Source organism: Thermobia domestica, chromosome 1, assembly GCF_964235325.1.
Source record: "Thermobia domestica chromosome 1, izTheDome1.hap1.1, whole genome shotgun sequence".
Classification (NCBI taxonomy): domain Eukaryota; kingdom Metazoa; phylum Arthropoda; class Insecta; order Zygentoma; family Lepismatidae; genus Thermobia; species Thermobia domestica.
Window position 1 is genome coordinate 241,588,545 of NC_137454.1, and position 144,179 is coordinate 241,732,723.

Genomic DNA, 144,179 nt, shown 5'->3' on the forward strand with positions numbered 1-144,179 from the left:
TTTATGGTGTAGTCAGGCATTTACAATATTTCTGACAGACTTTTTATTCATGCAGATTATCAAAGAGAAGCCCTAAAAATTTAATAAAATTGTAGGAGCTTAGTTCATCTGCTAGTCCTTGGAACTGACTTCACTCTTTACAGCTGCGGCAGCTGTTCTTAGGTTCTGTGTATATACTGCGGTGTATGGACTCCATACATATTCTACGCAGCGTAAAGAAGACGTCACCCTAATGCGACCTATCTTTTTAAGCTGACTTCCAATATCATGTGCACAGTTTTCAAGTTCGTTCGAGTTTTTTGGAGACTATACAGGTTGTACAGAGCGCTAACCAAAATATTAAAATATTCAAAAAAAAAAAAAAAAACAAATAGTCTCCGGTACATCATTTAGAGCAAGTTCTAATCTATGACTAAGGTGATGTCACAACACGATTTTTGGAAATGGTTGTTGTAATCTTGATCCGACTCCAGATTTTTTCCCACACATAACGCCAGCACCATCACTTGTAAAACCAACCATGTAGTCCCCAAGATAATTATCACCAAAACCTTTCCTTTAGAGACACTCCATATGAACGTTGTATATTGTATCTGATTTTTGATCCGGAAGTTCCAATAGTTCTAAAAAGAATATATAAATATCATCACTACAGTTATTGTCTTTACTGTCGCGCTTTTGTTACTTAAGGTGGTTAATTCGTCAACAATAATGTCTATCATGGACTAAGCACATTTAATTTTCTTATTTAAGTCTACTTTTCGTTTCAGTACTAATGTGGCTTAGAGTGTTCTGGCATACAACATTACTGTGTAAATTCGTCCCATATCAAGGCCATTGGTAACTTGAAGATCTATTAAATGGGAATGATCCAGAAACGGCCTGTCTTGTTTTGCAACATAGTATGCTCTTCGAAAAACTCGACACGTTGTTTCAAAGCCACATTTGCTTTCATTGTCGAAAAGTTTTCCTAAGCTCTGGTTTTCCGCCTCCAAGAGCATTTTTTTTCCTCGGTGCCGTGGGCAATACTTTTCTTATGTTCGAAAATTCCCTTCCGTATTCTTGTTGCATTTCCGTTGTAGACCCGAAAGGTTTAACACTACCCGCAATGAATTGTTGTGACAGCGATACGCGAACACTTGAATACAATTTCAAGTCAACTTTACGACAACTTACACAACCAAGAAAATTCGAGACAATTAATCACAGGAACTTTTTCTTAAACATGTTAACAGAAAGGTGCATTATTGGATTTCAACAACTGGCCACTAGTATCACTTGAACTTGCGCCAGCAGATTCCTTCTATAGACTTCCGGAGTCTTCCGGAGTCTACCAACACTGGAGTTGCTTTTCTTGGTATTACCACTGGAAGCCATCGAAATGACATTCTATTCACCGCTGGGTACGCTTCATTTTCCTTAATTAGCAGACAATCACAACAATAAAGGAGCAAAGCAACGCACTTAGAAACGGACTGAATCTTGCTCGTATCTACAAAAAACTGAATTAGACATGCGTATTTCGCATCGGCCAGGTGTCGAAAACAACTTGTGCGCAGGCGCTGTAGTACGCGAAATAGTTCCTGTTCGCACTGAACGAACTGTTCATTTGAACTGATTTTTATTCCGAACTAGTTCCTTGGGAACTAGTCCCGGCAACGAACTGAATTTCCCTTCTCTAAACTGAATGAACTTAAAAGGATTTTTTTTTAAATATCCAAATATATTCAGTTAGTCAGCCGCTTACTATAAAACGTAAGCGGCTTACGACGCTTATTCTTACTATTGTTGAACCAGCCTTCAGAATTGCTAGACTCATAGCAACATAAACTTATTGTTGAACAATAGTGATTAGGAAGTGTGTGTTTGGGGAAGGGGGGAGGGGGAAGCAGAGGCGATATGCTTTCCTAAGATTTTGCTTGAGCATATCGGCGATCTAAATGTAGAAGAACACAGATGGTACGTTTACAATAACATAGTGATCAAACCGCGGCCTTTAACTCGATTAAAACAAGAAAAAACATATCTGCCCATATGCTTCCACGTCTCGTTTCCAAGGCTTTGTAGGCACTCTCGTCTCGTCTCTAGTATTTAGTATTTAATGATTCTTTCCAATCTCATTTCCCTTTTCAAAAGCTTCTTCTGGTCTCGTCTCGAATCGTGGTCAACACTAACTTTCTTATGATTGTAAACACGGAAGTCCAGATAATGTGAAAAGAATAATTTTGAATTTTAAAAAAGAGTCCTGTCAATGCCAGGGGCGGATCCAGGCTGAACCATTTTCTCTCGTCATCCTTACAACCCACCCAAGACAAATTGAATAAATCCAAAATGTATTAGAAAGCATGTTGTAAGGCCAAAGAGACAAAACAGCCACACAGCTGGATGAGTAGAAAGCCTTCCCGAATAGTTGAATTTGGTTTCTGGTACTAAACGAAATACATATACATATTCTACAAATGCTACTGGGGGTTATGCTGCTGGCTTTAGAAATGTCAAAAGTCGAAAATTAACAATTGTAAATATATTTTTTATTAACAAAATTAACTAACAAGAAAATAAACGTAGCTACGACATTATTTCAATTTAGTCCAACACTTGTCAACTCTTACTTGTATATGCAATATTTTTGAGTCCAATATTACCTTGACATACCACGAGGACACAATAGTCCTTTTAGCAAAAATGGCGTGAGCCTCAAGTTAAAAAAAAAAACTGACAAATAATTATAATTATTGTATCTGAAAATGTATGAAATACAACACTCGTAAGATTCTCTTTTATATATAGTAACTTATCTGCAATATATTGCTATCAGGACTCAATTATAATTTCACAAAAATAGAAAAACTTTAGCATACTAAAAACATGGAAGTTCACTCATCAGGCAATTACGTCAACTGAAGTATCTGGCAATTTTACATGGTGGGCCAGCAAATTCCCAGCATGCTTCACTTGATGACAAATAAGAAATTAAATTCGTAAACCAAAAATACACTGCCGTAAAATAAAAATAATAACCAGAGTAACGAAATCTAATATAATAATAATAATAATAATAATAATAATAATAATAATAATAATAATAATAATAATAATAATAATAATAATAATAATAATAATATTTTATAAATAGCTAGTTTCTGAATACATTACAAGGTAAAACATTTTATGCGGGCAGTACGGTAGTTAGAATTTTTTTTTGAAGGAGTGGAATTGCTCGCACAAATGTTGGAAAAAATCAAGAGCACAAATTCTGCCATAGAATAGGAAGATAGGGAACTGTTATTTACTTTCTAAGCAGTAGCAACGAAATCTTTAATAGTACAAACATATTTGTTGACTCAATGCTAACGCAGGCCCGTGCTGGCCCATCGGGACACCGGGACATGTCCCGGTGCGCCCTCCGAAACATCACATTATATTTAAAGGTACATTTTTTAATAATAAATAGTTACGATTATTATTGGTAAAGAACGCATGATAAGTACAGTGCGATCTTTACATAAGACGCCCTTGCGAAAACACATCAAAGATAAACGGTTTCATTTATTCTTCTGTATGGTACAGTTCTGTACCATGAATACATACTGTTACTGTTGGTAAAGAACTCATGATGGGTACAGTGCGCCCTTCGCAAAGGCGCCCTAGCGAAACCATATCAAAGATAAACGGTTTTATTTTTCTGTGTGGCACAGTTCTGTACAATGAATCATACTGTTGGTGAAGAACCCGTGAAGGGTACAGTGCGCCCTTTACGTCAGGCGCCATTGTCATGTGAGTATTCCTGTGTGTTTTAGAGCAGTATTGGAGTAATCAATGCTTATTGTATTTCTAAAATATAGCTATATTGATTTATTTGTATATATTTAGCTTCATTTTGTTTGACAAAAAAAATCTTACAAGAACTAAAAATGTTTCTCTAGTAAAGTAGTTTTCAAAGTTTAGCTATTTACGTTATTAAACAAACTTTAGGTTTTAATACATAAAATGGCGCCGTATATACAGGGTGTAACTTAATTAACATAAACTTCAGGAGGTTTCTCCTGACACGGATATAAAACGAAAAGTATGCACCAAGCTGGGTGTAAAAATGCCTCCTTTGGCGCAGTGATCACACGAAAATTTGTCGGAAAATGTAAGAACAGTCATAACTCAAGAATAAAACATCGAATCGAAGTCGGGTAAACGAGAATGTCCATTATTTTTAGTCGTAGATTCCATTAGTGTACAGTGGCGACGCAAGGGTGCCTTCCAAAGAAACTGGAGTATTCCGTCGACTATTTTATCAAATGTTGAATGAGGGCAATGAACAACAATCAAGTACAAGATTTCAACAATCAAAAGTAGATCTAATACCCTCTGTAAAGAAAACATAGCGACACTCCAATTCTCAAGCTAACTTACACAGAAAACCATAGTTGCAGCCCGTTAGAAGAGGAATAGAAGGAAATGAAGAGTGGGATAGTTCATTTGCGTTATCTGTGACACCTGTAGTGTATGACATCTCTTGCCAATTGTTTGTGTATCAGTAATATTTTCGATAGATGGCACTGAGTGAGTCAAGTAAATGATTGTAGAGAGAATTTTGCATTGCATTTGTGATGTGTAGGCTGAGGTGAATAGCATTTTATGATTGTTCTTTGCTTTCTCATTGTTTGGAGTGTCAAGTGGCAAAATTGTTGTTGTGCAACGTAGTTTGTGTGTGATATTGTTGCTACATGTGGACTGTAAACAAATAAGATGGGTAAGAAATGTGAGTTGTTGCCATGTGAACAAGACATAATTCTTGCTTTGCGCAGCTAAGGCAAATATCTAACGGAATAGATAGAATTCTGAAAATCCATCATTCTACGGCAGGAAGAGTAATTCACAAGAGGAAACAGCATAACAAATCGTCCCTTCGTCAACAGCGTGAGAGAAAAAAGAAAGCATCACCCAGAGCAGATTGCTAAATGAAATCAATACCCCCGCCTTGATTTCCCCAAAAATCGCTTCTGTAGTTCGACATGATCTTGGAACTGCAGTTACTCGTACAACTGTATTGTTTTGGCTGTATGAACAGGATATTACAAAGAAGAAACCGCGTAGAAAGTCGAAACTGACAAAACACAGAGGACTTCAACATGTAGTTTTGTGAGTCGATATGCAACTTGAACTTATGACAAGTGAAAGCACGTCATTTTCTTCGTTGAAAAGAGTTTAGAATAGTGGGAAACGATGGTGGTGTGAAGTTGTGGATACGAACAAGCAAGGAACTTGACGAGGATTTTGTTTAAGAGATACAAATATTCAGTCACTGAGTGATGGTATGGGCATGGTTCACCGTTAAAGACGTCAGAACGATGGATATATGTGAAGGGTCGTTTGATGCACGAAAATATCTTCAAATTCTGGTACGTAAAGTTCTTACAACAGCTAAATATGACTTTTCTGAAGAAAATTTGGACTACTTCGTTTTCCAGGACGATAAAGCTTCATGTCACAGGGCGAAAATCGTTAATACGCGGTTCAAGAATATGACTATTTAGAGACTCATGTGGCCTACAAACTCACCCGACATGAATCCAGTTGAAAATTTGTGGATCAATATGAGTAGAAAATTCAATAGACAACTATCTCATCATCATCATCATCACCATGAAATAGAATGGAATTCAAGGAACAGATAATCCGGGTGTTATTCCGTGATATCGAGATTGCATTTTGCAATAGATTTGTTACCAAAGGGCTCCGATGATTCGCTGCACTGCGCAAAGCCCATGGTGCACATACAAAATACTAGTTTGGTGTATCGTACTTCCCGATGTTTGCACATAATATGTCTTACCCTTAAGAAATTCCATTTCTTGTTTTCTGCTATTTTTGTTGATCTTTTTCAGTTTTATGTATAACTCTTCCTGTAAACGATTTTGCTCAAAACACACATATGTATATAAATTCATTAAATTCATGTCAAAAGCCTGAAACTCTGGCGCAAGTATTAAGAATGAACATCTCATTAGAAATATGCATTGTAATATTATCAGGAATACATGTAAAAAATCATATTGATTAAAGTATATTGCGAAAACCATATCCGAGCAAGTGTCGCAATTTTTTCTTTACAGAGTGTAGTACATCTTTCAAATTAGAACACTTAGAATTTGAAAGAAAGATATATACGCATGTGTGATTGATCTATTTCGTCTCAGCACAGAATAAACTCTCGGGAGAATAATATAGACGAAAAGAATTCTTTAACGTATCACAGTTATATCTTCTAGGCTATTGATAACATGATAAATGAACGGCTTTCTGTCCAAGTTACGAGTGTGAGAAAATGTAAAAAAGAACTTTGATCCAGATTAGGTTTTAAAAGATCGTGCATAGAACAGTCAGGCGGTATGTAAAGAAATATAACATGAAGTATTCAAAAATGCAAAGATCATATGTGATCAACGAGTCTACAAGGGATTTTCAAGATACATATTGGGCGAAAGTAAGCTGCATTAAAGGATTGCCTCCTCGTAATATGTAATTCCGTATAATATGATACTTCTGTACACAGAAGCAACAAAAATTGATGAAACACGAGATGTTGTACACGTTGCATAACGATACAAAGAAATGCGCTTTGACAATATACTTAATTTAACCGTTAGGTAAATCTTCTTCCAGGGATACTTTCGAGGGGCTTTTCCCCTCTCTTGGAGTTGGAAAAACGCCCCTTAATCCTGACCTACGAAAAACTACATTTCTATTGTGAATATACCAAAATAGTGTCGTAGTGTAGCCCACTTATATTTTGATTTTGTCACTGGTGGAACAATTTTTTAAAAGAAAACACATGCAACAAATGGTGGAAAATATTCTTTCGACGTTCTCTATATACTTTCGAGATGGATGAAATACCACGGAGGAAAGAGAATGTGGCACTTTTGCTTAGACGTAGGAAGACTTTTGCTTACAGGATAGGAAGTGTTGCGTATGACGGTAGAGTGTAGTGTCTAGGTATTCATGTCGTGTAAAACTGTAGACGTTGGTATTTAAGTAAAATTAATTTTGTTAATCTGTATGTGCCTCCGCAATGGCAGATTACTCTGTCCACGAGCTGTCAGATATATGCACCTCATTTATGGAAAGATAAGGGGAAATATCCCAGAGGCAAGGCGTTTATATCGTAACTGTCGCCCTAATAGGAGAGTAACTTTCCTTGTATTTTTTCCACGCCTACATATTCGCCTTCGGGAGATAGGGTTTCTTCAATTTCCCCTAAATGAAATCGGAGGAAATAGCACCATGTGGACAGTTGAATTTGAACACAGCGTACTGGGAATGATCAAAGATCGTAATGAAACTAGCAGTAGTCATATGTATGGCGTAAACTCCACATGCAACTCCAGTGAACGATCAGCAGAGAAATTTAGAGTGAGCGCGCGGTGCAGTATGGTGGATAATTTTGTGGTAGGATCTTATTTATTACCGGCCTGCCTGTGTGGGAGTACGTTTAATTTATTTCTACGTAATGTTCTCCCAAAATTGTTAGAACATGTGCCCTTGAACATAAGACAGTAGATGTGATTCCAGCATGACAGTGCACCTGCACATTTTGACATGTATATGCAGACCTACTTAAATGAAACATTCCCAGATAGTTGGATTTTGAAAGATTGACCTGTGTTATGACCACCTCTTTCACCCTACCTCACGCCCCTTGATTTCTTATTTGGGGCGTTATGAAACGCCTTTTGTATTCAACACTAGCCACGACAGCCGAAGAACTTGTTGCTCGAGTTAACATAGCTGCGGCATTCACCTCCGAAATTTCAGGTGTGTTTGATCGCGCGCGGAAAGATTTGCTTCGGCAATGTCATCTTAGAATGCGGTCAACGGTTGACAATATCAGACTGTGAACTGTTATTCTTCACAACTGTTTCGTGTACACATACGTTTGATAAAATACTTCAGTTTCTTTGGGAGTCACCCTTGCACCGCCACTGCACTACATCCGATTTTACACTAATGGAATCTACGACTAAAAATAATGGACATTCCCTTTTGCACGATTTCGATCCGACATTTTGTACTCGAGTATGGCTGCTGTTGCATTTTCTCGAAAATTTTCGGGTGGTCATAGCTCAGAGGCATTTCTACACCCAGGTTGGTCTATACTTTTCGTTTTATCTCCGGTCTAAGGAATCACCTAGCGACGTTTAGTATATTAAGTTACATAAAATATATATATATATTCACGTTTGTATGGGCGCCCTTTTGGCAGACTTGTCCAGCGCCCTCGTTAGTGACCCATCTACAATTGAAACGTCAATTAAACAAATGGCATCATTATGGGTCACTACGAAAATCAAAAGGTTGTTAGAAATCGAACAATGTGAAAGTTATGTTAATTTTCGTGTACGACTGAGATAGTGTAGTCATAACTTATACAGTTCCCCCAAATCAGACCATCAATGCGCAATGTATTTGTACTTCTCTAAACACAACTTGCGACCAGACTTGAGAAAGAAGTGATGACATTTTTTGCAGAATCCACCCATCATTTTGCTGGACAACGCTCGGGCTTATACAGTGTAATGTATGACTGATTCGTTCGATCGTTAGGGGTGGAAAGTGCGGTATCATCCATCCTAATCCAAGGACTTAAAACCTTGTAACTTGGGCTGATTCCTAAAATGAAGGAATCTCTTCGAGACATTCGTTTCAGAACTATTCAATAGATTCTTCAGGCAGTAGACCAGTTCATTAGAACTGTCAACACAACAGGTGCTGGTACAGGTCTCCAACGACTTCCACATCGCTGGCAATGATTCATACACCAAGCTGATGACTACATTGAAGGACTATAAACCTTTGTAACATATATGTACTTTGTATCAGTTCTAAATAAAGAGTTGCCACTATTAAAGTTCCACCTTCGCACATGAATTTAATAACGATGCAATTCGTGTGCATTAAAATCTGAAAATGCCAAACTGAGTGGTAAAGCTGCCTAAATCAATCCAATGTAGTGTGTGTTTGCTGCACAAAATTTCTCGTATCCTTCAATCTTACATTTGAAAGTAGGATTAGGGATTAGGAATTACGTAGATTTCTGGGTTTTCGGCATCTATGCCCATAGACCACCACATATATGAGAGACGACGTTCCTCGGTGATCACACTGCCCGGGTAATTGTAGAGGAATAAAGGAATGGGAAGGCAGGGAGTTGAAAGTAAATTTAAACAAAAGTAGTGGACACACGATTGAATGTAATAGCAAGAATGAACTAAAATATTGGGACAGTTACCTTCTGCTTTTTAACATAAGTTTTCCATTGAAACGAAAGAAAAAGAAAACATTTGTAGTAACCCTGTAGTAGAAGATCGAAACTTAGGTGAACTTCACATTGTGGTCTGCGCATTATTATTATTATTATTATTATTATTATTATTATTATTATTATTATTATTATTATTATTATTATTTACATTTTCTTACTCATAGGACCATCCTAAATGAGAATCTAACGGGTGCCACCTTGTCATCTCTGGGCAATCGACTAGAGGCTAAGCGTAATTTTGGCTTTAAATGCTTGTATCTCCTAAACTACTAGCCAAATCTGTATCTTTCAAACACTAAATTGTGTAGAAGATGAAAGGATAAAATATATCACTTATCGTTACTCATACTTAATATTAGTAACAAGAAAAATAAATGAATTTAAAATATTTAGTTTTTCGAACAGTTTTTCAATCATATATTCCCAAATCCAAAGCAAATAACCAGAATGATCTAAAACGTATGCGATAACAGTTTCAAGATCGTTAAATTGGACTTAGTTTGACGTATATTTTATTTAGGTACAGTAAAAGATAAGTAAGTTATTGCCAGTAAAAATGATAACTTGAAAATATTTGTTTTCTACTGAAAAACACTTAATTGAGATTTTGCTATTTATTTTACGTTATTTATTTTAAGTTGAACATTTTCACCCATCTATCTGATCTACAAAACTGCTGAGTGTATGAGCTCTAAATTTTGTACAAACTTTTTCTTGAACTCTAGCCTGTAAATAAAACGGGAGTTTGTGAAAAAACCCATCCGAAGAAAGAAAACGAAGGCTCGAAGCTTTCCTCGTTGTTCATCAGATCCTTTGAAAGGCTGCAGTTTGTGAAATTCAATATCTAAGGTAAGCTCCGTCAAATGAATGTGTGTCTCGAAGTCAAGTTCCAGTCTTTTGGCTTAGCAAGGCAAGACATACGTTCAGTAAGATAGCGCTTGTTCATTGTCCAGTGAAACGTAAGATTAATGTTCAACTTTCATAAAAAGATATTTAAAAACATAAATTATATTGATTGATTGAATTTTTATTAATAGCTTAGATCGACACTTGTTTGTAAACGAGTGAATTACTAACTACTCTCTATAGGCTGTCATAGCTACTACTCTGATTTTTGCTACTAGTACTACGTGTTTACTGTATTGCGCAACTCGATGATAATAAGGATGATGATGTCACCTTTCCACATTACCATGGACAAGCAGTTACCTAAAGGGGTTAGTCCTCTGTACTAGATTAGGCCTACACCCGTTCAGAGAACAAGCTTTTCGTGTACATGCTACTTCAGTGCAATATGGAATGGAAGACTCAAATACAAGCCTGGATTCGAACTCGGGACAAAGCCTTGACTCAACCTTGGCCGTTGACTCTCACGGTTCGTATGCATACCTCCGATCTTTGGCTGTGATTTGAGAACCCAATGAATTGCCAGGCATGAATACGAAACGCGAGCACTTCAACTCTCCAGATTAAGCAAACGCTCACAAAAATAAATAAATAAATAAATAAAATGTAAAATCGAAAATAAAAATAATCATTCATTAAAATTTTAATCTTTGAAGCCAGAGGTCGTCGTCTAACATGAGGAAGATTCCACAAACTGTTTTTCCAAGCACGATTTCATTCTCACACAACGTAAATATGATGTTTGTTTACATTTGAAATAACCCTTGTACTAGCTTCCGCTTCCTAACGAAAATATATTAAAAACCAGCAAATCTCTACCTAGTAATACGAATACAGTTCTGCTTATAAAATGAAAAGTTTCTTCCACTGAATTATCTTTTATAAAATCCAAATAATAATAATAATAATAATAATAATAATAATAATAATAATAATAATAATAATAATAATAATAATAATAATAATAATAATAATAATAATAATATGCAGTAAAGATACACTATTAAGCTTCCAAAACAGTTTTATCCAGATAGTTTCATGTACTTCAAATAAAAGAGGACTTAATTTTGAATGACCCCTTTTCAAAATAATTCTGAACTTGTTTACATAGTTTCTTGCCTATAATATAGAGGGAATTAGAAGTTTGTAAACTGCATATTAAGAATTTAAAACATTAAGTACCTCTGCTCTGCATTGTACAACCTGTGGATCGCATACTGTACTCGAAACAGTACAGGTTCCTTGGCTTATAGAGAATCAGGTTAAATGTCAGTGCTACTTTCGGTCCCTTTCCGCATTCTTAGGTTTCATTCAACATTATCAAGGGACGCAATATTTATTTTATTCAATACCTAATGTACCCTACTACAACAAGACGTATTCTAAGTACACATATAAAATACACATATATAAATACTCACACACGAAAAGTATTATAGGCACTGACCTTCAACGTAAATATTATTCACAAAGTTTAATCTAGATTCCCTGTTCTCAAGAGCTTTTCCAAAAATACACCCTATGACGATATATATATGAACCTCGAGTACAAACAACACGATCAGAAAGCACATAAAGATTACACAGGATTACACAGCACACAGCTATTACGTTACCAATATCTGGCAGAAATAGAAAATATTTATTCAATTTACTAATTTATTTAGTCTTCTTTCAATAGGAACTAATACGAAATATCGAATTCCTCCAACAAACCTTTAGATCAACATTCCCAATAATCTATCAGTGTAAAGAAAACTCAGTTTTTAATTCAGAAAAAATGTCAACATAAACAAATGAATACGACACGGCGAAACTTCATAATAAGTACTGATTACTGAAGAGAATACGGAAGTAGACAAATGACGATCGAACATCGTTAATTTCTAGTACCCAATTGCATTGTCGTATAAGGTTCTGATTTCTTTCTTTATATAGAAATATCATAATATCATACCACAAATTAATGTCAATGGTTAATATAAAAGCAAATTATTTGTTGCAATATTAATTTAGAAGGTTGTAAACTCGGAAAACAACGATTACATTTTTACAGACTATCTATATCAACGTAGCCAAACTATGATCACATTTTAAAGTTGTGATACAAATTCCCCTAACCCCCAAAAGATATATTTTCGAACTTCATGTGGAATATATTATCAAAAGTATCCGAGGGAACTTTAGTTTATTAGACCATCATTGTCATTATGATATTTACACCTACGAAACTTTTAACCGACCAATTTAGTCAAGATTATTACTTTTGAGAACGCCTTCAAAAAAAAAAAAAAATCCACATCAACCATCCACTAATGCTCGTTGTTTCCAAGTTTCCCTGGCTCACGGGACACGCATTAATCTAAATGAGACTTACTTGCTGTCCTAGTAGGAATAACTAGGATACTGACACACCATCACCCCAAGAAAACAGTAATCCAGCCTCCTGGTTACTTCGTTGCTACAAGGCAAATAACAAGTCCAAATGAACTGTCCCAAAGCCATGTTTTTATCTCAATGTCGTCTACTACTTTTTGCCCCGCCGTAAGTATCTTCAAGCATGCTATGAACAATAATGATAGCTATCACTTTCCAGTAACTTGGATCCGCTGAAAAACACCTTCACACATGGCGTCTTACACGTCAAATATAACTTTGAAGCAGATGACAAATATAAAACTGTTTATATAACCATCACTGACACTTCAGTTTGCTTTCAAACGAAGGCATCTCCCTTATGTCTCGCAAACGTATTTTATTTATTTTGAGGATTAACCCCCTTATGTTGACACGTTTTAATGAAGATTTTCTCCGGAACCATTCAATACAGGTCCCTCCTATGATACAGAATAACGTCATGCCAGCGTCAAGAAGCGTCTTACAACAGTACCATGGGTAATTGAAAGCGAATCATAGATTTTCATGATGACGTAACTGAAAACCAATTAAATATGAACACCTTTCTTTTATCCCTCTAGAGTCTAATTGGTTATTGGATACCTAGATTGGACAAGAAATATGTTTTCGAAGAATGTAAAATATTAAATATGGGGGAACAAAAAATTTTGAAGATTAAAATAATTTCGATTATTACCTAGTTCAATCCATTTCCTACTTCCCTCTTAGTAATTTCAAAAATCCTAAGCAAACGAATAAAAAAAAATATCCTTGAAACGAATTTCTTTACTTCAAACTGTATGAAATAATAAACTATTACAACAGATCCTGCACTACCTTTTCTCTGCATACAAAATATTGAGATTACAAATAATAAGAAAATATATGACGAATAACAAAGTTTAGGCCTAATTATGTAATCAATAACTTTTAAACTCTTCACTTTACAGTGTTTTCTTACTGATTTTTTCTCAGTATGGATCATTAAATGGGCATATTCTCATGCGCCGTCTTGTGAAATATTCCAAATGCTCCATGTATAATCCAGATTGGAACATCCGACAGGGATGTTAGAAATGAGGAATATTTGCGACATATGACAAGATGAATTATGACCCAGGTAACCAAAATTCAAATTCACTTGAATTCTAGACCACCAATGATCAAACTGAATTTTTCAAAGTATTAAACGTAGTTAAATCGTTCATTCATATCCGCAAACAATAGATTCACCTCATTTCAGTAAAGTTAACAAACTCTTTCCTGGAAAATGTGACCACAATGACTTTTCCCAAAGTTATTACCTACAAGTAAACTAAATCTTTCTCTTTCCTAGCTGTGTAAGGTAGACTACCTTCATTTTCATAAATCAAAAAGAGTGAAACAACAAAAGAGTACGAGGATATTTCCACAAGTTCCCAGATTGACGCTGGAATATCACCCTATTGGTAATAAGCCGTGCGTGAAACCTAGAGCCATCTATGAAAGAAATAATGCATCAGTTTCAACTGCTTAATTGCATCAGTTCGTTAGAGGCAATAATTTGAATCAGTCATTCAGCATAGTGCTGACATACTGCATGACAATGCTCCAGTTCACACGGGTGTTGTTGTCAAGGTTGCAGTGAAAGACTGTGGTTTCGAAGAGATTTTGCATTCATTTTACAGCTCAGATATAGCATGCAGCCTTGGTAACAACAGTTGTGTGGAATGCAGCATTGTTATGCAGTATGCGAGCATTTAGGTTCACATTTCTTCATAATTCTAATCCAAAAATCCTGTTACATCCCTATGCATTTATATATGTATATATTGCAATTAGGTAAGGTTATGCATCAGAAAACATACAATATGATAAGAGAGGAAATAGTAACTTCATCCAGAGTGCCTGTGTAGATACTGTCATTTTCATAACATATATTCATGTGTCTCCAGGTACGTTCTGAAATTCTACGCAACGTTGCGCAAGTGATCGTAGAAAATATATGCCGAACAGCTTCTTCCAGTTCGTTAGTTGTAAGGTAATGCACATTTACAATCTGCTGTTTGATGTAATGCCACAATGTATTTTCACGCAACAAAAGATCAGGACTTTGGGCTGGCCAGTCAAGAGACGCTGGCAACAGTGGAATCCACGTCCCGTATATTTATTAGAAAACACTTCGTTCAGATATTCTAGCACGGAACCGAATAATAGGCTGGTGCTCCATCCAACTGAAATCAAACTCGATGTATGTTTTTCGGGTAGCAGTTGAGGGGCAAACCAGTCCTGCAACGTAGTACTATCGTGTACGTGGGTGTAATGGTACTCCTAGATCACTCACCCTGTTCTTTGGAGATTCCCACATTCTTTAATCAAATCAAAACAAAAATACTATATTTTTTATATATCGTCAAAATATACCATAAATTATAATCCCCTTCAGTAACAACAGTTCCTCAGCTATTAACGTGCTTGTACGATGCACACACACATGCACACACAAAAAACATTCCTACTTTCCTGTTAAAATTTTTGTACATTTGGTTTTTGTTTTTTAAAAAAAAGTTACAAAGATAGTGTTTATCGTAAGCGATCTTGACCAAAATTGCCATGGTGGTACGGCTTCACAAGTTTAGTATTCATATGAAATATATGGTGTGCAGGTTACCAAGATCTTGGCCATACAATTGTGAGTTGCACTTGGTGAAATCAAGAAATTTCACCAAAACATGATCGATGAAACTGATTCCACCTTAAGCAAACTTAGCTATGTTGTAGACCTAGAAGAGCTTAGTACGCATGCAATCTTAGCATGAAGCATTATAGCGTGCAGATCTTTAGTTTTCGAGTTATTGGCAATCAAAACTGGCTTCTTGGACTTAGTAAAATATTATTATATATCTTCTGTTATCTATGAAACTCATCAGAACTTGACTACACTTGACATGATAGTAGCCTTCCTCAAACATAGTGCGTGTATGAAATGTTATGGCGTGTTTTTCACTTATTGAGAACAAGAAATTTCCGTATGAATGAGTTAGGATATAAATCATACCCAGTGTGTAGAGATAATTCAAATAATGGGAAGACATGCTCTATTGAAGTCAACTTCGAATCCCTTGTGAAGATTATGCATCAAAATGAACCAAGGAGTGAAAGTTGATTGTTATCGATTATCTGAAAATTATCTGTGTTGATTAATTTCTTGTTGCATTGCATTATCAAAAAAAAAAAAAAAAATGCTGTGTTATACCTGATTATATGAAAGTATTTCCAAAAGTTGCCAGCAGGACACTCAAATATCGCGTCACTCATAGTAAAGTGTTCATTGCATAAACACCATCTATGGAAGAAATAAAGTATCAATTTCAACTGTCTACCTGCGTCAGTTCGTTGGAGGCAGTCATGTGAATAAGTCACTATGCGTTGAGCAGGCATACTACATCACAATCCTCCAATACGCACAGCTGTTGTTCCCAAGGCTACAGCGAAATATTGTGCCTTCAAAGAGATTCAGCACTCACCCTACTACCCAGACTTAGCACTGCAGCTTTTCAACGACAGCCGTGAGGACTAGAGTATTGTCATGTAGTGTGCAAGCTCATTGCACAGTGACTGATTCAAATAACGAACAGATGCAACTATACAGTTGAATACATGATTTCTTCCACTATATGGCATGAACGACTTATTACCAATAGGGCGATATTTCAGCGTCAATTCGGGAACTTTTGGAAATGCCCTCGTATTTTAAAGCTATCGTTTCGTAAAATAAGTATATATTTTTTATACTTATATGGAATCCATTATGTCAACTAAATTGGTAATTTATTTTCATAATTAAATATTTAAGATATGATATAAAACAACTTTATTAATTTTCATTTGTTCCGAAATACAATAAGGCATTTGCTTGTAATATAAAACAAATCTTAACTATATCTACATGAGAATAACATAAATAACTTTTAAGATTTTCTTACTACCGTTAGCATTCTACTAATAAAACAAAGATTGCAAAAGCTAAAAAATAGCCTGCTGTAAGAGTCATATCAATCAAAATGTTTAAAATTATTATTGCTTATTTCAAATTAGTAGTGCTTCTTGTTGCTGACAATTTCAGAATAGACGAAACTAATTAATAGAGGAGAAAAAATAGAAAAAAATATGCCTCCCTTCATTAAGAACAAGATCGAATTGGAGCTGCTGACAAAGAGGGATATTGATTAGCACTGTGTGTATTTTTAGCTATATGTATTATAGCTACGATCTCCCACCAAAGAGTCAGTGTTTCGATGGTTGCACGCAGCAGATTCTTGTGGTGAGGCTATCAACAACAGCTGTTTATCTTCCTTTACGTGTTTGCATTGTTTCAAGTCCAAGTTTCTATGTAGATCTTATCTAAGTGCAGTATGCTCACAACTTATTTCGAAAAACACACAATAATTACCAATTCAGAAAGCTAACAGTTTATGTGTATCATTTTGTAAGAAAAGATGCAGAATTAGATACCTTTCTTGTAGGAAGTAGTCAACATCCTCACGAGGCAGATCATTACTCAATGTTAAATTTAAAACTGACATCTGATACGACGAGGAAAGAGCCTTCGACATCTTTTCCTAATCCATTTTCTGCAACGAGGAAACCAACTTCGGTGAAAAGAAAATCGTCTCCGATGATCAATCACAGTGGAGTCAGAGATGTTTCTCGAAGCTTCAGAGCTATCTTCTTCTGGTGTCTCAAGCATGTTCACAGACAAAACCCTCTTCCAGTTTCTGAACAACTTCTCTTTCCTTGCCATACCATATTTCACCAGTTTTCTTGTCCTCAAGTCCAGAACAACAATCAAGGCTGCATAATGGCAGATATTGTTATCTTCTCTCGTTATTGGGTGTATTTTTATTGCCAACAAATTATTCAATAAAGACCATGCAACAAAGGTAAACAATTTCAGTGGCCCGTAGTTAATAATGGCACAACTAATAGTCATTCCGTTGTCTAAAGCAATAGGAAAAGCTAGTGTTCCACGCCAGTCGCTTCCACCAATAGTGACGTCATTGCAGGATGAGTCTAGCAAAACACAAATTCGATCTGCGAATATATAAGGCAGTCCCTGGTCTTCAAACTGACTGGAGGAAAAAGATGTTAAAACAGATAGATCTCCCATTGCCTTTAACAACGTATTTCCTTCAATAACCATAATGTGACATACAGAAAATATGCTCCTATATGAGAAGAACCATCTCGTACACTCTAAAATTCTCCGAAGTAATTGTCTCCTTTTTCTAATGGACACATCCAGTGTATAATCATCCACTGATTGGCTGTGTCTTCCATTATGTCTCGTTCGGGAAGTACAAAGTCTTCGACACCTCTTCCTAATCCATCTGCCACAACGAGCAAGATGATGCACGAAGAATCGACTTGAGTGTTTAGATTTAGTTGTGGAAGAAGTGCAAGTAGAATGTTCAGGCTCATTTTCTTCTAACATTTGTAACGGTTTAATATGAAGCATACGTCTCCAGTTTCTGAACATTTTCTCCTTCTTTGCCAAACGACATCTAAGCAGCCGTCTTGTTTCCAAGTCAACAATAATGATTAGAGCTGCAAAGTGGCAAATATAGTCACCGTCTCTTGTAATCGGATGGAGCTTTATTCCTATAAGATGATTAGATACCGTCCATTCAATAAATGTGAACAATTCAACTGGTCCATAGTTGAGGATAATGCATCCAATCATCAACTCATAATCCAGAGCAGTCGGGAAGGGTGCTGTGCCACGCCAGTCTTTTCCATACACTGTAATATTGTTTGAGGCAAAATCATGATAAATGTCCAATTGACTACAAAAGACGTAAGGCAGTCCTTGGTCGTCAAATTGGTCTGGAGAAAAAGTTGGCAAGACAGAAAGGTTTCCCAATGCCTTCAGCAGTGTCTCTCCATCGATGCTCATGAGGTGACAGGTACAGGACAAATTTTTGTATACAAATGACCATTTCAAAAATTCAATTATTTTCTTCCACAGTCTCTTTCGTTTTTTGGAAAACAGCTTCTTGTTCGGCAAAGAATGACGCTCTGGTGAATCTGACAACACTGTACTTATTTGCAAATCCATGAAATTATCACGATTTGCTACGCTCATTGACCTCTCAGAAAAGATTCTCGTTCTTCCAGCAGATCGTGAAAAGATCCTTTGAAATCGCATTCGGATCCAACTGGAACATGTCATAATCCAACGACGACGCTCGGCTCTGTTGATATTTCCCATGTGAGTTGTAGTCGTACAATCATTCAACTTAAACAGTGGTTGGGGCTTAAATCGGCGCAAACACGTAGGAGCTGATGTTGGATGGACCAACAAGGTGTCACGAGGTCGCATCGCTAATTGATGTAAATTAAAAGATGTGCATGAAGTCATTCTCAGTTTCCGCTTTGTAAAAACACGTCCACTTTCGAATACTTCGTTCGCTCATCTGTTGCTTGGAGATCTTTATTCCAAAGACGATAGCCATTCTTTATTGTTTCAATTATTGTTGGAATGTATGGTAAAGAAAAATCATGCACACTTTAATCACGTTCTTAAGGAAAATTCCATTGTTATATTAATGTTGTTATATAAAAGCTATATTACAGTAATTTATATGAAGTAGTCACGGAATTTCTCGAAATTGGCACCCACTTCAATTGGTTCATGACGTCGCAGTACACATAGCATCGGTGCGCTGCAAATGCGGAAAACAGGAGACGATCTAAACCTATCGTACATTGAATTACTAAAAAATCTAAAAGATGACCAATCAAACAATTGGTTCGGAGTTTTGGCAGTATATCATTGTCTTCATCAGATAAATTATCTGAGTGGAATAGCGAACGTGATTTAAAAAGAGAAGCTAAACTCCAATCAATCACAAATGTAACACAAGTTGTTACAAATCTAGGGTAGTACGAAATTGCTTGGTTTGGTCAGGTTTTGGTTGGAGTCTTATTAGGGTGCAATATTAGGGTAGGGACGCAATATTAGGATAAGGACATACCGAAGATACCTCGCGATCAAGGTCGAGGTTTAAGTCGCAGTCGCTACTTCAATATCTAGGTCTAGATGGATGAAGGGCACACATAGCGAAGAGGTCGCATCCTCGCTGTAAGTTCCCTGTTTGAGGAACATCACTGCGACGTGTGAAATTATTCCATCAGTGCACAAAAATCACGAGAAAACTACATTTTGAAATTGAAAGGATCAAACAGTTTATAAATAGGGATGGACGCGAGACGAGACATGTGAAATGCCAAAGTCTCGTATCTTGTTTCGCAAAAATATTTCAGTCTCATCTCTTGTCCATCTCTATCAATGAATCAAAGACTCTTACCTTTTTCAATGTGTGAGGGCCCTTCTTTCAGCACTCAGGCGAGAAATCATTTTCCAATAAAATAAAAGACAGGTATGTCTTCAGGTTTTGAGATGGATGGGGTATTAACTTCAGCAAATGAAGTTTCGTCACTGTAATTCCATTATTCGGCGTTGCCTCGCTATGGATACGTGCCTGTCTTTATAGGTATTTCTTTACCTTATATCAGTAACGAATTTAGAAGAAATTCTTTTTATTTATTTCGGAATTGGGAGAGAGTGAAGTTTTTAAGCATAGATGTGATTAACACTAGCTTATTTTCTCTTTAGAAATCCCGGAATTACGGACTTCAGTCCGAAAGCTCTCTCCCTGTAACCGTCACTGCCTTATACAATAATAAGATACAGTCGTACTCAAATAAATATGAATAACTTATCTGACATTCCCACTTGAGTTGCCATTTTCTTCCATTCTCTATTTAAAAGTGCCTATTATGATCCCATATTGCTGGAACATTCCTCGTTAGTTCTATTAATATGTCTTTCATAATCAAATTTAAAGTGCAGCAAAACCTCTTGAGCATAGATACGCACAATCCTCTGCAGACGAAACTCTGAACAAATGATGAAGATTTTATTTCGTGCAGCGCTTCAGGGAGAACCAGTGAGAACCCGAGCCACAGCGATGCTTCCACTGAACATCGATGTAAACAAACTCGGTTGTTTGTCATTACGACTACTAATTCACCATTGCGGTCGATCTCTAGGTCGCGATATAGCGTATATCTCCGGCATGCGCTTATCCATTTGAATCCACGTGTTTGTGCTGTTATCGAGGTAGCGACTGCGATGTAAATCACGACCTCGATCGCGAAGTATCTTCAGTATGTTTTTACCCTTAGATATGAACTTACGGTTTAAAGTGGAATCTGTATCACTGTAATGAGCTCAAATTTCAGGTCCTTTCCAGAGGAATTGGAATCAAGGACCCCATACACCAAAGGAGCTAGTACTAGTCACTATATACCAGTGGGGAGGGCTAGTGAGATTTTAGATGTTTATTTACAGTTACAGATTAGGTCAAAAGCTAGAATGAGTGGTATATCTATTACTATATTTAAATTCAACAATATCTGTTGAGTCGCAGCACAGTAAAACTATTCGAGATTATTTCTGATGTGAGAACTGGTTATCGCTTCCGAGCTAACGTCGTACTTATTTCTATGTGTAAATCTGTTGTTTTCTACACGCAAATTATCATTTAAATTAGTTATCTTTACGATATACCATACCGACCGATTTTTTGACTTCCGGATGCATAACCGGCGCATACCGTCTAACTTTAAGTACTGCTCCTCTCCGAATTGTTCTTCCACCTTTTCCAAGCTCGGTCCACCTTCTCGACCGTTTCCGTATAAGCGGAAATAATGCTCTACTATGAATACTTTCTTCCCCCTTAATAGACCCATTTCCAACAACAACTGAACAACACAACTTCCTTTTCACTACTGCAAACGCGAACACATGCAGCTGGAGCTATGCCTCGTCGACAAACGCAACCACATGTTCGAGATGCGCGAGTTTCAGTAGTGTATATTTTGGCGCATACCGTACTTTTTAATATTCTTACCGTTCCTATTTTTCTTTCACTATTTCTTCTATCAATTCTCAAATTAGTTTCTTTAGAAGTAGCCTAAACATGAAGGTAATTTTTGAACAGTTTGGTTCTAAATTTTGTTTCAATACCGAATTTGCAGGTTTCGTTCTGCAGTACCGCACAGGGACGCCTGCAGGGTTTATTTAAAACTGGGCAAAAGACCGATTCCAATGGAGAAGAGCAATTCCAAGGTAGGCAGAAGACCGTTTGCAATGTGAAAATCGACACATAAGCATAGTTGCAATTACACACACATTTTGATGCATACTTTCACATAGCCCTGTTCTAATACATAATACAGAACAACAATTATTTACGCATTCAATTTTGGAGTTACACTACTTGTCATGCAAGCGGTCCAGTTATACTTATAATTTTAAATGTACTTATAAGTAGTATTTTGTCATAAGCGTTACTGGTGGAAGTAAGTGTGGGTGTTTATTGTCTGAAAAAACCAAAGAGCATCAGTAGCTGGACTTTATCGACTTGTTATGTTTTATGATATTCGTTGATACTGAATAAAAATTTATTACACACGAAACTAGTTTAGAGTTACAGCATCAACCCTCTCTTTATAGCGCTATTCAAATTTAAATTGAAGACATTTTAGAAAATAAGAGAGATATAAATTAGTAATACGAAATATATTTCGAAAATGAAGTCCCTAAGAAATATATATATATAACTCAAATCATACTTCATTCTAATCTCTGTTCTCCCTGTTTTTCGAAAAAAATCGTTTACATTTTTTCGAAAATATTTTCACTTTTCATTTTTCTAAAAGTTATTTTTCGAAAGAATGTGGTCTCCCTAGCACAGATCTTTGGTTATCGAGTTATAGATTATCAACTTATGGTTTGGATTTATTTTTTTACTAATTAGCAATAAGTCCCGAACTACAAACCCTCAGAACATAATAATTCATATATCCACTACGCTAATCAAAGTCTATCTCCATTTCAAATACACACACACACACACACACACACACATATATATATATATATATATATATATATATATATATATATATATATATATATATATTTATTTATTTATTTATATATACATCACTCATCCTACCATTTCCCAAAATATTGCCCCTTCCTACCGGGACACCCTATATATATATATATATATATATATATATATATATATATATATATATATATATATATATATATATATATATATATGTGTGTGTGTGTGTGTGTGTCTGTATATAAGTATATATATATATATATAAGGTGTCCCAGGAGGAAGGGGCAATATTTAGGGAAATGGTAGGATGAGTAATTCTAAGCAAAAAATGTTCATATGAGCATAGGTCCTAATATCAACGGTTTGAGAGCTACAAATTGTGAACATTTTTTAAAATTTATATTGCGTATTGCGGAATGATCTTTCAACTATATGCAGTCAGTGTTTCTTTCAGAAAATATGTTCCGGGGGGAGCATACTTCGTATTCCTGGGGGCACTGCTAGTACTATTATATTTATTATTATATTATAGACGTATTATTTTGGTCTCCTCCGGGGGGCACACTAAGAGTTCCGGGAAGGCAGCACCCCCCTTAAAACACGTCTGGAAGAAACAATGTATGCAGTATGTAGCAGTGGTATTTTTTGAAGAGGAGTTATTGAGGGATATTTGGAACCATTGTTGTCATCCACTTGTTTAAATAACCTTAACTTTCTGAAATTTTCCTAAATAACTTCTCTTTCAAAAATACCATTGCTACATCTGCATATTGGAAAGGTCATTTCATCACCTTTCAAATCCGCTATGTGGCATCTCTGTAGAATAAATACAGGCTGAAAAATACGCAATATAAATTTTAAAAAATGGTTCACAACTGTATTATTATTACTTGACATATTCCTTAATTTCACGTTCAAACTCAGAGATGGACATAGATAGTCTCTCCCACTCCCTCTCTGCGTAAGACGCAACTAACATTTTAGTTTACCTCTTCATAACGTTCAGGAACTATTTCCAATTCACACGTACCACAGAAAACTTCGCTTTACTGTATTTTAGAAATAAATCCGAGTACAGTGTAGTAAATATAAAATTGATTTCAAATGATTCAGCGGTTTTCAAATATTGATGGCATTTACATAATCGATTAAAATGTGAAGGAAAAAATGTACAAAATTAGGACTTTCCCCTTAAAATAGATTTTTTCAAAAATGCTGGGACATGTTTCCAATTATTAATGAACAGTTTTGCTGAAGAATTTAAGACCGTCGTTTGTTAGGACGACTTGAAGTACACACACACACACATAATCATTAACCTTGAGACTACATTGAAAATAACTGCAACATTAAAATTCTTGTTTTCATTTGAACACACACACAGCAAACCAAAATAGGGTTAGGCTGGTTTAAGTTGCTATTCACTACAGAGTGTGAGTGGAGATCACTTCCTCTCACTGGTATTGGAAGTAAATTAAGTTTTCTCGTCCCTAAAATCATACCAATGAGGGACGAAAGCAAAACCTCGGTTAAATATGTATAAAGGTAACCAAGAAAGTTCTGTCATTTTTTGGGGAGGTCTGTGTTCCATTGGCCCTCACACCGTAAGTTGAAAGCGAATGGAGGTAAGGTTAAGGTCAGTTATTGGTGTGGGTATATCCAACATACTGTCTAGTTGTGGCAGTTCAGTTACACCCTTAACTTGCGTCAGGACAGAATGGATATGGGACCTCCACAGAACGTCATAAGGGTGTGTATGCTGTACGAATTCAAACTGGGGTCAAACGCCGCTGCAGCCGGGCGGAAGATATTCCAGGTCTTTGGCGAGGGCATCGTGACTACGCGGACAGTGCAACGGTTGTTTAACAAGTTTAAGGACGGTGACGAAACACTCGAAGACGCTCTACGTGTAGGAAACCCACATATGTATAAAATTAAGATCTTTAGTCAGCAGTTGAGGCGAACAAAGGCCTGGCATGTGAGAACTGGGAATACAATTCAGTGTGAGTGGAGAAACCATTCGGCAGCACCTTCATCAACTTGGCAAGCACTACAAGTTGAGTCGATGGGTCCCACATGATTTGACTCCGGGCCAGAAGGCAATGCGAGGAGTCACCTGTGTTTCTTTGCTGTCTCGTCTGAGGAAGGAGCCATGTCTGGACAGGGTGTTGACATGTATGAGAAATAGGTTCTGTACGAATCTCCAGGGCGCCGTCATCATTGGTTAGCATCCCATGAACCGGTTCCAAAACAGTCGAAACCAGTATCGCACCAGAAGAAGGTCCTCCTGTGTGTTTGGTGGAGTGCTCGCGACAAACGTAGAAATCTTAATTAGAAATAAGAAAGTCAAAACAACAAATGTTCAGTGGTGGATCTAGAAGGTAAAAATAGTGGGCAGCCAGAACCCAGTCTACAATGCGTAATCATGAGTTTACTATAAACTTTCAAAAAATATAAATAATAGCTTAAATCATTTTTGTTACTCAAAAACCTGCGGGATACTTGGCCCCCGTCCCGGGCTAGATCCGCCACTGCAAATATGTAGCGTCTGTGATGTTTGATAAATTGTAAATGCTTATTATAAGTGTGATGTTTTATTTATAATTTCAAAGTTTGTTTCCATCAGTATCTTGCGCCATTTATTCTTGTTGTTCACGTTTCCCAGGTTGGAAACCATTGATTTAGAAATACTATAAATAAATACGTGTACTACTTTCCTTTTAATTGTTTATGAGTCTCCTAGATGGCAGCAAACAAACGAGACAGCAACAGAAATCGAAAGCCGCGGACATCTAACGGAGGAAACTGGAACTTCGTGTAGCTTACACATTCACTTTCTCCTCCCCGAGCCATTTATTCTTCTTTCCCATTATTATTATTATTATTATTATTATTATTATTATTATTATTATTATTATTATTATTATTATTATTATTATTACATGGCTTCTAAACTGAAGAAATTCTATTTTGCTGCATTATTAGACTTCCAAACTATTTATGGTATTGAGATGTCTTACAGGACGGTTATATCCAGGGGTGGAAATGAGAAGAATGCGAAGGGATGGCGTCTTCTTAAAGTTCAAGGAAGGGAACGTAATTAGAATCAGATGAAGATGAGGACATAGCAAGAACTTTTCGTTTTATTCCCTATTTCGTTTCTTCTTAGAACATACAGATGCCGATTCTCAAGAAAGTGGTTAAAATCACTAAACAGTCTGCATGCAGGTGAACACGATTTTTGAATACTCTAAAAATGATAATAATAATAATAATAATAATAATAATAATAATAATAATAATAATAATAATAATAATAATAATAATAATAATAATAATAATAAGTGTACGAAATTTTGAAAATAACTCGTGGTAATATTTTAGTGATATATATTTTTAAAAAGTCTCAACAGTCTGATAGTTTGAAATGTATGGTGGAAAGCTTTCATCGGTCGCCCACGAAAGTTTGCTTGCGACGTCGTCACCCATGGCCTTACGTTCTCGTAAGGCGTCCGATCAAATTGTATCTGTTAATGACCATCCCTTTAGGTTTGGAATTCCATTTCCACCCCTGGCTATATTGCTTGGTCCATCCGTCCCTCTGGCTGTCAAAAAGTATCTTAAGGAAAAAGGCAAAACATAGCGAAAAACGGTTTCCTCCAACCGGTCAAGCGTCCCAAGAATATTTAAGCTTCATCTCTTCCCTATAGGGAAACAGCAAGTGCTATAAATCGACCACGCCAGGTTTTAACTCTGGCATAATAGCGAGAAGTTATTATTATTTTTTAATAATTCCATCCTCACTCTTATCTTTCAACTAATACCAAAATGGTATAAATTCACTACCACTTCCGGTTTCAATATTGATCACCACGGAGGAAAATCGAATAAAAAAAGTGAGAAATGGCCTCTTGACATGGATTCAACGCCCCAAGAATAAGTTTCGTCTCCACCTTTATCCCTTGCGTGAAATCTACTATCTCCTATAGATTCACTATTAATTCCCATAGAGCGAAAACAATAGGAGGTAGAAAAGGGCTTTTTTGCTATAAATTTAGGATTCCAAGAATATATTTCACGCGCTCTTATTCTTCTACTGAAACCTTCTTCTTCTTTTTCTTTATCTCCTCAACCGCAGGTTGGTGGGCAACATCGAAATTTTAAAACTTTTCTCTCCCTGGGGAGAGCTGTTTTATACTCTGATAAGGTCTCTTCTTCATAACTGCATGTAGATATTCCATCCTTGGTCTTCCTCTTCCTGGTTTACCTTTTGTCTTTCCCTCTATCAACAAGGTGATCCAATCGCAGTGCCGAATTAGATGGACAAGCATGCTGTTTCTTTTTTTTTTTTTTTCCTATTATCTTCATGATTTGTCGTCCTTCATTAGCTTCCTTTAGTACATCTCCATTCCTTTTCCTTTCGGTCCATAATATGCGCAGCATTCTGTGCCAACAACACAATACATTTGAAATGCTTCCAGCTTGGATATTACAGATTTTCTCAATGTCCACGTCTCTGATCCGTAAAGCGCCACGCTCCGTGCCAGGGGTCTTAATAAATCGTTTTCGAACGCCCAACGATACATTTCTTGATGTTAGCAGTCCTCTTTTCCTATTGAAAGAAACCGTAATAAATGGCACGTTCAGTGCACAATGGAATGAAACCTAGTTTTGTTCTCTTTGGGCATATTTCATCTTTTAAAATTTCTATCGGAAATTCCTGTCGGAGCTTAAAAGATTCATGTTCATCTATTGTAAATATCTCTTATAATACTAATAATAACAAAATAACTTTTCCATGTACTTAAGAATACCATACAAACTTTGTCTTTTTCTCACAACTTATGTAAACGGATTTGATTCCCTTATGCTCTGAACGGCCCATTTGTCATTATGAAACAAAGAATATATATATATATATATATATATATATATATATATATATATATATATATATAAAACACTTAGATTAGATAACTCTAGAAATAAACAAGTGTAATAATTGATAACTATGATTTCTATCTCAAGTTATATTAACAATTTCTAGATAATTTTAGGGACTTCATCTATGATATAATACCAAAAACCGCTTAATAAAGTTAAAATTATACAACACAATAACCCATTATATAATAAAAGCTTAATGCTGTAACTGATTTTACATTCGTAATCTCTTATAGTGTCAGAACTATAGAAAGCGTTCGCAGAAGGAAAAAAAATAAATAAATAAAAATTTAGGAAATATATTCGTCTTTTCTCTTTCTAACGCATTCCGAAACCGGACGACATTCCATTTATAACAAGTCAGTTGAAGTCCACTCTCCTGTCTAAAAACCCATCCAAAGACTGAAGAACATTGCGTTGCGATAATAATAATAATAATAATAATAATAATAATAATAATAATAATAATAATAATAATAATAATAATAATAATAGAATAATAATAATAATAATAATACATTCCCACATCTTTAATGTGGACAACACCGAGGGAAAGAGCATACGGTCCAGTGTTGGGTAAAATCAATTGAAATCAATTGCAATTGATCAATCAATTGAAAGTAATTGCTCTGAAAATCAATTGCAATTTATTTCAATTGCAATTGATTTCAATTTGTAATTGACAATTAATTTCAATTGCAATTGAATTCAATCATAAAATTTGCAATTAAATTTTCGTCAATTGTTAATTGTTAATTGGTCATCAGGCAATTGAAACTTTTAATTGTTAATTGTCAATTGCAAAGGGTGCAATTGAAACGTTCAATTGTTAATTGCAATTGACAATTGAAACTTGTAATTGTTAATTGTAATTGTTAATTGCAATTGAAATCAGCAATTAAAACTGAAGATAAGAAGATGTGTGTATATTGTATTGTCCACTTGTTACTGTTTTACATATTTCAAATAAGGTACTTATAAGAAATGCTGGATACCTACCATCCCTTTCCCCCCTCGGAAGAAAGCCATGAAACTAAGTATTTTTTAAATATATTATGTTTATGGTTCTATCCCCCTCGAAAGAACTCTATATGCCCGTCATGCATACAATAGGAATGAGCACGAGCGAGTTCGAGCGAGTTTTCTTTAAAACTCAACTCGACTCGACTCAAAGCAGACATCTTTGAGTTCGACTCGAGATCTCGCCCCGAAAAATTTCCCCCAACTCGACTCGAATTCGGATCGAGTTTCCAGTCGAGTCGAGCCAATTCGAGCTGAATCCCTTGTGTAGTTACAAGTACTACTATCTTCAAGTATCCTACATAGACAATATAATTATCAATGATACTACTACTACTACTATAACTGATTATTATTATAACACCGTGTACCTGTATAAACATGGAATATAGGCGGTTTGTATCGGAATACTAAAAATTAGTTAACTGTCGATCTCGGTAGTCAAGAAATCTTCAGGAGGCAAGGACATCGGTCACGAGGTTCTTGGTTTGAGTTCAGGAGGAGCAAGTATTCGGGCTCGAGCCAAAAATTGTTAGAAGTTATGGGACTCAAGCCAAACATGTTTAAAACTGCTCGACCCGGGTTTAGGGTTGTCAACGACTCAAGCGGCTCGCTTACAGCTCATTCACTTATCGAGCCGAACCGAGAAGTGAGCTGAGCCAACAGCTCATACAACCGAGCCAGCTCGAGCCGAAGGCTCACACGAGCCGAACCGAACCGAGCTCATTGCTTACCCTAACCGAGCCGGTTCGAGCCATTGGCTCAGTTAAGCTAACTCGAACCCAGCCTATGGACTCGTTTCAACGGAGCTGGTTTGAGCCATTGGCTCCAATCGAGCCGAGTCGATAACTCGTCTTTACCGAGCCGGTTCAAGCCATTGGCTTAATTGAGCCCAGTCGATGGGTAATCCCAACCAAGCCAGCTCAAGCTGTACGCTCAGTTGAACCGAGCCGGGCCGGTTGACATCACTATTCCGGTTGGGCTTCTACTTTGGCTAAAAAATTGGACCCTGCAGTTCTCAGCCTTGATGGTAAGAACTACAAAAATGATATGAAATCTTCAGTTTTACGTCCCACACTTATGCTGGTTAGGCTAAAGGAGACGGTGATGATGGGAAATGAATGAAATGAAGAAAGTGGAAGGAAACGGGAGAACCCCGAGAAAATCCACGAGCACGGTGTTTGCCCACCACAAAGTCCAAACTGCGCGAGCTAGGATCGAACCAGGGACCTCAAGCACCGGAGGTGAACGTTCTACCACTGACCCACCGCGCCCCCTGATAAGAACTACAGTATATACTTATATTGGTGCTCACGGCGTCATTAACTTGTTCCACCACCAACGAATTTCGAGGTACTTTGTTTTGCATCTTTTGTGTGTGTTTTGTGTCGCTTTGTGCGCCTATTCCCACATTTTGTGCATCACCAAAAGTGGGTCAAAGTGGGCCTACAAATATGGCGGAACAAATTATTGCTCTTCCGCCACCAATGAATTTCGAGGTCGTTTCCTTCACATCGTTTTGTGCCGTTTTGTGCGTCTCCTTCCGTTTTGTGCGTCATGGGAAGTGGGTTAAAATGAGTCCCCAAGGTGGGACGAAAATGACCAAGAGTTCCGCCACTATTAAATCTCGAGGTCGTTAATTTCACATCGCGTACCCTTTTGTGCGTCTATTTCGACGTTTTGTGCGTCACTGGAAGACGGTCAAAATGGGCCTCAAAGGTGGGACGAAATTGACCCACTGCTCCGCCACTACCGAATTTTGAGGTTCTTCCTTTGGCATCGACTAGTGAATGTTTCGTGCCGTTTCGTGCCCTTATTTCCACGTTTTTTTCGTCACCGGAAGTGGGTCAAAATGGGCTTCCAAGATGGGACGAAAATGACCAAGAGTTCCGCTTTTATGGAATTTCGAGGTCGTTAATTTCACACCGCGTACCATTTTGTGCGCCTATTTCGACGTTTTGTGCGTCACTGGAAGACGGTCAAAATGGGCCTCGAAGGTGGGACGAAAATGACCCACTTCTCCGCCACTACCAAATTTCGAGGTCCTTCCTTTTGCATCGACTACTGAATTTTCGTGCTGTTTCGTGCCCCCATTTCCACGTTTTGTGCGTCACCAGAAGTGGGTCAAAATGGGCTTCCAAGATGGGACGAAAATGACCCACTGTTCCGCCACTATCGAATTTCGAGGTCGTTAATTTCACATCGCGTACCCTTTTGTGCGCGTATTTCGACGTTTTGTGCGTCACTGGAAGACGGTCAAAATGGGCCTCGAATGTGGGACGAAAATGACCCACTGCTCCGCCACTACCAAATTTCGTGATCCTTCCTTTCGCATCGACTAGTGAATGTTTCGTGCCGTTTCGTGGCCTTATTTCCACGTTTTGCGCGTCACCAGAAGTGTGTCAAAATGGGCCTCCAAAGTGTGACGAAAATAACTCACTCCGCCACTACCGAATTTCGAGGTCCTTCCTTTCGCATTGACTAGTGCCTGTTTTGTTACGTTTTGTGCCCCTATTTCCACGTTTTGTTCGTCACCAGAAGTCTGACAAGATGAGCCTCCAAGGTGTGACGAAAATGGCCCACTGTTCCGACACTATCGAATATCTAGATCGTTACTTTCGCATAGTTTAGTGCACGTTTTTTTTTAAAACGTTTTCTGCGCCTATTTCTCGTCTTGTGCATCACCCGAGGTGAGTTAAACGAGCTTTAAAGTGGGAGTTAAATGACTCACTGTTCCGCCAGTATCAAATTTCGGAGTTGGTTCTTTCGTGTCGTTTAGTGTGTATTTTGTACCGTTCTGTTCGCCTACTTCCGCGTTTTGAGCATCACCAGAAATGCGTCAAAATGGTCAATCAATGTGTGAGGAAATAGAGCCATTGTTCCGCCACTATCGAATTTGGAGGTCGTTTCTTTCGCATCGTATAGTGCCTGCTTTGTACTGTTACGTGCTCCTATTTCCACTTTAGTGCGACAACGAAAATGGGTCAAAATGGCCTACAAGTATAGCGGAATAACTTAATGCTGTTCCGTCACCATCGAATGTCGAGGTCGTTTTCTTCACATTTTTTATGCATGATTTGTGTCGCTTTGTGCATCAGTGGGAGAGGGTCAAAATGGACCTTGAAAGTGGATTGGATATGTCTTTTTCTGCCATATTTGTAGGTCATCTTTGACCCACTTTCGTTGGCCTACAAAACGTGAAAATATTCGCAGAAACGGTAAAAGCATGCACTAAACAATTCGAAAAAGCGACCTTGAAATTCGATACTGGTGGGAGAGTGGATCATTTTTCTTCCCACATTGAATGCCCATTTTGACCCACTACCATTGACTCACAAAACGTGGAAATAGGTTTACAAAACGGTAGAAAACAGGCACAAGAGGATGTGAAGGAAACGACCTCGAAATCGTTCCTGATGGAACAGCATTAACTTGTTCCACCATATTTGTAGGATAACATTGACCCATTTCCGGTGACGCAGAAAACGAGGAAATAGGCGCACAAAACGACAAAAAATTTCAATGTTATCAAGCTAAATTTCCATTTAAGTTTGTAAGCTTAATTATATGGAAAATTTTATACATTTTTCCTTTACGTTGATCTACTTTACGTTGATTTGGGACTTTTAAATTTTATTCAGTTTTCCACTGAAAAGTATCTATAATTCAACAAGGAAATAATTATTATCTATATAATTGAATTCATTGTAATTTTTTCCATAACAAACACTTTACCATTTCGTACTAGCTGTTATGCCCGTTCTTCGCATGGATCAGATAAAATATCAATGTAAAGGAACTGAACAACGGGAGAACAATTAAGAAACATTTCTAAAATTGGATATATTTTGTGTGAATATATATCCAACAACGTACATGTGTTTTCATTGGGAAGGCCGATGGGGGCTGAATTTGAACGTATACACTATCGGAGGTGTCACTATACGTCTGAGCAACCCCAATAAATATGGATTCGACACAAATTCTACTACTTTTACATGTCCCGGTGAACCACCCCTCAGACCCCCTTGGTTCGTATTGTGAAAAAATCTCCTCTGGCCCCCACCAACCCCCAACCAATACCGCGAAAACTATGAATGTGACACTAACATCTGCCATTTTCTACTACTTTTTACATATGCCGGTAAAAGTCCCTATAATCCTCTGGTTCCAATTTTGAAAAAAACAATGCCTCTGGCCCACAGCCGATGGGGGCTGTATTTGGAAGTCAACGCCTGTGGAAGTATCACCATTTATCTCAGCGACAGCGAAAACTATGGATTTGACACTAATATCAGTCATTTTCCATTATTTTTACGTCTCGCAATTCCCCACCCCCGGTGACTCCCGGCCCGCATACAATGGTGGCTAAATTTGTAAATCATCGCTAATGAAAGTATCACCATTGATCTCAGCCACCGCGAAAACTACGGATTTGACATCGGTCATTGTGGATTATTTTTACATGTCTCGTGATCCCCTTTATAATGTTCCTCTTTCTTAGCTGATGGGGGCTAAATATGAAAGTAAACGCGGTCTTGAGTTTCACCATTGAGCTTAGCTATCCCGAAAACTATGGATTTGACATTAATATCGGTCATTTTCGATTATTTTTACATGTCTCGGAATTCCCCCCTCTGGTGACCCAAGGCCCGCATACAACGGTGGATGAATTTGAAAGTCATCGCTAATGGTAGTGTCGCCATTGATATCAGCAACCGAGAAAACTATGGATTTGACACTAATATCGGTCATTTTGGATTACTTTTACGTTTCGGTATCCCCCCCCCCACCGTTGACCCACGGCCCGCAGCCGAACACGGTGAATTTGGAAATTAATGATGCGATCGGAGTTTCACCATGGATCTCAGCGACCGCGAAAACTATGAAATCGACACTGATACCGTTCTACTTTTACATGTCCCGGTAAACGCCCCCCTGAGACCCCCTGGTTGGAATTTTGTTGAAAACGCTTTGCCTTGGTGTGGGACCTGGACCAAGGTATCTTTGAATAAAATTTGGTAACTCTCGGTCGACTTTTCTGGTCCCCAGGCCGGTCCCGGTAAACGTCCCCTGGAGACTACAACAAAATACTTTGGTTTGTGTAATATTTACCTGTACCTTGGGCAGAAAGTACTCATACATATGCACTATACTTAGTAGAATGTTCATTTCATATTAACAAAAGAAGAATGTTTTTAATATATGTAAGTGATTATTATGGGATAGTTGATGATATGGACATGTTTTATGGTTACCTAGTCAGTGAGTTTGTGTACTTAACAGTTTTAAGAAAAGGATATTATAAGTTATGTCAAATAATAAACCAGTTTAACATCGTTTATAGACGTTGTCAGTTTTATTAAAAAGGTGAGATTAATGATATTTAAATATCGAAGCTAATATTTTTATGCCAAAGAATTACTACCACTTCGGATTTTTATCTCAGCAAACGAACCAGGTTTACGACTATCTTTTTGATAAGTCGTTGTAAAAATTTGGTTTACCTCACCCGGGACTTTGTAAATTCAATTCCCGAAGAAGAGTAAGGCTGAATTTACTTTCATATTACAGTTAATGAATACGAACTTAACTAAATTGCGAAGTGGTAAAGTAATCATAAGAAAAATGGACAACGAAACAATGCAGCAGGAATCAAATACTAGTGACAGCGATGAGACTAGTGTAACACCAGGATTGGCATCGGAAGATATCTTGTTAGCTTTACAGCGACAAATAATGCAGATGTCTACCGAGATAAAGCAGACCATGGAACAGAAGTTCAACGAAGCTCACAAACAAAATGAAGAATTAAAGCAGACCATGGAACATAAGATAGAACTGAAGTTTGACGAAGCTAACAAGCAATATGAAGAATTAAGTAGACGGATAGAACAGAAATCAGATGAAACGAAACAGACAATTGTCCAGGTGGTGAACAACATTTCCTCACAGTTCGAGGAAAAGTTAAAAAGGATATCCGATGATTGTCAAGAAAAGCACAATCAACAAAACCAAGAAATTAGTGCTGTAAAAAAAGATTTAGAAGTAATAGAATCTTCCATTAAACAGCAAAAGATCCAGGTCAGCAACAACTCTAATAACATACGTGTAAATACACAGTTGTTAGCTACTATTCAGGAAGAGATTAGAACGTTACAGGCTAAAGACAACATTTACCGTAATAACTTGGGTAGTGATCGCTTTGAGTTGCCCCACTCACCAGAGATGAACTCGCCTTTGCCCGGATCTGATGAGGATATTATACTAGAAGAAAGTTGTCCGAAGAGCACTGATGAGCAAAACATAGATGGTGTCATGACACAGCACGTCACGGATAGGAACTATCACTCAACAAGAACAAGGAATGAGAAAAAGAAGGTAAAATTAAGTGTTAAAATGAGTGAAATTAGAGCTATGAGCAAATTCAGTGGTAAGTGTAATGAGAATGCTACTTCTTTCTTAGAGAAATTCCAAGACGAATGCAATATAATGTCTATCGATCGATCACAATATATGAAATTAATACCCCATGTATTACTCCCACCTTGTTCCTTATGGTTTAAAGCAATACGTGATCACATTAGTACCTATGAGGAATTCAAAGCGGCATTGATCGCAAATTATGAAAATGACTTTTTGCTGGCAAATAGAGATGCCACCCTTATAAATCAACACTTCAATCCTCGATTGCACAAATCTCTTGTAGAGTTTGTTGTAAATGTCTACAACGAATTAAAGGTCGTTAATCCTTTGCAATCGGAATCGAGAATAATAGCATCGATTCGAAATTTGCTTCCATTTAAACTGCAACAGATCTTATTTTCCACACAGTGTATGAGTTTCAGCCATTTATTGATGCTTGTCCAATGCTACGAAACTCAATACCATGCCATGAACCCACAATCAGGAATGGGTAAAAATAAGAATAATTCAGATCATTTGGTGCCTGTTCGGAATTTAAATATACGAAGTATGAATAATACAGAACCTAACCTAAGCCGAGTATACTCTAGCAATCAAAATGCGCACAATAGGCAAGGTTATGTAGAGAATCCGCCTAACCTAATTAATAGTAGCAATTCGTATGTTAGACCATATAGTCAAAATAGATTTAAAAATAATCGAAGTACTGAGCGAAATTCCAGAAATGCAGTGAACTACGTGGATAGACGTAATTGGAGATCAAGAGATGGGACTTCATACCAAAGTCAGAATCACGATGAAAGACATGTACAACACAATGTAGAACCTAATCATGATAGCGCAATACAGTGTACTTTATTAGAACCGTATGCAAGTTCGAATGTAACCTGATTACCGTTACTGAAATTAGGTTAAATTCATGTTAGTTGTAGATTCTTGTAAATTTTCATTTTAAGTTTATGTGTTAATATCAATAATGAAAATGATTCTTAAAAATACTTGAAATGCTTAAATAGAGTTTTAGGTAGACTGGAAAATTAATTTTCAAATGATTTTTATTCTTTCTTGTTAATATGAGGAATTATAATTCGATTTATAATCAATTAAAAGCAAAGATTATTTATATTAGATTGATTTGTGTTGAAAACTTAATTGTCAAAGATTATGTTAAAAAGAAGCTCTATTCTATAAAATCAATTATCCAACGACTACCTTGAAAGAAATTCTTCTTTATTATAACATCTTAGTGCTACTATGTATACCTTTAAATGCAACATCCGACTTATTTGTTATTTAATGCGCCCGTAAAGATTAATATTATTTGTAACCCACGTTTGTCCTTTACATTTTTCGAAATCGCACCCGTCGACGATTAATTAAATAAGCGACGATATTTTAATAAGGAAATATATTAATAATATAGTGGATAATAATAAAATAAATATAATTAATGTAATTAAAGATAAATATTGATGAAATGAAAGAATTGTTACGAATGTATTTATATATATATATATGTATATGTGAAATATAATGAATAGATATACAAGGTGCGATCAAAATATGATGGACATATATAATATAAGAACACTAATGTAAACGGACCAGTGGTTCTTGAAGATAAAAGCCAAGCCTACTCATGACTTTTATATTCAGTCCCTTTGTCGAGCGACATTTTTTATACAACAAAATACTTTGGTTTGTGTAATATTTACCTGTACCTTGGGCAGAAAGTACTCATACATATGCACTATACTTAGTAGAATGTTCATTTCATATTAACAAAAGAAGAATGTTTTTAATATATGTAAGTGATTATTATGGGATAGTTGATGATATGGACATGTTTTATGGTTACCTAGTCAGTGAGTTTGTGTACTTAACAGTTTTAAGAAAAGGATATTATAAGTTATGTCAAATAATAAACCAGTTTAACATCGTTTATAGACGTTGTCAGTTTTATTAAAAAGGTGAGATTAATGATATTTAAATATCGAAGCTAATATTTTTATGCCAAAGAATTACTACCACTTCGGATTTTTATCTCAGCAAACGAACCAGGTTTACGACTATCTTTTTGATAAGTCGTTGTAAGACCCCGTAGTAAGGAATTAAAAAAGAAACTCTTCGTCTTAGTCTGGGGCCTAGACAAAGCTACCCGTGACCAAATTTTGAAAAGTTTCGGTCCACTCGTCTCGTCCACAGGCCGCACAAAGATAGACAGACAGACACACGAACAAACTCTATTTTATTTATATTAGAAAGGTCAGATCCGCCGTTATTGTATTAGTGCGGTGCTTGAGCGATTGATCGTAGAAATTCAAACTCCGATGAGTGATAACTTTATAGGCTTGTTTTATTACAAGTTTAAACTCTTTAATCAGTAGAGAAGAGGGCGAGAATCATGGATCAGAGTTGATGACAATGGGTTTTGGTGGGTCTGTGGGTCACAGTGGGTAATAGTGGTTTATGGTGGGTGGTGGGTCAGAGTGGGTTACGGTGGGTCGTAGGTCACGACGGGTGGTAAGTCAATTGGTCGTGGCTAAAGTTTTCATTGCCCCACGCCCTCTCTGAACTACAGTGTTGAAAATTAATCTGTGAAAATCAATTGCAATTGATCAATCAATTGAAAGTAATTGCTGTGGAAATCAATTGCAATTGAATCAATTGCCAATTAATTTCAATTGCAATTGAATTACAGAATTCAATTGCAATTACTTTCCACTGCAATTACTTTCAATCAATTGATCAATTGCAATTGATTCTCCTTTTTCAATGGCCAACTGCAATTAACAATTAACCATTACTTATTTCAATTGTTAATTGCAATTAACAATTAAATTTACAGATTAATTGTTAATTGTTAATTCAATTGAAATTTGCCCAACACTGATACGGTCAGATATCCTAACATTTTTCGAGTGTTTTTTTCTTTCCTTTCTTTTTTTATTACATTGGCAAGCCTCCTTTGTGTAAATGATTATGTTAACTTTTTAAAATAAGCTCACAGTTAGTCATGCAATACTAAACAAAAACAATCTGATATTTTCAATGGGACAGACAGAATAGAGCAGGTAGGTTTACGATATTCAAATGGAAATATTTTTGAATTCATACTATACTTTATTGAAGTTAAGAATATGAAAAGGCACTATGAAGCAAGGAATTCGTAGCTCGAACCTAGATCATACGAGTTCTTGGTGGACAACAGCATCTATGATTCTTCTAAAAGCTCTTCCCTTTTCTCCCACCAGGGCCTACCTTAGGAATTGCGAATTCCAATTGGGAATAATTTTAGTCGATCTCAAGCTGTCAGCCAACTTGCACGATTTCTACCTCTCCACCCCAAATCAGCGTCAACCATCACAGCATGCCAGTCAACGATGATGGCCACAAATAAGCAGTAGACTGAAGAAATAAAGAATTTTCAACAAGGATTTTCTTCATTCCTAGAATGATCACTATAAAATAATTATACGTAGAGGCGATTTAAAAATTAATTCGAAAAAGGCTACAAAGAACCCTTATTCTATGCAGAACAAAAGAAGTACGTATTAAACACGTCAGTCAGGTAACTATAAATTATAAAGAGTTATTTTTTAAAGGCAGTCTTGCCTGAAGTGAGTTCCAAGAGTTATTTCGTAAATACAAAAATAATATTCAAATTGTATGTTAATATGACTGGATAAAACAAACATGTAACACCTTGAAAATTGGCAACATTCAACAAATTAACTATAACAAAATGAAGACATAGATGGGGGAAAATCACTTTCTGTATGTAAATTTCTTTTTACTAATTTTTCGGCCAAACAGGATTTGGCGAAACAGGAATTCTTCTTTTTCCGAACATGGCCGACTGCCCACGTGTGCGATAATTTCGTAGCTTAAGGTATTCGGCGAAACAGACAGGCTACTATCTACTGATGAAAAATATACTTATTAAGTTTGTAAGTGGTTTGCACAACACTCACTAGATGTCACTGTATACGAATGCAGATGTAATGCATAACATAACTTATGGAGCTTAATTATCCTTATCTCTTTGATTAATGGTGTACATTTTTGTACTGCCAACCTCAATTAAGTTTGCACTATTTCCTGCTTGCGATTATTTTCACCGATTATTCTTGATATGAATCCAACGAACAAGGGAGAAATCGGTTGCATATTAATTTAAAACAATCGATATCATTGATAGCTGCTAAATATGTCATTTATATTTGTTTGTAGATTTAGGTTCTCAATTTTGTACTCCTATTAACTTTTCACTTTAAAAAATTACTTAAAAAGTAATTAACTTACGTCCATTGTTCTAAAAGCAGAACAGCTTGAATTGCGTTGTTTTCCTTATATAATCACCACAACGTGCTCTGTAAAACATGAAATGTGATGTCATATAATATTGCAAAGTGCTGCAGTGCGTACTTCAGAAGCCGAGCCCACGCCAATGTCGCGTAGGAGACCCGGGTTCAATTCCGGGCGGGAACTCATGTGGTTTGGATTCCACGTTAATCAGTAGTCCACATCTCATATAGCCTCGCTGCTGAACGGGACGTTAAACTCAAAATCAACTCAACGCAATAACGAAATAATTACTCTTACGTCTAATAATTATGGCATGTAATCTAAAGGAAACGGGTGATTAATGAAAATAATTCATTGTGAGTTGTTTTACTTGAAGTTTTCAATGGGTTTTCATTGTTGCACTAGCAAAATTAAGAATTTACGATTACAAGATGGATTCAATAGATTCTTTCCGTATTGCCGTAGTTATTCGAATATTAAAAACCCCTCAAATATAACCCCCTAAAAATCTGTCGATTTTGATAACTCATTTATTACAATTATTTAGGCCTATAGGATCACTACAGAAAATTCACTCAACTACCAAACCAATGCTACAGAACTAGTGACTTAGAAATGTCTTTCTAGATAGTATATCGACCCATAGTAACTAACTAACTAACTAACTCTATGGCTTATGGAACTCGGAGTTTTAATGCCGCGTTCACAAAAACTCTGCACTGACTTCTATCCTTAGCCAACTTGATCCAGTTTCTATTTTGGATTCCTATTTCTGCGAGATCCATCTTAATATTGTCCTCCCATCTGCGCCTAGGTCTTCCTAATGGTCGTTTTCCGATTGATCTTCCAGTCAAGACTGAAACTGTTTCTATTTTCTTCCATCCTAGCTACATGATCTGCCCACCTAAGCCTCCTAGACTTGATGACCATAATAATGTTTGGTAAACTGTATAAATTATGTAGTTCCTCGTTATGAAGTTTCCGCCATTCCCCATTCCCGTTCCTCTTGGATCCGAATATTCGTCTCAGGACCTTGTTCTCAAATACTTTCAGTCTATGTTCTTCCCGCAGAGTAAGCGACCATGTTCGCAACCTTATAGAACAACAGGTATGATTATCGTTTTATATATTTTAAGCTTCAAATTCCTCGACAGAATTCGCGACGACAAGAGATTTTGAACTGAGTAATAACATGGATTCCCTGCTTTTAGTTGACATTTAATTTCTTCGTGAATATGATTAATGTTCTAGATATTTCAAAGTATCCACCTTATCAAAAGAATTATTTAATATTTTAACGCATCTATAATTTTCTGTATTACGGTCCCGACACACTTCCATTTATTTCTAAACCCATGTCCCTGCAAGCGTTTAATAAGATCTCTGCATTTCTTTCTATTGTTCTCCTATCATCTCCTGTCACAACCTGGTGAATACCGTTCAACTCTAGGCCATGGTTGCTATCTTTGATTTTCCTTATAACGTATTCCAGGACAACGTTGAATAATAATGCTGACAACGCATCTCCTTGTTTCAGGCCATTTTCGACGGGAAAGATCGTGGACAATTTTTTTCTACCCGGACTTTACTTTGGGATTCATTTAAACATATCTTAATTAATCTAATTAGCTTTCTCGGTATTCCAAGCTCTGTAAAAACGTGTAATGTTTCTCTCCTAACCGAGTCGTAAGCCTTTCTAAAGTCAATAAATAGTTGATGTACCGGGGTATTGTTTTCCCACTTTTTTTCGGGTATTTGGCGAATGGTAAATATTTGGTCGATAGTTGATCGATTTCGTCTAAATCCGCACTGATAATCTCCAATAATTTCATCTGCGTAGGGAGTCAATCTTGCTAATAGAATATTTGAAAGGATTTTATAGGATGTTGACAGAACAGAAATGCCTCGATAATTATTACAGTCAGTTTTGTCGCCTTTCTTGTGAATTGGAACAGATATTGACTCTTTCCACTCTTGTGGCAATTCTTCCTTGTTCCAGATAAGGAGAATGAGTTTGTGTATCTTGTTCCACAATTTTTCGCCTCCAGCTGAAATTAACTCAGTCGGAATTTTGTCTACACCCGGAGATTTGTGTTTCTTTAATTTCTTTATAGCGGTTTCTATTTCTATTCGGTTAGGTTCTGGAATATACGGTTCTGTGGTGTGTATCTCGTTTTCTCCAAGCACATTAGTTTTTGGCTGCGTGTTCAGCAAATCCTCAAAGAAATCTTTCCATCTATTTAAGAAACTATCCGCATCAGTGAGAACTGTTCCGTCAGCTTTCTTTAATATATAAGCACGAGGTTGATAGCCCTTCTTAAATTCGTTGATCCCCTTATACATGTCCCGAATGTTTTTATTTTTACTATTATCTTCAAGTTCCTTAATTTTGGCTTTCAAAAATCGCGTTTCTTTGTTCTAAAAGTTTTGGAAGTTTCCCGCCTGATGTCTACGAAATTTTGTGTGGTTATTTCATTTGGATTTTGTAGCCAACGTAATTTTGCCTGTTTTCTCTTTTCTGCTAATTTAATGCATTCCTGGTCGAACCATGGTTTGTTCATATCTATTTCCGCGTGTCCCAATTTTTCTTTTGCTGAAATTTTAATTCTATTTCTAATTTCAATCCAAGTGTACTCAACACTAGTGCACTCCGAATCTTCTAAAGCCAAGAATTTATTCGAAACTTCAATCTTGTATTCCTCTCTTACCTTGCTCTCTTCTAATTTCTTTGAATTAAATCTCTTCGTTTTCGGACATTGAATATTTCTTTTATTCAACGATCATCTCTCTCTTATTATCGCTGCTACCAGGTAGTGATCAGTGTCACAATCAGCCCCTCTAAATGACCGGACATCACTTATGCTGGATTGCCTTCTTCTATCTACTAAAACGTTATCAATTTGATTATGTGTTTTTCCGTCTCGTGAAGTCCATGTGTATTTATGAACGTCGCGATGTGGGAATTATGTACTCTTCACGATTAGGTTTTTGGATGTTGCAAAGTTCACGAGTCTAACACCGTTGTCATTACTTTCCTTATGCAGACTTTCGTTCCCTATAATTGGTTTGAAAATATCCTCTCGTCCTATCTTCGCATTGAAATCCCCTAATAGAATTTTCATATGGTATCGCGAGAGTTGGTCAAATATCCGTTCCACTTCTTCGTAAAAACTGTCCTTTATATCGTCATCCTTATCTTCTGGTGGGGCATGTACATTTAAAACAATAATATCACATAGTACACTGTAAAAAATCATTGTGTTATTTCAACGACATGCCTGTGTGTTAACATCATTGTGTTAAAATATAACACAAACAGGTGGTAACAACAACTCACACTCCTTTTGGAGTTGTGTGTCAAATGCCGGTAGTTGAAATGACACACAGCCTGTGTGTTAAATTAACGCAAGTGTAGAATCTTCGGTGTTGTTTTCTGAATGATTGCCAAATATGTTGGGCATCTAATTATAAAGGCTTATGTACTGAAGCTACAGACAAACACAGCTGAAAGAAATACTAAAACAAATCCAGGTATTCGCCAAATTTCAACATGCAAACCGCGCGATGTGTTCTTAATTGTTTTGCATAATGTTTTTGAAGAAATATGACAACAGCGAGAAAAAACACTATATTACTGTGTCACTTTTACACTGCACTAGAGCTCACCGACCACCACCGGGGTCTGTGCTTCAAAAATGGCGGAAAACAAGTAGAAACAAAATTAAGAGGCAAACATGTTATAAGGATAGGCCTATAAGTAAGAGTTTAATATCCTTCTTGAACAAGATGTTGGTGAAGGTTGTGTTTCGTACCATCAAGAAATACTTCATAATAAATGTTGGGGAGGACAAGAAAAAATTTTATGAAGATTTTCTAAATGAAGTGTTCTGTAGTTTACTATTCTTATTTTAAAATTAGAATCTTCGGTTAGCGTAAGCATGCACACCACAAATTCTTCCAACACATGATTAGATCAACAGTGCACACGGAGTTATTTCAACACTGAAATAGGTGTCATAGTAACACAGAAGTGGAGTCGAACAAACACCAAAAACGGTGTTAATATGGTGGTCTGACCTTAACTTTTAACACAGGGAGTGTTGAATTAACACCAAAACGGTGTTACTTATATGGCTTTGACCTTGAATTATGACACAACTATGTGTTGAAATAAGAAAATGATGTTGAAATAACACAGAGACTGTGTTATATTGATACTTGACATGGTGTAATATTAACACAAAATAACTAACACTCTACACACTGTGTTACTTTCTTCATGTTGGTGCAACACCGCCACAAGTAACACTCAACAGTTTTCCTCACACTACCGACCCTGACATGGTGTCGAATCAACACCGAAAATACTAACACAGATCCAAATTTAATACCGCTCAACACCGGTTGTGTATTAAAAACGTAACACACACCCCTGTGTTAAACGCCAACACCGCGGGGTCTATGTTGAATTAACACCCCATTATGGTAGTCACACTGGAACCACTGCCCTGTGTTAAAATTGAGTTGAATTAACACAACCATTTTTTACTGTGTATATCTATCCATTCTAAAAAATATTATGGTTGAAGTCATAGGTAGTAGGATGTGAACAGAAAGCTAGTCCATAATGAATCTTTACATTGTAAAAATCTTATCACACTGTTATTGGTAATTATGGACTATGGACATAAGAATAAAATACTAAGGTCAACAACAGTAAAAGTAAAATAACCTTTTAAAAGAACAATTAAAAAAGCTCCCATCATTAGCACCACATTATAGATAAGAGGGACACATATGTTCGAGTAAATACGCTAACTAGAATCCTGATATCTCAACTTGAAGTTTGAGGGCTAAAGTACACCACTTTCAATTGCGACCACCTCAGATTCCTGACATTTCCATTGCATGGTTAGATCGCATGTCTAGAAACGTTACCTGTAGATACTTAAGATATGCATAGGAACTTTTCAAGTGATTTAATTGTAGATCTCAATTTTTACATTTTCATATCATAAAAAAATAGAATTGGGTTACCCTGGGTCTCAACCATTAATTCAAAATGAAACCACTAATCTGTTACTTTTAAATGTGTTTATTACTAATTAAGTACAAATTATTGAAAAAAGTAACTACACACTCATCTAATAAATTATCAGGTACTTCGGACAATAATATATTTGAGCATTTTGCCCCAATCACTGCTTTCCTGTTAATATATATCGCTCTGTGTTTTTCTTCGTAAAGAAATATGGAGCATTTTCTGTAGGACAAAGAAATCTTCTGTATAAAGGCAGGTGTCCTACGCTTTTATATCCTACAGGCTCCAGCAAATTGTTCCATAACTCGTTGGCAGCTGAAAGAATTGCATAAAGTTACAAATAATATAATATACAACACATTGAAAAAATAGTCTTAACTTTAGTACAATTTCGATGTAAATATGCCGTTTAGGATAACAATGTTTGCGAAACTATGCGTCAATACATCTTTCAAAGACTACAAGTATATTTCCACCAAGTACTGCCAGTAACATGTATACTAGTCACGTAATAGAGAAACATAACGAAAATCCGATGTCTTAGATATACTTTTTCAGACTTTCATACTTTTAAACTTTCAAAGTCTGATGTGTTAGGTGTATTTTCAGACTTTTAGTTTTTCAAAGTCTGATGTCTGAGGCGTACCTTTCAGACTTTCAGACTTTTACTCTTTCAAAGCCTGATGTTTTAGATGTTTTTCAAACTTTCAGACTTTTAGTCTTTTAAAGTCTGATGTGTTAGTTGTATTTGAAGACATCTTGTAAGACATCTAGTCTGATGTCTTAGATTTTTTCAGCCTTCCAGACTTTTAGTCTGCCGACAGGCATCAAAGAAAAAACTGTAATAACTAGCAAGAAGCGATTTCTAGAATCTATTCAGCTACTCAAGAGTACAAGGTGTTCGTAAAGTCTCTGTACACCTGATTCATGTCATACGCTCACACTGGTGTATAGCAGACTCTTTTCGAACACCCTGAAAACTAAAACATCACTCTCACCTCTCAGTTATCATTGGAAGTGGAAGCAGATAGAAATTACCACTTTTCATCCACCGCTTCGCTTTCGATATTACTTTTAATATCCATAGACCAAAAAAAAAATGATAGATAACAAGAAATGGTTGTTGATATGGATTCGGAATTCCCGAGATATGTTCCACCACCATCCTTATCCCTCTACGGAAACCGGAAGTACTAGAAATTAACTACTACTTCCGGTTTCAATATTTATCTCAATAGAGAAAAAAGTGAAAGAAATAGCGAGAAATAATTTTTGCTACGAATTCAGCACATTAAGAATAGATTTTATCTTCATCTTGTCAATCTATTAAACCGAAAATGATAAAAACCTATTATTTCCGCTTTCAACACTGATCAACACTTATCATCGTTTCAGGTTTCCAAACTATAAATTCGCCCTCCATGGGTGTGAAATTAGAAAGGAAAGTTAAAATCACATTTTCATTTATACTGTTCACACACTTTTGCCTCAATTATGTCCAAATTTTTTTTCTATGTTATTTACAAATTCAGTTTGAAGTTCGACGTAGTGCAAACCACTCTTTATATTATCTTTAACCGAATTGAAAATTTCTCTGTAAATATTCTGAAAAGACGCCAAGTTCTATTAAAATCTGCAAAATTAGAAATAGAAATTTGCAACTTTAGTGCTGAAACAAGTTCTGTGAAATATCCTCTCGAGAGGCATTTTCCCAACAAGTTGTTCTCAAAACTAATGTATCAAATTTCTTTTTCCGATATTCGGACTTCAATAGATTTTGGCATCGTTTAAGATTTCTATTCTATTTTCTGGCCGAACAAAGTGAAAAATATGTGTGACCTTGGCTCTATTTTTTACATTTAGGTTTTTGGTAGGATTTAAATACTTTTGTTTTTTTTAAAAAAAGCCTTTGTAATGATCTTCCTACTATGTAAAGTAGCAGAAGCCTATTAGTGTGCTCGAACATTAAAGAGTGAATATGCAATTCTTATTTTTCACTAACCCTCCTAATTTTTACCTGTACTAGAAAGTAATTTTCAATTTTCGGAGTTTTTTCTTTACCTGTATAACGTACCCTACATTTGCGTCAAGTAGAGGCTTGTGAGGAAAGTAAAGCTACAAACACATTTACACATTAGGAAAAAAAATGTGTATCAAAGTCGGAAACTGTAACCGCTTTCCGGATCTGCTCCTGATGTCCCACCAGCGAGTACTTTCAGGAGATCTGAACTTACTTGGTTAAGACATTAAAGAACATTTCCAAAAAGGGATTACAGAACTATCGCTCTCAGGTCTCAATAATGAAATGAGCATAAAGTACCGAGAGGTTCGGATGTCTCGTCTCGAAATCCTCGTTGATCGCTCAGACCACGATACACAATAATATCATTCACACATACAACGAAAACACATTAAATAAAATAAAACTATGCTTATTTATTAAATGCACTATCTGTAAAAAAAAACTATGTAGAAGAAAAACAATCACAACACTAAACACTGATATGGATGTAATCACTCAACTATTTCCACAAACATAAAATTACACTTCACATTTCACGAAGTTATAGCCCATTGAATTTGTATCACTTATATATGGATGAAATATTATATTTGAAGGTTCACCACGAACACTTTTCTCACACCAGTAAACAATGAACATTGGGATTTGCATAATGGGGTAACACTAAAGGTAATTCCACGACGTAAGTTCCTGGCTGCTGCGAAAAGAATCCGTAAAAAGTTGACAGTAGTATCCAGCAGAACAAACACAGGCAGTTGCAATGTACAATTTAGGACATTGGTAGGATCCGTTTACTAATTATGAGCACTGGGTAGCGGATCCAGGACTTCACTAAATAGGGGCTAACCGTTGTACAAGTCCATGGGTGGCTACTAGGCTGATGCCCCTTTGCGTTATTTTATAGCGAATTAAATGAACATGTTGGCTATATCGAAGCACGGAGAGAACTTCTGGAGTTGAGGGGCTCCAGGTACGAGCTGGATTGACCGACTGGTCAGTATTGGCAGTTCATTTTAAAACGTGATCAATTTAAGCCACCTGTATGAATATGTAAATGAAATGTTGAACTAAATTGCGTTAATTCACAGTTCACTGGCCACAATGTAGAAGGAAACTACGATAACTTAGTCGTGAGAGCTTCTAGATAAAAAGTGACTGAACAATATTGCTAGGCAACAGTCTGGATAGATTGCAGCTATCCATAGTAGTATGTCCATAAGTAATTGAAGAAAACACTTAATTCAGTTCCAAGCAATCATATAATGTAGTCTTTGCATATTAATGAGTAAGAAAGAAACAACTCACTAAAATCTTCTCAGGTGAAAAAACGTATCACATACAATATATTGGTGAACAATGAAAGACTCTTTTGTTCTAATTCGTGGAAAGGAAATAAGTTACTAGCAGTTTCCATCGAAGAAAAATATTTACGTCGCAAAAATAAAGTATAAATTGAAGAATGATTTCTGCCTTTCCAAAATATACAGAGCGTCCACAAAAATTACTTATATAACCTGTTGACGGTTATAAAACATTTGCAATAACGTTGATCCATAAAACGATGATACGGAGTGATTCATCAGTGCGAGATGAGTCACACGCGTTGAAAATGGCAGCGACAATACCGATTCCCGCCAGTTGTGAAGTGTAGAGTTTAATTACGCTCGTTCAGGCGCAAAGAAAGTGTTCATTGGAGACCTCGCATACTAGGGATGGTATCGAGACGAGACTTTGTACAGTCTCGGTCTCGTCTCGGTTTAAAAATAGCTGTCTCGGTCTCGGTATCGTCTCGAGTCAAAAATCGCCGTCTCGGTCTCGGTCTCGTCTCGGTCAACAAATGCTTGTCTCGATCTCGGTCTCGGTCTCGAGGGCCAAATCTCGGTCTCGTCTCGGTCTCGGCTCGAAAGTCTCGAAATAAATAGGTGAAATTAAAATTGTAAAAGTATTATTATTGTAAAGTTTGTCATTTCTGCTTCTTATTTTTGGCCTTATTCTTGACATAGAATTATAGTATGGTGTACTTCTTCAGAGCTAATTTGCTAGCGCTGATGCCTTCCATGCGTGTGTTCCAGTTTCAATCATCAGTGGGTATATCATATCTGAGATAAAATTCTAATAGTAACCCATATTTCACTTTCAGCAAAAGACTTTCTCATATGGCCTCAGTACTGCCTATACAATTAAACTCTATTAAATTAACTTCAGTACTATACAGTAGTTTATTTCCTACCTTAGAATAAGAATTATTCAATACATTCTAACTTATAACGCAACACATAGCAGCATGAATGTATTTAATCGTACCGAAAATGAAATTTTACAATTTCTCATTTATTGTCCAATACATTTTGTTTTGACTGTCATTTTAAAAGCATAACATAACGTTCATTATCTGAACAAATAGGGTAAATTATTACTACAATACATTTTGTTTAGAATTGATCAAATGCTTTATTACCGTTGCACATTTACGTGTTTAATTGACACCTTATAACACGAAATTCCTAAACTTTGGGTGGGAGCTACGGCACTCATCTTTGCTATGTGTGGCCTCGGGTTGCATCACGAAACAAGTTTGATTCAAAGTCAGATGTTTCGCATGGTTCGCGTCTAAATTTAAGTACATTCTGTTTCTTATACAAGTTCCTAAAGTTGTAATGCATTACATACGCATACGTATATCCACTGCCGTAACATAGATTAAGCTTATTCCTGAGCTCTTAGCGGTGCATGTGATCTTTATTCTAGAAAACCAATTGTGCGTTCAGTACGTTGAAATTTTATATTGATTGAAAATTACTTGCAAAACATAAACATACATATTATATAAGTATATAGGTAATTCGAGCTAAGTGTATCAATTTTTTCTCTCTCGCCAAAACAAGTGATTATTAACTTTCTAGTTTTCTTTTGTATTCATTTTCTTAGTTTTGCAGCAACATGAAGTATTAAATAGTCAAAAATATATTTTTTTTCGCTGTATGACTTTCGTTAAATTTTGGATTCAATTTTAGCCCACCTTACCTAGTAAATTTATACAGTATATATATATATATATATATATATATATATATATATATATATATATATATATATATATATATATATATATATATATATATATATATATATAAACATTAATGGTAGACTATGTTGAGTCACTTTTTGGTCAAATTGAGTTAGAATATTTTTTTTTAATAGACTATGTTCTTTCTAGTGGTGTAATAATGTAAGCCTAAAGCCACCTTACTACTTTGAAACTACTTAGTATATTTTGAAAAACAGTATTATAGATCTTAGTTAAGGAACCGGTTTTTCGCTTCTCCTGTAAAATTACGAAATTATGACTTGGTTTAGTTTACCTCTCAGGTCTTGATATAAAATCAACACCATCATCATAATCAAGCATTATCAATCCACTGCTGGATGAAGTCTTCCCAAGTTTTCTCTACAACTATCTAACTTGGGTAATTCTTTTCCAGGTTACTCCCCAGTGGTTCCTGATTTTGTCACAATTTCTTGTATGCGGACATTTCCTAGGCTGTTTTTGTCACGTGGTATACAATCTAAAATTGTTTTTGTCTATCGATCATAATTTCGTCTTGCAATATGTCCATAAGATTTTCCGATCTATTTAAACATTATTTCATTAGTACCAGTCATTAGTTGCCAAATAATTCATTTCTATATATTTGGGCTACAAATAGGTCATATCCTCTACTTTTGGAGTACAGACACGCTACTTTTTGATCTTCGGATCTGGCATCACGGACTCAATTATTTAAATCAACACAATGTAAGAACCCCCATTTGCTGTAATGGCTACTACGCTTGATTTTGGTTCGCATGGTCCCGAGTTCGATTCCCGGTGGCGGTAATGTTCAACGACCGAAGTTTTAGGAAACAGGTTAGGCTAAGGGAAACTGTGATGATGAGAGAGGAATGAAATGGTGGAATGAAGAAAGTGGGAGGTAACGGGAGAACCCCGAGAAAACTCACGCACTAAACTAAATTAACTGAACAGAAATATGTAATATCAAACGTAGTGCAATTTGAGAAATTACAACTTTATGTTGCGTTGGCAACATTGCTTGTTTATCTAGTGGTATTGCAGAGTATCTGGAAGAATTTCCCCTTCCATATTTCACACAACATGTTAAAAAAAAATCAGCATTTTTAATATATATCACTATTATTAGATGAAATACCCATTTTTCGCATGGGGCCAGTATTTGGAAGTCAAGGCCTGTGGGAGTATCACTATCTCAGCAACAGCGAAAACTATGTATTTGACACTAATATCGGTCATTTTGTATTATTTTTACATGTCTGGGTACCCCCTCCCCAGCAGGTGAACCCCGGCCCGCATGCACTGGTAGCTGAATTTGAAAGTATCGCTAATGGAAGTGACACCATTGATCTCAACGACCGCAAAAACTATACATTTGACACTAATATCGGCCATTTTGGATTACTTTTACATGTCTCGGTATCCCTCCTGTGAACCCCGGCCCGCAGCTGAATGCGGTGAATTTGGAGGTTAATGCGATCGGAGTTTCACCATTGATCTCAGAAAACGCGAAAACTATTTGACACTAATATCGGTCATTTTGTATTATATTTACGTCTCGGTACTCCCCTCCCCCGCAAGTGAACTTCGGCTCGCATGCACTGGTAGCTGAATTTGAAAGTCATCGCTAATGGAAGTATCATCATTCATCTCAGCGACTACGAAAACTATGTATTCGACATTAATATCGGTCATTTTCTACCCTCCTGATTTAAAAAAAAAAAAAAAAAAAAAAAAAAAAAAAAAAAAAAACGCTTCTTCTTGATCTGAGGCCTGGGACATGATACTTGTCACTCAAATTTCGTAACTCTTGGACTCTCGTCTGGTCCCCAGGCCGCACACAGGCAATCAGAAAGACAGGCATGCAGACACACAGACAAACAAACTCTTTCTTTTACTTATATTAAATATCTATACAGGCGAGGATCCAAGGGGAGTGTTAAAGGTGTTATACACACTGGATAAAATGTCAAACTATGGTTTAGCCCCTCCCTCGATCATATCCTTGATCCGCTAGTATATATATATATATATAAGTGCGTTTGTGTGTGTGTTGAGAGAGGGAGAGAGAGAGAGGACTATACACATCAGCAGTGGATTTTGTTTCGGGAGAGGCTTGAGAACGATTAAGAAATATTTGTGTTGTACGTGCAATGCGAAAAAATGATTACAAATCTATTTCGGGAGGGGCTTCAGTCCGATAGCCATCCCCTAAATACGCCACTGAACATTAGTCAACCGTTCCCATATTACCTAATACAGCAACGAAAGAAATTTTGAGTAAAGGTCAATCTTAATAGTTGTCTATATCAATATTCGAGACGAGACCGAGACTTTCGAGACTGACCTAAGTCTCGTCTCGGTCTCGTCTCGATTTATAGAGGCCCGTCTCGGTCTCGGTCTCGTCTCGGTAGATAAAAGGCCGTCTCGGTCTCGGTCTCGTCTCGGTATATAAAAGGCCGTCTCGGTCTCGGTCTCGTCTCGATAATTCGAGACGAGACCGAGACGAGACCGAGACTAGTCTCGGTCTCGGTACCATCCCTATCGCATACAGCGAATACCGTATGTTCCTATATCTAAATAAACATCTTGGTGGAAACGCTTTGAAGACTACGACGACGAAATCACGGAAGAGGTCGCCACGTGATTACGAATGCAGCGGTGGATTTTTACGATTCTGGAATACAAAAACATTTCCACGTTTAAACAAATGTTTGGACAATGGTAGTACTTATGTGTGGACATAGCCTCTGTACCAGTACATCCAGTGTTTTTTTTCATACATTTCTTATATATATTATTTTTCGTTTGCATCTTTACCATCCTGACAAAGCCTCATATCAAATTTCCATATCTTCAAGAAGTGCCCTATACAGAAGGTTGTTTCATCCTTATGGCAGTGAATTAAAGGCTCTAGCAGAAACATTGCGTTGGTCCCAGTACCATATTGTACTCCCATGCGCAAAAAATATTGCGCGTATACTGTAACTCACGATTTTTCGCAATTATTTCATTTTCCATATGTTTATGGGTAACATTTAGTTATTAGTAAGTGGAGATAATAGAAAGCAATCCATCTAAGGAGATATTTCCAAAAAATATAATAAAATAATAAAAATATAAGCAAAAAACAAAATTATGTTCGGTTTTGTGTATACTGGCAATAATGTTTTCGAGGGAATTTTTGGAGTAGCACAGCACGATTGCAGAGGGAATAACAAGATTAGTAGGAGAAGACCTGAACCAAGGAATGGAAATTGGAGTAAAATATTGCATTTATTGGCTTAAATCTAGGGTGTAAATTGTCTGCCAAATATAAATTAGCTTCTGTAAGCAAGATGTTATGCGAAAATATATAAACAAAGAGAAAAACTGTTGTCTTAAGTTTGGAAGTGACATGCTCTATAGCCATGAGCATTTATTTCTTAAGAAAAAGATCGGCAACAAAAGAAAATCTGTGTGGTGAAGTGGGTAGTGTGACGGACTAGTAATTCTTATACTGTTTTGACACCAGATCTAATCCCATCCGGTCCTGTTCAATTTTTTTTCTTTACAAAACATTGTAGAAAGTGTATAATTTTTATGTTGATAAAACTGAAACAATACAATTAGGAAATAACTTTTTGTTTCCTTTGATGACGTATTTATTTAGAATTAGTGTACTATTAGTAATACCGATTGCTTTCAGTTTATGGTGTTGTATAGCTTCCTTTATCATCCTCTTTTCTTGAAAAAAAAATTATCTCCAATAAAGTATGAAAAATATATATAGTCAGAAACAGACATCTTAGTATCAAACGTGATTTATCGTGATGAAATGAATAAGTTTCCCGTTATTAAAAAAGAAAACTATAGAAAATCATTGAATTTGGTCTTAAGGTTTTTATTGTGCTATATATATTCTTTATAAGACTATACTTTATAAGGGAAGATGAGCGATCATACCCTCAAATTTAGCTAGTGAGTGAAAGATATTTTCGGCACAAATATTTTACAGGTTTAGGTGCATGAAACACCAATACGCCATGGTCTTGACCTTCGTTTATTTCACATTATTATCCGACATATCATAGCAGGTAAAAAGCAGCATCAATCGGCAAGAAGAACTGCAAGTTGTGGTCTTAGTCTGTTTTTGATGCTCCGGACTCGATCGCCTAGCACGCTCGTCTATACCTTGACTCATACGTCTATCATTCAGTGCAGGCACATATCCAACTTTTCTTTTCGGAGGGGACCCGACACGAATCCTCGTAAGCACGTAATTCTAATGTTTCAAAAATATCAATAATAATAATAATAATAATAATAATAATAATAATAATAATAATAATAATAATAATAATAATAATAATAATAATAATAATAATAATAATGCAACAGTTCTGTATTTCTCTTAAACGTTTCTTACTTGTCAATTATGAACCGGTCAAACTTAATTCTAACTCACACGAAATCGAAAAATATTTTCTAGAGACATGTAAGGAAAACTGTCTGCTACGTATATCACATAACAAAAATAGCAAATGGCAATGAGTGTATCGTTCTAATAAAGTAATGTTATAAACAGACCGGAAACGAAATTGTAATCCCATTTAAAAGTGTTCTTTAATTCCACCTGGTATCAATGGCATTACGGTATATTCTTACAAGTAACACTTCCCAAGTGTAACACTCCGATTTTGATAAAATTTGACAGTCAGATACTACACATAAAATAAACGAATACATGTTTTTTATTTTCTGCGGAAAAACTGTTTTACGGGGGCAAAAGCACTCACCCAAAATTTTGAAAGTTGACGCCCGAAAGACAAAAACAACTGGACCAAAGTGTACGAAATTGTGCACAGATATGGCAGACGTAAAATGAAGGAATACGTGTTTTGTATTTTCCTGGAAAAAACGGTTAGGTGGGACGCAGACCCCTCCAAACCTTTGATCATGAAATATCAAAAGTGCTAGTAACAATATGTCTGATGTGTGTAAAGGACGAAGAATTCCGATGACACTTTATGTATGGACAATACGCAAAAACTAAACGAATGCCTGTTTTAGGGGATAAAATCCCCTATCCAAAATGATGAAAGTTGACGCCCGAAAGGCAAGAAGAAGTGAACCGAAATGAATGAAATTGTGCACAGATATTGTAGACGAAAAATGAGGGAATATGGGTTCCGTATTTTCCTGAAAAAAAAAAAAAACGTTTCGGTGGGACACAGACCCCTCCAAAACAGTATGTCAGAAGTGCTTAAAGGACATGAAGAATTGGAACGACACATTGTGTAGGGACAATACGCAAAAAAAAAAAAAGGTTTATTTTCTGCGAAAAATTGGTTTTAGGGGGCAGAATCCCCCCCCCCAATTTTGAAATCGTGCACAGATATTCTAGACGTAAATCGAGGTAATTGTGTTTCGTATTTTCCTGGAAAAAAGCGATTGAGTGGGGCTCGGACCTTCTAAGCTGTTGATTAGGAAATATCAAAAGTGCAAATAAGTATGTATACGTCAGAAGTTCCTAAAGAGTATGGAGAATTGCAACAAAACTTCGTATAGGGACAATTTGCAAAACAATAAATGAAATGCATTTTAATTTGTATGAAAAAACAGTGTTGGGGCCTAGAGCCCCTCCAAAAAAAAGTTAATATTACCGTAAAAGTGCAGGAAGGAGTGGACCGAAGAAAATGAAATTGTGTGTAGATATTGTATAGACTGTATGTAAAATAAGGACTTTCGTGTTTTAAAGATGTCCCTATCAATTTTGGCACATCAACAGCAAACAGGAAATTAATCGGCACGAGTTTTTGTTTATGCGGAAAAACATTGTAAGGGTTAAAGTTGCCTCGTGAAATACTACAAAATACGCTATACTGTTTGTGCTTGTTGTTGATCTGCCAAATTTGAAGAAATCTGATGGAGACACTTGTGAAACACGAGGGCTTTATTTTTCATATCCAATATCTACAGACAATTTCATTCGCTTCGGTCCAATCCTTCCGACATTCAACGCCTCGGTCCACTCAAAAGGTTTTTTTCTCTTTTCAGGAAAATACGAAGCACGTATTTCCTCATCTTACCTCTACAACATTTGTGAACAATTTCATTCAGTTCGGTACATTTTTTCTTGCCTTTCTTGCGTCAAATTTCAAAATTCATGGGGGGGACCTTTTGTCCTCTAAAACCGTTTTTTCGCAGGAAATAAAAAAGCCGAATTTGTTTATTTTTTGCTTATTGTCCTAACACAAAGTTTTGTTCCAATTCTTCATGTAAATTTAGGCACTTCTGACATACTGTTATTAGCACTTTTGATATTTCATGATCAAAGGTTTGGAGGGATCTGTGCCCCACCTAACCGTTTATTCCAGGAAAATACAAAACACGTATTCTCTAATTTTATGTCCGCAATATCTGTTCACAATTTCGTTCACTTTGGTCCACTTGTTTTTGCCTTTCGAGCGTCAACTTTCAAATTTTGGGTGAGGGCTTTTGCCCCCTAAAACCGTTTTTCAGCAAAAAAAAAAATAATAAAAAATAAAAAAGCACTTATTTGTTTATTTTATGTATAGTATCTACCTGCCAAATTTTATCAAAATCGGAGTGTTACACTTGGGAAGTGTTACTTGTTAGAATTATAACAACAACGCATTGTCCACAGTTTGGACACTGACTCAAAGTAATCTGACATAAAAAAAAAAAACTCAAAAGGGAAAAAGTAGATTTATTAAAAAGTGCTTGAGGTTTGGTAAGGGACAGCTTCCAGGACCTCACGCTGGATATCACTGAGTCAATGCATTATATTTGTTTCTTGCAAAGATGATAATTAGATGCGTAATGTGTAAAATTATATCATAGTTTGACTTTTTATAGGTCTTTCCTTAACACATCCATATTATCCGGCGTTCTGCCTGCCTGTTTTATGTCGGATAAGCGAAACTCTACTGTATTTTCAGATAGCATATACACAGGAGCTAGAGGTCTGCACGGGCCGGAATTTTTAGAACGGACTCGGCCCGTCCCCTTTAATTTATAATCTATAGGCATTAGCATTAAGGGCAGAGCCAATGGAGCCCAGGGCCCCCAGCTCAGGGGGCTCTTTAAAATCCCTCTGTTTAATACTTACGCTCGCGGTATCGCTAGATTTAAGTCTTTGCATCAGCAGCATTTAATTGTTAATAATGAATGCAATTATTTAATTGTTAATAATGAATTTAACTAAACTAATTATTGTAAACTTGGAGCACATTCAAATATTACAGCATAGTTCTCGGTAGTTCCATAAGTAATTTCAGAGACCACGGTGTTTCAGTGGTAGAGCGTTCACCTTTGGTGCATGGAGTCCTTGGTTCGATCTATGCTCGCGCCAAGTGAACCTTGTGCTGGACAAACACTGTGTGCGTGGGTTATCTCGAGGTTCTCCCGTTTTACCCACTTTTTTCATTCCACCATTTCATTCATTTCTTATCATCACTGTCTCTTTTAGCCTATCCGGCATAATCGTGGGACGTAAAACTTAAAAATTTCATTTCAAATCATTTCAATCAAAAAACGGTTGCAGGAAGTACCGGTATGTAATTTCGAATAAAACAAACTACTATATACAATTCTGAGTATATTATTCTTTTATGAAATTCTCGCGAACCTTATTTCTAAATTGAAGGGTAAGAAGACTAAATTCATTCTCTTATTATTATAGATCCATTTCAATTGAAGCAGTTGGAATAGTTGAAAAAAAAAAAAAAAAAACATACCCTATATTCCAGTGTGCCACAATCGGTATAACGCGCCACACTGGTGTGTCCAGCAAAGTGAACAGTGTGACGCAAACTTTTTCCTATTATTTGCAAGAATATTTGTCGAGTTCCTGTTATTTATTATTATTATTATTATTATTATTATTATTATTATTATTATTATTATTATTATTATTATTATTATTATTATTATTAACGATTTTTTCATGGATCAGCTGTCTGTATACGGTTAAGCAACCACAAGTATCACATTGAAGGAATGAGTGTAATTATTTACTTTAATAGTAATACAAAAGTCTATTTGCTTGTATATTCTACCGGTAATAACTGCATCCGTCTAGAAAGCTAGGACTAACAACAAAGGGATACCAAGTTGTGACCACACACCGCCCCAAATCGTGGGTGCCACAAGTTCTCTTCTACGCCTTAGAACAATAAGGGCTGTAGCGTTCAGGGAGAGAGAGAAACAACTTAATTCCATTGCAGTTATATGCTTATTAAATGTTAACTTATATTTATAAATTGTGTAAGTGATCGTATCGTTTTCTGTATTATTATTATTATTATTATTATTATTATTATTATTATTATTATTATTATTATTATTATTATTATTATTAATAATAATAATAATAATAATTCTTATTATTATACATTTCTTAATACGTTGATTGCCATGTGTATGGAATTCCATACACATGGCTGTCCTGTACAGTAGAGCGTGATTATTTTCCATACGCAAACAATGTAGATATTCCAAGTTTGTTGTGTTCGTTCTATAGGTGTGTATGTAATTAGATACATATGGCGTAGAAATCAAAATTTAATGTCCATGCCACGTATATGCAAAACCATACACAAAGACATTTATGAACAAAGACATTGAGTTTGAGTTTAACGTCTCGTTCAGCAACGAAGCTATATGAGACGTCGGCCTACTGATTAACGTGGACTCCGAACCACGTGAGCTCTCGCCAGGAATCGAAGCCGGGTCTTCCACGCCAAAGGCGCGTACGCTAGCCACTAAAGAGCTTATGACTGAGACATTTATGAGCTAAAACAAAGGCGAAAACAAAGATGTGTGATGTGATTTTGAGTTTATCATCCCTTTCAGCAGCGAGGCTATATGAGACGTGGACCTACTGATTAACGTGAAATCCGAACCACATGAGCTCCCGCCGGACGAAAACAAAGACCTTTGGAATTGACAATTGTTTGGACATTCCAGTCGAACCTACCTAATATTAACAACGTTTCTACGATAATTTCGTAACTTGTATTATTTCTTTTGTTGATTAGCTTGGTTAGGCTTATTTAAACACTTGCTTCTTTGCACTGACGTGTCACATCTCTTGGATGAAGATACACTAGCTCTCACTGGAAATCTAATCCAGAACCAATGCACTTGAACCATTTGACCACAACAAGGCACATTTAAAAAGAAGTTTCGATTTTGTTCGGAAATTTGCGATTAGGTGTAACATTTAAAAATATATTTAAGAAAGGGTACGGAGTAAACGCACTGTACTTTCTCGCTCGAATTTTTTACACTGACTTATGTTAGGCTGCAACTGTTATTGAAACATTTATTTGGGAAATTGCGAATAAAATAATGTTTTGGAAAACTTTGCTAGAAGAAACTTCAGGCCCAAAAGTAAAGTACCCATTGGTCATATTTCCGTTAGAAATAACTTGATCCATATATTAGAATTATAAAGGATATAATTGTATGTGAACTATAAGCAAAAGCGTCTGAGTAATTTCTGAGAAAATTATGCAAAAAGTCATCCCCAAGAATAAATTATCCCTTGTGGATCTTTTCAGTACAAACGAGCTATGCTATATTGTTAGTGTTTTCATAAAACATTTATTTATGAAATACAAACACAATCGCCTGAGTCGTTCTTGAGAATATCGCAGGGTAAAACTTACTGTCAAAAGTAATATACCATTTCTAGATTTTCCGGATGAGGGAATTATACCATATAGCTAGGTTATTTATGTAACACGTATTTATAAAATATGAACAACAAACATCTCCTGAGTTGTTTTTAGGAAGGTCATCGGGAAAAGCTTACCCCCAAAGGTAAACTCTTCTATCTGTACTTTTGACAGTATATCGAGTAATTTTTAAGCAAATCGTCGGGAAAAATTTCACTGTCAAAGTAAACTCTCTCTTTTGGATTTTTCTTTTCGGAACAAGCGAGTTATACCATATTGTAAGATTATTACAGAAAATATTTTTACTGAAATTAGAACAAATTTGTCTCAGTTATTACTGAGACAATTGTCCAAAAAAAATCAACCCTTGAGAAAACCACTTCTTCTGTATGTTATCGGAATAAACTATTTATGCTCTATGTTAGTTTATTAATGAAATATTTCTTTACGAAATATGAACAAAATTGCCTGAGGCGTTAATGGGAAAACCATCGGGGGAAAGCTCACCCTAAGATTAAGCTACTCCTTCGAACGAGTTGTCATATTGTTAGGTAATTAATGATACGTTTATTTATGAAATGTGGTTGAGAAAATTGTGCAAAAAGAACGCATCCCATACAGTAAATTACACCATATATATTTTTTCAGAAAAAATATTCATATGTGGTGGAGATTTGTTAATAAAATATATATTTATCAAAAGTAAATAAAATCGTCACAGCTTTTTTTTATTTGAGAAAATTGAATTATTTTAAATTTTAATCCTTCAGTAAATTACCCTTGCTTTTAGGTGTCGAAGGACATAAAATTCGAAAGATATTATGTTATTAAAAAGTTATGTCTAGAATTCGGTGCAGATAAGTTGAACAGTATGGCCTCTATTTGAGTGCGTGTAAAAGCGTGACGAACCGAGAGACAAATAGATGGACAGACATCGAAAAATAATTTTTTTCGATATGTAGGAGCCATGTAACTTGAATTTATTGAAATCTAGTATTCGGTTTTTATAACTATCACCACACTTTCTTCTTTCGTCGCTCGAATGTGAAAACGAATAGGCCTACACCGACACGTACTGTGATAATTTGTAATCTCAAAAATTTAATTTGTTATGTTTAATGTGTGGTTACTCTAGAAAAAAAAGCTTATGCATGTTACATCATTTTATTATCAGTTTTTCATGCTACTGTATAATTTGGTACGATTATAGTTAATATTCATGGCATCTTTTGGAAGCATTCGCGTTCCTCACAAAGAGAGCTGTAAAATTTACTTTTGTTTAAAGAAAGCACTCTTGATTTTTTTTTCACACAGACTTGCATTTGTTGCACTTGTGGATATGAAACAAAAGGAGAGAGAGAGAGAGAGTCAATACTTTAAAAAGAAACACACACACAGAAACACTAGAACAGTTTTTTTTTCTTCATGACAACGAGCTATCGCTGTGACTGTGTTCCTCACGCTGTGTGTAAGCTGCAGGTTGCTCTTGTTTTGTTTTTTTCTGTTCCTGACTCACAGACACTCGCAGTGAGTTGAAGCTGTGTAAAAACGGAGAGGGAACGGTTAAGCATACCATACCATAAACTAAAAACAATCGCTATTAGTAATAAATAGTAAGCTAATTCTGAAAAAATACGTCATCAGAAAAACAAAAAGTTATTTCATTATTATATTATTTCGCTTCTTATTAACATAAAAATTATACACTTTCTACAATGTTTTGTAAAGAAAAAAAAATTGAACAGGACCGGATGGGATTCGATCTGGTGTCAAAACAGTATAAGAATTACTGGTCCGTCACTCTACCCACTTGACCACACAGATTTTCTTTTGTTGCCGATCTTTTTCTTAAGAAATAAATGCTCATGGCTATAGAGCATGTCATTTCCAAACTTAAGACAACAGTTTTTCTCTTTGTTTATATATTTTCGCATAACATCTTGCTTACAGAAGCTAATTTATATTTGGCAGACAATTTACACCCTAGATTTAAGCCAATAAATGCAATATTTTACTCCAATTTCCATTCCTTGGTTCAGGTCTTCTCCTACTAATCTTGTTATTCCCTCTGCAATCGTGCTGTGCTACTCCAAAAATTCCCTCGAAAACATTATTGCCAGTATACACAAAACCGAACATAATTTTGTTTTTTGCTTATATTTTTATTATTTTATTATATTTTTTGGAAATATCTCCTTAGATGGATTGCTTTCTATTATCTCCACGTACTAATAACTGAATTTTACCAATAAACATATGGAAAATGGAATAATTGCGAAAAAATGTGAGTTACAGTATACGCGCAATATTTTTTGCGCATGGGAGTACATGTCACAAGTGAAGCAGACTGTTATCCACAAGCTTGGAGAGATTAAGTGTCTTTGGAATCATCATGCCTCCAAAAATGCATTAGTGTTGGGAGGGCTAAATAATAACGTGGCTTTCTAACGTGAGCTATAGCTATAACCAAATTAGCAAACAGTGTGCATGCAAAGGTTTTCCTATATTTGATAAAGGGATATATGCAGCAATCCATCATGATGTTCATGTACCCTGAATGACACAACACCCGGTCACAAACAGCAGAATAACCAACCAGCTCCAAAACGCATTTGACGACTCATTGTTAGTAGTACGGTAATATGTGACCAACGGGAACCCACCTTCGTAACGTAAAATAATAGCATGTGTCCTGTGCTTATCGGCTACCGTTAATCGGATTATCCGCCAGGAGTTAGGTCTCAAAGCGACGCACAAACGCCATGTCTTTGCTCTAACACCAACGTACATCGGCACATCGCTCAACAGAGAGTGGCATACAAAGGTTTTGTATGAGTGCTACCTAGAGGATTATAAATGGCGTTATGTCACCATCCTTGAAAAGCCATGGATTTGTTTGATCAGGTCGAAGTAGGTGCGTGAGATTCACTACTGTCCTATCTATGAAAAACACGTATCGTGGATTTGCACGTACCACGGAAGTTTTTCTAAGTATTTTCTGATGAGTTTGGCTACTAAGGAATCTTCCTATACCCAGATACACATGTTATGTAAAGGTAAGTGCTGTTTACTATATACAACACGTTTTACATCCTATATACCACCAACATGGCCCTACTTTGTAAGGAAATGAAACTGCTAGAGTCCACATCCGCAAAACAGGGCCAGCAGCTACATCACCGAAACAAAGTGGCCTACATGGTTCGCATGGAATAGGAGACAGGATCAAAGCTATCTTAAGTAGAAAGATCCTTATAAAAATCGCCAGATGCGTCGTCTATGGATGCTTGAGTCTTTTCCTATTAAAAAAGTACAACAAAAAATCCGTGGCACTACACTTGACGGAGTCTGGAAAGTATGCAGTTACGAGTGAACTAAACTGTATTAGGTTGTGCTGATAGAAGCCTCCTACAATGGAACCTCTGCTTTTGTAGAATCGTTCATCGCCTGGGTCATCGTATTGAATATGATCGGTGGTAGAAAAGGGATTTTATGATCTAGGCCAGATTGGTATAATTCACTACCATAAGAATGAAACGGACATTTTGTAGGTTTTGAATCAAGTGACCTAACTATAGGTAATTTGGTCTTTGCGTCCTATTTTTTTTCCTTGGAGGGGAAATTTCCAGATTTCGGATTTCCCCCGTTTATTTGTATTACAAATTCTACATTTATACCCAGTTTCAAGTTTTCTAATTACAAAAAGGATCCTATTGGTTTTGATGAGTGAGAAGATTAGTGAGTGCAAAATTTATTTTTTAGGTTTCCACTACTCTCTATCAGTACATTGTTTTATATTAAAAATAAAAATTTTATATAGGCAATGCTCTGATGATAGTTACGGTGCTATTGATTTTCTTTGTACTATCTCCATGCGTAAAGAAACTATGGATTTTCGATAACGCCTTGACTTGCCTTGTGTAAACAAACACACGCATGTTCCAGCTCAGAACGAGCGAATTGATTTGATGCACTAGAGAGAATCTAAATTTATTTAACGTACCTGTACGTGTGACAAAATAAAACAGTTAATAATAATAATTGCATAAAAAGATAAAATATCTGCTTTAATGCGAAAGTTGAATATGTTTAACTATACAATAGAAACCTAAAGCATGACCTTTAATATGTTTAATTGTTCTATATCCTTACCTAAAGCATGACCTTTAATATGTTTAATTGTTCTATATCCTTACCTAAAGCATGACCTTTTTGGCTCATGTGATAACAGTCATGGGCGAAATATGATAAGTCAATTTTGTTATCTAAGGTTGTTGGAACTTTCCAGTTGGTATTGAAATCTTGATAAACCACTGTAAAATCTTCTTTCTTGTCATATCTTCCACTATTTATCTGCAAATAAATGTGTGTACCGTTAAATAGATTAAAGAAAACTACAACTATATTGTCTACTTTATTATGTGGAGCTGAAGGCATGGGCGGCGATTAGGGGGGGCAAAGGGGGGCAGTTTCCCCCCCCCACTTTTTTGAAGTGACCCATTAATGTATATAGAGTTTCATTTGGAAATTTAAAGTTTTTGTGTGTATTACTGGTTCATAGAAAAAAATGTGCCATATAATACTTTTCGTTGCGTCAGTAGGCCTATGTATTGGTTGCCTTCGCGTGGAGTTAAGAAACTACAAGAATTGCGTTTTAATTGTCACGGAAAATGGGAAGGCAACAATTCCAGGATACTTTTATTTCTTCTTAGAAGGGTTCGATATCTTAATCAGTCGCTTTGAAACTAATTGAGAGAATATTTCGCCAAAAAAAGAAAAAGAAAAAAGGTCTTTCACGAGTTATTCTTTAATTTCACAAAAATCGAAAGTTCCTAAAATGTCTTTCATCTTTCTAATAGTAAGGAATATTGATTAAAAATGGCACATTTTTTTCTATGAGTAATAAGAAACAACTTCTACCTTCTCCATTGAGTTGTTGATTTTGAGCTTAACGTCCTTTTCAGCAACGAGACTATATGAGACGGAACCTAGTGATTAACATGGAATCCGAAACACATGAGCTCCGACCAGGAATCGAAGCCGGGTCTCGCATACTCTTTCCATTGTTTTGCAGTGTAATATATGAGTGAAGTGGTGTGTTTAGGGGTGTACGAGTGTATATACAATTAAATTTAGTGATTTCGACATAAATCTAGGTTTTATAACTGGAGTGTGGAGTGATTCTAAAATTCTAAGTATTGTTGTGTTTTGATATGTATCCAAGAAAGTGAAAACTGCACCTAATGGCAACGAACATGTTTCAGGAAGCTGCAAAAGTATTTCCTTAAATGTCGTAGCATATGCTTGTAGTAATTTCTGTCTTTCATTTTCTAGGAGTAATAACATACATTTGATAGCATGTGTGGAATTAAAAATATAAGTTGTTCATTTATACCCAGTTTCAATATAACTTCTACAGAACAAGCTTCATTATTCATTACTATGATTAATATTATCCTATCAATTTATTTGTTTTGCAAATTTCTTATTAAATACTCTGATCACACAATTTTCCAGACAGAATTTTAAGATGTTCATGAGCAAGGAATCAAATCTCTTCTTACACCTTCGTTGTTTAAAAGTACAAAGGGCTAGTCCCTACTTGCGTTGCTCTTGTTAATTTGCTTAATAAAATAAGAAATACGTTATACGATATTTTAACTGAAAAAACAGTATCCTATTAGTTATACAACCTTTCGTCAAATAGTGTTAGAAACAAACAAGGAAACTAACATTAATATACAAATATTCAGGTCTTGCCCCCCCACTTTTAACGTTCAATCGCCGCCACTGGCTGAAGGTTATTCAATAGAATCAAGGATAGGAAGCAAAGTAATGAAAATGTTTGAGAAATGTAGTAAATTTTACAATTAGGGATAAAATAAGAAATGTTAAAATAGAAAGAGGACTTAAGAAAGAGTCAATAAATGAAAGTAGTAGAAGAGAACAAGCTGGAACAGTATGACTATTTTGTATGGACCAATCAAAATTGAATACCACTACAAGTAACATAGGCAAGGTCAATAAGACGAAGAGGAAGAGGTAGATACGAGAAACCTGGATGGAAAGAATAAATGAGTGTAAGAAAACAGGGGGAAAGATCTGAAGAAAATGAGAAACCTGGCATAAGACAGGAAGAAGTGGAAGAAATTTGTCCAGAACAATATGACGTAGACAACAGCGAGATGAAATGAGTAAGAAAATAAGCAAATATTAGAATAAAAAATATGTCTAGAGAATGTATCTATATGGAAATATAATTTTCTTTTGAAACTAAACGCAATGATTTTTTTTAAATAATATAATAATATTGAAAGTTGAGATAAAAAGTAATGATGTTAATAATAGTTTCATACAGTTGGAACCTAAGATTATCCATACTACTCAGGACCAAAAACATATTTCAACATATTCACTAATCTACATGCCTCTTTGTTACTATTTTGAATATTACTGTAAGAATATAAATACTTGAAATTTTGTTATAATTTCTTTTTTTTTTATTAAGACAGCGGAGTTCACACATTGAATTGAAGAAAAATTATTGAAATTAAATAAGATATGATGGACAACATAACGGGTTTGTCATAATGAAACGATCCGACAGAAAGGACACGGTGGCGGTAAAACACGGACCAGATAAAGATTGACTGAATTTGGCATCATGCATACTTCAGCTAAGGATTTCATATGGGTACTGAAGTCAGGGAGAGAATGTACTGAACGCAATATAGTATATTAAAGTTAGCCCGAATTGATTGCAATATCGTAAATTAAGATTAGCATTGGAAATTAAGGATAGTATGAACTGAATACAGCATCGAAAATGTGTAGTACCTTTCCGCTCGTGAATTTATAACTGTCCAAATATATTATTTCATGAATACTGAATATTATTTATTATAGGACTAACCCTTCATACAGTATTTTATAATATATACTTAAAAACTTATTTTTATGACTTATTTACTTACCAGATCTCTTTCTGCTTGTCTGTATTCGGACACACCTTTCAAGAGATTTCCCTTTTCACCCCGCCCATCACAGCCACACAGAACGTAGTGAAGCCATGAACATGTTAAAGGCTTTGGGATAGTTGCTAGTTGTGACGAATCTGAAAGATGAACATGTACAGTACAAACCCCAAATATAATAAATAAATACAGGTTGTTATCAAAATAATAGAAACATCTGAAAAAAGTGCAATCTCCCAAGATTAATATGACCTTTGATTATCTTTCCCCTCAAAAATGCTCTGATATGACGTGAAATGCAGTTATAGAGATCGCTCAGTAGCAAGTGGAATGTTACACCATTTCACGTGTAGTGCATCATTGAGTTTCATGAGAAGATAGAGGCCGAAAATTAAGTCTGTTCAGGGTCTCCAAAATAGATCCCAGAAGTTCAAATATATTCAACTCTGGGGGTTGGATGGACTATGGTAGATGTTCAACTTCATCCTTATATTCCTCAATACACACCCCAAACTTCCCGCTGTGTGAATGTGTGCAAAATGATCCTAGAATATAGCTTTATTACCTGAATTACAGGATGTATATAGTCCTCACAAGTAGCGACATAAGCAATGACGCGATCGGTATGCTTCAGCACAAGAAACCCTGAAAATCAAGATATTATGGCCCATAGCCCAGTCATGTTTCATGGTTGGGCGGAGACACTGCGGATCATCCCTTCGTTGGGCCTCAAATACAGCCAGTTGTTTAAAATAAGGTGAATGATGACAAATCTGATCATCTCACACATTCCCAATCATCAGTGGTTCATGTTGCTTGTTCGCAATACTATTAACGTCAAGCTAAAAAACGTTATGATTGTAGACACAGGCTGTGGAATATACTGTTTGTCCATCGCTTGCACCGCAGTCGCAGTTACATCTATAGCAAGTTTCATTACATTGTGCCCGACGGTTTTCACACGCAAAAATAAAACAACCTGTACGGTCATTTGGGGCAATACCGTTACCCTAAGAGCATTAGCACTCTTACAAGATTGTAATGAATTATTACAGAAACGAATTATAGTCCATGGTTAAGTATAATATTTCAACTAGTAGACAGGTACACACAAAAACCAATGTGTGGCTGTAGAGCCACAATTGAAATGAACGATGAAGAAGTGTCGGGCATCCCCAACTCGATAGGGAAGACTTACAGGTTATTGGGGCAACATCGACACCAACATTAAAACCTTATGTACAGGGTGTGGCAGCTATTTGAAAACACATAGTATACGTGACATAGTATCCTATATATCATTTTAACACATCTCTTATTGTTGGAGGTAAACATGGCAAACCATAGGCTAACCCAGGAAATGAAGAGGCATGCAGTCATCGTCTCCTTGGCTGCAGGACACGACAATACCAACATCGTTGCCTTCCTAAATGTCGCCTGGTCATTCGTCTTCAAAGTTCGGAGAAAACAGGAGGACGCCAGTGATGATGTGGAAATCGTTTCCCACAGGAAATGACATTGTGAACACCCGGACAGATCCAGGACGCCTACATTCATTGCTTCCAAACTGTTCTCGAAACTGACCCAGGGAAGTCCATGAGGGCACTCCCAAGGGAGAAGCAGGTTGGTGAGGCCACCATTCGACGTGGGTGTATGAAGACCTCCGTTACAAGTCGTACGTGATGTGGAGACGCCAGTTCATGTCCGCAACATCCAGGGAGCATAGAGCGACCTTTCCCAGGCACCTTCTGAACAAGCTGAAACATTCAGAGCAGCAGAAATGTTCTGGTTCTTCCCGGATGAGAAAATCTTCGTCCAGGACCAGAAGGCGAACAGTAGAAATGATCCGTGGCTATGTAAAACAACCGAGGAGGTTCCTATCGACATGCACACTAAGTTTTCTGCCTCCGTGATGGTTCTGGAGGTCGTGAGCAGTGAGGGCGACGTCATGCCTCCACATTTCTTTAGTCAAGGTGCCAGAGTCAATGCCTTGCTTACATCAATCTGTTGAAGATTGTTGTGCTGCCCTCGATTACTGCTATAGCACGTGACAGGCCATATATTTTTCAGCAGGATTCCGCTCCCGCCCACAAGGCTCATTCAACCCAACAATGGTTGGCCACGAATTTTCACGACTACGTCACCCCAAATATGTGGCCCCCAGCTCCCCTGGTGTCAACCCTTTGAACTTTTACGTCTGGGGCGTGTTTGAGAGGGTCTCCAAGAAGCATCTACACAACACCGTTGCGGCTCTCAGGGCAGCTATTGTGGATGCCATGGCCAACATTCTCGGCAGGATCCACCTCTTTTATGCTTGCGGACAGTTTCGACGTCGTTTAGAGGCTGTTATTGCGGCAGATGGCTGTTTCATTGAATGATATCCTCTATTGGGTCTGTCTTCACGTGTACATAACGTTCAATGTTCATTAAATTCTCTATCTTCAGTCTCTGCTCCTTTTTTCCGCGAATATTATTATTTTGTTCTCAAATAGCTGCGGCACCCTGTACTATGATAGTGTCGCTAATAATTCCACAGCACACAGTAATGTTCGTTAAGTAGTTCATGTGTTTTAAACAAACACGGAAATCTATAAGTTTAGGTATGTAGAATATCTTTATTTACAGCTACAGAAAATATTTTAAAATGTCACTGAGTTAGAAATGAGGGAAAGAATAATCACAAACATGTATTTAGTTACAAAAAATATGTACAAAGAATTTCATTTTAAAAAATAACATGCTAAATTTGAGCTAGAGCACAAAAATTCCGTACATCATAAAAGAGTATTTATGTTAATCATATGTTGTCAAAAGCATGGTTATATTAGAATATTAGTGTTAACTTTATATAGAGGAAAGTTCAAACATTATATTCATATTCGTCTGAGATTTCACATTGTTGGCACATACAGAAAGGATCGTCTGGATAAAGGACACAGTTCTCGTGAAACAATTATTTTGTACATTGTACCCCCATCAGCGTAACTGGTTTTGCCCTAAAACTGGTCTCGGCAGATAGCACAATAATTTTTCCTTATAGACGAGAATGTTCAAATTTTTCTTATGGACGAGAATGAACAAGTTTTTCTTACAGACGGGAATGTACAAATTTTTCTTTTAGGCGAGAATGTACAAATTTTTCTTATACACGAGAATGTACAAATTTTCTTATAGACGAAAATGTACATTGTTTTTAGACGAGAATGTACAATTTTTTCTTATAGACGAGAATGCACAAATTTTTCTTATACACGAGAACGTACAATTTTTTTCTTATAGACGAGAATGTACAAATTTTTCTTATAGGCGAGAATGTACAAATTTTTCCTTTCCTCGAGAACGTTCAAATTTTTCTTATAGACGAGAATGTACATTTTTTCTTATACACGAGAATGTACAAATTTTTCTTATACACGAGAATGTACAAATTTTTCTTATAGGTGAGAATGCACAAATTTTTCTTATAGACAAATTCGAGAGTACAATTTGCCACGTCATAATTATTGGGCATTCAAGTTTATGCACCATATAAAGGTCTAGGAAACAATTATTTTAGAGTTTTGCAGATAGTACCTAGCTCACTTTCTAAAATGTTATTGGTCTTCAATTATCATCGTCCTTAATTTATTTACTACACATCAAAAGTAATTATTCTGTCAAATCAACTTAATTTTAACACGGGACAGTGATAACAGGATAGCTTTCACTTCAAAGTGCTATTTCAAGAACAAGATGTAACTCCGGTGTTGCGGTTAACACAGGCCTGGTATTACCGATTTGACGCACAGACGGTGTTAAGTAGTATGAAAATAAGACCGCGGAGGTATTACATAACTAGATGATTACAAGGGAACACAGGAACAGAAAATGTGCCATTACTTAAAATAATACAAAATTTGCTATTTGGTTACGTATCATGTCGTCTTGGTATCCTGTGAACCATTTTTTAAATAATTTTACTATTTAATTTTAATAACGGTGTGTTAAAACTATTATGTTTATTACAAACTAAATACAACTATTATTTAAAAAGTAGTTCACAAGATACCAAAACAACAGTATACATAATCAAAAGCAGTTGAGCTCGTTCCTCTAGTCGCTGCCTTAACTTAGATTTTGGGGGAGTTGTTATTCTAGCAACACTGTAATTTCTATGAATGGCAACACTGAAAATTCTTCAGGTCCGTATTTTCTGTTGTAGAATAATATTATCTATGATTTTGATAAGTTGAATTTTATTATCTCCTATCACTTATGAAAAACAAACAAAAGAAAAATGGTGAAGTTTCTATTATTTTTAGTAAGTGAGGCTCTTAAAGTAGCACCAGCGTTATGAAAACAAAACTTTGGATGACCTTAGCGAAGAGCCGTAACAGAAAAGATGTGTGCTATATTTCATAACAATGGGATATTTTTGCAAAATTTATTTTGAAATATGTTTTCAGATGGAGTAAAAATCGCTCCTTTTCTCTGTCTAATTTCACCTTTAAGGAATAGGAATAATTCCGAAATTTCATTAAAAAAACAAACAAACAAACAAAAACGCTATGTTTCAGCAAAACAGTATTTTAATTAAACTTATCATGGAGTGTATATTTTAAGCTTGATTACGCCTAATTTTCCTCTAATTGTTTTCAATTTCAATCCCAACAAATATAGATGGTTGGGAATTTTAATGAAAATATATACCACATTGTGTTAAAATCGAATGATTTCTAGGAAAGAAAGACCGAGAAAAAATATGTTACAATGCACAAACTTTCAGCTTGAGGTTTGATTTATCTCCTTATTCTTAACTCACATCGACCTCAGACAAAAGTCTTATTTTTAAAACATCAAAGAAAACGTACATTGTATACAATTAAGTAGGGATAAAGAATTATCGCCCACGCCAATGGTAAAAGTGCCCACAGTTGAATAAATTTAAAATAAAATTGCACTTTTTACACTAACTTGAGACCACTGAATTCAATAGAATTATTTTAAGACATGTCCATGGTATCACAGAAAACTGACCCCTTGATTTTAACAGGTTCACTGCCATGAGTAGAAATAATTACTTGCCACTGTTGCCGTGAATACCAAATTTGGTACTCGCCACTTCTTTTCCTTTCTTTCGCGTGGGCCTATATTGGTACTCAATTTCATGTGTTGTATTATGTATTCGGACAGAATAAAAATCACTCTTTAGAACGAGAGCTTTAACGTTCAAATATCTTTATTTTTATGAAAGTTATTGCATTATAGATATAAAAGTTTTCTGTCTATATTAATGCTCGAACTGAGGTTTGTAATGCGGAATTCTGCATAGTCAGTTTCGTTTGAACCCACAATTGCAAGCAGACTTTGGTGAGATATGCAAGTTGATGACGTAATTATGCCCGAGTACCATCTTTGTACTAATAGTAACCGAGATAAAAATAAATGATCTTTCTCCATGAGTACCAAATTTGGTATTCGGGCATAATTACATCATCAACTTTGCATATCCAAATAATAAATCCCAAGGGAGGGACAAGGAGGGGATTTGTTCTCTCTATCTGGAAATAAAAATATCGCTGATTTTATGCAATTTTCCTTTTCATGTAAGGATTCTGTATAATAGTGCATACATTACAGGTTTTTCTCCCCCCGGATAGAAATCTACAGGCGGCCATAAACCAAATTCCAAATTTTGGCAAATCTGACACTCAATACTCGCCAAAATTCAGATTTCGGTTTATGGGTACCTGTAATTTTCATCCAGGGGGCAAAAACTATAAAGTATGCACTATTGTACAGAATCTTCACATCAAAAGGAAACATTACATAAAATCATCAGTATTTTTATTTCCAGTTGGCGGGACAAATTCCTTCCTTGTCCGTTACTGGGAATCCATTCTTTAGATAGATATGCAAGTTGATTACGTAATTATGTCCGAGTACCAAATTTGGTACTCATGAGAAAAGATCATTTTTTTTATCTCGGTTGTCATTAGTACCAAAGAGGGTACTCGGGCATAATTACGTCCTCAATTTGCATATTTCACGAAAGAATGCATTTTTTTGGAATTGTAGGGTCAAACGAAACTGATAATCTAAAAAAAAGGGTAATGTGGCCTCGGTCGCAATGCGCACGTTAATGCCTTGTTAATATCTAAATATAAACGTCCCAATTTTGAAATCACTTTTCTCATGATCCTATGAACTGATATGTTTAAAAATAGTTCAATTGTATTCAGTGTCCTCAAAGTAGAATAAAAGCCACAATTAAAATTTAAGCAAGAGTGGGTGCTTTTGTCATTGGCATGAGATGAAGTGGCGGATTATTAGGTAAAAAAGGGGGGGGAGCAGCCAGAACCAGACTATGATAGGTATATCATGAGTTTACTATAAACTTTCAAATAAAAGCTTAAACAATTTTTGTTACTCAAAAAACTGGGGAGCCTATGCCCCCGGCCCCGAGCTAGATCCGCCGTTGATGAATTGTAATTCTTTAACGAAAGTAATCGTACTACAGTAAAGATAAGAAAAATAAACATGTTGACCCAAATTAAAGAAACTCCCTTACGTTTCCTTAAATTTCTGACAATTGATCAAATTTTATTACGTCTACATGACTTGGTATTTGTATAAATTATTATTAATACTTACTTGTAACTGGTAAAAGATTAACGAATGTTCTCGGCAGATGATCCCTCAATAGATCTAAAAGCTTTGATAACTTTTCAGCATGAGCCTGGGCGGAGTTCGCAGACTCATTAAAACATTTGCGAGAACAAATATTATTGTTTCCGCTTAATATTGTAACCATCTGAAAAGAAAAAGTAAACGTAACTTCTCTGAATTAAGTTCGATATAAATTATTTTGGAACCTTGAAGTGTTTGATTAACTTCTAAAAGACTAATACGATATGTATTTTAAGTGGGATACTACGTTCCGTATTTGCCAGAAAATTAGCCAAACCTGAAATAGACCGGCTGAAATTGGAGAAAAGTAACTAATCGAAGTATATAATACTCTTACAATAGTTAGTGATTTATACTTTAAGCTCTTTTGCTACAACTTTGGCGGCGTGGTGGAAAGCTTGTTTGGAAATCGAAATTCGATGTTGAGGTTACAGGTATTGGCTGTCTGCAATATTGTAGAAACAGATTCTTTCAGATGCTGATCAAGTTCTGCAGTTACTTGTGCCACACTAGTTCTACGATCCTTCTGACAATTCTCTTCAATGTTGGTGATCCCTCTCACCTACGCTTTATTTCACTTTCTCCTTCTATGATCATGTCTTGCCGCGAATTCCCCATACGGTCATCATCTATGGCACTATTGATCTCGATACATATTACCAGCATTCATATACCTGATTTAATTAAATGTGCATCCACAATTTGCGCTCTTAGAAATTCTGAGAGGTCCCCATTTTTACCACTAAGGTCTAATCTATTGCACACAGGAGTAGTCAACCTTGACTCAGTGGCTGAGAGCTTTGGATATTCTGTTTGCACCATGACAAGGCACCAAGTCACAATTTAGGGATAGTTTCCCTACTTCTTGGTCAAAACAATATTCCGTCGTGCATAATTCCCTTTACTTTCGGGATCTAGCTCAATGTGAGATTCTTTTGTTCCCTACACTTAAAAGGGAAACGATTGAAGAGCATCCAAGATACCCATGAGTTATCACGACAGAGGAACTCCAGCGCTTTCGAAGACAGGCGTTCGAAGGCTACTTCTAGCGATGGGAAAAAGAACGAATAGGTGGTGATTCATCCCTTGTTTTTTTTACAGCATCAGTTCAAGAATTAAATGGAGAGTATTTCAATGTACGTCCTACTCTTCCAGACCAACATTGTCAAATATGTTATATTATTTCAACCTTATATCAATTGTAAATGTATGGCGAGGTCATACAATAACGCCTAGAAATTCAAAAATGAACACACCATTTTTTTTATAGTTTAATAAATAATTTTATAGTCTAAGTTTAATAGTTTAATGTGTTTATACATTACCTTCCAGTCATTCTCAAAATCAATTTTAGGATTATTTTTAATTCTTTTGATGAGCCGCCTTCCCTGATAAATCAAATCTTCGTCCAGAGTTGCTGCAATAGCCACATTCAAATTAGACTTTGAAGTGTAATGGGGGCCATCAAAATCAGCATAGCCTACAAGCTCTGGGTTGAATTCCTTTAAGATATTCGGAAGAGTCAGGTATTCTCTCCACGTTTTTCGACCTCCTGAATAAAGTATAAAGGAATAATATGCACAAGTAGTAATATCAGCATGTTTTTTTCTGCATTTTGACCCATTGTTACTAAAATACAGCATATTAAATATTCCACTGATATATTGTAGAATGAGAAAATGTGGATCACTCCTATATTGAATACCTGAATACTCCAATAATGAAGAGACTAGCTAGAATAATTTAAAATTAAAGGTCATTAACAGAAAAGATATGGCCAATAACTGAGAGTTGATTTGTTTTGATCTTTCAGGTGATTGCTCCGTTCAGCAGCGTGGCTATATGAGACGTGGACTTACAGCTTAATGTGGAATCAGAACCACATGAGCTCCCATTGGAAACCGAATACGGGTCTCCCACGACAAAGACGTGTACAATAACTGCTTAGCCACGATCGAGCTCTAATTGTGTCAAATGGAATTCTATCATGAATATAATATTTGGACTTGCCACTTTCTTTTAGTCTTTAATGCACGTGGTGCTGGGTTCGTTTCTTGGAGGGAGACCATTATAGTGGTGTCGATTCCTAAACTGTATGTCTACGTTTCATATAGATTTGATGCTGGAAAGGTCCAATAAGCTTCATCAAACAACAACTAAATTAAAATGTAAATTAAGTTTTAAATTTTAAATTAAATCAGCCTGGTAGCTTTAAGAGATATGTTGTATTAACTGAAGCATGAAAACTTTATACCAACTTACAGAAAAAAGGGCATTTATTTCGAAGTTGGTCGTCCGCCTAGTTTTTGGCTAAAAGTGTAATAATTGACTCCTTTATTTACCAAAGTTTCATATTTAATTCAAATAGTATTGCCGAGCGAGTGTTAGCGAGTGAAGACTGGTTACGGCACCGCAGATCACATTGATTTCTGTCTGTATTACAGCTAAATGAGAAAGGGAACCTGTGTTCTAGAACCTTGCCGTCATGTTGGTTATGTTACTTACCTTTACATTGACAAGTTTAACTTTCTCCACATTTCTTTATAGTTATTTGCTTACTGCATGTTCTACAATTTATTTTTAGATTTTTTGAGCCATGACTTCCTTATTTTTAATAGATTTTTAGAATCATTTATATAAGAAAATAAACACAAATTTCGCTTCTTATATATTATCAAGCACATAAACAAGCAAAGTATTTATTTCTTCCCGGTAAATTTTCAAAATTTTGCTAGAAACGGACGACCAGATTTGGAAGTTAACCCCAAAAAAGTATTATAGGAATACAGATCTTATATCACATTAAACAGCACGTTGTATATTTGTATATTTTTACTAGTTGTAAATCCTTATTTTATTTGGGCGTAAGATATTTTAAAATATGTACTAGGCTGATTATGTAATTCGAAGAAGAAGAAGAAGAAGAAGAAGAAGAAGAAATACGTTAATTATAATATCGATATAAAAAGATATTCATATGTTATATATGTTTTAAATAATAAGATTTTGGAATGTCGTTGTGAGGACAATATATATAAATAAATGGATTTTTATTCATCGGAGTTTGACATTTTCATGGCTCAATAATCTTAAAAGGAACCGTTCTAACATTTAGCAATGTAAATAGATCAAATCAACTATAAAAGGATTTGGATTTCATGAATGGCCTTAGTGGTTCAGTCGCCATAAAGAAGAGATTACACTTCTTTATTGGCGTTAATCGTTAAAGTATAAATTATGTTATAATTTAAATGTATGGAGGAACTCTCAATATGTGGTCCGTACATAACTTTGTGTATTACATAAATAAGGATTTGAGTACCGCTGTGGTTCACATTTGAGGTGGTAATTGGACGGGAGACTATATAGGTTAACACTTCAATGAGGTTTGAGGTTTTTTTGAGGCAGCAAATCTTCCCTACAGTAATTAACCAACTACCTACCTATATTAAAGTTACTATTGCTTTACTTACATTCAGTCGGGGTATGAGACCAAAACACCTTTTCACGAGTACTTTATTAAAATAATTGTAGAACATAATAAACTACTTATGAACTTCAAGTAACATGAAAACTTCATTAAAACACTGAAAAACTTCAAAAACACACAATAGGCATAAGTAATACTGAAGATACACATTAATCTCATTTCATTTCGGCCTAAAATTGGGCACCTTCTTCATAGGCACGACCGTTTAGGTCCAGTTGCCTTGTTCACATTAATCTCTCCGACCCAACTTACGTTTCAGGTTCAGTTATCTCCCTTTCGGAAGATTTATAAAGGAAGTCTCAGTTTTAAATTCAATTTGTTTGAAGCAAGCATATGTACTAAAATGGCACGTGCCAAAATGGCCGAGTTTGCCTGTTTGAAATATAATTGTTTATCACACTGTTAATTTAATAAAAAAGGATAAGCGGCGCATGAATATATTAAAATTGGAAAACAATGTATTAAAACTGTCACAATTAGTAAAATTGTCAAAAGTAATGAATTATAAATAATAAAAATTGACTAAAAATTGAGAGCAAAGCATCCCAATACTTAGTGTTTACAGCGTCATCTCTTATCCTCCCCCACACATAATTTCTTCCTTAACAATGGTATGGCGTGTTCAAGGGCGCTCATGTTGTAGTTTCCAAGGGGGAGGGCAAGTATAAGCGACGTTTGAAATATAGTTTGAAATTTTGCTGTAACTAATGTAAAAATTCTATTGGGTTTTCGATATTCTGAAGTACAATTTCTTCTAGGGGTGCGATCGCCCCACCTTTCCCCCCTTGATGGGCGCCCTTGGGCGTGTTCCTTATCATTAAACACTTTCTGCCACAATATCTTATTCAACAGTTAATTATTTTCTAAGTGAAGCAGTAGAAACTACTGGTAATAATAATAGATAGTGGAAATTTGTGCAACTACAACTAAGAATTCACCCATGTATAGACATTCATTAAAATAATTGAATTTTGAGTATCATAAAATTATTACTTTTTTATATATGGTTTTAGATTATTCTCCAAAGGCTCTTATCGCCGCTATTAAGGTGGAATATATATATGGCAAATGTGTAAAAATGTATAGTATTTTTCTACTCACCTCCAGCAAAGGAAACACTGCGATATTCCGTTAGAGTATCCAGTATCATTCGTCCTAGAGCTCCACTGCCGGAAACATAACTGCCTCCTAATGCTCCAATTACTTTAATATCACTCGGACGCAGTTTATGGACGCTACTGGGAACCACGTTTGATCTTTCAATTTTGCATGGGAACGGAACATTTTTCGATAGTGACGATTGAGTACGATCATTGTGTAAGATGTTGTCATAGTATATCTCATGCTGTAAAAAGGAATTTAGAATGTGTAAGTAAACCATAGTACAAGTATAATAGTACATTAATATGAAGAACATACTGTTAAACGGAGTCATTTCGTCTTTGAGGGTAATTTCGTCATTTGATCGATAGATTACTCTAAATTACTACAAACGCATGGAACAAAGATAGTTTGACTCCACGTGTGATGTTTCAGAATTTAAACGGACAGAGTGATTGAATATATTCTATTGAATATTACCTGTTTTAAGGTCTTTCGTGCTAATTCAACACATCTATTGCAACCACTGGGTGTTGATTTTTTGTTGTTATAAAGGGTCATTGTAAAGGACTGTTGCAGGAGCGTCATTTCAGATTTGTCTTGGGGGGGCAAGACCCCTTGATATAACTAAAATTCAGCGTTTTTTCTGATTTACTACTATTCTATTGATGAAATCTATATAAATCTCAAACTCAGGGGGGAGCAATTGCCCCTCCCTGCCCCCTAAATGACGCCCCTGGACTGTTAGTGGCGTGGTAGTGAAAACTGGCAACAGAAGAACCCTCCCTCAACTATAACTTACCAACTCTCCTAACAAGGTTGCATCACATAACACATAGACAAGAACAAAATACTCTTGGGAACTACTTGAAGCAATTGAATTGTACCCGTTCAATCAAGTGCAGTTGTACAGTAAACCACACAAGAAGACTGAGCAATGACCCTACTAACGTCAACGAGAATATATATTGTAGCTTTGCCAAAGTGTTGTAGAACTTCCATTCAAATACTTCTGTACTACTACAACACAGAGGAGGAAGAGTGACAGAAGAATTATTCGTGGTCAAAATATTGAGTAATGACAAATTGCAAATATCAGTACATGGCATTTGTGCAGTTAAGATCTGTGTCTTATATGCAAATGTGAATGCAGCACAAAATTGATATGGATTTGTAGAGTGTGTAACAAGAGATCCAGGGATTAACACTACATGTGTGAGATATATGAAGATCTATGCTGTGTGCTGAGACAAAGTCGTAACAATATCTGATGGAAACACATTCTGCATTTAAATTAATAAAATCTAGCTAGTCGGTACAAAAAGTTGTATTAAGTAGCTATGAGAAATTTGATGGTTTGGAATTTTATACTTTGTAATAACATGTGTACTAACTTCTGAACATTTTGCTTGGTCATTCTAAGTTGCTTTTGTACAGATTTAAAAGAAAATTGAAATCAGAATTCATTAAAATGAAAAGAAATTAAAGAAAAGTGAATGTAACAATAACTAATAACGTAACTACATAGGTCACAGGATAAAATTATTTACCACTAGTATATCTGTTGTATACTGTTTTAGCGAAATCTGTATGTAATATGAGTTTTGTTTCTATTTGTGTCAGTAATATCATTAAAACCAACGAAAGGAAAACTTATTCGTTTTGTGATCTGTCTTTCGCAAGTGAGGCATTTAGTGTAAGCCTTTAGTGAAGAAATTTTGTTCAAGTCTACATTAATCGTTGACAGATGATAAGTCTACCTAATATCAGTGTATTGTTTTAAAATATGAATTGCGTATACATATGTTTTACCAGGAAAGTCACAGAAACAATTTTATTACAACTAGAATTAGGGTAGATGGCTATAAATCTACCTTGAAATTATACTCTAACGCCAAATTTAAAATTAGACAATGATATAATTTATTTTCCTTAAGTAACAAAACAAAATGAAAATTTAGCTTGTACAAGAAAAAGATTATTATCAAGGGTTTCTAACTTGTAGTGGAAATAACGAAAAAGTCGCAGTTGCTACCTTACAGCGACATTAAGTTCAGACAAAAGGTTATGTAATGCTCAAAGTTTTTCTTTTATAATTTCTAAAACTACTAAAAATGATTCAACGCACACTTATTGTAATAGCTTGTTATGTTTGAGCTAACGGACAGGCCTTACACTTGACTTCCATCTTTAAACAACTGTAGACTAATGCAATTAGTATCGCGGACAAGCCTTTCGAAGATGCACTTCATGTGATCCTCTATCTACATGAAAATATTTTCCTATCTTCTTATAGCGGAACTCTGCTAATGGGTCCTTAGTATTACCAAATTTCCGGGCTCCAACTGCTGCTCTTTCCTTGTTTCTTTGATAGGCGTTTTTCAAATTTATATCAATATGTATACAGTTACCACTAGATTTAATATCTACTAATCTTTTGGTCATGGGTAACAACGTTTCTAGATTTTTGCCACTGAGACTTTAAGAAATAGGTTGGTCGGGGTGATTATAGTAACTATGAAGATACACTAAATCAATAAATCTTGACTTTGGCTCAGCTTATCGCTTCACTTTTTTATCATTTTTTTTAGAAATATCTGCAAAACATGTTAATCAAATGGTAATTCCTTTTAACATATGGCCTCGTGTAGTCGCTAACGCTCTCGTCTTCGGTGCGTGCGGTCCCGGGTTCGATTTCCGGTGGGGACAATTGGTCGAAAAGTGTAAAAAGCTTTTTCAGGCCAGCCATTCTGAATTAGGTTTTCCTGGGTTTTCCTCATTCATGCCAGGCAAATGCCGGGGTAGTACATAACATATAAATCCCAGGTCACTTCCTTCCTTCCCTTTGTTTGGATAGTATGCTCGCCAAAGGACGTCATCCCTCAAACGTGACGAGGTAACATGGCCATAGATGCAGAAAGCTCAGAGAACTAAATCCTAAATCCTTTTAACAAGATTGGTTTTTGAAAAGCATATTGGTGTGTATAGCCTTAACTCATGCTCTGTGCAATATCTTATCCTTAAATCACATTTAAGCTGACTGTACTGTTCTTTTGCTGTCCTCGGACAATGCTTGAAATATTGGTTTTCAAACATAGCAATGATTTCCTTTGACTTAGCTCAATTTAAGGCATATGAGACAATAAGCTCGGTATAGATATCCAATATTTAAAAAAATATTTCCCATTTTTGGGAAGCTTTCCAACCAAACAAATGCTCAACGTTTTATGGGGTTTGCCTGTTTCTACATGAAACTCATCTTCGGCTATGATTTTATTTGTTGGCTTTACTTGGGTACAAACAACACAGTCCCTTATGTATTGTGCCATAGACCATTCTATCCCGGGCCAATAGTTCACCTCCTTAGAAAATTTCTACCATTTATATAAACCAAAACTTGAGTGATCATGCATATGTTGTACTATTTAATGTGCTAGAATCCTAGTCAGAAAAAGTGGCGAAGCGTAATTCAACAAGTAGGGTAGGCCCGATAAACTAATAACACAAATAACATTTAATGTATCATAAAATGTTTAAAATTACAATCAGAATTTTATTTTCCTTATTGAGTTAAACAAAAGAAACAATCAAATCTATTTATTTTAAAGAACTTTCTTAACCGTATTTCTAACACTGTTTAGAGTTAAATTTATGTACATGTAAAGATAGTAGTAGTTTTTTGTTGTTGTTGTTGTTGAATAATTTAAGAAGAAAGAATGGGTACTTATATAAGCAAAAGTACTCAGAAATTAGTCTATTATTATTATTATTATTATTATTATTATTATTATTATTATTATTATTATTATTATTATTATTATTATTATTCAGCAAATATTTACACGGAGGAAAACACGTAATGTGCATTAATGGAAAATTCCGCCAGTAGAAATATTTTGAAGTGTAGTTCATATTTTCTTCTGTCTGGAATTTGCAGTGGGATGAAAATTTCCTCCTCACTTACTGTTTTTATTTCCTACACATTTGAAAATAGAGGCTCCACGTAGGAAAAAACCCGGCTACTCTGAATAACTCCTGAGAGTATTATCACTAATAGAAACACATAATTTTATACAGAAACTTCGTACTCTGTGTTAAGGAAATCATTTTATAACATATTAGCATTGAAAGATGCCTTCAACGCTGAAACTAAACTCCCAGGGGCGAGCCATACACCTTCACACAATGCGTGCAATCCCCGCGATAACAGCTTCGCTCACTGAGCAGCATAGCCAGTAAGTCTGTCTAGCGAGCTGGTGAGGCTCAGACGGAAGGGTCTCCAAGTGTTTCCAATCTATTATTTTGTTACCGAAAATACCGAAATGTTGAAGTGTTGACTTTATTTTATAAGAAACCAAAGATAAAGAAAATATACGGTAGAAAACAGGGTGGGCCCGGCCTCAGAGCCTTATAGTACGCTTCGCCAGTGGTCACAAGACTTTCTTGAAAATAGTCATGTTTTCTTGTCCATATTCTGGCTTAGCTGTTAACCTTGTGCAATACGCACTCTCCTCTTGTTCTGTCTGTGAAATTTATATATCTAAGAGTGTTTCCGCGAAGTTAAAACTAATTTATCTACGATCGATATAGTCATAATTTAGAGGCTGCTGAAATGAGTACAAACTCTAGCTGGAACTTCTTAAGTTTAAGCAACATGATGTGGGTGTCTTACTCAAGTTTTAAACTGTCATATTGTGTGTGGCTGCCTTACAATCCATGTGAACAATGGTTCTTATTTTCATAAGCAACTGAGAAAAGTGTTACAAGGATACACAGTTACAACCATCTTTAATTGGAACATTAACATGGAGTTTTGTGATTTTTAACCTTGCCATTTGCATATACAATCACATTTGGATCTGCCTCCTCCTCTAGATTTTGCACTAAATAACATCTAGGATTAAAGATATGTGCGTCTGGAAAAATATGAAAGTGCAAGTTGAAATCTAGTTGGGGCAATATAGGTGAAGCGCGCAATGGGTTTTTATTCGATTGAATACAGAGGTAGCTTCCTGATTCATTTGAAACTTGCCCTTCCTTTTACTAGTTTGAACAATGATGCGGCTAAACCCGCATACTTTGGTATGATTTTTTTCGCCATTGGATGAGTCCAAGAAATCGTTTTATCTATATCTTTGCTTTGGGCAAGAAGAATTTCATAATGGGTTTAACTGTTTTTGGATTTGCTTTTTACTTTGTTCCAGTTTATTGTGCTTCCTAGAAACTCTATCTCCTTTTTCATAAAATTTGCATTTTTCAAAATTCAAAAGGAAGTTGACTTTTTCTTAAATATTCAGAATATACTGTGATTGTAAGTGGTGTTTTTCCATATTACCTGAACAAATGAAAGACCGTTGATGCATAGCCTATTATTAAGAATTTCCTGATTTTCAAACTAAAGATTGCGTAGCCTGCTGAAGCACAGCACTACTTGCCGATGGACCCATAGAAAGGACAAGAGTACAAAGCTCCTGCTCTTAAAAAACAAATGCAGTATACTCTGAACTTTTGGGATGGAACAGAACTCAATGGAATGCGTTCTTGGCTACATTCACCTTAATGGCACTTTAAGTAATATATCAAATTTTACCACTTTTTTCATATCTTCCGAATGGTTTAAGATATCAAATTGCTTTAAACGGCGTTATGATCTTGTCCACTGGCGCAAATTCCGGAGGAGGAGAGAGATATGTACCCTCCAATCTTGGAACTGGGGGGACTGTCCCCCCAATAATCCTATTTGAAATCTGTTCTGGGGGGAGAAATGTGATGATTTGTGTCCAACTGCCACAAAGGAAAATGAGAGGAAATTGATGTCCCTCCAGAATAAGCCTCAAATTTGGCCGCCTTCCAATGTTGAAGACAACTCTGCTCCCTTGATCTTTCACAGCATTCACCTTCATAAATATTTTGAACATCGCTTAAAATATCTATACCTATATACAGGGTGGCCCATTTTAATCTTTCCACGGAAATACCTCAAAAACGGTTGAATATAAATGAACTGAACAAAAACTCAAATAGGAAATACCATGGGGCAAACCGAACATAGATCTTCACACACTGAATAGGATTGTGGGAAAAGATTGTTCATATGGGTCACCGTTTTCAAAATGGCCGCCAAGACATGGTGCCTGTATCAGATAAAACGTCCAGTACTACTAATATGAAAATGGTTGGAGATAAATGAACAGAATAAAACTCGTATAGGAGATCACAGAGGGTATTTATCATTCCACGACTCTAGAATAATCAAACGGACAAAAAGATTATTAAAGTATAAGTGAGGAAATCTAATTTTTAGAAAATTATCTTTCCGATCTCCTTCCGTAAGTGGGTGAAGCAGGAATGAATGGTAAAATCTCAAATGAGAACCTCACTTTTAGTTGCAATAGGTGTGGTTTGTCTAAAACACTTGGGTGTACAAGTAAGTGGTACTGTAATGAACCAATATTATGTTGACGACTTCTGAGCACAACCAACGTTTCTACACATTGTTTTAAAATTGCATTGTTCGACAAATTGGTTTCTCTTTTCAGTTGATACATTTTTGCGCAAATCATTGCCTGCAATCAAAATGGAAGGCACCATTTAACAAGAATTTTACCTACTTTTTTCCATTACAGACATCTATTTATTATAAAAAAACACGTTTCAGATAATTGTGTTGTGTAGATACAATTTGGAAAACTAAAGTTCTCATTTGCAATTTCACCGTTCCTTCCCATTCCGCTTCACTCACTTACGGAGGACGTTGGAACGATGATTTTCTAGGAATTAGATTTCTTCCTTTGCATTATGGCATTTTTACTCTAATCTTCTCCTCTAACATTTTCGAGCCGTGGAATGATAAATACCCTCTGTGATTTCCTATAGGAGTTTTATTCTGTTCATCAGTTATTATCTTCAACCGTTTTCATATTAATGGTACTGGACGTTTTATCTTATACAGGCACTATATCTTGGCGGCCATTTTGAAAACGCTGACCCATATAAACAATCTTTTGCCACAAGGCTGTTTAGTGTATGAAGAGCTATCGAACGAGGTATCACTTGATCCATATTTTCGTTTAAAACTTCTAAGTTGGGCCTGAACCCCCTTGAAAGGCGGCCCTGGGGGCATCGCGACATCATTCGATTTGCCCCATGGTTTTCCTATTTGAGTTTTTGTTTGGTTCATTTATGTTCAACCGTTTTCATATTAGTGCTACTCCACGTTTATCTGATACAGGTAACATTTTGGCAGCCATTTTGAATACGGTGATCGATATGTAAAACCTTTTGCCACATCGCTTTTTATTTTTTACAGTCCATCGAACGAGGTGTCATTCGCCCTATTTTTCCATTTATAATTTTAAAGTTAGGCCCCGGATCCCCTTGAAGAGCGGCCCTAGGTGACACAGCGACATCACCAATCGATTTACCCCACGGTATTTCCTATTTGAGTTTTTGTTCAGTTGATTTATGTTCAACCGTTTTCGAGATATTTACGTGGAAAGATTAAAATGGGCCACTCTATATATATGTATATATATACGAGGAAGGTTCAATAATTACACAGGGCCGCATAGGTTCTGTTGTTTTTATAATTTTAGGTGTTTTATATGTATTTGAACATGCTGAAACCGAAACTGGCACTAGTTTTCTCATATCACGTGAGAATTTCTTAGAATTCACGATTTTTATATCTTGATTGCGGTATGCATGTTTAAGCGTAATTCAACTGATTGACGCTAGATGTCATAAGTACGTGGTGAAATTATGAAGGCGGTAATAAAAATAAATATGTTTTAAATGTAAGGAAGTTTAATTTAATTAAATTAGCTAAAATTTTGCCTGCGTGAATATTTAAAATATTTCTATAATTGAATATTTCTATAATATATTCATATTTAATTGTCGCAAATCTTAGATGTGCTTCAATAGTATGAAATGTTAATATCTTAGGCTAGTTCTCTCTACCAGAAACTAGCCATCCTAGAAAGGCACGCACTCCGCCTCGCATACCGAATAAGCCTGCCTAGCCCAACGAGAGAGCTTTACGACCGGATATATTTCCCTCCCATCCTGTTACACCTTGAAACCCTTCGCCAAAAATACATCAACAATAGAACCGAAACCGCCCATCCCATGATCCTAGACATCATCCAATATGATGCAAACCACGACGCGCCGCCAATCCATCAGGATTCGCCTCTCCAACATTACATGACTTTACGCTATCTTTCCCAAGATCCCGCTACCATAGACCCCGAAATTCTAAACATCTGTAGACCTCAAGAACTATCATCCGACATCTACCCGTCTTATGCATGAATCTATACCAGGATACCGAACACCCAAAATTTCCTACACCAAAAGGTCGATCAGGCACATGTCTGCTGTGGCCGGCCATTCTGACTAAGGTTTTCCAGGGTTTCCCTTAGTCACACCAGGCTAATGCTGGAATGGTACCGAACATAGGCCCTGGCCGAAAGAACCTTCCAACTCCTTGCCCATATTCCAAAATAAAATAATAAAAAAATATAAAAAATAAAAAATAATAAAAAATAATAATGATTAAAGAAAACTACCCCAACCCCTCTCCTGATAATCCTTACTCCTCTAACCCGAAGAAAGGGCCTTACCCTTTACACGGGATGACGACCAAAAAAAAAAGGTTAGTTCTCTTTTGTAGTTCGTTGAATACTGTGTTGCCATGGCATTTCGTGGCTGTAAGAATAGACCAGATTTATTTTGTTACATCTGTGGTGAATTTGTTCCACACAAACAGAAACAGAAAGTTACAGATTTTGTATGAAGGGCATATTTCGGTTACTTCCGTATGGAACTTGGAGATCAAGATAAACAGTGGACTCTACACAATCTGTGCAGATCTTGTGTGGAATCGTTACGAAAGTGGAGCACTGGAAAGCGGTCATCTATGCCATTCGCGGTACCAATGCTGTGGAGAGAACCCAAAAACCTCAGCGACGATTGCTACTTCTGTTCCTGTGAAATTGTAGGACACAATACTCGAAACAAGACAAAGATAGTGTATCCCAATATTCCTTCTGCAATGAGAACTGTGCTGCATGGCCTAGACTTGAATGTTCCGACACCTCCATCAAGTCTTGAGTCCGTAATGATCCTAGTTCGTACAGTGATTCAGTTGAAAATAGTGAAATTGAAGATGAAGTTTACAACCTCCCTAGCGGATCTCGTGACTCTATTCCCTCTCACTCAACGCCAGCTCAATGATCCAGTTAGAAACATAAATCTGTCTAAAGAATCTGCTGAACTTCTTGGTTCCAGACTTAATGAAAATAACTTGCTGGCCTGTGGAACATTTTCCTGGTACAGATATCGGAAAAAAATTTGCAGTATTTCTCAAAAGAAGGTTCTGTCTTGTTTATTTTGATGTGTCAGGTTTGTTGATCAAGTTAAATTTCCCTTGCCTTTCTAGTAATTGGAGATTATTCATTGACTCGAATAAAACAAGTTTAAAATTTGTTCTGTTATATAATGGAAATAAGTTCCCCTCAGTTCCTATTGCTCATTCTGTGTCACTGAAAGAAACATACGAAAATGTGCAATTTATTCTTAATAAAATTAAATACGACGTACATGGTTGTGCGGTGTGTGGAGATCTGAAGATTTTGAGCATTGTATGGGGAACAAGGTGGGTATACGAAAATACCATGTTACATCTGCAAGTGGGATAGTAGGGCACGAAATGACTACTGGGGAAGGAAACAGTGTCCATTACGGAAAACACAGAACGCGGGATCAAAAAACATCATTCAACAAAATTTAGTCAGTCCTGAGAAAGTTATACTACCTCCCCTTCACATAAAATTAGGATTGATGAAACAATTTGTTAAGGCACTTGACAAGGAAGGCGAATATTTCAAGTTCATAAAAAAGCAAATTTCCTTCACTTTCATGTGCCAAAGTGCAAGAAGGTGTTGTCGTTGGTCCAGACATTAGGAAGTTAATGAAGGATAAAAACTTCGAGCCAACAATGACTAATGCTGAAAGGGATGCTTGGATAGCATTTAAAAGGGTGGTGGTGAACTTCCTGGGGAACCAAAAAGGTGCTGAATACAGAGAAGTCGTTGAGAATATGTTAGTTAAATTTCAAGAACTGGGTTGCAACATAAATCTCAAGTTGAGATCTCATCTTGATTACTTTCCACCAAATCTCGGAGAATTAAGTGAGTAACCAGGAGAACGGTTCCACCAAGACATGAGAGATATGGAGAAAAGGTATCAGGCACTTTGGAGTGTTAGCATGATGGCTGACTACTGTCGCACACTGCACACAGAAACTTCAGAAGAAAATCACAAGAAAATTAGGAAAGCTTATAAGAGAAAGCGTGCTAAAAAGATGTAAAAAATAAGAATGTTATATGACTGTGTTGATTTCGATTTTACAACGTATATATTTATGTATATATTTCCATATTATATGTATATATGTAGTAATCTGTATGTGTAGAGAATCTTATATTCTTTTTTTGTCTGCATTCACATTAAACAAAACATGTTCAGTTATTTACCATAATAAGCTCTTTAGTCTGATAGAAGATAAGAAATAAGGTATAATATAGCAGTATTAAATACGGAGAAGGCCCAAATTTTGACATTGATTTGTAAGAAAACCTTACGTGACAAGGAAAAACGAATTCATTATTCGTATTCAGCTAGGAACAAAGAATTAAGTTCACCTATTAATCAAAAAACAATATGAACTTTTTTTCAATTTGCAGCCCTGTGTTATTATCCCCGGCATATTTAAAATACTTGAGCTGGGATAGCTGATGGGTGATATTGTAGCCTAATGTCTTAGATGCCTCTATGCTAAATTTCAGAACCATAGCTGCTATATTAATATTCTTTTTTGTTGTTTCAGGTGTGAGAGGTGGCACCTAGCTTGAAAAATGGAGAAAACCGAACAACGAGCTGTCATCAAGTACCTCCAGAAAAAGGGGTTAAGCCCAAAGGAGATTCATGAGGACATGATCAGTGTGTTGGGTGATAGGGCTCCTTCCTACCAGATGGTAAAGAACTGGTGCCACGACTTCCGTTGCGGCAGGGAAAGCTGTCAACAGGCCTCTGGTGCTGGTCCTCCAACAACAGCATGCACCCCAGAAAACATTGATGCTGTGCATGATACGATTATAGCAGACAGGACGAATCACGGTGCAACAGTTAGCAGACATCATGCACATCTCTGTAGGCTCAGTGGAAATCACTATGCATGAACTCTTGGGATTCAGAAAGGTGTCAGCGCGATAGGTACCCAAAATGTTATCTCGTGAAAATCAGAAAGACAGAGTTTGATGTTCATGGGCTGGTTTGGAGGTTATGGGGGCAGATCTGAAACAGTTCTGCAATAGATTTGTGACAGTGGATGAGACGTGGCTCCACCACTATGATTCCGAGTCGAAACGACAGAGCATGAAGTGGCGGCACAGCAATTCGCCTCCCCCACGCAAGTTCAAGGTGCATGCATTAGCACCCAAGGTTATGGCCACAATTTTTTGGAATGCGAAGGGTGTGCTTCTTATTGACTACCTGGACACGCTATCACGCGGGCCTATTATACAGCCCTAATCCCTAAGTTACGCGAAGCAACCAAAGAAAAACGGCGCAGGATGTTGTAGCGAATAGTGCTGTTCCACCAAGATTAGGGCCCACAAAAGCCATCTTATTGGTGCCGCAATCCATGCTGCTGGTTTTGATGTGTTAGAACATCCTCCCTACTGACCCGACCTCGACCCTAGTGACTTTCATTTGTTCCCAAAGTTGAAGGAGCACCTCAAGGGGAAGAAGTTTCACTCAAATGCAGCTGTTATTGAAACTTTGGAGGAACGGCTCACGACTTAGTCAGAGACTTCATAGCGAGACATAGTTACAAACATCGAAATACAAACAAATTTTAAAGGGTTCTACAGTTGCAAGCAATAACGCAAGTGATACGAACGGGGTAAATTACATCCAGGGCCGGCGCTAGCAGTTTTGCCGCCCTGGGCGGTACTTTCATATGCCGCCCCTTTAATCCGCAAACTTTATTTGGAGAGATGTTCAAGTGTCACGAAAAAGTAATATGCCCCATTTACATGTACATAATGGAAAAGTAAACAACAAAAAATTGTAAAACTCAAAGATTTCATTTCATTTAGATTTCTATTTTTTTTTTTTTTTTTAATAAAGTATGGAGCATGAAGATAATATAGAGAATCAGATATAACGGCAAAACTAAGTGATTAGCCTAAACCTTATAATGTACTAGAGCACAATGGACAGACATAAATTTAACACACTTTAATTGAAAGAAACTTTTCTTGCTTTGTTATGAGCAAATTCCTTTATCATATTCGCGTCGTCCAATGTTCCAGCCAATTCATGTACTGCTGATATCATCATTAGCCTACTCAAGCGTGTTTCAGACATGAAAGAACGTATATAGTTTTTAATGAGCTTTAGTTTCGAAAAACTTCTTTCTCCATTTGCCACTATTACCGGTAAGGTTAACAAAATCCAAAGTGCGGCACTGACATTGAAAGCAAGGTCATGTTCCTTAATTTTAAAGTCTCTTTTGGTAAACACTTCTTTCAGTTCGTCTTTCAAATCACTGGGGTTAATATCTTTCAATTCTTCGTATGTTTAATGCTGGCAAGTTTAGTACACTTTTCAGACAAAAGTTCGGGTGGCATATCTTTAAGATTACTTATATCGTAAAGAAAATCGAAATACTCGCTGTGATGTTTAAGTTACTCAAACCTTTCTCTTAAAGCTAACACAATCATGTCTAAAACTTTGTAATAAAAATCGATCTTACATCTTATTTGTGGATCTTCAATAGCTTCATCCTCTGCCTCCTACTGAAACTGTCTCTTCTTTCGACTATCAGTGAATCATCCATATCTAATGCTGATGCCAACTCCATCGCATCAGGTAAGTAAGATTGAAACTTTGCATCATTTCTTCTCCTCACAAAGTACTCAAATACATTTTCAAGAAATCCGACTGCATCCAATACATGAGAATCAATGCTTTGGAGACTTTTGCTTACTATGTTTATGTGGAGTAAAAAGTCATACCAGTAACGAGTGAGCAAAGTAGCTACGCAGCTGGTTTGCTATATACAGAGCATCGCTGGTGACCATTCTATCTGTTCAATTGTTGTTTCTTATTTGAAATAAGGCATCATAAACTTCCCCTATTTGATATCTAAGTGGAGTCAGAGTATCAATTCGGCTCACCCCCCTTTTGGTGCTTAATGGTTTTAAAGTGAGACTGCTAATATGTTTCTTTAGTATGGCCCAACGTAGAACTGACGCAGAAAAAAGTCAAACTTTTTTAACTATACAAAAAATGAAACTGCGTACAGAGATGGTGTGGCTGCATCGTTGAGAAAAGATTTAGTGAATGACAACCGTAAGGAGCATAGAAGGCTTGGGAATTTATTTCCTAAATTCTCTTCTGAATACCTGAATGTTTGCATTTCATATTATTGAAATCATTGTCGTATTCTCATGTCTCCGATAGAAATGTTCATTTCCTTTAGCTGTTTAATTATTTTGTGAGTCCTAGACTAGTGATGTCTCTTACCGGTACGAAACCAAGAAAATGTTCGCAATTTTTTACAAGGGATTCTCCATTACTGTATGTAAATTGTACAAAACGAACGATTATTGTCATTTGCTCAGTAAATTGGTTAAAAACTCGCTGCTAGAACCTAAATGTCTCTAGAAGCTGTAGGTTAGAACGGCCTGCCTCGAGTGGGAGGGTACCTTTTGCATACTTGGAGTGGAGCGTTAGAACATTCTGAATGGAAAAAGATATAAAAAGACGTCTTGAAAATCTTATCTACCCAACCTGAAAATCTTATCTACGCCGCTGCAAGAGAAATATTGAAGGAGATGCCTGTGGCTAGTAGTTTGATAATTGAAAATGAAGGAGAATGCTCCGAATTTCCTGAGTGAGTATTATCTCAAATATGAGTGAAGCAAGTTCAATTACATTCTCAGGTGAACACAATTTTATTTCTCCATGTGCACGTATTACGAAGCACTATATTTTGATAGTATATTTTTCTTTTTCAAATTTTGCCGCCCTGGGCGATGGCACGGTTCGACCCCCCTCGCGCCGGCCCTGATTACATCTAAGGTACTTTAATGTCAAATGCTACAGTCATTATATGACGTATTTCGAGCAAATAGAAACAAAGTTAGTAGGAGTTGGATATGGCACTTATCTAGTCACGTTTTGGAAATAAGGTGTTTTGAAAAAAGTCATATCTTCAATTCTTCCTAACTTTGTTTCTATTTTCTCCAAATACGTTGTATGATGACCGTAGCATTTGATCTTAAGGTACTTTAGATCTGATTTACCCTTTTCGTCTCCCTTGCGTTATTGCTGTTGTAGAACCCTTTAAAATTTGGTGTTTTTTTGTTTATGACTGTAGCGTCTTTAACTTGCAATACTGCATGCCAACTGTGGAATTGTAAGTTTTTGCTTTATGTGTAGATTTGAAATATGTAATAACCTGAAGTACCGACATTTGAAAACATACAACTTTATGTTGATTTGTCAACACCGTTAATCTTGGGGTATCAAAGAGTATATCAAACAATGTTCCACTGCTGATATGTGCATGGTATAAAATTTCAGAGTTTTTGTCCATTAGTTTAAAAGTTAGAAGAGCATATCAAGATAAATGGTTCACCTTGTATATAGTTCTACCTCAAATTTTTAAATGCTCTATGTTCTTAAATGCTATAAATGGGGTATTTTCTATGGTATTCAACAATCTATATCTATTACGTAAAATAGTAAATGATTCACTCATCAACACCCACGTCCCAGTACTAAGTTGGTGCAAATGAAATGTATGTTTTGTCTTCTGATAGGAAACATACCTTAGGAACACAATACAGGGGTGGACTAATGTCACGAACTCTGTACACGTCCAGCAAACAGTCAGGAGGTTTTTTTTTTTTTTTTTTTTTTTTTTTTTTTTTTTTTTTTTTTTTTTGAACAGTATATGAAAGTGAATCATGCAGAACTTACAGTTACAAGTGATTTTTCGTTACGAATTCAAACTGGGACATTCTGCACAAGAAGCCACAAAACAACATTAAGAGTGCATTTGAGCCACGATTGGCAAATGAACGCACCATTCATCTTGGTTTGCCAGAGTTCATTCCAGTGCCACATTACAAAATCAGTTTCATGAGTTCCTATCAACACTGTATTATGATTAGCTTCTCAGAAACATTGTGGAAACGGACAATTTTGTTTAACAGAAACAATTATCTTGTTGTTTTGAAGCTTAATATAAGACCTTGTAAATACATTAAATTAAATTAAACTAGCTGAACCTACGCTGTCTACTCAACGCATCATTCTGATATGACCATGGATCTCCTTCCCATTTCCTCGCTATATCTGTGCATGTCTGTTTACATATATAAGTGAAGGACAGGATAACTAACAAAGGGAGGGAATTGCTATAGACAAACACATAAACGTAGCTTTTAATGTATAGATGTTGGGTTGAGTTTGTGGCAAACTCGGACAAGTGACAGTTTCGCCTGATAAACCCCCGTCCGAGTACGCCTAATATTGCGGCTCTTGAGGCCTTTGAAGTTGTCAGCTTGCATTCAGATTTAAGCAAAGTGCCTGCAATGTCCGCCAACCCGCTCAACGTAGCTCCTCTACTGGTTGCCTAACACAAGGATATGGACCTTAGCTTCGCCCTAGCGACAATGTTAAATCTTATTGGTCCAAAACAAGCCATGTTGTAATGATAAAATGTTGATTATCACAATACGAGCAATTTTATTTTAATTTTGAACGAGAACTGGCAGATCTACACAAATGATTGAAATAGATCAGTGAAAACAGCGCTTTTCTGGAGCTTGTGGTTTCAGAGTTCTCATTGTAAAAAGGAGTTGGCCACGAACATAAAACTTTTCTTGACCACAAAAATAAAAAACCTAGCATTTTAATACAGAGATGAATATTGTAGTTTTATGTCAAAGAATAATGCTGTAAGGAAGACGGATGGTTAATGAAAGTGAATGATTATGAAAAATTATGGAGTGAGAGTGTGGGAGGAAACTGAACAACTCTAAAGAAATCCACGAACATTGTGTGGTAAATAGACCTAAGCTCCACATTTAATATAAATTATATTCATTAAAAATAAATAATTAAGGCATGATTATAAAACATTTTTACCACATCTACAATTGTTTTTTATTATTATTATTATTGCAGAATAAAGCTAACACATATACTGCTGTTTCATAACCCTAGCCCTGTGTTTCATAATATCTCTCGCTCACTCTTTTTCACAACTTATTTACTAATGACTTAAAATTGTGCAAAACAGATTATGTATTTTCTTCATGTAATAATGTTTATTTTTTTCTCATATTTCACAATTAACGTCTGGTTTTTAATTTATTTAAATTAGTTGATTGACTAGCATACTGTACAGTTCTTAAACACCATCACTCTTGGAATATCATTACCGTAATTATCATTTGTTTTGATTTTGAGTTTAGCGTTTCCTTCAGCAGCAAGGTTATGTGAAACGTGGCTCTACAGCTTAATGTGTGATCCAAACTACATGAGCTCCCGCCAGGAATCGAAGCCGGGTCTCCCATTCCAAAGGCATGTACGATCTTCCGTAATTATAATCGAAATTACTGGGTTTTTTTTAGTTTCTTTCTTTTTTATGGCATTTGATCACATTTATTTATGTATCAGCTTCATTTTGTAAGCTTTCATTCAAACTTTAATAATCCCTTTCATACCATTATGTAATGTCGTAATCATCTGATGGTTAGAACTGCCGTAAGCAACGATTTTATTTACACCTGAAATATGTGCAGAATGTTTTTACATCACTGTGGAAAATAACAGGAAGAAAATAATGTTGATCTAACACCTGTGATGTATATTTTATTAAAGTAGGATCAGAAACGTTGAATCATAACAATTTAATGGTCATAGCAGTAATTATGCAATGTCTAACATTATTTGATACAGTAGTGTAGTGTTGTACAAAATTTATCTTGAATATGTAATATACATGATCGGACCAAGGGCCGGGCAAAACGAGCTTCAAAAAGTACCTACATATTAAAACTTGTTTTCTACTTACCTTTTTGTTTATATTTTTGTGAAGTAGCGTAAATTACATCATCTTTTTCCATACCACCAGAGAAGAGAGTTTCATAGTACTAGGGAGCTGTATCGGCAAATAGGGACATGGCATGTAGAAGAAAAAGTGGAGGGAGAGTTGGTATTGTTTATTGCGTGCCATTTTCTTTGTAAACTTTTCCCAGGCAACATTCTTCAAGACATTGACATAGATGTCATTGTCAGAGATTTTGCCAACAAAAAAGCTCGGAAGGTTATGTTCTAATTGTTGTGAAGCGCTGAGAACAAATGTATTTAAAGTTGTTTAATTTGTTGCTAATTTTCAGTAATAGTGGAATTTAACTTTTTATTTAGTTTAGTTTTGTTATATTCTACACGGGATAAGAAATAAATGTACTAAGTTTTGTTTTGATAGACAGAATAGGTATGAGGGGAAATGTTTTATGTCAATACGCTCCATACACACATTTCTTATCCCCTACAGTATTTTTCAAGATATATTTGGATTGTGTGCTTTTGCTCGAGGCCACTCCAGAGGGCCTAAAGTTGATGGGAGGGAATTTTCCCGACATTCACCCAATTTTCCCCTGTTCAAGTAAGTTATGGGCCTCAAATGCATAGCACCTTTGGAAAGGTTGTTGCATGCTGCAGAGAATGAAGTATAAACCACGACTTTCCAATGAACAGTGTTGATGCAATAGCTATTTCACTGCTAGTCTATTACTTTCTTTATACTAAGAGGGTTAATGGGCCCCAGGGACTTACTCCGTTGTCTATGGGACCTAATTTTTTGTGCATGAACATATTTTTGATTGGTCCGGATGACACGTTCATGTCCGTTCTTTGTATGTTCAAACATTCATTTCTATGTTTTCAGTCATTTTCCCGTGATATGATCACAAGCAATAGATAATGCTTTCAATGCAGAAGTTTAAAAAAAGAAAAAAGACACCTATCTTTCCTATTAAGAGTGGAAATTTTTAAATCCATGGAACATGTATCTGCTTATTTTCAAGAAGGAGTTTATATGTCGGGTCTCACCTTCCAAACTTTTCAGGGATCCTATATGTGACTCTTTTTTAGGTCAAACATTTTAATATCTTTTTCCTCACTTAGCATACATATTTTTCAGATGTTCATTTTTGCTTACTGTTCTCGTAACCAAAGAAGTTTTCTGTGTAAATCACACGTTTCTGCATATATTAATATGATCTGAATTTCCTGTGAATCACTTTCATATTTCCAGTGTATTGTTCCCTTCCCTTTCCAGGACCGGAATTTTCGAAAACGTTGAAATGCGTGTTCATCTTATTTTCTAATTAGAAATTTGTATAACAAATTTCACACTCCCAACTGGGGTGAACCCTTTCTTTAAGCATATTCTGAATAAATGATAGGAAATCTTAATATTATAGAAATTGTCCTCCGTAATCTCTTTAAAAGTGGAATTTTTGCAGACTCGGAAATTTGTATTTAATTATTTTTTATTTAAAAGTTTATAGGTATACTGATTTTCACATCTTCACTTTAAGAAATCATCACAATGGGTATTTAATAAAGAAAGAGAACTTTGGATGTTATAGAATCGACCATAGTTTTCTTACTTAAGAGCGGAAATTTCGTAAAACTTGAAATATGTTTTCCCTTATATTTATGAATTTATAAAAGAAATTTCACATGTTCCACTTAAGTTAATTCTCAAATTGGACACTTTCTCAATAAAGATAGAGAAATTGTCACGTTATAGAATCCACACAAGGTTTCCCTCTTAGAAGCATAATTTTCGAAAAGGCTGAGATATGTGTTCCCTTATTTTTTATATAAGAGCTTATAAACTGAATTTCTCATCTCCAACTTACGCGAATTTCTACTTTGTTAATAAATAAAGAGAAATTTAAATATTATTGAAATTGTCCTCCTTTCCACCCTTAAGAGGAAACTTCTCGAAAATGCTGTAAATCATATTTTTATTTAAGAGTATATACAGGGTGGCCACAAAGTCTGCTTACCCCTTGATAAATGCTAATGTAAGTTTTCCCGTTACCGTTTGAAAATTGTAATGTAAAGTTTTCCATTGTTTTATATCGTGTGAACGCTTCCAGTTACCGTATTGAAGATCTGCCCGAACCACTTACCTGGTCACCACGAAGCCCAGACCTCACTACCTGTGATAATGTGCTATGGGGATTCATAAAGGTCATCATTGCACAGAAACGTTACTATATCATTGCCGAACTGATGACAATAACTGTGAAACAAGCTTTCATTCAAGTTACACCTGCAATGCTCCGCAAAATGTCGCAAAGAACATTTTTCAGGGGTAACGGGACTTTGTGGCCACCCTGTATACACCGATTTTTAAACTTCAACTTAAGCAAATCCTCAAATTGCGAATTTTGTGAACAAATAAAGGGAAATTTTAACATGATTCATTTTGCAGCGGAATTATCAGAGACGCTTAAATAATTTAATTAAAAGTCTATATACCGAATTTCAGATGTACAACTTAAGTGAATCCTCATATTCGGCACTAAACGAAAATTCGAGTATTTTATAAATGTCTCTCTTTCGTCCACGTCATCCTTTGAAGCTGAATTCTCAAAAATGCTGAGACACATGTTCTTTCATTTTTAATGAAAAGTTCATTTATTCATATGCCAAGTTTCATCCCTCTAACAGTGAAATTCGTGAGATATACTATTCCTGGAGAAAATTTTGAACCCTTTTACCACCCTTGGAATGGAAATTTCCAAAAATCCTTCCTTCCTGTTACTTGTGTAACAAAAGGAGTATTCATAGCTTTAGCTCTCCCAAAATTTGGCGGTACAATACTTAAAAGGATCACAACTCGAATATGAAGTGTCAGATCAGGATCGGGTAAAAAGGCTTGGCAATTATTTTCATCCCTAGATTCCACTAATTAGGGATATGGGACAGGAACAGCGCAAAGATTAACCACGAAGAAAACAAGGAAATTTATGAAATAATCCACAGAGAAACATGATAAATCCGAAATAGTTAACATTGAAATATATGAATAAATAAATATTTACTAATATTAGAAGAAGGGAGATAACGTTTGGAGATATACATTATTGATAAATCAATAAGATGTGTATGTAACAAATTATTATTATACGAAGCACGATGACTCAGGAGTCACTTCTGGTGCCTGGGAAGCCCGAAGGGGACAGGGTCGGGCCCGGTACCCCCTGGCTCACGAAAATGTATTAAATTTATTTTTCTTGATACAAATAAAAAAGTACCAAATATAACCAGGGAGATGCCCCCTTAGAAATTTTGCGGGCTCCCATTAGAGTACTCAATATATTTATACTAAATACTATACTTACTATAGTTGAAAAGAATACGTGCGTAATGAATTCTGATTTATATGATATATTATGTGCACACGTGCATCAAAGTGTGTGTATAATTTCGACTGTACCTCTATTACTTTGGTGTAAATACCCTGCTTATTTTTGTTCGTTTTCAATATGGTTGCCAAGTTTTGAAAATGGAAATACCGGACACCCTCCTGAAGTACGTATAGGCACTCTTTAAGATTGTGACACCATCGCTTATCAAAAATGTGAAAAAACTGAAAGTGGTTACTTCACATAAAATTGAGCGATTCGGTGTTCGAATTTAATAACATTAGTTACTTTGGAAGCATTTATTAAAGTTACTTATTCCAGTTTTCGTTGAATCGGCACATGTCATTTTTGTTGTCTACCATCAATAATACACCGTATTTAAAACCGAAAAGCACATATAATCGGCAATATAGTTATGGCATGTTCAAAATATACTTGAAAAATAAGTATTACCAGCTTTACTGGAGCTGTTAATGTTTCATAATGCTTACATACTTTTATTGGATCTCGATGCATTATTTAATTGGAAGATGTAGCTGAGGATGAAGCAGTGCTATCTTCGCTCTTGAAAATGTACTTTTGTTGGCCTTTAGCAGTTTTGATAAGTTCACTAAATTTTCCTGCCTTCAACTCTTCAGCAAATTCCGCGCAGGAGAGGTCGATGTCAAAGCGAATCTGCTTTAACCATGGTCAGAAGCGGAGTTGGGGGTGGCAAATGGGGCGACTGCCCCAGGCCCCGCGCGTACAGGGGCTTCGAGTTCTGAGCATGCTTCGTTCAAGTACTAGGTACAAAATCACGTCGAGATTTTTACCAGTAATCAGGCCCCGTGGGGTCATTATTGGATCTAGGCCCGCGCGCACCTAGCGCCGCCTCTGACCATGGTCATGGTCATGGTCATCGACAAACGATTGCTATTTCACTCTAAAATAAGGACTAGTAAGAGGAGAAATTACCAGACAATAAATTCACGTCAAGTTCGTACGGGAAACCGGACAAGCATGTTAAAATACCGGACGGTTGGCAAGTTGACGAAGATCTTCAAACGTACCGACAAAATAAAAGTTACTGAAAATTTGCAGATGCTCTTTTCATCAAAACCTAAAGTTGCTGTATTTGTTTTAATTCAGAAATTATTGACATAATTACGTGATTCTATTAAGCATGTATTTTACTTACAACTACACTAAACACTTGCTTGTTAGTCGTAAAACTTGTTTAGACACTACAGTAGAGTTAGTTACACAGAGCTAAAGACAAACAAAATTCTATAATTAATTCGATTCTAAGTTTGAATACGTAAGTATGTAATAATAGTACATACCGGTGAGAATTCCTGTGCTGAATCGCCATCGGAAGCAGTCACGTTTAGCAGAGATCTTTTACCAGACTCTACGACATCGCCTATTCCTACGGCAGACAACAACACCAGCACTTCCAGAACAATCAACCACATCTTATGGACTATGACAAACTGTAGTTGTGGGTTTTAGTAACTTACGTGTAGAATATTTTTATTTTTCCTCTGTGTGATTTCACTTTCAACTGTTGCAACTGCGAAAAAAGTTCTAAAGAGTGAACACCATAACTGCTGTTAAATAAAGAAGACCTTGTTGATTACGTCACAAACAAAACATAATCTTTGTTTGTCTTCTTATCCACACCTTCGTAACTGACATAACATTATATTCTTTTGTCTTGTGATGCTCAGGGAATAGTCGCAATTAAGTGTGCTCCACGCAAAAGAAAAGAAATAAAATAATACGTATAACTCTTCAGGCCAGTGTAAATAAGAAAATGATTGGTTACCTAATTTTGAATGTAAACGTGTTTAAGCTCCCCGTAACATCAAAAACCGTTTTAAGGAAGAAAATTATAGGCCTATCTGTAATTAAAGACTAGTTTATTGCAAAATATGATGTCAGTGACTTTGGAATTAATGCTAATTCTAAAGTAATAATGTTCGTTATTACCCATCTAATATATATACACACAAATACACATTAAACTTTCATATTTTTCTTTTTTGTGATATAATACGTTTAGCATAATTTATTACATAAGGCGGTAAAAACCATTCTTCGTCAGTTGGTTGGAGTTTAGTCCCTTTTCAGCACTGAGGCTAATGTGAATTCCGAATCATCTTAATATGTTAAAATTTCAAGGCTCTCCCGCCGTGAATTGAACCCGGGATTCCAAAAGTATCCTAACTGGCTACTTTTTAATTTGCCCTATATCGTCACTTAATTAATATTTCCCAACATTCCACTTAATTCAACGTAGCAGGGAGACGAACACAGAAACTTCTAGAATAGCTAAAAGCCCTCGCTCTTCAGGGGATACTCGAATCCACGATAGATTGCGCCTCATAATCCGAAGTAGACAGCCACTAGACAATGGAAAGGGCTAACAAAAAATTTAAATCCAATTACATATGCCCCAAATTCAGACTCGAACTATGGAAGATTTTACACTCATTAAGCATTTCAAACATATTGTTTTTGCTAGTATATCTTATGAAATGAAATGAAATCTCTAAGTTTAATGTCCCACGGTTATGCCGGTTAGGCTAAAGGAGACGGTGATAATGAGAGATGAGTGAAATGGTGGAATGAAGAAAGTGGGAGGAAACGGGAGAACCCCGAGAAAACCCACGAGCACGGTGTTTGTCCACCACAAAGTCCACACGGCGCGAGCTGGGATCGAACCAGGGACCCCAAGCACCGGAGGTGAACGCTCTACCACGGAGCCACCGCGCCCCCCTTAGTATATCTTAAATTTGAATCTTGCTTCCGCAATAGACCCTAACGAATCACTGGAATTTGCATCTATTCGTGGTAAACAGATGGGGGAACAGCAAGGAGAAGTAAGGAATATGTCAGCAGAAAACACCTATTTTATTAATGACAATACTCTATACATGTTACCATGCGAGCGGGTTTCCTCGGGGTTCTTCCGTTTCCTCCCATTTTCTTCATTCCACCATTTCATTCATTTCTCAATATCACCGTCTCCTTTAGCCTAGTCGCATAATCGTGGGACGTAAAACTCAAAGATTTCATTTCATTTTTTCTATAGGGTCTACATGTTACTATCAACATCTTGTAATAAGTGATAAAGCAAAGAGAACATATTATTATTATTATTATTATTATTATTATTATTATTATTATTATTATTATTATTATTATTATTATTATTATTATTATTATTATTATTATTAATTGGTTCATATTAGCTTGACTATCTTAAAGAACTTCAACTATAAATCAAATACGGTAACTTAACAAAGCAACGTTTCTTTTAAAATAATAACTGTGTGACAGATTCGCCAGCTAACTGAACATATTGGCTTCATCACCACCCTCCCGGCGAACTCTGTCACAAGTTTAACACATCTTTGCACTGTTTGAGTGTGCGTGAGGAGAAGTTTATAAATTGAAACTTATCGTTTTATTTTGCGTAAATGATAAAATATTCTCTGTTGTCAAGCTTTCCATCATTGGAGGGGATGGCAGCTTATATTTCTTCGAAATCAATCAGCTCAATATAGTCCTTGGTACCAATATGTATGAAGGGGAACATAAAAGACCTAATACATTTCCTCTTCGTCTGTTGATCCTAGTTCTCAGTATTTTTTCTTTAGCCAAACTTTCGTAGGTATTGTCTCTTAGCCAGTGTCATCGCCAAAAACACGTTCTCAGGGTGATAGGAAAACGCATTTCTCTAATTGGAGTGATGGGTCCAGTCATTTCCAATGGTTGACATGTTCACTGGGTCTTACAAATGTTTATTTCTCAAATGAGTCCTACAAATGAATTGAAGATACTAGTCGCTTATTTTGTGAAGATGAATGTTGTTGTCTGGTTCGATAATAACCCTTTAACCCGGGAGCCTGAATACGCACTTGCCATTAAATGTTGTCTTGAGCATGTACTCGCTAAATACAGAGTATTAAAAAAAAATGGCATTGCACCGCCAACTATGGAGTTTTACTGCCAGTAAGATACGGAAGTAGTGATTTATACGCTCGATTGAGGGGTTAAAGATTACCATTCAGTGAAATCCAGCAGAAAGCGGAGAGTATGCATTCTGCTAAGTCTGCTAGGTCTAAGACCAGGGGACACGTAAGATACTTAGGTCGCCAATCAGACTTTTGAAGGTCTTGCAAACAATGACACATATACCAAGAAAAAAAAATTGAAGATATCATCGATTTAGAAATTAAGAGATACGTTTTCTTCTGTCATCTTGGGAACGCCCATTGGCAATAATATTGTCTAAAAGTCAATACTTACGAGAGTTGTTTACAGTGGGATACTGAAAGTTAGAAATAAACAAAGGAAGGGAAAATCTTTTAGAACTTCATGCCACCCTCAATCAGGACGGAAGCCAGCCCAAAAATGTAGGGGGGCGGCTGAAGTTAGGAGGGGCCCAATCCAACCATATTATAGTTCATGTTCAAGCCTACCGTGAAAATTTTAGGGGGGCCCGGCCCCCTAGACCCCCCTGGGTATGGGCCTGCCCTCAATACATATTAATGTCAAAGACTATATTGAGCTTATTGATGGGATGAAATTTGTTATCCCCTCCAATGATCGAAAATTTGACAACATAAAGTAATTTATCTTTTATGGCAAATAAAACTGTGAGTTTGAATTTATAAATTTCCCCTGTCACGCCCAAGAAAAAAACTCCACATAAACTCCGCTAAGACGCAGGCAATTGTTTTTATTCCACCTCGCAAGCGCTCTCGAGTACAGAAAAATCCGAATCTCCTTAACATCAGTGTCGACGGTACACGAATTCAACCCACTAAACAGGTCACTTACCTCGGTCTCACTATCGACCATCATCTAACTTGGCGCCCACATCTTAAAGAAATCACTCGCAAGGCCTATAATCGTTTAAACCTTCTTAAACGTCTTATTGGTACCACATGGGGATTACAGCCTTCTACAGTACTCAATACCTACAAGGTATTTTTGCCCCGTCTTAACATATGGACATCCCGCCTGGGTTAGTGCATTACCTTACTTCTACAACAAATTAAAACTGCTCGAACGACATGCTTTTCGTCTAGCATACCGAATCAAGCTTCCGAGTCCAACGCAGGAGTTGTATGACCGCATAACGTTTCCTACCCTACTTCATCACATCGAAAAACTAAGGCTCAGGTTCATTACTACCCGCTTTCAGCAACGGCACCCTCTACTTGTGGACATGATGGATATCGATCTGGATATGGATGGATATCGCAATTACGATCTGGGTTATAATTTCATCACCTGTCCTTTATCTATGCTCTTCTCCCTTTATCTCAAAACTCTTCCACCTGATCACCCCGACTATTTTGTCGCATCTGCCTATTCTTCCGATCATCTTCCCCATCATGTTTCACCCACATTTACTGCACTGTAAATCCATTATACTAACAGAGCTTCACATGTCTTCATCACTGTCCAGAGTAGCCCCTGGACAAGAAGATAACCAGCATTCGTCCTTTTAACAAATTGTTTGTTTGTGTTTGTCCTGTGAAGTGCACCTCACCATCATCTTTTTTCCTGCCCTAATGATTATGATCACAAGATCATAATGTCCAATTGGATACCGCCATATTATGCAATACAGATGTAATATAATAAAGTGCTATCCGTACAAAAGATATTCCAGATTTCCTCTGCATCCCATAGACCGGCTCCAATCTCATTTCTGCACCAGTGCTTTCACCTCTCACCCCGGATAGAGGGCGTAACCCTCGCAAGGGAGCTAGCCTTTGGCTAGCAAAAAAAAAAAACGTTGCTTGTCACAACTAAACCGTAACAATTATGCTTATTTTGATGTTTTGCAGAAGCGGACCGGAGACTTGGGCGTTTTCACAGTTGTGCATTTGCTTCAATAATTGGGAAGGCGAGGGAAAAATATATTGTAGCATAAATTTAGTCAGACGGTTAAATTATACTGACTTCATACTGTTTTATCTAAATTCGCTTTCTGCAAGCTTCCATATAACTTGTTTGGCGTGTTTTCGCTTGCAATAAGCTTAATAAAGCTTACCATTGCTGAGAATACGCTTACACTTGGCTTGCGTTTGAGATAATTTGACTTGTGTTTAACTTGTGAAGACAAGCTTGCCGCAAGCCTTGCCCAGATGTAACTAACTAGCTTTCCACAAGCTTGCAGCAAGCTAATTGGCTTGCATAGTATAGCTTGCGGCAAGCTAATTGACCTTGCAGCAGCAAGTTTGTGGCAACTTGCAGCAACCTTAAATTGCTGTCTGGGTAGGTTTGGATTCAGTGGAATCAAGAAATTCACTAAAATTCGATTGATTGAACTCATTCAATTTTGACAAAAATTTCAATATGGTAGAACTTGAGAACGTTAGTGTAAATAATACGCCAGATAGTACGCTAGTAGGTGCTGTGCAGACCTTTAGTTCCCCAGCTTTCCCCCATCAAAGTTGGAGTTTGAACTTATTTTTTGACAAAGTCGAAATCTCAACATTGATTGGCCTATATGTACGGAACCAAAAATCTATACAACATAACATTTAATATGCTAACTAGGCTCCTCAAGATCCATCAGATATGGTCATGTGGACATCTGGGGTCTCTCAAATTATTGTCCATCAAGCTTGGGGTTTGGACGTAGTAACAGTTTCGAAAGAAAAAAAGAAAGAGAAAACACTGGACGCGTTCAATGAAACTCATCCAATTTTGACCAAATTTGACACAATGGTAAATCTTTACAAGTTTAGTAAGAATGTAAAATACTGTAGTATATAGATTCTAGGTTCACGATTTATTTGCCATAAAATTCGATTTAGGATTCAACAAACCTGTTTTGGGAAGTAAGATCAGCGTGTATTTCGTTGATTGATTGATTGATATATAGTTTAGTGTCCCATTTAGCACCGACACTACGAGGCTATATTAGACATGGATCTAGAACTTAATGTGAGATCCAAAACAAATTACCTCCCACAGGAAATCGAACCCGAATAACCCGCGTCAAAGGCGCGTACGCTAACTATATTGCTACGAGGGAATTTTGCAGTGTGTATATGTTTGCTAAAAATTAAAAGAGGACGATTTCCATTGTAGGGAAACTTAGTAGTTAATCTTCATTGTCTGTATTCACTAAAATTCCGAATATTCGGATTGAATACGATAATATATGTCGTTAATTGCGCTATCATTTGCCTGTATAACCAAGTCCTGAATAATTGCATAAATGTAGTATGGATCTTTTGGCGTTGATGGACAAACTCAAAATATAATAAATAATAAATAAATAAATAAAGCTAAAAAGTAAAAATAAATGTATTAAATGTAACCAATTAAACATATCAAAAAGTGAATGAAATTATTTTTTTGAGTTTTGGTACACACACTAGCTTGGTGGTACACAAATCTACAACAGTGAGGAAAATTCTAAGCTAGTTAGAAGTAGAATTTTAAGATGTCACACTGCTGGTGATCTAAGTGGCCAGAATTCAGAAATGGCCCTCTTTGTTAACTTGAATGGTACAAAATGTTTTGTTGGTGGTACAAAAATGTACAAAAATTGGACAAAATTGTAAGCTTGTTAAAATTCGAATTTGAAGATGCAGTACGGGTGATCGATTTGGCCAAAATTTCAAATGGTTCTCCCTCATGTATTTCAATGGTACAAAATTTTTGTTGGTGATACTAAAATGTACCAAAATCGCACAAAAGTCTGAGCTAATTAAAACTCCAATTTAAAGATGTCGCAATAAAAGTAATCGACGTTGCCAAATTCTGAAATGGTCCTCTCGTTTGTTTGAATGGTACAAAATTTTTCCTTGGGTGGACAAAAATGGACAAAAATTGGACAAAATTCTGAACGAGTTAAATTTCGAATATGAAGATGCACCAGAGGTGATCGAAATGGCCCCCTTTGTTAATTTGAATAGTACAATTTTTTTTCTTGGACAAAAATGGACAAAAATTGGACAATATTCTCAGGTAGATAAAATTCAAATTTGAAGATGTCGCACTACAATTGAATGGACCCCATGTGGTGGGAAGTAAAACCTAAATCCACCGTACTAGTAACAATTTGAAAACTCACGTATTCTAATATTTTATTCCTGGAAATTTATTTTAGCATTAGAAAAAGCATTTCAGTTTTGTGGCTCTTCTCTGAGCTTACTCACCATTAAAAAAAAAAAAAAAAAAAAAAAAAAAAAAAAAAAAAAAACTTGAAGACAATGAAGAACATCAAACATATAGAAAATGATCTAAATACTATCATACACTGCTAGATGAACTTATAATTGTTGTCAAAACCCTTTATATTGTGCATAGATTTGACTGTACATCAATTACCGGTATAACGCCTTTCATTGTGCTTTCGAATTTCAAGCTTATAAGAAAACTAGCCTTTGGCTAGCTGGGGGCTCCGACCCCAAACCGCCGCATTTGCGCGGCCTACGGCCTCGCATCTCTTATACATCGCCTCTGCATCAAGAGTGAATTTCGAGCATTTGCTCTTTAATTACATTTTTTGAATTTGGCCCCGCTGGGGGCTTCGCCCTCTGACCATCGCGTTAACTCGGTCTACAGTCTCGCACCTCTTAAACCCACAACTCTATCAAATTTCAAGTTTCTTTTCGTATTTCAACTATCTAAAAGATAAGATTTTGTATCTCAAGAAAACGCTCATTTACATAACATGGCAATTTCTTTATCCCGCTTTAGACCCCTTAAAAACTAAAAAATATTCACTTTTGGCAATTTTCTGTGGGTTAATCCCGGAAGGTTACAATTATGCAAATTCCATCATTCTAATCCTGCCGAAGTGCCTAAACATTTTGGAGTGTAGAATATATCCCCTATAAATAACATGGGGATAACATGGGGATAACATTTTTCAGTTCCTAATAAAAGCACATTGCAGTTGGAAATTTTTATTTTTGACGATTTACTTAGTTAACGCTAATGAAAACGTATAAGCATACCGAATTTCGTTTTTGTTCCAATTTCAACTACCTAAAATATGAGATTATAGCTTTAAAAAAGGTCAATTCAAATAACACGAGGAATTTCTTCATCACACCTTTAGACCACCTAAAACCTAAAAATATCCACTTTTGGCATTCTTCTGTCGGTTAGTCCTGAATAGCTACAATCATGTCAAATTTAATCATTGTAGCCCTACAGGAAGTGTCCAATAATTTTGAGGTGTAAAAGGTGTCCCATATAAAGGTGTCCCATGGAGAAGATTTTTCAGTTTCGCATAAAATCACTCTAAAGTTGGAAATTTTTAACGCCAACGAAAACGTAGAAGCATACCGAATTTTAAGTTTTTATTCCAGTTCCAAGTACCTAAAACATGAGATTATAGGTCCAAAACAAGTCCCATTGAAATAACATGGGAAATTTCTTCATGACCCTTTTAGACCACTTAAAAATTGAAAACATTCACTTTTGGGAATTTTCCTGTAAGTTAGTCTCGGAAAGCTACAATCATGCCAAATTTCAACTTTCCACGTCAACCAGTTCAGCTTTATTTTATGTCTGTTCCAGGAGCGTCATTTCAGATTTTGCTTGGGGGGGGGGGGCAAGACCCCTTGATAGATGTAAAATTTCGCGTTTTTCACTGATTTACTACTATTCTATTGATAAATTCTATATACATTTGAAACTCGGGGGGGCAAATGCCCCTCCCTGCCCCCTCTAAATGACGCCCCTGGTCTGTTCAGATAGTTTTATATATAGTTAGGATGTTTGGAACAGATAATAATGTATTTAATACAATTTTATAGACAGCCTACTATTTGGCTCATTTTCTATATTTTTATGTTCTTCATTATCGTTAAAAGTTATTCACTAAAATAAAAAGTGGGGCAAAACTGAATTTTACCACGATCTGAACAACAAGAGTTACCACATAGTTATAAAGATGGCCAACAGATGTCGTGTAATCGGTAAAATGTAAATATACGAATGGAAAGTGGCGCCTCCATCGAGCATTCCAGTAATCTCGAGAAAGATTTTCGTGTAGCTGATTTCTCTGAATTAAGTTTTAAAAAAATGTAATCCTATATTTTCATAATTTTTCCAGTGATTTATCTTAATATTTATCCGCGTATTAACACCTTCGCTTCCGAGAGATTGTATTTGTTATTAATCTATGTATTTTGAAACATTTTATTTGCTTTCAATTTATGATGCACGTCGAGGAGATTTGGTGAGGTTTGGCACTCCATCCTCTCCTTTTCCCGCATTTAAGTTTAGTGAATCATACTACTGTATGGGAAATATTTCAATTCTCGTACCTTGGAACTGCAACAATCTCTATGTGTCGAGTAGAATTACCATTCGTCCCGGTATCCCGAAAATATTTATCGGGACGCTTAAATGCCCCGGACTTCAGCGAAGAAGAAAGAAAGGGAATATTATAGTTTGATTTTCTCACAGGATTAGGTATTCTCTTCAACTTCTGAGTATGGCAATTCAAGAGTTGAAAAAAAAAAACTTGAATATGTAAAACATGGATTTATCAAGTTCATGATTTAACTACTTTGACATTGAACGAAGCATTCGTTTCATTGGGCCAGGAAGAAAACGTTTTACTGTTCAATCTTATTGTTATCTTTAGTACTCTGTTTCAATCTGCATCTTGCTTCTGATATTATAATCAATAATTCCTGACCAACATTTTTCGTAATTTTCCGCTTACCATTCAAGAAGAAAAATATATTGTTTTAATTAATAAAACTGAATAGAAACAACATATTTGAATTATTTGCAGCGGATTTTGCAATTTTGCTTACCTGGGGAAGGGGGTAAATCATCTGCTTGCGTTTGGTTAGTTAGGAAGAAGAAGGTCTACTAAAATGAATAAAACGTGTGATTACGTGATAGTTGAACAACTCTATCTAATGGAAGAAAGTAAATTAGTATATAACACTTCTTTTCATTTTAAGCATTTCAAAGATTCTCGTAATTTAGTAGCTTCCCGGATTTTAATTTTTTGAAATATGGCAACCCTACTGTGGAGGAGAGTTAATTTATAAACGTTTAGGTGTGAGTGGCTTAGTCCTGTGGTTCTCAAACTTGTTGTTACTGAGACCCAAAATAGTATTTTGTGGTCCACCTACTTTTATTCAAATACACATCCACATTCTACGTAATGGTGGTGTATTTCAAAGCAATTAGATGAATGTTACAAAGTAGACCCCGATGCTTAAATTTAATAAATCAAATTTAGTTGGTATCTTTTTTCTATCGTAAATATTTCACTTTCAAACTTAATTGTTAATTTATAAATATAGTGGCCCTGTCGGTACGAGAATATCAGTCGGTGACGATCGAGCAAGTGTAATGTTAATTTCTTTCTCGATGGACTAAAATAGTGGTGCTTCACAACACATATTTCTATATCAAAATAAAATTTTAATAATTAAAAAGAAAAATACTCCCTGCGACCCACCAATGGGTCGCGACCCACACTTTGAGAAACACGGACTACGTGTAAGTACTTATCCAGGAAAAGTAGGTAAACAAAGGGATTTAATTAAAGATAGTCGTATATCATTTCTAGCCATTTGAGTGTTCATCATAGTTATAAAATAACCACTAGAGGTACAATCGGCGTCACTGTCTATGAAATTCCAGCTATTAGTGCATTAGTGCAATTAAATAATTATTTGTTTTCCACTTGAATGGCAAAAAGCAGTTTTCTCCTATTTGTTTCAATGTGTAAGAGATATTATCAAGTAAAGATCGAAACAAGGTTTCTGACTAGATCTCACTGTAAACACAGTTATTTGAAAGCACAAACAATATCACTAACGGATTAAAAGAGCATCATATTTTTGCAGCGTGGAGTAATGAAATGCTTCTATATTGTTTTTATAAATTCACTCGGATAGCTATCTGAAAGTGGAGTAAGAAAAGCTATGCACGTAAACACAGAGTACAAATGATATAAAGACATTATAAATATGTCAGGCTTCTGTACACTTCATATGATACAGGTTGCTTCCTGCATGTTAAAATAAGCTGTTCAAATTTATACCTAGGTGTTTAGTTGCGCTTGTTACCTTCATAAAATGAAGAAATAGTGCCTAAACAAATATGTTAATATGTTGTGTCTACGTTAAATCTCCATTAGAAGAGCATTATTTAACGTGCTTTGACTGTCACGTATATTCTAAGCTTAAAGTGCAAATTACCTGAACAATAAGAGATAATCTCCCTTTGTAATTGGTAGCAATGATTACTATTATACAGTATAATTCCCAAAAGAGTTCTACATAGTAATAATCTTCCCGCTCCTAAATAGTTATTATTAGGGCTTGGAAGTTGAAGATCTAAAAATTGTCTGATAAGGACCCATAAAAAGACCTAAAGATATCTAAATAAAGAAAAGGACCCAAAAACTAGAAAAAAGCACGTAAAAAATAAGACCCAATTTAATTAAAATTACACATTTAATGAATATAATGCTCAAGAAATACAAGCTTCTGGAAGGTTAACAACGGTCTGTCCTTCCACAAACTGAATGTACAAACTAAAATAAGGAAACTTTCCCCATCTTGCTGGAGGACATTGATACTCCTCCTTATCTGACTTATGCTTGTTGCAGATCTGTTCTTACCAGTCCAGTTGTTGAAGAATGTCTTATCTGTTGAAGTTTCTTTACTAAAAAAAAAAAAAAAAAAATGTTTAAGAGGTGGTGGTGATTCGAATTAATGGTCAGTAAGTTTATGGTCGAAAGATTAAGTGCATAAAAAGACGTTAAGACCTATGAAAAAGCTTTTAAAAATACCAATAAACGAAAAACGCCAAAAAAGCCAAAAAAGGACAAATAAAATCCACCATTTGCTGGCCTACAATGACCCAAAATGAAAATATATTATGTTAAGCCTCGTCTTCGGGCACTCGTGAAAAAGATTATTTTTCCTCAACTTCCGGGCCCTAGTTATTATATTTTGTTTAGAAAATGAATTACGTCGTTGAAATTAGCGCAAGTAACACACAAACATTTTAATGCATTTACTCGTAATTTAATTATTACGAGTGCCGAGAAAAAAATACCTTGATGCATGTTAAGCAAATCAAATGAGTATTTGATCATCTAGGCTGTCATCAGAAAATAAAGTGAGGACAGGAGTTCATGAAGGAAGGACTCTTATGGTTTGGTTGATTATAGGGATTAATGACAAGTTTTAGGAAGAAACATGAATGGTCTTTAAGTTTAATTATTGAATATAAATTGTTTTTAGGAAACTAACTATCAAGTGTATGATCATCTAGAGCACAAAAATAGAACTAGTAATGTTTCTAAAAAACATTAATCATAATTTTTGGGCTCGAATTCTTGATCGGAGGAGCGGACAATGCCATTTGGGGTCACTCGCTCCTGTTCTCCCCCTCCTGCCTAGCGTCATCACTGCTCTCAGGAGCCTACTTGAGCCGCATTCGCTCACACGGCCTCTTGAGTCATCTTTGTTAAGGTTTGAGAAAGAAAATTTCTATAATATAAAGATCTTTTTGGTTCTAGAGTTATTAAATAACACATTTGGCTTGCTTACCATTTATATATAACCAATTACATAAAACGTATAAGTAAGAAAATTGTGAGAAAGTCAGAATTCAACAAAAGATTCTGAGAGCATGCCTGGTATTCACCTACCTGAGCGTGGTTATATAAACGTATGGCATACGAGCTTGAGTGTTGCGGGTATACAAGCAGCAGCATTTTCAGATACTAAATGATATAGAAAAGTGTAGTTTCATCACAGTGACGCATTTATAATCTTCAGGCTACTGGATATGCTGTATATCGAAAAATTATCTTTCAGTGTTTACTAAAAGATGTCAGAGTTAATTACAGAAGAATATAAAGATTGAGCACGAGACCTGGGCAGGTAGTGTGTTAATTGGAAAGCATCAGTGATCTCGGGTCATTGTTAATCTCTGTAAGTTTACTAGATGTTCAGGTATTTCGTACTTCGTCCCAGAGAAAATGTTGATCCTATATCCTCGAATCTTCTAACATGTCCTCGTAATACCACAATTTGTTTCTATAAACTTGCATGCCACACCAACTCTGTTAACTACGTAGTAGTGTGTTACAGACAAGACGAATGAAGAAATAGTTCATAAATAATTTTCGTAGATAATATCTCGTCTAGTTTCGATTCTCGAAAAGCTTTTCTTGTTTCGATTTTTTTTCCATGGATTCCTAATTTTGTATACAACATTTCTGCTCCGATTTTTATCTATAAGTTATCAGAATCCTTCGAGAGTTACGAGAGGTCAAGGAAGAGTGTGATATAACAACATTTAAGTAATATTTAAAATGTACTTCTCCTTTCGATATTCCACTTTTTTTTCGAGACGAGACGAGAAATATCACGACCCTCGTGCGCAACGCTTATACCTAGGAGCCCATGGTCTCTTTAAGTCTGACCCTGTCAGGGTTATCTGAATATTTACCTTCAACCTCCTTCTTGGTTTGTATTCTTTAGTGGCTAAGTGACTAACGGTCTGGTTTGTACGTGTGGTTTTACGTTCGATTACTTGTGAGATTGCTTGTCCCAGACATAAATCAGAGTAGCGATTTGAATCTTACGTAACACAGTACGTTCCATCGTATACAATTTCAGTGGTGAAAATAGACTTTAAATTTCAATAACCTTGCTTAATAAAACCCTTCGCAGCTAGAACTCTATACACCCCTCGTGTATTTCTCCTTAAAGCCCTTCACCACTGGTGCATGGGGTCCCTAGTTCGATCCCAGCTCACGCCAAGTGAACTTTGTGGTGGGCAAACATCGTATTTCCTCGGGGTTCTCCCGTTTCCTCCCACTTTCTTCATTCCACCATTTCATTCATTTTTCATCATCACCGTGTCCTTTAGCCTGGCTAGCATAACCGCGGGACGTAAAAACTGAAAGATTTCATTTCTTCTTGAAGCCTTTTGCTCTGTTCATCTCAGACTATTGATCAGAATAATATATGAGTGAACTGTAACTATTGCATAATTCAGAATTGCGTGACTTTCTCTTTAATCGTCTTTCTCCAACAAATATTTTCCTCTAAGTTTTGTTTCTTCGAAACTCTCAGCCTCTGTTTTCTTCAAACTAGCGATTTAACATGCACATACTATATACAAAACTATAATCAGATTTTTTTCTTCCACGTTAGTCACGACAATAGAAGATTTTGTATCTAGCTGTAACATGCATACCCACCATTAAACAACTTCTTATTTTTAGATTTACTTCCTTTTTATTTGTTACTAACATATAAATGTAGAACGTAATCGGTCAGGCAATTGAGTGGTCAGAGCACATTTTCCGGTGAGGGCATATATTTCTTCGTTTCCACCCTCATTCCAGGTCTGTAGTTAGGAGGAGGCAGGGGGACTGTAATATTTTCCATTACCCTTGGAACTTCAGTTGTTTATTTTGATAAATACATGTATACCCTATATGTTCAAAAACTAAGCAGTTAACAACGCAAAGTGAACTCTACTTAGCCACCCTAAAAAAAAAATTTCAGCACCACCAAACTTATGTTCTGAGTATGGGCCTGCCTCGTTCTGATGCGTCTCTGAGATTCATCCAATCTCTTTAAATTTAGTACCAGAATCATAAATAAAATCCAATTCTAGAAAGAAGTACGTAATGAATGAAAACTATCTACATGTAGAAACAATAGATAAACATCTTAAATATACTGTAGCGTTTGTCTGTCATCTACATTTATTTGTATTCAACATGAAAAATAATTTCAATTGTCGTAACAAAAACGAAAACGAAAAACATAAATAGCCTTCTCGCTAGACTGTTTCGTTGCCATATGTAATTATTTCATGGTACGCGTATGATTCTTAGGAAATGACTTCACTGGAAGGAAGGAAGAAACGTCTAAAAAATAAAAAATAAAAAAAAAAACGATTCTTTAGATGTCACGTCCCCTGATACATAGTGTCCCTGGGACGAGTAACTTCTATTTAAATGATGTAGTTTGCAAGAATTGAAGAACCCTCTGCAATAACAAGGTAAGTCGAGTTACCTCGATTGCTGGAAAAACGTAGATAAAGAAGGCATGTGGACTTATCCTTGTCCATTGCCTCTAGTGCGCATTCGAAGCGTCTGTTGTGAGAAAAACACAATTCATGTGCATCTTGCACGTTGCACTTTAAGTTTATAAGCTTTCTAACTCAAGATTTTAATTTTTCACTTACCCTGTTATTGCAGAGGGCCCTTCAATTCCTATTACTCGCATCTTAAACATGATTTATCTTACATATACAAAGCAAACCAAAATAATATTATTTTCATTAAGTTATTTATATGAAAGAACAACGGAGATTTCATTCTTCTGCAATGGCTGCAGAGGAAAAAAGTCAGTGAAATTTGTTAGCAGAAACGATGACAAATTCAGTAGATTATTCTTTGATAATTCATTAAAAAGGATAGTGATACTTGTAAAGGTGAAAACCAACACATAGAAGTCACGGTGATGCTAAATATACAAATGTTGGGATTCCTAAAGTCACAAGTCCCCCTTTCAAAAAAAAATAAATAAATAAATAAATAAATAAATAAATAAATAAATAAATAAATAAATAAATAAATAAATAAAAGTAAAGGGACGACGTTTCCTCCTGCTTCTTTTTGATTAAATCAATATTCTGCCTTACTTTCAATTGAAGCCTGACTTCAGTACTTTTAATTTAAATATATTAGATAATGTTTTACAATGTTGTTTTGACACACACACATCTCTCTCTCTCTCTCTCTCTCTATCTATCTATCTATCTATCTATATATATATATATATATATATATATATATATATATATATATATATATATATATATATATATATATACGAAAGTTCGTAATAAGAATTGACTCCACAGGATGTAAAGCAAATTTATTAATTAATTAACTTATCAAAATACGAATCTGAAAATACATTCCTTAAAATAAGTTACTTTACAAATTTATAGGACACAAAAACATCAGAAAATAAGAATATTATTAAAGGTTTGCTATTAGAAGAAATTTTTTCTTAACATACTATCAAACTTAACTTGAAGCAAGCTATTTTTGAACAAATATTTACAACTTTTAGCTTTCTAGCGTTGATGATATCCAAGATTATTGTAGAAAATTGAACATTACGTTGTCATAAGCACGTAGGATGCTATCACGAAAATATTTTTTTAAGTATTTTGTTTGAGATCCAGAGAAGTATTTCAATGTTTTTCGGTCATTTTTTAAATACAAAGTTGATTTATATGTTTCATAACCTATTCTCAGTTGCCAGTAGAAATATAGATATATATTCCACTGTCAGTAATATCGTATGGACACAATAAAGTATAATGTATATTCCTCTTCAGTAATTTACATACACTACTGTTTTTGACTCGTCGATGCTATCCTACTTTAATTGGGAAGGGAGAGCAGTGGCTCAGTGGTAGAGCGTTCACCTCTGGTGCATGGGATCCTTGGTTCGAGCCTAGCTCGCGCCAAGTGAGCCTTGTGGTGAACAAACATCGTGTACGTGGGCTTTTGTGGAATTCTCCCGTTTCCTCCCACTTCCTTCATTCCACTATTTCATTCATTTCCCATCAATATTGTTTCCTTTAGCCTAGCCGGCATAAGCGTGGGATGTACAACTTAAAAATTGCCTATTTTATGACGGCATACTTTTGTAATATTTTATGGAAGAAATATATATTCTGATTTCAAAAGATAATATATAAATAATAAAAATAAATGCGGGTCTTACCTCCGAAATGAGTAATAAGGTAGAAATATGCAATGAGAAGCTATGCCCATAAGGAATCCAAGATGAAGTCACGTGGTACCTAAAGATAATGGTCAAAATGATCATGTGTATCTATGCAAGTGTTCCAAAGCTGTTCCACACGCAAGGGATTGTTTTCATACCATATAAAGTCAGTAGGGTCATTTGAGAATGTACCAGGGGAAAGGGGGCAAGACAGTCAACCGACTTTGACGTGTTTTATTAATATATAAGTATATGATTTATTAAAAAGCATGTGTTTCTCAAACTCAGGGGGAAATTGCCCCTGCCCTTCCCAAATGACGCACTTGTATAAAATGTTTTCCCTCTATCCACGTTTATTGTATACCCACCATCGCTGCCGCGCCTATCCCTACGGACTCACCCCCGTGCTACTCGTCGTGCATCGGTGCTGTGCTCCTGCCTTGAGACGGTTAGATATTATTCTCGTTTTTAAGTAGCCACCTAACACAAGTTGGTAAGTAGTTTTTGCACTATAATTTTTTATGCCATACATCCCGGCACTTATCTATAACCCTACTGCCGGGATGTAGTCCTAGGCGAACTTGCACCTCTAAAAAACCTTTCCGCCCGTAAGAAACAATTAATAACGTAGTACGATTTCATTTCTTGATGAAAGAAATGCAAAAATAATAATCGATTTCACTATGCACTCACAAAATATGCTAAGCGGTTAGCGTACGCGCCTTTGGCGTGGGAGACCCGGGTTCGATTCCCGGAGGGAGCTCATGTGGTTCGGATTCCACGTTAATCAGTAGGTCCACGTCTCATATAGCCTCGCTGCTGAAAGGGACGCTAAACTAAAATCAACTCAACTCACAAAATAGGATAGCACGATTTTGTCTACTTGAAAAGATAAACTATTAAATTTGTCAATTTATTTTAAAGATATTGAAAAAAAAAAAGAACTCATAAAGAGGATATATATTCGTTAAAATATTATAATTGTACAGGGTGCGGCACGTAAAACCGGCCCGTCGTAATATTCTGGTATATTGTGTTTTTGGCAACACTTAAATAATCTACCTTCCTACCAAGAGTTGGCGTGTCGAGGTAGGGTCGACTTACGTGACCTGCAGCAGTCACGTGCAGCCGCAGCTAGTGAAACTTGTCGAATCGAAACCAGTTGAGAAAAAGGCCTCGTTGTGTTAAGCCGGGTGAGTGTCAGTGTGTGATAATGCCGTATTCGATACCCGAGCGTGTTGCCATTGTTGAAGGGTTCATTCTCACTGGATCTTTTGTGAAAACAAAGAATTTGTTTCGGGAAAAATTTCCAGGACGTTCTGTGCCAGCAAAAAGCACCATTCAGGAATTGATTGAAAAATGGCGGCGTACAGGATCGGTTCAAAATGCTCCCAGGAACAGACGACCATCTGTCTGCACACCTGAATTAAAGATGCAGGTGGAGGAGATAATGACAAGATGTCCTCGAAAGTCAACCAGGAGATTGAGTCAACAGGTTCATGCGAGTGAGAGAAGTTGCAGACGTGTTTTAAGGGGACTGAAGTTAAAACCGTACCGGATAAGTGTTGTGCAAGAACTGAAGGAGCCTGACCTGCAGAAGAGGGTGCATTTCTGTTCATGGCTGTTGAGCAATGTTGCCAGTGGTTTCTTAGATCCACTAATGCTTATTATGAGTGACGAGGCGTGGTTCCACCTGTCTGGGTACGTAAATTCCCAAAACAACCGGTATTGGTCGACAGAAAATCCACACGCAATCCACCAGGTACCCTTGCATGATGAGAAGATTGGTGTTTGGTGTGCCATTTCCGCCACACGCGTTATTGGGCCCATATTCTTTGAGACGACAGTGAACAGTGACGTGTATATGGGAATCCTGGAGGAGTTTTATACACACTTGACCGAAGAGGAGCGTCAGTTATGTTACCTTCAGCAGGACGGTGCAACATGCTACACATCAGCTGCATCATTGTCCCTTGTGCATGAGATGTTTACACCAGAGAGGACAATCAGCAAAAGCTTGTGGCCTCCTTGGTCACCAGACTTGTCCACGTGTGACTTTTACTTATGGGGACTGTTAAAGGGAAGAGTATACGAAACAAATCCACACACAATTGAAGAACTCAAGACCAGGATCCAGGATGTCACCAATAGCATTACAACACAAGAACTGACAAGGGTATATATGAGTCTCCTCAATCGTGCTCACATGTGTGTTGAAGTGGGCGGAGGACACTTTCAGCACCTGCTGTGAAGGCTGCTGTGAAGGTGAGTAGTCATATTCAATACATTACATTTCATTTATGTGTTGTAGTTAATCATATTCAGTACATTACATTTCATTTTATGTGTTCACTTTACGGGCCGGTTTTACGTGCCGCACCCTGTATAACATGTTTAGGTTATTTATAATAAAGATAGGATGGATAGCATGCCTTCTATATCCAAATATCTATTTAATAAGTTAAGTCTAAATATTAGGGTCCTCTATCATGTTGTATGCTATCTTCTAAACCAGTGAAAATCAATTTACAGTATAACGCCCTGCGGGGCAGGACACAGATTATTTCTTCTGGGTATCCTCTTTCTTGTTTCATGTGTCTATAGGACCATTAGAGAATGAACTACGAACACTTGAAAGTAGCTACATGAAATCTGTATTTTTCAGTAAAAATCAATTTAGTACCAAGGATCTTGTATTGCAGAATAGACATTGTAACCAAAAGGTTAAAGAATAAAGTCAAGTCTCCACTCAGATATATTATTATGGGCAGCTACACTCTTTCTGTTCCCATGGAGTTTAAAAAAAAAGACAATTTTCACTCGCGGGCATGATGAAACATATTTGCGGGCATTCTTTTGAGTGTCAAATACATATGTATGTATTTTTATAAATCATTATCTATAACTCGACAATATTAGAGACTTTAATTTGACATATACACACTATTATATAAATAAACATATATAAATTTGGATTTATCCAATTATCCAATAGTCTTGAACCGTAGTCATAGATATCTTAAGGCACATATCGATACAAACTTCTTTTTCTAAACAAGGGGCTGCGGTGGCTCAGTAGTGCCCTCCCCGCTGGTCTAGTGGCTAGCACGTGCGCCTTTGGTGTACGGGGTCCTGGGTTCGATTCCCGATGATAGAGCCTTTGTGATTTTAGATGTTCTCGATGTTTCTGTGTTCGTGTCCCTGTCGTTCTAGGAGATTGGAAAAGGCAGTTAAACGAGTAAAACAAGTAAAATTAGTAATAAGTAGTTGAAGTAAGTTACTGCGACATGTTCCGTGAGTCAGTTAACTTTAAAAAAAAGTGGTAGAGCGTTCACGGTTGCGAAATATGGTCGCTTACTCTGAGGGAAGAACATAGACTGAAAGTATTTGAGAACAGGACCCTGAGAAGAATATTCGGACCCAAGAGGAACGAGAATGGGGAATGGCGGAAGCTTCATAACGAGGAACTACATAGTTTATACGGTTTACCCAACATTGTTAGGGTCGTCAAGTCTAGGAGGCTTAGGTGGGCAGGTCATGTAGCTAGAATGGAAGAAAGTAGAAACGCTTTCAAAGTCTTGACTGGTAGACCCATAGGAAAACGACCATTAGGAAGACCTAGGCGCAGATGGGAGGATAATATTAAGATGGATCTCGCAGAGATAGGAATACAAAGTAGAAACTGGATCCAATTAGCTAAGAATAGAAGTCAGTGGAGAGCTTTTGTAAACGCGGCACTGAACCTCCGGGTTCCATAGGCCATAGAGTTAGTTAGTTAGTTAGTGGTAGAGCGTTCACCTCTGGTGCTTGGGGTGCCTGGTTCGATCCCAGCTCGCGCCAAGTGAACTTTGTGGTGGACAAATACCGTGTGCGTGGGTTTCCTCGGGGTCCTTCCGTTTCCTCTCACTTTCTTCATTTTACCATTTCATTCATTCCTTGTCACCACCGTCTCCTTTAGCCTAGCCGACATAACCGTGGGACGTAGAACTTTAAGATTTCATTTTCTTTTTCTAAACATTACCAAACGCTCAGTATTTAGAACATTTTTAGCCTTATACATGCATTAATACTTTTCTTTACAACAGAGAAGGTATAGGCCTTACATTTTTTCTGGCGACGGTACCTACACGTCTAGTCTAGAATTAATTTATTTCTCCTTGGCATCTCTGAAACATTTATGTAACTTTTAAGTAATTATTCTTATCTGCAGTTTAAAATAAATCATCCTTGAAAGTTTAGTGAGTATTGCAAAATTTTTAATCGTAACTCTTTATCTACAAGTTTCAGCTCGCAAAAGAAATAAAAATTCTCTACATATAAGCTTTGGAATATTTTGTTTTAATTAAATATTCCGTTTGTACTTTGTAACTATTAAATTTACTTTTGACCTTCTGTCAGTGAGGCCTAGATTATCTCAAAACCCACGTCGTTCGTAGAGAAAGCGAGTTGGAGATGAAAGACCCCGATTTGCTCAGTCGTTTCCAGTTTGATCAATATTCAGCGACCTCTAACCTTTTGGTGCAATGCCTTCATTTCGTGAATAGAGATATTCAATCCAGATTTGAAACCGTAGGTTGCAAAATAGATTCTTCTGTTAGTTTTAGTGAGGTTTCGTGCATAATATATTGAAGGACCTTGAAACCACATAATAAAGCATTTAATAGATTAATTCTATTTAGTTCTATTTACTGTAATGAAACAGAACTACATTTATATTATTTCATATTCTAAAATATATCGTTTTACATTTTTATCTCTGTTTCAGTGGTGTACGAAGAGAGGTGATTACGGGTTTGAACCGCTTCAACAAGATATTATGAAAATATAGATGTTCATCATATTAAGGTGTGTAAGTTATACAAAACTCCTGAAACGATATGAACTTGGGAGCTTGTATCCCCTTGTCGAAATTCTGTGTATGCCACTGCTCTGTACATAATACTTCATTTATATTTAAGCCAGGTCTATTTAGACGCTTGCACATTATTGTCGTACTCCTTGCTTTGATCCCTGGCCAAGTAAGTTTGTGGTGGACAACACCGTGTTCGTGTTTTCTTCGGGGTACTCCTGTTTTCTTCCACATTCTCATTCCGCCAATTCTTTCATCATTCACTTCCCTTAATCGCTCGTCTTCCTTAGCCTAAAAGGTAACCGTGGGACGTTAAAGTGAATTATTTCCTTTTCATAATTGCTTTACTCTAGTTTAATGCCTTACCTAATAACATCTTCCAGCGAGAATTCTACGGCCCTGACATAAACATGTATAGCCTAATAAAACCTGTGAAATCGGCCATTTTTCGAACAAGCTTTAATCCAGATATTTTTTTTTTTCCAGGAAGTAAAACCAAAACTTGAGAAGACTGTGCTGGGGCATTGTTTGCTGAAGGATGTCCCCCGCACAAGAGTGGCATTTAATCGAAATTTATTTTATTTTAGCTCCTGGGGACTTGGCTCTCTGGAAGTATGCCTGAAAATAATAATGCTGTCGAACTTGGCTACTTGTGTGAGTTAAGGTACTTTCTGCAGGCCGGTAGCCAGCCTAAAAATGTAGGGGGGGGGCCGGCTGAAGTTAGGGGGGCTCGATCCAATCATTTATAGTTCATCACCATGTTATAGTTCATTTGCAAGCATACCGTGAAAATTTTAGGGAGGCCCAGCTAAAATTTGGGGGCTTGCGGTCCCCCTAGACCCCCCCTGGATACGGACCTGACCTTCTTTCAAATCAGATGATTGGCCTTAGGAACATTTCACATGTTACTGAAAGATCTGTCATTTCTCTACAAACTTATCTAGCTTCTTAGTCTCATCTCTATTTCCATTGCTAAGATAAACTCCGCCAAACACAGTAAAAACGTACATTTATGAATTAATGAACTATGGATAGCCACCGTTAAGGTCACTATCACCTATGAAGATGATAATGGATTGATTCAATTAACAAACTCGGCCGAGATAATCGCTTTAGCTAGTTATTGTTAAAAAAATAGTCTATATATTTAATTCAAGAAATACTGAATTGTAATACTGTCTTTTTTAAAAAACCATTACAGAGATACTATACAATTTAGAGACTATAAAATTGTGATTTTTATTATAACCGACCTTTTCGTTATCGACAGGGCTGGTCTCTATGTTCTACTAACAGTGGGTACTGATTTTTTTCTAATTTACATTTTAATATTTTATTTATATTTATTTATTTATTAGGAATTAGCAGAATGTGTGTTCTTCGTACGGGGAGAATACGTTTCGTTTTGAATGTAACGGGCATCAATCAACTTAGGAACCCCACAAACTATGAATTCGACACTAATATAGGTCACTTTAAATTATTTTTATATGTGAGAATCCCCCATTGGGAGTACTAATGGAGGCTGAATTTGGATTTAAACAGCATCGGAAGTGTCACTGTTCATCTCAGCGACCGCGAAAACTGTGAATTCGACACTAATATCGGTAATATTCGATCATTTTATACACCCCTCCTTCCGTTTCTTGAAGTTATATCTTTAAAGTAAAATGATGAAACCATCGCCGATAAAAACCCAGGCCAAGACCCCATCTATGTTGAAAATTTGATTGAGATCGGTACTGTGATTCAAGAGTTATTAAGTTACAAACATAGTTACTTTCATCATATATATATATATATATATATATATATATATATATATATATATATATATATAGATAGATAGATAGATAGATATAGATATAGATATAGATATAGATATATATAGATAGATAGATATAGATATAGATATAGATATAGATATAGATATATATATATATATATAGATATAGATATAGATATAGATAGATAGATAGATAGATATAAACTGTACTTTTAAAAGCTATATAATGTGTGTCAATAATATTTTTTTTACAGGAAGTATTATGGAAGTACATAAAGGTGTGTATATTCACTACTTTGTCTATGTGTGGTGTCTTGCCCCTCCCCCTACTTGGTAAAAATATTGTTGGATTTTCTGTGCTCTGTAGTAATTTCTAAATAAGTCTAATTCTCGCACTGAGTAATTACTGATAATTGCATTGGCCGATTATTGCATAATTTTATTGCAACTGGTTTATACAATGGTTTTATACAATTTGTATTATACAATGTTTACTAATTATTCAAGATTATCTTATAATTATTTCTTTCGTATTAACCTGGAACGTGACATATATACATATAAACAAATACTTGTACATTGTCTTCAACTCAGCATTCATTAGGCATATAATGTTGATTGGATGAATGTTTCTCTATTATTTTACATTCCGTAACATGAGCTCCATGCATTGAAGGACTTTGTTGGTCATAAGGTAAAAATATGTTACTTTATTTCCACTCATAGCTGTATTTGATACAGCTACACAATCATATCATTACACGATATGTATTTGGCAGAGTAGCTAACTGTGTAATTTGTAAGATCCCTACTAAAGTTTAGATATCATGCGAGTATTTCTTCCCATGCTTAAACTTGAAACTCAAAACGTAGGGTTGTGTTCTCTTCGCACTTGAAACGTCCCAGGTTTGAACCTGGTGGTTGGTAATTCTGACTGAGATATTTTTTTTTCTAAAATTCAGTTAGTTCCACTTAGAAAACGCCGAAGATAGCATCTTCAAATATAAATCTGAGTGACTTCCTTCCATTTCCATTACTGTCGATTATTATCTATTCCAGTGTAAATTACTTCTAAGGCTACATATGGACATTTTCTGAATGGATAAATATGAGCAAACTCTATTCCGGAAGATAAGTTTGGAAGTACATCTGTTTGAAGATTGTGTTTCGATTCTGACATTGTGAGAGTGGCCTAGGAAAACGTATACATACTTTAAAAACGCTAATCTTACCTAAATAGAACTGAAGTCTAGACAAAAACATGTCTGAATTTTCTTTCTAAACATTTACTTTGGTATCTTGTTCTCTCAATATCTTAACATCAATATATCAAGCAAAACCTATATTCACATATATAATGAAATTCTAATATGGGTATATATTTTTAAAAAAGACTTTGAAAGATAACTAGGTAAACGTCTTCAATTAATACAATAATGAAGAAAAGAATATCTGTAATTAATTATCTGAAACGAAAGTCGTAGAGAGAAATATTATAAACGACAGTAGTTGAGCGTAACAATTATTTGTATAACATTTTTTTTTTCGTCTGAATTCACTATATTCACTAGGCTACATTTCATGTCACTTTTCGAAAAGAAGGAATTGTTTACTTCCTTCTCGTCAGGCACTGATTGAAAACAGAGCATTTCGATTAATAACATTAGGTCCAATCACTCCCTCACAATGTTTCCTTCTTGATATTTTTTACATTCCACCAACTATTTAATTAGTTTATTGTCTTGTTAACTATAAATGTATTTAGCAAAACACAATGCAAAAAAAAAAAAAAAAAAAAATGTTACTAAATCCTGCTGTTGTCTATATATGTACACCATATATACAATCCTACAACCACTAAAGTAATAATCCAGTGCAATCCTCATTCCCATAAGCAAATCTATAAGAATTACTTTTGTGGTTGCAGTTATTCTTTGGCGCATGTAGTCTAGCGGCTGAGTAGGCCCGAAAGGTTCTTTACAGTTAAATCAAGACCTCGAAGTGGCGGAATAATAAAATCTCTTCTACCTATCCATTATGTAGTGCTGGCAAAATATATGAGACTGATCTTATTACCCAAGGAATGTGGAAACTTGAACCTGATGGCTCGGTTCGGAGACCCCTGACTTCTTTCTCATATACCCGGCATCATGGAAGTGAGTTGAGTTGATTCTGAGTTTAACGTCCCGTTCAGCAGTGAGACTATATGAGACGTGGACCTACTGATTAACGTGGAATCCGAACCACATGAGCTCCCGTCGGGAATCGAATCCGGGCCTCCCACGCCAAAGGCGCGTACGCTAACCGCTTAGCCACGGAGGAGCTCATCATGGAAGTGAATAATGATTAAAATATCCGCAGTCACTGTTTGAACACTTTGTATTACGATATGCATCTTCATTAGCGCCGCAACTTGAAACTTTTCCAAGTGGTAGCATTAACATTAGGGTCTCTAGAAAAAATATGAAGTTAGCCACCTAGAAAAACATGAAATTTGGACCTCCATAGAATTTAAAAACCTTAATAACTATTTTTATTACTTCTACGAGGTCCAGTTAGCGTTTTACTGAAGTAGAGCCCTGATTATATTTATACTTCACCTGACGAAAATATATTTTGTTCAGATTATGGGACAACAACAGCACATCATTAAACTATTTTCAGTTCTTTTGGAAAAGATATGGTGGGCCTATTCCATGCTTCATGAGTTAAATTGAGGAGATAATATTTTACATGAGCTTAAGAAATATATATTTTTTCCTGATATCTCTAATAGTAGACATTTTACTGAAATGGACTCAGATCACATTTTCTTTTTATTTAAGAGTTTTTCTTTCTTTACATAGTGAACCTTTTCCATGTTTCATTTACGCATTCATGCTGTATTGTATCATGAAGTAAAAACGATTGTATTGTATCATGGTTCGTGAGGTCACTGGTTTGATCCCGGCCAAGACCGTGTGTGGTGGACAACATTGTGTCTGTGGGTTTTTCTCAGGTACTCACGTTTCCTTCCACATTATCATTCCACCAATTCTTCCATTATCATTCACCGTCTCCCTTAGCCTAAAGGGCATCCGCATAATCCTGGGACGTTATACTGAGAGATTTCATTTTCATTTTTATATGGAAGTAGGTACTCTAGTGACGGAAACTTAAATTAGGGGGGGGAGTTGTATCTCCCTGTCCCCTACAAGTCAGGGCATTGATCTACTATTTATCGGAGCAATACCAGATCGACAATAATAAGCTTTTCTTCTAATAAATAAAAATTACAATTGAAGCGGTTAGAGGATAAAGGTGATATGTAAGAAATTGCACATTTCTGGAAAATTGACTTTCACAACTTTGTCTGTTAACATACCCCCTTCATCGTTTCTATATCTGTGCACTCAGACGACGACTCACTAAATGATGTGTTATGTAGCATGACTAACATATAACACTGCCAAAACCGCCAGAATGCAATGTTTCTAAAATGTAACATAACACATTCACCCATTAAACGTTTCAATTGTCTAACAGTGTGCTGTAGCTTTCAAGTGAGGGATAAATTCGGGTTGCTTTGTATACCAAATACCTAAAACATTCTGATTGAACTTTTCCAATTTTGGCGATGTTTTTATTACAATGGGCTCCAAATTACAACAGCGTATTCCAACTTATAGCGTACGAATAATACGTTTTCATGAGTATTCCAATACTGTTGAAATCTTTCTTACCTCTTAGTAATTTTATGATATTTTTTTATTGTACGATAAAAATAATACGTATATAATTTTATCTGTGTTTTCTATCATTTGTAAACCATAAATGTTCTACTGTTTTTTTCATAATGATTAGTTATTTCATAGTTAAAAAGAGAGAAAGAAAGAAAACATCTTTAAAATAGTGAATTGTTTGTTTTGCTGGCTACACTTGCTTAGCGGGATGCCGCATGAGAAATGATATTGACCCATTGCGGCCTTGGTTGTGACGTCACAGCCGCTATGAAATCGAAAGCAAAACACATTCCATAGTTGCATGATTCCATACATACAACTCAGCAAGGTAACTAAGAAAAACATCGTTTTATATATTCCACCTGGAATTTTCTTATTACAGACTCCCAACTACCCTTAAAAATATACTTTATCATCGTTGGCGTATACTTCACATAAACTGAAAAATGTTCTTGCATTGCATACGGTCTCGAGTTAATATTTTCGTTCGAATGCACACTAATAGATTCTCCTCCTTTGTTTTTCTCGCTTCTACCGTACCGTCTATCACTTTCCTGCAAATGCTAAAGTTAAGACAAGCTTTATCAAATGGTGCTCCCTCTCCCCTGTCCACATTTTGTCACGTAATCTTTGGTAGACTCATATCACATTTGAAGGTTCAACTCAAATGGAACTTTTCTTGTGAAAGTTGATTTTATGACACAACTAGCAGCGTTCACCCCGCTTCGCTGCGGTCACCCCGGAACGCAATAAACTTTGTTACTTAGATAATTTTTACTTTTTCGCTTTCAAATTGCAGTAAATGTTAAAATTATAGCGCCTGTCATTTATGTTAACCCGCCGAGTCACATGGTCATGCGGGTTGCATATAAATACGTTTATTTTTACCTATGATGAACTAATAACAAAGGATTTGTACGTATGGACACTTGAATGGTCAATTATCTCAAGACACTGGTAATTAAAAATTAAAGTGATATGATAAAAACCATCTAGGGTCCAAATCATAATAACCCCCCAAAAATGAAAGAAATTGGTTCAGCCGTATTAGCGTGATGAGTTCACAAAGGATTTGTGCGTTCTCTTTTATATATATAGATTATAATAAAATGGATGCCATGATTTTTTTTTTTTTTAATGTCATGTCATAAATGTCACTTACTTGCACGAATACAACATGAAAATCGTAGAGGGGTTAGCGGAAGAGAAAAAGGTTAACTGTCAAGTTGACAATTGAGTTCATTTGCTAGTGTTATACACTCAATGCTAGAGAAGATATCTGATGGAAAATATGCAAAAACCATGGACTTTTCAATAACTTATTGCATTTTCTAGGTAAATGAGAGGTTGTGCTCTGCAAGAAGTTATGAAAAATCAGCATTATGCTTAAAAAAAAAGAAAAAGAAAGAAAAGGTTAAAATGATTTTATTGTATCTTAAGATCGAAACTTCAGTAAAAGAAAACATATCTCTTTATGGATAATCATTTTATTGAATTGTTAGAAACGAATGAAAATAGTCGTAAGTAAAATATAGATTTAAAAAAAACAGTGATTTAAGATTGGTAAACAACAAAGACTAAACGATATTGAATCAGCATTCTTAAATAATCACGCTTTTAACAAAATTGCTAAGTGGCGGTGTATCGGTCATATTAGTAAGTTCATCCCGATTATACAACGAAGATCTTATTTTCCTACATATGCTTTATTATACTGGGTGTATCAAAAGTTTGGGGCCATAGGTAGCTACGTTATGAATAAAGAAAATTAAAAGAAAGGGAAGTTGTTAGAAATAGTCCGTTTTCAAACTAAAATGGTGTAATTTTTCCAATCGCACTAGCCATTGTGGATCTACACTGGTAAGGCTCCTTATATATGGGTAAAAAGATAAAAGCGTTTCCTGTTGAGCAGGCTGTTCGAATGGAAGTAAAGGAACGCAAAGATGGCACGGGGAACGAACACATTGTTATGTGAGGAAACCTAGAATGCTTCAAATCCTTTTTCTGAAAACGTTGTATTGTTAGTATGGTAAGGGACTAAGGGACCAGCCTGCTAAACTGCTAAACTGCTTTTTAATTTAACAATGAACACCTCATCAGTATAAAGTCCAAACGGTTGATGCAATTGGAAAAAATCCGCCATTTTAAATTGAAAACCACCTCTTCCTATATTTTCGTATCTTTTGAATAAAGAATTAAGAAAAAGACTTATAAAATCCTTCATATGGAGTATTGATCTGTATGGTTCAGAAACATTGACATTAGTCAAAAACGATGAAAAACAACTGGAAGCTTTCGAAATGTGGGTGTGGAGAAGATTGGAAAGAATTAACTGAGTCGAGCGGAAAATAAATGAAAAAGTGTTAGAAATGGTGGAGAGAAAAGAACAATTCTAGATATTATTAAGAAGAGGAAGAGAAACTGGATGGGACAATGGATGGGTGAGAAGAAACTGTATCATGAGGGACGTGCTACAGGGTATGTTGGTATTAAAGAGAGGGAGAGGGTGAAGGAGACTACAATTAATGGCGATATCAAAAGAGAGAAATCGTACGTGAAGACGAAGGAGCTAACGGAAGACCATAGAGCATGGAAGCTTCTGTTGCAGCAAGTGACCTTCCAATAATGGCAGAAGACCTATGATGATGACTCATAGGATGACTTTTGGTACATCCGGTATGAACAGCATTTCTAAAACTGTTTGTTCTCTCTATACATGAGTTCTATTTATTCGTTATTTCAAAAATGAAAATAAAAAAAGAAAACGAGAGGAATATCAATGAGCTATGCTATGAGGGGCTTTATCAGTTGCTTAAAATTTTGGAGCCAATGAAAATGATCATCGTATGATAGTAAATACTGGAAGAAAATATACTTTAACTCAGTAAGTAACGAAAATGAATCATTAATGGATGCAGTGACATATTTTGGAAATATTAAGAATTATATACGTGATTTCTTCCATTATAGGTTCTGTGTATTTCTTTACATTAGAGATGAATTGACTTTCAACACGTATTGACTCTACCATTAATATTTCGTAATTGCGAAAATTCTTTACTTCACTATAAGAGGCAGTGCCGATCCAGAAGGATAATTTCGAGGGAATGGATTATCTCCTGGACGATGAACGTAGGCTTGAAATATGAAATTTTATATCAAAAGCGAATAAATGAATAAATTAGTGATTTTAATTGTAAGCTGAATAGCTGGATTTAGAAGAAAAAGATCACCGCCCTCTGTATTCGCCACTGTTATAAGGGGTGTTTTTAAGGAACTTGGTTTACCTTGTCTGTCCGATTAGTACTTCCATTCGGGAGTCAAAAAATGTCAACAACTACTTGATGGAACCACCAATTTTGACGGTGAAGCAAAGAGTCAATCGAGTTGATAGAGCACATTCATCCATTAACCAGAAAATATGCCCTTCCCATTTGAATTATTCTAGATAGGTTCCTCCTCGGTAGTATGCAACCCACTTGTACAGTAACGTGATGTTGTTTGTATTCAAATATTCTCAATGTTCTAACCAAATTTCTTCGTGAGGTGTACAATTGACATTACTACTACTTTATTACTATACTAGTGAATATAGTTGCGATTTAATTACTATATTATTGAATAACACTGTCTCAGAATGATTTGTTTCTTTTTCGATACTTCCCCTAATTTTTACAATTTTTTAATCATATAAAAAGTCAAATAAATAATTTTTTAAAAATATTTTTTTCTTTTCTTATGATTGTTTTATTAGCACGTTTCCTACAACTTTGATTCTGATTTTGTACAGTGACAGAAACGGTTTCAACTCCAAATATAATAATAATAATAATAATAATAATAATAATAATAATAATAATAATAATAATAATAATAATAATAATAATAATAATAATAATAATAATAATGCTTGCCGAATTATTAATGCTTTCGGGTCCTGACACAAGACTTTCGTTTTTCTTTTAGTAGTTTGTAAAAGTCTGCCCCCCTGAAAAAGTCATGGCCCCCCTTAAGAATAATTTGCGGGTCTCCCCTGATCAAAGTATACATATATAATGTGTGTGTGTGTGATGGCTAGGTTCATTTAAGGGTGAAATTCACTTGTTCCTGCGAAAGCATACTCAATTCGCATACTGCTAATAATAAATAGCAACGCATGTTCATGTTCAGTATGATAACTACTCACTTTTAAATAACTGACACAATAGTTTTAGTGCACACCTACGCAGCGGGTTCATAGCCCCCCTCTAAAACTTCATAATTCGGCATACATTTGTGCATTTTCCCAATAAAACTATGCTTGTTCAGCACAGAAATGATTGATGTAGCATAAAGATTTAATGTTACGATACAAACAATCTTCTTATACTTCTATATTTCTTGGATTAACAAAAATTGAGCAGTCAAGACTTCGAGGATGCGTTCTTTTGTGTAACATGGAAAATAGACGAAAGAGCACTTGTTTCGTTGATGCACTTGAACATAACATTACCTCCCTTGACCTTTCATCCCCGATCTCTGTAATTGAGTTTTCTGCTCCTAAACAAATGCATTACCTGTGGATGTGTTCTCCTGGCGGCGAATTTCGACAGCGTGTGGTTGCAACAGCTAGTCAATACTGTTGTGAAAATAGGACAATACAAGGAACAATCATATTCATGTTTCCATGATTTGAGAAATGTGTTGTAGGTGAGGGTAAAATTCCATATATGTGGCCAATTTCATGAAAAAATCTCAAGGCCCAAAAATCCCACAAAATGGGATTTTTCCCACGGGTTGGCATCACTGTAGACATAGTGTATTGTAGTATTGGACCACTCTCCTTAAACTTTGTATCCTTCACAACAAAAATGTCTGAGTGTGCGCCTGTTAGAAATACAAAACATTAATGCTTATTTTTAAATGTGGTTACGGCCCTAGTCCTATTATGAAATAATTAAATTAAAAGTATATGCTCTTAAGTCCATATTGTTAAATCCATAATACTGTAGTTTTAATTCTGGAAATTACCTGCACACCAGCGATTATTGGTATCAAACATGGGCGCAGCGTAGATAACAATATCTATTAGCGTGACTGGTTCTTATTAGGAATTAACGTTCCTTTTTATAATTAGCATTTAAATATTACTTAAATTTGATGATTAAATATTTTAAAATTAAATGGAACAAAAATTTCAGTTTCAGGATGTAAGTGATATCGGAATAGATTTGAAGTAGAATTCAAGAAAATTAAACAAATTTCCAGTTAATTTCAAAAACCAACAGAAAAATAATATCCGATGTAAATTAATGGTGTAGAAAAGATATCTTCGTATATATTCAAAATTAGACAATTTCTTATAATTAATTATATTTTTTATTTAGTCTCTACAACTAAATAGAAATATTTGTATAGCTGTTAAAAAAATGTTTGTGTGAATTTCCATCTATTTTTAGCATGCTGAACTTGATTGTACGTGACACTTGCCAGGAAACGTTAACAGCTTGAAGGCTCTTCTTTACAGATGATAATGTTTAAACAGCTGCAACAGGTGAAGATTCTTTTGTAGATTAGATTCTCTTACATACTTGAGTCTTGTTCATACGTGACTAAAGACAAATTTCATTTCTTGATATTTTCCTTACATTAATAGACAGTACATATTACCTCAACAATGATAATAATTGGCTCAAAACATACACACTCATAACAACGACCAAATGGAAATATGTCAAATTCAGTCACGTTCATTTGTAAACTAAAATGAGCAATATCATTTCAGAGTTCGCTTTTGGGAGCAGGGGTCTTCTACAAATACAAGTTGAAAAAGAGATCTCAAGTTTTATGCTTCATGAAGGAGATAATTAATTAGAGTGAATAATTGTGGGAGAATTGGTAGAATAAAAATGTAGGAGGAAAAAGAGACATCGAGAAAATCCACGAACATGATGTTTTCCACTACAAGCTCACATGGGCTGAGATCGAACAAGGAAACCCCTGGCACCGGAGACGATCGGTCTACTACTGAATCACGATGGGTTTGCTAAGTTGGGACAATATTTCGATGAGGAGTATTGTTCTCTTAGAAGCTAGCTAGTGATGAGCGCAAGAGTCTTGGTCTTGCAGTTTTTGCAAGAGTCTTGCATGCGAGACCAAGACCAAGAACAAGGGGTTCAAGACTAAGACCAAGACCAAGACCATACCAGCAAGACCAAGACCAAGACCAAAAGTCTTGCACAAGTACCGGCTCAGTAGTAAAGTGTTAACCTCGGGTCCATAGGGTCTCTGGTTCGATACCAGCTTGCGCTATGTTAGCTTTGTTGGTGGACAAACACCTGTACGTGGGTTTTCTCGGGGTTTTCCAGTTTCCTCCTACTTTCTTCATTCCACCATTTCATTCATTTCTCATCATTACCGTCTCCGTTAGTCTCGGTGGATAACCATGAGACGTTAAACTAGATATTTAAACATATTAGTGGTGTTCTTCTTCCAAAACTGAAGAGAAATGTAGTATTAAACTTCAGTAATTCCGTACACCATACTGCCTACTACACGGGTATGGCCTTGGCTACGAGGCTCAAGCACCCATTGGAAATTTCTAATGTGTGCTCATAAAATTAATATCAAAATAACATTTTTGACATTGACAAGAACTTCGTGTATCTGGCTGCAAGTTTGATTTCATGGGTGGATGTTTATACGTTGAATAATTATTTATCAATATAACTTTTAGCCTCCTTAGGTATACATCATATCGAGGATTGATCGATATAACATTTTTCAACAATACATAATCTATATTCACAAATGAGAGTGATTTTGTACAGTTCTTTCAAATAACTTGGAGTTTGATGCCGTTATTTTGTATTTGCAATATATAGTAGGTCAAAAGTATTTACGTAAGTTGAGTTTGCACAAAAAATATAGACAATTGAGTTGTTTTCAGTTTTCACTCAAATTACTCTAAAACATTAAGGGTCGTGATTATAATCATTTTTATTTTAAATTTTTCTCTCTTTTTTGGCCAACATTGCTAAACATATCATCATCATGATAACTATTTTGCCATTATTGGCAGGCCACTTGCTGCAACTGAAAAGCTTCGATGTACGATGGTCCTCAGCTAGTCTCTTCGTTTTGACGTAGCATTTTTTTTGTTGTTTTTTTTAATACTTTCCTTCAACTACAGTCTCCTTCGCCCCCTCCCTCTCTTTCATTCTATCATACCTTCTAGCACGTCTCTCATAATACGGTTCCTCCTCAGCCAATATCCCAACCAGTTCCTCTTCCTTCTCTTAATTACATCTAAAATTCTTCTATTCTTCGCTACTGCTACTGTTTCTAACACCTTCTCATTCGTTTTCCGTTCAACCCAGCTAATTCTCTCCTTTCTTCTCCATGCCCACGTTTCTATAGTCTTCAATTTTTTCATCGCTTTTGCGTAATGTACATGTTTCTGCCCTATAGAGTACATATTGGAATCAGTAAAACAAAATCTCAATGTTTATTTGAAATTTGTTCAATACAAAGATTAGTTAATCGTGGTTGGAAAGAAAAGATATGACACCATTAAAATGTAGAAATAATTTTGCAATTCATGGTATTTCAGTAATCTGTGCAGTCTTGAGTTTCTTTCATGGGGTAGCATCCCTAGTTTGGGACTCAGTGGAATATTGGATCCGTTAAAAATATAAAAAGATTACGAAACGTTGTGATTTATCTTATAAGTAGTGAAGCGTGGGCACCCATTGAAAAAGAAATAAAGGTCATCGCCTATGTTGTACACTATCATCATACGTACACGAAATTAAACAAACTATACAGTATTACATTTCGAAACATACACTGTATTTCTGTTACTATTGGCGCATTGTAGAATTTATTATCCCTTATATCAGAGTAAAATTTACCTATGAAATGCATAAGATTTCTTAAGAGCAAGACTTGCAAGACTCTTGCAAGCAAGACCAAGATCAAAACCAAGACTAGGTGTGGAAGACCAAGGGTTCCAGTGCAAGACCAAGACCAAGACCACCTGGATCTTGGTCTTGGTCTTGCATTTGCTCATCACTAAACCTAGCTATGTAAAAGCTTTCTCGCAAATTGGAAACTGTACTTCAAATAAGAGTTTATGGTCAGTTAACTCTACCATTAAGAATTATTTCTTTTCAGCACTTTGTTAATTGTCTGTTTTGTCAATCTACAGCTAATCACGTGTTCCAAAATATTTCTCAGAGATAGAGAACTAGACTATGAGTGCTTTTGTTCAAAAGTACGAGATTTTTCAGTGTTTAAAATAGTCAATAATTTACTTCTTGTTTCTGTATTACTTTTTTTTAAATTTAAAGTATGAAATTTTAACTAACAAACATTTTGGGTCACTACTCCTCACGTAAAGAATTAACCAAAGATTTTGCAGAGGAATTTTGTCATTAAGATCCATTGTAACTTATTACAATTTAGACGTGGTCACTGTCATTTGGAAACGCAAAATCAGCCTAAAGAAAATTAATACTTTGTGCAACACTAATTAAATAATTAACTTCTATATCTATTGAACTATTTCCTTGTATGTAGGTGGTATGTGTCTTACACTTTCTTTCTCCTTATTTTGTTTTTAAAATTTGATAAACGGTAGTGTTTTTTGAAGTTTGTTTTTTCTGAATATGTATGATACAAGGTATAACCTGGCCAACGTGCTACTGTAGATGATGTTTTGTTTTTGTGCGTTTTTCATATTTAGGGAAATCATCTGAAGAAGTCTAACATAAAATTCAAACACTTCGTATAGGCATATTAGTAATCCATCTTAGTAAACTTTCTTTACTTCCCTTCCAGCTTTAATAAGATAAAACGCTGAAATACGTGTTTACTTATTTTAAATAAAAAGTTCAAATACCAAATTTCACGTCTCTAACCTTAAGCAATCAAGAGAGATGGATATTTTACTATAATAATTGGAACCCCCATTTCTCCCTCTCCCACTTCTCCGTCGAACTTCCAAAACTCGCTTCTTAGTGGTACCTCACGTCACAAATCATACGTACAGTCCAAATTTCAAGTTTGTGCTTTAAAACAGTTTACCATCGTCATTGATCGATCAATCAGGACTTATTCCTTTATGCATATACAGAAATAACGAGTTAACAGAATATTGTGTGGTAAATAAAGATATTAATGACAATTACGAATCATTAAAGGATTTTAATATACAAGGTATGTTGTCTCAAGTTCTGATTAAATATGATATTACTTGGCTCGAAAGCGAAAATTCAGAATCAGAAGCACTGTGGGGCTTAGCACAAAAGCTGAAGATATTTTTCTTTCTTTCTTTCTTTCTTTTTTTTCTTTACGCGAGAGGAGGAATTTTATAGTTGTTGGAAATTTGAATGGAAAGAAAGCGTCTTAGAAGTTCATGAAAAAGATGAGAATAATATAATATTGTCAGTTGCAGAGGTCGGTCGTGAGGTAAGTCAAACTGATAAAAAAAAAAAAAAAAAAATTGAAGTCATTTTTTCGTTTTGAGCTAAAAGAAGAAACTTTCTTAAGGTATTAATTGCTATATACAACAATTAATACATTATATAGCCTTAATTCCATTAATTTCAAGTGAGAAAATTTTAATTTTTACCAGTGTGACTTTCCTCACGAGCCGCCTCTGGTCAGTTGATTATGGAAGAAAAGTCTTGATCTTCACAAAATACACTGCGAAATTAAATTAAAGAATTTTGTTTTGGTTTCAAGTGTTTTGAAGTTTCATTATATTGTTAGCGAGGGTAGCTAAAGAGAAATGTAATAATTATAAAGTTATGTTGAGCAATAAATAATATTCATATGCAGTTGATATGGTTGCCAGAGTAAAATTGAGAAGCTTAAGTCATTTGTTAGTAAATAGATGATTGAAGAAATATCACCTTGAAACTTTATGTAGGGAGGAATAAAAGGCACTGCACCTTTAAACAGTGTAATTACTATCTTAAAACAAATAGAAAAAAAACGAAAGAGAAGAAAAACAAAGGATTACAGGCGTCAGCATGCATTAGTATGCAGGTATTTTCCATTCTTAGCTGATTTTAAAGGCAATCCTGGAAACGCACGCTAAGATTTGACTAGAATACTTAATGAGAGCTCTCAGCTCTTTTATCTCGCAGGAATGAGTCTACGGAATTGTACAGAAACGTGAAAATACTTTGTTTACAAAATCAGTATTCGAAACTAAATTCTCCGTTTTAAATACGTAAAAATAATTGTAGGACTATCTACAATATACAGCGTGTTTAAAAAGTTATTCTACCTTATTAAATATACTTTTCTTTCCTATTTCCAGGTAGTGATAGAAGCTTACAACAAATTGCTTAAATGAAATAAAATAGCATTTCAATATAACATTCCACATTTATGTCCTTTTAGGTTAACGGAGGCGGATAATTAGTGAAAGTGAATGATTATGGATGAAAATCATGGAATAAGAATTTGCTAGGAAACGTAATAATGGTGTGATACCACCTCCTCCCGCAACATGATGTTACAAGATAAAACGAGAAAAAGTAAGATTGTCTTATATTATCTCGTCTCGATGCTCGAAAATTAATGTCTAGTTTTCTAAACTTACAAAATTTATGACCTAAAGTTTTTCTTAATTTCATCTACACAGCAAACAATGATGGTATAAAAACGACTCAATTTGTGTACCACTGTTAAAGTCTAATTTTAACACCAACGCAATCGCCTTCCTAGGGCAGTGGTTCTCAACCGTTGTGTCACGCAGTCCCATAAAGTGTCGTGAAATTTGGGAATTTAATAAGCCAATTAATCAGAATCAATTTAGAGACAAACTGTAACAGTCAGCGCCTCCAACGGCGGTAACAATGTTAAATGCTATATGTCACTACTTTTTAGAAACGTATAGTTTTATACTATTATCAGTGCCGTATACCACAAGGAGGGTTTCGGGATTCTAACCCCTCTTGAGCAAGATATTATAGGAAAGAAACATTTACTATATTAATATTCACTATATTAAGATATACATACATCATGCATGTTCTGAAAGGAAATGAGATACAACTCTTGACACCCGCTTGATGAAACTCTGCGTATTCCACTGGAGGACGAATAATTTATATAATTTTAATATATCAAACAAATATTTCGCGATGTCGTAGGTGTACAGTAAAGTGTATCGACAGTCAAAAAAGGTTGATAACCACTGTCCTAGGATATCATAAATATATAATAACTGACAATGAGAGCATGTATTAAATTTTAGTTCTTATTTTTGGTGTATGCAAAGCTTTATGCGATATATTTATACCAAGAAACGAACAACGTATGATATTTCCTAATGATCTTGACAGCGTCATACGTTGTCAGAAAAGCCGTACGCACACAAAACAATTTTCATTAAGCAGTACAGGAAGTGTCAACAACTTTTGCTGATATAAATGTCAAATATACCTCGTAAAGCATCTCATATAGCAAAAATAACAACTATACGCGCTCTCACTGTCAGTTATTAGATATTTATGATACCCTAAGAAGGCGATGGTTGGTGTTGAAATAACACTTTAACAGTGGTGGACAATCTGAATCGTTTCCACACCATCATTTCTTGCTGTGAGAGATTATCAGAATCCTCTCCCATCACAAGCGGTGAACGAAGGATATCAGAAGGAAAGACTTAAACCATATTGTGTAATGACTTACGTATCCTTAAACATCAACAAGTGCTTTTCATTGTGTTCATACAATCACTTTATTTATTCATAGTTTCTATACTATGAATCATGTAATGCTTAAACAGTGTTTGAGTTGTAAAAGTTAGATGAAGTAGAGTTGCCCACTAGACTTATTATTTATACCAGTATTTATGACCTTAATCCCGTCGTGTATTAGGGATGACGTTCCTCGACGGAAACACTATCCGGGGAGGGGAAAGGAAGAAAAGAATGGAGAAGGAAGTAAGCGACCTGGGACTTGTATGTTAGGTATCATTCCGACATTTGCCTCGTGCGAATGAGGAAAAACCTCACTCAAAATGGCTGGCCTGAAGAAGCTGTTACATCCTTTTGAACGAATGTCCACGTCCTCATTGGGAGCTCTCATCCATGACCGCTCACATCAAAGGCGAGAACATCAGCGACTTCGCTACGTGGGTTCGCCTAACGAGATTCGTGAAATTTCTTGTCTTGTCTCGGTTCTCGTCTCGAGAACGAAACGAGAATTTTCATGTTTGTCGTCACGTCTCGAACTTGAAGAGTATTTTTCGTCTCGTATTAGAGTCGAGAATGGAAACAGAAATTTGTCGTCTCTTGTGTAACACTATCCACCACAAATTCTCATGGTATGGAAACAAATCAGGACATCACAGGTCACAGCACAGATGAGCGATCTATCACTGAGCTATGGTGCACCTCAATGAAATGTTTAGTTTATTATCCTGTAGATTAAACGAGAGATATATGAAAGATGCCAATAAATTATGTGTTATGGTAAAATTGGTGAAATTAAGGGAGTAGAAGAAGATGAGAACGCTCAGAGCAAACCTTCACAATATTTCATTGTGAGACATAGACGCAATTATTAAATTTTAGATCAAATTTGAATGCTTATAAAATGAAGACCACAAAGCCACACGTTTTTATAGAACTTTTACACAAACTAATAAATTAAATATATAGACAAAATAGTAATAATTCAATAGAACAGAACATTGGGTCTATACCATATACATGGCATAAAATGCTATTGCTACGACATACATATAGAATATCAAGGTGGCACTCGAACTTTATATATAATTCTTGAAATAAAGTGAGTTCAAATTAAATTTCTAGTTTTACGTTCCATGGCTAAGGGGGACTATGATGATTAGAATAAATGAAATGGTATAATAAAGAAAGTAGATGGAAATTTAAACACACGCACACGATGTTTGTCAACTGCAAAGTCGACTTGCGTAAACTGGGATCGAACCAGGGCTCCACCACTACAGGAAAGATGGTCGCTCTACCACTGAGTCAGCGTGGTTCTCTTTCTAAGTTTTGCCTACTATTCTTATAGATATCCTGTTTACTATATACTAGTACATGTTCATAATAGTATTAAATTCTCCAACGATTACTGATTATGGAACAACTATTACGTTTTCTCCTAGATTTTAGAAAATGAGTTCAGCGTTGTTTGACTATCTACCGCGCTCTTTGGTCTTAAGAAAGGAAACAAGTGAAAAATTATTTCATTTTGCCCCTCCATCTGGATTTTGGCAGATGAATCTCTTTGATTTTTAATGTTCAGTGAATTTATTACAATTAAAATTTTCAGCTTAAAGTTACATCCACAAAAAGGTCTCTCGGAAGATATTTATACTTAATATAGATCAGGAGACAGCAGCAATTGATATCTATTTCTGTCTGCGTAGAGTTATGATTCTTTGGCCTTTGCCATTTGACCCCTGCCTTGATACTATTTCCGAAAAAAATCAATTACAAAACGAAAAAAATGATTTCTTAGTGGAAGCAAACTGGATAAAATGTAGTTTTATCCAATAAAAGCTGAAAATTAAAAAAAAAAAAAAGACTCAATATCCCGTATAGTACAGACATATATTACGATAGTACTTTAATATGCACTATTTACTCCCGCAATTTAGAAGATAATGGTTAAAGCGAATATAGGCTATATTTTTATTCGAGAAAAATTATTAACTACATTGGTTCACTCTATAGACAGTTCGTGTGGAAGTGTCAATTATCTTTCCACATAAACATATACTGTATACAGGGCTGTAAAGATATGCTGTACTGTATACTGTAAGTTGTAAGATATATATACATATACCGGCGGAAATTTTGGCACCAAGAAACGAAGCAAACCGAAATTTTGGCACTAAAACATTAAGCAAACGGAAATACAGAAAAACTATGAATATGTAAATTCAGCTTGTTATAAATTAGAACTGTTTCAGCACAAAACTACAAACCCAGTAAAAGATAATATTGGTAGCTTCATTAGATATTCAAAGCAAGTCAAAAATATCCCTAATGGGTTGATATTTTACATTATACTTTCAAGTGTATATGTTAATTAGTATTATGGAAATTGTTGAACTACAGAAAAAATTGAATACATATTTTCGCAGGAAAATTAACAAATTAATCAATGAATTACAATAACATTTGATTTACAATAATATATTGTAATACCAATATATTATAGTAAGTACCACAATAATATAAATTCTAATACATTGCACACTTTGTTGTGCACAACATTAAATGAAACAGCATGCAAACATTCTTCCATAATGTTTGTTCCGGTATTGTATGCCAGGCACAAATTTTGAAGTCTTATCTACAAATGTTTGTAGATTCGCTTTGTCTTCTTTGTTATCTGTTCCCACGTACATTGAGCTAAGTGAATGAAACAACCTTGCACACGAATGAAATCACCGAATGTTATCTTGATTGCATTCACTGCTGCTATTTCAAAATCCAGACAACGTTCGTAGGGTCAGGGAAAAGAGAAAGTTCGTTGGACCATTGAATTACAGTCCGAAACAATTCCTCGTAAGAATCTTGAGTCTTTCGCTCCATCAGGCATACACTGTAGTGATAGACGTTTGTTCCGTCGGCAGTCGTATTATGTATATTTGAATAAAATGTTTAACAGCCATACAAAAGTTACTGTCCATTTAATTATCTGAGAAATTTTCTGTTCCAAAAATGATTATTCTAGAATCAGCTTCTGCTCCATTGTCATAAAATATATATGTTTTGCGCTCCGATCCTTTAGTAAATGTGCATTCCAATGAAAAAGCACACAAAGAAAATCAGAATTCTTGATACACCACTATTGCAACTAGGTAAACTGAACTGATTTCCTTTAATCACTATTACCAAGCCCAAAAAATTTAACTTGATTCCTTAAGTTTAGTAGCTCTGTAGTTAGTTTCAATGGAGATATCAGAAATGAGCAACCCAGGAGTTGTATATAATAAACATTGTGCCCAATGTGACTTTGGAAAATCTCTTTTATAAATACTGTTAACTACTTTTACTCTGTTACATACGAAACAAATCACCCGTAAAATAGAATTAACCGAGAACTAGCTTCCTTTGCAGCATAGAGCTACAAAGCAGAAAGAAAAATACTTGCATTGAATTAGAAAACTTCACTGATTGCAGAATGTTCCTTACTTTACCTAAAGAAACAAAATTCAGAAATAAATGATACTAAAGTGAAAGAAAAAAGTTTAATGAACACTTTTATGACAGATAAAGATAAGATTTATGTCCGCCATTTTAGGTGAAATAAGGATACTCGTTTGGCCTAATCCTCGTTTTGTCTAAAATGCCAGACTATAAAAAATCGTGGAGATAAAACTGTAGGGAAATTTTTCGAAAAATATTCCCTACTATGTGAAGAACTGAGAAATTCAAATTAGTTTTCCCATAACTAATTTGTAATAGTACTATTTGCTTTCGGAAAAAACGTTTCGACAATTGTGTTACAGTTATTTTTCCGTTCCATTTTGAGAATAGGCCTATTAATGCCCTCACAGAATGTATAGTGGCTATATTTGAGATGAGAGAAAAGTAACAAGTTACACCTGTTATTAATTTTGTTTAAAGGTGAGTGCTGTTCAAAAGTAACTTTTAGTTTGCGGTTTGTTTCCAAATATCTGATATTCTCAAATGATACTGCTAATCGGTATGTTAAAGGAAATATAGTTCGTGTGTTTCTTCTTATGTGGATGAAAAAGTTATTTTATTGTAGGTTTCGCTGATCTTTAAGAGGATTTCATTCCAGTTTCAATGCTTTTTTTGAAACTGTTAATGCATTATAAGGGATCCTATTGTGATTCTATTGTAATTATAATTCGTATGAGATCTGTAAATATTTCTAGCTAGATCTGACAAAACATCCCTAAATTTGCTCATAACTTAACAATGAACAACTGTGATCGAAATGAGTGATTTGTGACGAATCGCTCTGCTAACAAATTGCTCTTTGGGTAATTCCACAATCCAACATCTCAATGTATTACTAACGAAGAAAGAAGAAAAATATATGTATTTCAATTCTTATTATTACTTTTGATACAACTTTTGAGTTGAATTTCCACTCGTTCACATACAGTGGGAATGTCCATAGCATAAGTCTCTTGAGATGTACAATGAGATAGAAATCCGGGCTTCTCGGTAGTTATTTCAGCAGGAAGAAGTGAAATGCTCCTTCAAACAGATGGTGGACAACCGGAATCTGTTACGAGAGTGGTTGTCCTGCTGGTACACTCCATTTCCACTCGTATGACAGAAATAAATAAAGATATAGTTGACTCTGGAGATCTCCGTACTTCGATACAATACATGTGCATAGTAAGTACCAAAGGTCCGAAACATTGCTTACAGAAAAACACTCTAAATCAACATGGAGTCTCCATTATCTCGTATAGTTCCAACCTGACATGATTTCGTTGGGCTGGCACCAAATCATAGATCATTATCGGCGATTGAAATCGAGACTCATCGCAACATGCTCATTTTTATGGTCCAGTCACGGCATTCTGTTGCAAGTGTAAGACTTTAACCACAGTGACGTATAATGACAAGCGGTAACCTCGTGGGTTATCGGCTTCTGAAGTCCATACGATGAAGCAAACGTTGTCTACTACCTATCCGGCTGAACCCTTATTCATTTGGGTGGCCGTCTGGGCTAAGGTTTACTGGTGTTCGGTGCAGTAAGCAAAGTTATGAAAACATTTATACCTCGTTCTCTTACATGTGAGTTTCTTCTCACATTGTTAAATTACTGTAGATTTCCAAATTATGCAGATTCAATATTGAAACCGGAAATATATCTATAACTTCCGGCAGCAATAGAGTGATAATGTGAGACATGCAACCTGTTTATCGGAAGCTGAATTCTCATCGAAAATGATTTCTCGTTATCTCTTTCGATTTTTAATATTTAGGAATCAATATCGAAACCGGATGTTGTACTAGTTCTTACTACTTCTGGCTTAAGATTTGAAATCCATACCATAAATCGTTTGGATCGATAGAGAATGTGTCGTTATACTGTATATCCGATATATATATATATATATATTCGTATATATACATGGTCATAGTAAATACATAAAGGAGTTTTAGTAATCCTAACTCCTCGAAAATAGTTAATATAATATCAATCTATATATTTTGCATTTCTTAATTCTTCATATACTCGGAATTTTTTTCTTATAATTTCCCTCTAGTTGAATTTCCACGATTTTTTCTCATTGTCCGACATTTTAGGCGTAACGAGGATTAGGCCAAACGAGGATCCTTTTTCGCCTAAAATGGCAGACACAAATCTTATCATTTGCCTGTCATGAAAGTGTCAGATAATTTGTTAGGCGAAAGTAGGATTAATCCAAACGTGGCGCCACGCTTTCAAGATCCTCAGGTTCCGGTTTCTATTTTCTTCCTTCTCTGATTCTCCATTGTTCTTTCACATACTTCTGAGTTTGGCAAAATTGCACGGGTATTTTTCGGTAACAGTCTCACAGCCACAGCAAAAACTTGCAAGGGACTTGCATCATTCAGAAAGCACCTCTTCTTCATTTCTTGTCAGCTAACAGCAACCTTCACTACATCTTTGTCAACGATATGATGATGTTCTTGAACCAACACAATATTGCTGGTTGGATTCTTCGTGCTGGAACAGTTCTAGTGAACATAAATATATATTATATTCACAGTATATTATGATTTTTCTGTACTTCTATTTCCTTCGTTTTTGGTGCGAAATTATCTGGTCAAAACTACTGATGCCAAAATTATCGCGCGTCATATATATATTTATGTTCAAATATATAAAAAGGGTTACCCAAAAGTAGGTACACAGTCCGTGGTGAAGGGCTCATGGCATTTTATATAATGTACTTATTGTTATCCACACAGGCAGTGACTTAGTTTCTTTATTATTTGTTCTTGCTCTCTTTTCACTCATACGTCAAGTTTGGAACAGAACTAATTATCTTAATAAATTAAAATGTCAAATTTTATCAATGCATACACTGAAAAAAATGTAATTAAATTGGAAAACATCAATGTAAAATCATTTACCCTTTATTTTGTAAGTTGATATACATTTCCTTAGATTAAATTACAAAATTTGCTGGGTT

The 144,179-nt window shown here is 35.8% G+C and overlaps 1 protein-coding gene across 1 annotated transcript; it reads right to left on the minus strand.

Annotated features, from left to right (window-relative positions):
* Positions 1 to 44,425: 44,425 nt before the first annotated feature.
* On the minus strand, positions 44,426 to 99,455 carry LOC145694793 (phospholipase B1, membrane-associated-like). Its single transcript, XM_081771442.1, has 7 exons — positions 99,202 to 99,455; positions 77,340 to 77,583; positions 74,074 to 74,300; positions 72,713 to 72,872; positions 66,080 to 66,219; positions 63,302 to 63,458; positions 44,426 to 44,641 (listed from the first exon to the last, which is right to left on the minus strand). Exons 1-7 carry the CDS (start codon positions 99,331 to 99,333, stop codon positions 44,484 to 44,486), a joined length of 1,218 nt encoding a protein of 405 aa, XP_081627568.1. The 5' UTR covers positions 99,334 to 99,455; the 3' UTR covers positions 44,426 to 44,483.
* Between the last annotated feature and the right edge of the window lie 44,724 nt (positions 99,456 to 144,179).

Bases quoted from the DNA above. Each gene is read 5' to 3' on its own strand.
- LOC145694793 (XM_081771442.1), bottom strand. From the start codon at position 99,333: ATGTGGTTGATTGTTCTGGAAGTGCTGGTGTTGTTGTCTGCCGTAGGA. The intron at 66,220-72,712 runs GTAAGTATTAAT...TTCATCTTTCAG, and splicing joins TAATCTTTTACCAGTTACAA to ATTCGTCACAACTAGCAACT. The intron at 63,459-66,079 runs GTAAGTAAATAA...ATTTATTTGCAG, and splicing joins GACAAGCAGAAAGAGATCTG to ATAAATAGTGGAAGATATGA.